We start from the raw sequence: 144,179 nt of genomic DNA, 5'->3' as shown, positions 1-144,179 counted from the left end.
CCTCTTGTCTCATTCTCTCCCGAAAAAATGAATATTCTCTCTTGATTGATTAAAAATTTGGTGCTTTATATAATATTGATGATATAACTCTCAAGTCACACTGTAACAGAAACTTCATTTCAAACTGCTCCACTCCATGGAATGAGTATTATAAATAAAACTAACTGCTCCTAACACAAGCGAAATATCTAATTTATCCATAACTTTACCCTCTTATCAATGTGAGAGACAATGATATGATTAAATTATTAGAGAATTCATATAACATGACCATATTCTTGATATCCGAATTTCAGCAATGATATTCTTAAAATCACTAATTTGATTATTGACAATAACTACAAGTTTTCATGAAAAGTTATTAATGTCTCATACTTGAATATTATACAGTATACATAATATTCAATACCATTGTTGTAGTAGTTTTTATATATCTCTATGTACCGTACTTGGAATTACTTTAGAATAGCTCAAAAATAGATCTTAGTTCACCAGTAGGCATTATTGATCCTAACAACTGAAATCAAGGATTGAATTTACGCTTTGACGCATATAACAGTACATCGACGCTTCTATGCAACAGTATACATTTGAAATCAAATCAAGATTTACTTCGTAGAGTTAATTCTTACAAATTTGGAAGAATGCTAACTTGCTTAGCACAAATACACATATGAATATAAATCTGACAGATACGTAGAAATTTTCAAACGAGATTCTAAAAACATATCCGGGAATAATACCATACAAAAATTATCAATTGCTGAACACCCAAACTCAAACCGTAAATACACGAACATATAACATAATAATTATAACTCAATATTAGATTGTGGACTTGATAATGAGAAATTATTATGATGAGAAATGATTATTTCTTCAAGTCTTGGACTCAAATAAGTCGAGAACTTAATAGACCCCGGAGTTTGGAAGATTAACCCGTGACTCAGAAAGTCGATTTAGACCCGAACTCTTACTTTAGTCCTGGACTATGTAAGTCCAGAACTTATAGATCCCGAGCTCGGAAACCGGCCCACATGACACATGAAAATGGCATGAGTGCTAAAATTAATACAGTTCATCTGAAAAAATTAAAAAGTGAAATAGCTATTTCTATAATAATAAAGAAAATAAATCAATTTCTGATAACTTGATAATATTCTTGTCACTTCACGGAAACAAATAAAATGGTCTTTGAAGAATCTGAACCGTAAAAATGGAAGTTTCCGATTTTTATCAGACTTGCATGAATGAATAACACTTGAGGGTTCAAGTTCAAAAGTCACTAGATATTGAGCACTTATTAATTCAATTTTGGCTGTCATTATCAATGAACGAGGATGTTATGAACTCTTATCAATAATTATTAGTATTTGACCTACTGGATTAAAAACCATCGGTTCGAATTATATATTTATCAATTACTTTATAATGCTGTAACTTATGAAATGTAGGTCTATTGTTTGGTCTTGGAAAAATAAATCATTATTCGAATAGGCTTACTACAGATGTCATTGAAAATTACGAATTACGCACGTATCAACGATAACTCAATCGACTGTGCTCTGCGTTTTTCTATTTTGATGTATTATCAAATTCTAGGAGGAATTTATCAAATTGATGGAAGCGAGCACATTGCTCTAGTAAATTTGCAATAATATTATTGCTGTAGTATAATTTATTCAATCACCACAATATGATCCATTGCTAACTACTGAGAAAGAAACATGTGATCCACTTCTCTTATTTATTTCCTGTACTAGACATCATTCATCTCAATTTGAAATCCTACAGATTCATGATGATGCACGAGTTACAAAGATTCTATTTATACCTATTCTTCTAATTTTTAATCATTCCTACTACTCAATGCAGAAATTACAGTGAATTGGTCTAAACATTTAGAAGTGAATGCTTTGTCCTCATTGATGTCATCCAGAAGCTGTAAGAATCAATAATAACCATTGAATCTATGATGTGATACTGTTTAAAATTTACGTCATATGAATAGCTTTAAGGATGTTAAATCGTAATCGTTTCGATCCTTGAATGTGATCTGATTTTGTTGAACGAAAATTGACAGTGAACAAAGTCTACGAAAGTCTACGAACATCATCTTTGTTCAGAGAATACCAGAATAATAGTAAAAATCTGGTGTGGCGCACTCACACAACTTTCCTTGCCGTTATGAAAATTGATCACCTGACGCTAGTGTTCCCGCGCATCTCAAGTCTACTATTCAAAGATTTGAGCCAGCTGGTGACAGGGCAATAACGCTGGAGACACACGAAGTCTGCTATCTCTTCATAGTTAATGATTTAATAGAATCAACAATTGCCAACAGTTTGCATTATTGAATAAATACATTTTCTCGAATTTCGAGCTTATTTTCAATTTGAGGTGGAAATGTCACTGAACATTAATTGTAGATATTTTTATGCTCAATCTATTCCACTTGAAATTTTTTGTTCAAATTGTATCAGAAGCCTGATAATTGGGAATCCTAAATCACACTTCGCATTGATGGGTCGAAGCTCCTGAAATTTTTACAGATATGGGACTAGTGGCAGTTGATAGAGCTTATCAATGACTATTTTAGGTATAAATTTAATCAAAATCGTTGGAGCCGTTTCCGAGAAAATCGCGAAAAACCCTGTTTTTGACTACATTTTCGCCATTTTAGCCGCCATCTTGAATTGGATTTGTTCGAAATTGTTCGTGTCGGATCCTTATATTGTAAGGACCTTAAGTTCCAAATTTCAAGTCATTCCGTTAATTGGAAGATGAGATATCGTATACACAGACGCACATGCACTCACACAAACACACACACACACACACACACACACACACACACACACACACACACACACACACTCACACACATACAGACCAATACCCAAAAACAGCTTTTTTGGACTCAGGGGACCTTGAAACGTATAGAAATTTAGAAATTGGGGTACCTTAATTTTTTTGGAAAGCAATACTTTCCTTACCTATGGTAATAGGGCAAGGAAAGTAAAATTGGCTGCTTTATGACAATAGTTTGCTAAACAAATAAAACTTCTTCTCCTTCTTAAGGGTGCCTGTCCGTTACGAACGTTGGCGATCATTCTGGCTATTATTACTTTGTTGGTTGCGCTCCGGAACAATTGAATAGAGGTCTTTCCGACCTCTAAATGAAACTGGATTCTGCATTTTAGTTCAAAGTCATGTTCAACTTTATTATATTCTGTATACTAATTGAAATGATTCATATAAAGACGTCTTATAGGTATCATTATTTTATGGCTTTCACAACGTAATTATAAGGACTCTTTCAAAGGCACTATGTTTCTTTTGAATATTATTAGAATGACCTATTCCACCCTCTAGGTTTCCTAATAATTGCGAAGTATTGCTACAACGCGGACTAGCTACAGTCGGATATGGGTCGGGGTCAGTAGCCGTACTGACAGGTGGAGATACCGGACCTACACTTCTCCCTCTATCCTGATTCTTTACCCTCTGCTTCTTTCGCGAGATTTTTACTTTCAGGGGAAGAGTGTTTGCCCGTGCCGTTGCTGGCCGATTCGGCCCTCGGCCTTTGGAATACAGGGTGGGTGTTAAGGGAGATTAAGATAACCCTATACAAGGAGACGGATCTGACTATCAGATCCCTACCAATAATTCTATTTATAAAGGTAGTACGCAATCTGAACCAACTGCGAATTGACGGCGAGCAAGCTGTACCTGCAAGCCCGGGACGTGGTTTTTCTATGAGGTTTAAGGTGAGAGCTATGGGGTAAAGGTATGACGGAACTATGGAGTTATTAGTAGTATTTAAAATGTAGTTAAATAGGGCACGGTATAGGGTGTAAGCTATAGAGAATAGGGTGCAGGGTATGAGGTATACGGTATAGGGTATAGGGAACAGAGAATCAATAATAAGATTATTATTCTCTACAGCAAATAAATATCTGCTCAATAATCCGCAATCTGAGAATTGCGCTCTAGCTCTCAGCAGGCTGGACCTGCTAGCGAAATACAGTATATCAATTTCAATTATGTGGTAATTAAAATTTGGAGAATAAGGTTTTAGGTGTAGGATTTCTGAATCGCGAGCCTGCAGCTGCGAAAGGATTTTCAGCAATTCTGAAACTGCTAAACAGGATTTCCGCGCTAATCTGATGACTGCGCGCCGGTTATAAGGGCCAATCTGTGACTGCCCTTAAGGGTATGGGAATCACTCTCAATCGTCCGAAACGCTTTTAAATTAATAGTCAGTATGTCGACTATTATGAGAGGATAGAAAAGATTTTTCACAGACACAGTCTGTAGAATAATATCGGGAAGACAACAGTCTGTCGTTGTCAGGGTAGGAAAGGATTTTTCCAGGATTTTCCACAAGGAAAATATCGAGTCAGAGACTCCTAATTCAGGAAAAGATTTCAATAGACTTTTCCAAGTAATTGCCAGTCTAAGGACTACCACAAGAACGATCTCTAATTTGCAACTGAGATCACGGGAAAATTCGTGAATTTTCCACAGGTAAAGCCAGCAAATAATATTTGCTATTAAAGAAGACAGGTTCTAAGAATTTTAGAAAGGATTCGCGGGTCTGAAAACCCGCGACTAGGACGATCTCGAATCTGGAACTGAGATCAGGAAGGATTTTAACACAGGAAGAATTAAGAGAAAGAAAGAGAAAGGATGCCGCAGTCTAGAAACTTCGGCGAGGAAGTCCTCAAGCTGTACCTGAGAGCTAGAAGGATTTTAGAATAGGGAAAGTGAAGAGAAAGAAAGAGAAAGGACGTCGCAGTCTACCAACTTCGACAAGGACGAACTCAAGCTGTACCTGAGTTCTCAAGGAAATGATTGGAATTTTCCTACTAGGTATTACAGCAAGTCAGAAACTGCTAAGAAAAGTTAAAATACTGGGCCACTCTATAGTATGAAAACCAAGCAAGGAAAACTTACTATAAATGATAATAATTTCTCTACAAGGATAAAAATTAATCGAGAAAACTTTTCTCAAAAGGAACAGGGATTTTCCCACAAGAATGAACATTAATTGTAGATATTTTTATGCTCAATCTATTCCACTTGAAATTTTTTGTTCAAATTGTATCTGAAGCCTGATAATTGGGAATCCAAAATCACACTTTGCATTGATGGGGCGAAGCTCCTGGAATTTTTACAGATATGGGACTAGTGGCAGTTGATAGAGCTTATCAATGACTATTTTAGGTATAAATTTAATCAAAATCGTTGGAGAAGTTTTCGAGAAAATCGCGAAAAACCCTGTTTTTGACTACATTTTCGCCATTTTAGCCGCCATCTTGAATTGGATTTGTTCGAAATTGTTCGTGTCGGATCCTTATATTGTAAGGACCTTAAGTTCCAAATTTCAAGTCATTCCGTTAATTGGAAGATGAGATATCGTGTACACAGACGCACATACACACACACACACAACACACACACACACCACACACACACACACACACACACACACACACACACACACACACACACACACACACACACACACATACAGACCAATACCCAAAAACAGCTTTTTTGGACTCAGGGGACCTTGAAACGTACAGAAATTTAGAAATTGGGGTACCTTAATTTTTTTGGAAAGCAATACTTTCCTTACCTATGGTAATAGGGCAAGGAAAGTAAAATTGGCTGCTTTATGACAATAGTTTGCTAAACAAATGAAACTTCTTCTCCTTCTTAAGGGTGCCTGTCCGTTACGAACGTTGGCGATCATTCTGGCTATTATTACTTTGTTGGTTGCGCTCCGGAACAATTGAATAGAGGTCTTTCCGACCTCTAAATGAAACTGGATTCTGCATTTTAGTTCAAAGTCATGTTCAACTTTATTATATTCTGTATCCTAATTGAAATGATTCATATAAAGACGTCTTATAGGTATCATTATTTTATGGCTTTCACAACGTAATTATAAGGACTCTTTCAAAGGCACTATGTTTCTTTTGAATATCCTTTTTTGTGATGAGGATAGAGTCGAACAATATTCTCAATAAAGACTAATTTCTCTTATTCTGTGTACTTATTTCCCCTTCATCATGAATGGAAGTTTCGTTGTATATGTTTCGTTTGTAAGTTCATTGTTTTAGATTGGATTTGGTAATGAATAACTTAGACAAAAAAGCATTTCATGTTAATCATAGATCACAGTGAACATAGAAATTTTTCCATTAAATATCTATTCCAAAATATCAATTTATCTCATGTAAATGTGAATTTTTGTATCAAAGTGAAGATGGATATAACAAATTTACCACTTCATCTTGAAGTGATTTTCCTTATTCTCCGTATAGAAATCAATAAATCATCTATTAAATATCTATTTCAAAATATCAATATATCTCATGTAAATGTGAATTTTTGTATCAAAGTGAAGATGGATATAACAAATTTACCACTTCATCTTGAAGTGATTTTCCTTATTCTCCGTATAGAAATCAATAAATCATCCATGATTCATTGTAAACATCAACAATAAATATATCCGACTTCAAGTAATTCTCCTGATTCTTCATGGAACATATTGAATGGAGCTATCCATGATTCATCATGAACTATTCCTGATTCTCACAGTGTGACCACAACAACTCACTAAATTGATTTTTTAATTACTAATTGAGTTTTTCAGTTATCGCATCACTTTTTCTATCACTGTTGATGAAGTATGAATCGTGTACAATTCATGTACTCATGATTCATCATCTTCTATAGCATTGGCTACACTCGAATAATGTATATTGAAAAATTCATTGTCATACAGCTCTTATCAATTTTTGTAACATCATCCTTTTATTTTCGACAAAATTGAAGTCAACTGCTCTATAGAACACTAATTCCAATCCAGTAATTTTTCCGGTACCCTTGTTTCATACCTGTATAGAGCGCCATTTTTATGTTCCTAGTGATTTTAACCAATAGAACAGGTTCTGGAATAACTGCCTTTTAACAATCGTTGCAATATTCACTCGACTTGTAAAGGACGTACTTTTCTATTCAGCTATGTCATAACCCGTGCAAGTTGGATGAAGTTGGGTTCAATTTTACGCGGTTGACTGCTGAAAAGTGAACAACCGACGCCGCGCCACTTAACCGACAAGAGGTGAGTTTCGTTGCGCGCACATCATCAGCCCAACTGAAAACTCCATAAAATTGCAAGTGGAGAGTGCTGATAAGAGAACTAACGTCCAATGTGGCGTCTTTTGTTGTGATATTCGAAAAGAAAAGTTGTGAGTGGATCGATTCAGGAACGGGGTTATGCAAATGCAAAGCCAAGCTAAACTTTAGTTTAGTAAAGCCAAGTCCTATGAATTGTCATTCTTGTACAGCAAAGACATTGTTTGGAATTTGGAAAATTAACTAAAATCAATTGTCTTTATTTTTTCAATTAAAGCTTCTTTGATATTAAACACGATACTACTTTTCTATTTGAATATGGAATATGCATAGGGCTTAGCAACTCTTCAATCACCTGAATTAATTGGAACCAGACCCAATTCGGTTAATCAAATATTCGAATAATTGGAGGTTTCATTGAAAAAACGTCTAATTAAAAAAAAACTCCATGGAAGAATATGTAGTATATTCACTTTATTTATAACCGGTTAATTGAATTTATCACTGTATGAATTGGACTTTGCTTTAACAAATTAGTGTTAATGCTTTTTGAACATATCTGAAATACGTGGAAATTCTGCAATACCTTCTAAAAAATATTTGGATGATCGGAGTTTCGATGATTGGATTCCTACTTTAGTTAATCTGAAATCTTATTAACTCATTTGATCATGCTTTTAAAAAAATCCTCTAGAAATGCGTTTTGTGCAACTGAACTCCACATTCCATTGAGTGTCCTAGTATTCAAATACTGATAGACATTCAAAGATAGGAAAATATCAATACAGAATCATGTATATCAGCGGAAAATGTATATTATCCAGAATCATGTCCACCAATTGCCTAATATCTCTACGTTTCAAAGTTAACTGATACAAAAGAATTATTGCTCTCAAGAATTTACCCAATCTAGATTAAAAAATATTCATTTTCAATATGATTTATGTTGGAATACTGCAACATTTGTATAGGAGAAACAAAATAAAGTGCAAATAAAAATAGACCTGCCTAAAGGAATTCCATGAGATATTAGAGAACTAGCGGCTTTATTGAATTATGATGAAATTTTCCACATTAGAAAAAGACTAAGATAATTTTTTTCCTAGAGAAGAGAGGTGGATGAAATATTAGCTCCTATAAAATTAGAGAAATCAAGGAAATTCAGCCAATTCACCATCTGATCGGTCCCTTGGCATAAAGTTAAGAAATTAATACAGTAAACTGTATCAATTGAGATCAATTCGAACATCTTTCGGCAATTTTTGGGTGTCAACTGACATTCACTTGAAAAGGGAGCTCTAGCAATTCTTGCCTGGTCAGCTACTTTTATTGTCAACACTCCCTGTGAAGGGAGATAGATATTGTCCAGGCTCTAAGGATACATGGTTGGGTGATTCTTGTGAATCATGAGAAATGAGGCCATTAATCATGGGTCTTATCTTCCAATAGCCAGAAGCCTTTTAGCTGAAGTTTCTAATAATAACAAATGTGTCTCAGTAATTCAATAGCTCTGATAATTTGAAGATTAATTTCATACACTGAAATTTTCCATCACAATTTCGTCTCATAGAACTTACTCATTTTGTTTCTTCTCGAAATTACTTGATCTTTGGCGATTACTTCTCGCAATAACTTCGATAGTTAACATCCAATCATGTTGCTCTGTTTCAGTTATCCCCATTAACAAAATACTATTTTTGATATTCGTATTCATTATAAATATCATAAAAGGATAACAAAACTCGTAAACATTTTAACATTTAATGATTTTATAAGATCTGAAATCATTATCTACTCAATAACCGATTATTGAGAACTTTTAATATTCTTTAAATTTTCATGGACGTTTTTTATTTTCGAGGTTCAATTTTTGTTGTTGATGTCAACTATGGACCTTAGTTAATCATAGTGGATTTCAAAGAATTGTAGAATTTGAAATTCTCTATAACGACTGTGACACTACAATAATTCTAGTCAATGTCCTCGAATAAAGTATTCTGGCATAATACGATACGTAGTGTGCAAACTGTTTCGATTATACATTGAATAAAATTTGGCTGTATGACTATATAGTGTTCAATTCGAAACAGAACTCAACTATGAGTTCAGTGTGTAAATAACAATTTATTGACATAGATTTGAATGACGAAATAACAGCAGATGTTGAAAACGTTGTCCATCCATTTCAAAGGACTTGTTTCACCTTGTTCCTGTCTACTCTTCCCATCTTCTATCTGTCTATTCCATGAATAGCATTAGTAATGTTTATCTTCAATTGTTGTCGGTAGTTTATAAGTATTGCTCCAAAAAAATTCTTCAAGTTGCCTTACAGAAACAAGTCAAGGCTAGACGGATCGGGGGATCGTTACAGAAAGTTCCTGTAGCATATTCCAACGTAAAAACAACGTTCAAACGTAAATGCTTGACCATCACTATTTCAACTGTTATGCACAAAGAATAAATAAATAGTCATACCCACTCCATCACTAGTTGAACCAACATAAGAAACAGTATTTAACCAGTTTCACACAAATATAGGCATTTCCAAAATGAATATTACCGACGAATGCCTACTATATAGGTTCCCAACTGGGACTCAGGTCTCCTTACTCCTAGCACAGATGTTCTCCAGTGGCTGAGTGACTTGGAAGTACCGATCTGAAATCTGTGTTTATATGTGTTTCTCATGTAACTTTGTTTTAAATTTTTGACAAAGCTATTCAACTGGCAAGCATATAATTTTAATTTTTCTTGACCACTCTTTTTTAGTGAGGATAGTACTATGTTTTTCCCCCTGACCATACGAATATATTCAAAATACGTACAAGCTAATGAGCAACAGGTTGTGTTTTAAATTTCACACTTTGTATAATAAACATAATTTCTCACAAGATAAGTATCAATATCGGGGCACCGAGCTTCGCTCGTTATTTTTATTTATTGATAAACAGAACACAATTCTCTAAAATGGTCGTGTTTAAATTTCACAGCTGGCTATACGTCATCTTATGAATTTCTGGGATGTTTTTTTTTTTTATTTTTCACATACTCACTCGCTCATTTACTTTTTTACTATCCACAGACGACGAAAGTCTCAGCTGCTTCAGCCAAGGATGAATTATCCTTTTAATGTCGTTCAGCGAGTTTTCCCAAGGATGAGACCTAGTGCAATCGAATTTTTATATCATAAACTTATTATGTTCCAAATTTCGTGAAAATCTTTAGAGCCGTTTTCGAGATCAGTTGAACATAAATATATACCCATATAACCATATAACCACATAACCATATAAATAAATAAATGAATAAATAAATAAATATATATATATATATATATATATATATATATATACAGAAATTGCTCGCTTAATATAATATGATTAACATCTTTCATACTTTTTTGACTTTATGTCTCTATCTATATTTGAATGAGTTTCAGGTTGTTTCTTTTGATAATAATAACTGCTATGATAACACTAATAAAGCCCTGCTTTGTAGACTGCTATATTCCTCTGTGATAATGCTAATAAAGCACTGCTTTGTACTGTACTTTAAATTCGGTGTTCATTGACGAATATAGACTATAGACACGAGTTTCGTGGACACGTCATCAGTAATCCCATTGAGTAGAATGTATTTGAGAAGAATGATGGCATTCGCCAGTGATTTTGAATCATATCGATTTATCGGTGGTTAGCGAGTAATCCCGACTGGGAAACAAATCAATTAGCAGAAGCACAGCATTCGTAGCTGAACGTCCAAACCCGGCGATAATTGAATTTCACATTCATTAGCATACAAAGTGAACCATTGAATTTTGTACCAGTCTGTGTGTCTCTCTGTCTCTTGTCAATTTTTCTAATCGCTTGTCATGTTCTCTCTTGTTCCACTGATCGTAATCTCTTCATTCTCCATAATAATTGAAAAAACTGCGCTTCTATCTCTAATCCTGTTGAGCTTCGTCATTGAACGCTGTTAGGTAAAAGGCTGGAATATTTGGAAATATAATCTGATCGTAGATTTACGTTTGTTATTCATTACTTACTGGAATTTCTGGAATGTTGATCATATTATTGTGCATTTTGGATATGGGTAGTCTATTCAATGAAGGCAAAAAGTGTGCATTGTGCATGAAATTCCATTCTCAATTGGATGAATTTTTTGGCTCAACGATGCAATAATTTAATAAAATAATATTCTTCTTGGATAAACTTCATAAGTCTCTAGAAGTTTTGTTTGCCTAACCGTCTTGCCAGGTGGCTGCAAACTTCTGTCCCTTCTGAATCGTGAATTCTCCAGTCAAGTTATTAACTAGTACTATACATTTAACCAATTCATCCAATTTTCCAAGAATTTGAAAAATATTGGACCTACTTGATAACATCGTGCGATAGCCACGCATCAGGCACTGGTATGCACATCATATCTTCTAGGAAACTTGCCTATTCGAAGGATAAAAAAACGAATGTCAACGGCTAAATTCGGCAAAATTGTGCTATCAAAGGACAAATAACTTGTGATGACTGTGATTTTCCAATCCATGCAAACTCCAAGAGAACAAATTATATCATGAAAAAGCAGAATCAAGCATGAATTTATTTTCATATAAATCTACAGTTATCGCGACCAACGTCAAGTCTCGTTTCTGACGAGTGATTTCATCGCAGTCAGGTGATGGGAGGAAGGGGATGAAAAATGGTATGATAAAATATCAGAGAGGCACGTCATTGATGACAAGAGGCTTGGCGAATGCAGAAACCGACAGCGAGCCACCTAATAAATTCCCACCGCCCGTGTGTGGTGCGCAAGATATCAATTTGAATTATTAATCTCCATCCTGTTCCATGGTCCTGGCGAAACCGATGATGGAACAAGGAGAGGTATTTCACCATTCCGCCCCAACCACCAATAATGGAGAGCAGCCACTAATGGAAGAGCTAGAGATGTTCATAGTAGGATAGTGATTAAAATCCATCTATTCAATATTGCAGTCTACAAAATGTCACAAAAATCTTGGAGAATCCTCCCAGGTATTGATCGTGATGGAAAATTGAAACAAGAAGTTGATTAATTGATTTTCTCAATAACACTTTATTCACGTGAAACTTTCTTCGTGTAAAATCCACATGAAATCGTACCCTACTTTTCAATCTTTGTCTATTATTCCATATACAGATAACCAGGGAGAACAAACCTTTGTCCTATTTGTGCTGATCGTCTATTGGCTATTGTGCCAATGTTTACTAGTTTGGCTGAGAACAATCAGAATTGCATTGTTTGTACTAAACATTTTTATAGTAGAACATGATAATACTCATATGTGTTGTATTGGAATTTATTATTGATGGGAGAATACTCATGTGAGTGACCATTACCACCTATAAATTGAAAGCTACAACATGTCAATCTTGGAAAATAAATTTAGAATGTATCATTCTACTCAGAGAAACATTGTCTACATTGAAAAAAATATAATCCATACAAAAATAACAACAGACTCCAAGCTACTTCTCTTTTATTTGCTGACAACACTGATTCGCTGAGAATCAAGTTGAATTTTTAGATAGACTTTTCTGTGGAATCTTTTGATGACATGTATTTTCACATGAAGTTTGTATGTTTCTTAGCTGAGTCTGAGTGAGCCAGAATGATAAGTTATCAGAGCATCTCCAGAGCAGGTGATTTTGGATAATTCACCATTCATAATAGTCTCATTCATTCATTGGAAAGCTTCTTATAATTATATTATGTAGATCTATATCCATTCAATCCATGCTATCCATTTGTTATATCATATGAATTGCGTTACATGAGTAAAATAAATATATTTTTTGAGGTAAAATTACTGAAAATCGTATGCAACTGCAAAACAAGAAGCTGTTAATTCAAAGATCATAATGTTATTGGTCTTTAGCAAGTCTACAATGGCTGCACAATCAACGTTGAATAACACATATAGGCTGTATGCATCATCATAATTATCATATAATACTTCCTCACAAGATAAATAATATTTTCAAAATTTTTCATACTTTATCACAGATAAATCCTGCATAATATGAATCCAATATGCTCACAAACAAGTAAAATAAGGTACCACTTAGATGAGTAATGCTAAAAGTACAAGTGCCATTCTGTTTCATGAATTGGTTTAAAAGAAAAGTATGAAATCGATGCTGGTTAAATTTGTTAGTTCATCTGAGCAGGTGTGTAAAGGACATCTCACAAATCTGCCTAGCTTTTGTGATAGTGTAGAAGAGCTGAACCTGAACCACATGCCACAATTTATTTGTTTGTTTTTGTGGACTTGGGATAAAAATGGAAAATGCAAGAAACCTCACAGAACAGGAAATTATGTGCGCATTTTATGTACTTCCCAGCTCCAATCAGATTCCCTGCAACCCTTTCGAAATGTGGTGTAGTTCTGTGCTGCGATGTTGCAAAGCTGGAGTCGTTTCCTCCTGTTCTTTCCAACTGTCTACACAACATGTAATTCTATGTCTTCTGTGAAAGGAATGTCATCTAGCGAATAATAAAATAAAATTTGGATTATTGAGATCAGGGCGATACAATGTCAAATTGAGAAAAATCGAAGACAATTTGAATTAACCTATAGTCATATCATATTATTAATATTGGCTCTTAGTGAATTGTGCATTCAAATCATACTTTTTTCAAATTTTCAAATAAATTTCTCCATTGAAAGATCTATATTTCTGCTTCTCAGTTCACTATTTTATCTACTTCAAGAATCAATACATTGCAGATCGGAATAGCTGATGTTAATGGCGTAATTTCTCAGTTTCGAATTGGACTGCAATCTGATTGGAATATTTGCAAGCAGCAAACATTTTTAGAAATTTATATCGATGCTCTTACAGTATTTCGAAGTTGATTATCGTAATCTATGCATCTGGTTTATAATAAAAAAACATTACAAATTCAGTATGTTCTAGCTCAAAAGTTTTAAATTAAAGTGAAATCAAAGATCCAACTTAATAAGTAAATAATAAGTGATGAGTAATTAAGTAATAGGTAAATAATATTTTCAATTCATTAACATCCTTCCACCTTCTATCAATCACAAATGCTTCGACAGTCAAGTAGAACAAATACTTGAGAACAACTATTTGATTCATTTGATAATAATGTGGATATAGTTCGATGTGGGATGTTGAATCAAAGGTTCTATCATTTTCAATCATATTACCAGTACCAGTACCAGAGGTACTGGTAGAGAGTTACTCTTGGTAGAGAGTTACTGGGAAGCATATTTTCAACATTCTTTCGAAAGAATGGACATTGATATGTCCAAAGCTCCGCCAATTGATGTAGATGCATTACAATATTATCTTGTAGAGTTATTCCAAATTGATTTTTTTTCATATCATTGTACAGTTCAATAATTATTCTCTCAGTTTAAGTTATGTAAATTCATCTAAAACTTTGCTGTATTGTAAGCTATTGTATAAGTATATATTGTAATCTACATAAATAAAGTACTCAATCAATCAATCAATCAAAGAGGATACATTTCCATCACCAAATAAGATAAGAAATTTATACACTTTATCATTGTGCTATGACCAATCTATTCTACTTTTCAATTTATTGAATGTTTTGTCTTTCAAATGAATACTTGAACAACTATTAGTTCTGTTTGATGAAACAAAAAAATGGTTGGTCAAATTATCTTCCTATTTTATTCTTAGATGAATATTTGAGTGATAATTCAAATCGTGAACTAATTAACTCTAGACCTCGGAACAAGCAAACACATTAGACGCTCTAGAAAATTCCAAGCACGGGAAGAGAATTACCAAGTTGAATTCTACTTACGGGACAACATTGAAATGTTTCCATGCAATTAATCAGACTGATTCAGTGAATTAATTCTCCACCAACGTTAGCGAGTACTTCCACTTCTATTTGCATAAGTTTTCTCTCAAATGCGCTAAGTCTGTTCTCAAATCCACTAAATTGAAACCTACATGAGGAAACCGGGAACTGTTTACTACTAGTAACTTGAATTCTTCTATTTGTTTAGAAAACTCAAATTTCGCATGATCTCGTTGTCTTGGTACAACTTCAAGTAGCCTATATAATGTATATCGGTTTAATATTTATTTGTGACTTGAACTTCCAAAGTTCTTGATTTTAAAAATTCAATCATCATCAACAAAAACAAAAATGGGGAAAAATGCACTAGATACAAAAACATTCATTGGCAACACTCTACTATATGCAGAGTATGTGGATAACATTTACAGTATTTGCATCTAGTGAAAGATACTTGTCACTGGTGATAATTGTTTATTTTTTTTCTTTTTATTGGGTTGAGTTCATTATGAATATTATAGCCTCGTCATATGTTAACATTTTCAATTCAATAATTGAATATTCGGTTTTCAAGTCCTGCGATTCATCAGGCTATTGTTTCAAATGATCATTCTGGATCCTGGAAGATTGATTTCAAAAGTTCATTTCCTACACATCGGATAAGTTCTTTCAATGAATTTCAAAGATCATCTCTGAACTCTGTGATAATGATTGTTGAAATTCAACATCCTTGATTTCCACCATCACTTCTTAATGAAATGCAAACCTCCTTCTCACTAGTTGATCAAATTTATATTATTCGTCCTGACATGCTCACAGAGCTGTTATTACTTGAGTTTAGTAGGATGCAGTTCCAAAGTATTCCTGGCATGCGTCGAGTATTTATCTTGAGAAACTATGAGTGCATTCTTGTATGAACTCAACAGTAACCTAACAAGACCTAAAAGTTTGACAGAGTGGACTCTTAATTAATGTGAGAGCAACGAGCAACCCTCAAGAGATGTACAAGAGACGTGCCCAAGTCCCCAAGTCCACTCCTTCAACAATTCAACTGCTTCGTAGCCAGCCTGTGCGTTCAGTCACTGGGGAAATGAACGGATTCTGTCCACAGTATAATACCTCGGCGGCAATAGCTCAGTGTACGCACTTGTAATCTGACATACTCCTATTATCATAATCTGATGTCAGTGATAGTCTGCCAGTGACAAGTTCAATACATTGTTCATCATGGAAACAATCGAATAATCATGGTTCTAAACAATGGTTGAATTCGGCGCTTTGATCTCGTGATTGAACATTGAAATGGCTCACTAGGAACAACGGCAATCTAATTAATCAGGTAGTCTCTATTTCAGAGAAGTACTATTTCAGAAGATCCCGGTTTCAAACCCAGTTATCACTAAACGTTTTTTAATCACGTCCGTGATATCGGATGGGCAAGTTAAACAGTTGGTAGCAGTGGGCTACGTTGTTATTGCTCAAATTTGTTACTCCGTATTTTCATGAATTTATAAGTGGTAGAAGTTAAAGAATTAGTAACTGGTTGGTTCTATGTGAATAATAAAGTTTTGGTGTACCTGCTGATAATATCCACGTGAGGTTAACTGTAAGTATAGATACTGATATTCAAGTGAAGCTTACGAACTTTTTACACGGTCTTGACAGAATTTCGGCCATTTCTGACTGCCGGATTTTGCCTGCGATTGCTAATAACAATAAACAACTACCGTACTGAATCTATCTGTCGTCTGCTAGAGCCAGTAGGTCTATTGAATTGTGACGTCGATTAGCTGATAACGGTAAGAGAGAGAAAGTGTTATCACTATCTGTCAATAGACCGAGTGCTTCACAGCTGTTCAACTTGTTTGTTTACTCGTAGCCATAGTACTTCAAAAGCGCGTAGTTTAAATCAAGAAGACTTTATTCTATTACCTATATTCGCACAATCATATCCTGACTCAGGGGCTTCCTTCTCCGCTTTTGTTTTGATTGCCCTCAAGACGCTTCCTTATCCTTTTCCCTTATGAATCTCCAATTCCCAGTGAAAACTGACTTCATCTTTATATTCCTTGAACTGAGTGACGCCGCGCTGAACTGTGCTCGAACTGTTTTGAACTGAGCTTTAATTATGACTCCTTTAATAAGAAAATTACAGCGAGGACGAGAGCTATTGATTGCTATTGAGGTTGATGGATTTAATATCAAAAGGGATCGCATTATGGTTGATGGTGGAATCTCGTGGAGATGTCTCAGCATTGGCTGTCCGGTAAATTTGAAGACAAATTCGGGCATGAATAAAGTATTAGATACAATCGGACAGCACAATCATCCGGCTCCAGATTCGGATCCTGCGAGTGACAATTCAAAGAGTGAATTAGCTTCAGAATTTATTTCAAAATCTCCAAAAACTCCTAGAAATAACAAAAGTTCCCTTTCATCACCTATGACTTGTGATATGGGTGTAAATACGCCGACCACAAGGACTGTCTCAACTGATTCTTCAGATAGTATGCGTACAGTCGAGCTTCTTCAGCAACGAGATGATTTAATTGCCTTCTCACAAGAATTGAAGATGCAAATTGAAATACTCGAGAATCAAGTGAAATCTCAAAAAGCTGAGTCCAGTTCAATGGCGCTAAATTTTAAGAACGAACATCTGGCTATCAAAGATCAACTTAAATCTATGGCCGTTACTGTGGAAACCTTGGAGGTTGACAACCGTGTCTTACGGAGTGAAATAGAAATTTCCAGAGATGAAGCCAACCGATGGAAGAATAAATACGAGGTGCTAGTGAATTCGGCATCATGTGATGTTTTGACGCAGCGACGAAGTAAGGACCGACTCCAGTGGGCGAATTTAAAAAGTAATAATACACAACTGGTGCAAGGAAAGGACTTACAATCAAATAATAATGACTCACGAGACATACATAAAAAGAATAAGACTGACAGTAATAACACGAAACAGCGAGTGAAGATTAGGTGTTTTTCGGACAGTGATGGAAGACAGGTTGCCAAGGGTGTCTCTTCAGAGAGTGATCATGACTTTCTAAATATGATGAAGCCTGGTGCCAAGTTTGATGCAGTGACGGAGGAGTGCAATAGTATGTGTTCTGATATGAGTGAGAAAGATCTAGTGGTTCTTATTGCTGGAACTAATGACGTAGCATCAAATGAATCAAATAATTTTATTAGATCGTTCAAAAAGAGACTTTTGGAACTGCGACATACTAACGTATTAGTGTTCTCCGTACCACACCGTTATGATCTACCCCAGTGATCATGTGTAAATGTGGAAGTACGTAAAACCAATGAACAGTTGAAAAACATAAGCAAACGCTTCTCAAACGTTGTTTTTACGGATTTAAGTTCACTGGGAGCAAGATTCCACACGTCTCATGGTCTTCATCTTAACAGAATTGGTAAAAAACATATTGTTGACATGATACTGAATACTGTAACTCGAATCAATGCCACTTTAGAGTCAACCAAAAACACTATTACATTAGGTCAAAAGGGAAATGACAACAATTATTTTTTAGATGTATAGATTGTTCATCTATTGATATTACGAGTAGTACACCTAGTTGTAAGAAAAATGAAACTTTTGTTACTAATTGTAATGCACAATCTTTAAATGAGACCGTAGGTGATCAAACTAAAATAACACGGTCCACTAGTAATATCTGTATTAATCCCAGGACAATTAACTTACGTAAGCCTATTGAAATGTCTATTACCTCAGAATTTAATGTAGGATATCTAAATGTTCAAGGTATAAACAATAAACATGTAGTTTTGAATGAATTTGGGAATAAAAACAATTGTCACACTCTTTGTCTGAGTGAGCATTGGTGCAAGGAAGAAGATATAATTTATCATAAATTAGATGATTATGTTTTAGTCAATAGTTATTGTAGAAAACAATTCATACATGGGGTAGTATCTATTTATGTCAGACCTGAGCTTGCAAAAGAAAGTATTAAATTAGATTTGGATTGTCTCAACAGTGAAAAGAATTTTGAAGTAACAGGCATAGCTATTAATAAACTTAAGCTTATTGTAGTTTCTCTGTATAGATCGCCCTCGGGAAACCCTGCTCTTTTCTTACAGGGTCTTGATGAGGTTTTACATTTGTTCAGTAGACCCGGGTGGAAAAATTATCGCAAGGGAGGTGACCTTAATGCTGAGTTTAATGTACTACAAGATAAGGCAACAGTTCATGAGTTGAAAAATCTATTAAGGCAGTTCAACTTTTATTGCACAAATTTAAGGCCCACTAGGGGATCTGCTTGCCTTGACAATATATTTACCAACATAGGCACACAATATATCTACACAGATGTAAAAGCATTCCATTTTTCTGACCATGATTGTGTTTTTCTGAGCCTATTGAATTTGGGCCAAGGGGATGGCGGTGTCAGGACAAAGATGGTTTCTACTAGACCTGTAACTGTTGAGAAGATGCAAAATTTTAGATCTGCACTATCAAATATAGATTGGGTAGCCAAATTATCTAACCAAGTGGGTGGTGAAGCTATTTTTAACCGTTTTATGGAAATATTTTTGTATTATTTTGATTTGTGCATACCACAGAAAATTGTTAGAGTCACAACTAACTCTCCTGAAGCCAAAGTGAAGAGGAAACCTTCCACCTGGTATACACCTCAGTTGTTAGAAATGAAAAACAAATTGTTATTGTATCATCACTTATATATAAGAGACAAGACAAACTTATCTAGATTAGCGTATTGTAATGCTAGGACTGAGTATAAGAATGCTATAAATACAGCCAAGAAACAGTACAACTCAACTCAGATTGAGCTCTCCAGTAATAGATGTAAATCAGCCTGGAAAATGATCAATCAAGTTAAAAAAGAGAGTCGAAATGTTAGTATGGGTATTCCTCCAGATGCTTTTAATGAATTCTTTGTAAAATCAGTTGAAGAAGTGCATGATAAAATTGCTCAGCCAATCACTACCGCTGCCCAACTTATTGAAAGTTGTACTACAGCAAGGAGGCCTGCCTTCGGTTTTTCTGAAGTAACTCCTAACATTATATTAGATATAGTTAATAGCTTTAAGTCATCTGACAGTGTAGACATCTACAATTTATCCAGCAATATAATTAAAAAGGTCATAGACTGCATTTTTTGAACCTTCAACTTACTGCATCAATAGTTGTATAACGGAAGGAGAGTTTCCATCTATACTCAAATTATCAAGAGTAGTACCAGTTTATAAAAAGGGACCAAAAGATTGTCCATCTAGTTTTCGCCCCATATCATTAGTTCCTATATTTTCAAAGATCTTTGAGTCAGTAATAAAAATCCAGATCTCAAATTACCTAAGTGAACAGCACATTTTAAGTGAATCTCAGTTTGGTTTTATAAAAGGTAGATCTACCGCATCTGCAATAGATGCTCTCATTAAAAAAGTGTTGGATGCTTTTGAAACAGGTCAATTTGCTCAGGCTACCTTTTGTGACCTCAGCAAGGCATTCGATTGTGTCGACCACACAATCCTGCTGAATAAACTTGGTCTCTACGGTATGAACAGTGTAAGCCTCATGTTAATTGGGTCATACTTATTTGACCGTAAGCAAATAGTCTATGTAGGTCATACTAAATCTAAGGTAAAAATGATCAAGTTTGGTGTTCCTCAGGGCTCTATCCTTGGACCTGTACTGTTCACCCTGATGATAAATGATCTTCCATTATCAGTGACATCTCAGTCAATGCTTTATGCAGATGATACCACTTTTTTCAATTCAGACTCAGATTTTCAAAAACTCGCTTTTACGATGGAACATACTTTAAACCAAGCAAGCATATGGTTCAGGGCAAATGGTTTCCTATTGAATAATAATAAGACTCAACAAATGATTTTTAGCTTAAGAGAGATTCCAATAGATAATAGTGTAAATAATGTCAAGTTTCTAGGTATATATATTGACGAAAAATTAATATGGAAGCCACATATTGAGTATGTAAATAGTAAATTGTCTAGGGCTATTTATTTGTTGAAGCAATTAAAAAATTATGTACCTGATAGCTATGTAAGGTCAGCCTATTTTGCATTTTTTCAAAGTATTCTTCTATATGGCGTGTTGTTTTGGGGTAATTGTAGCCATGTTAGCAGTGTACTTTTACTTCAGAAAAGAGCCATCAGGATATTAGCAGATGCGCGTAATAGTACTGAGCATTGTAGACCTTTGTTTATTAAGTTGAGAATCTTGACAATCATAAATCTTTATTTATACACTGCTCTAATACATGTAAAAACAAAGGTAGAGAAAATTCCAAGACATACCATACATTCTTATGCAACAAGAAATAAGAATAGACTGAATATACCATTCCAAAGGCTTTCTAAGTCCATGAATAGCTACAATATTATTGGTCTTAAAATGTACAATAAGTTACCTCTAAGCTTAATAAATGAGTCTACAGATAGATTTAAAATGAAACTTTTCAACTGGTTAGTGAAAACACCAATGCATTCTATACAAGAGTTCTTGGATTCCGATATGATTATTGATGTTTGATTCCTTGATTGCTTAAAGCTTTTCTTTCTTGTTTCAACATTTTGACAGGGCCTTGTTTGTACTGTTGTTTGTATAGTGATGAATATTTGAATTCTTCTGGGCTTACTTTAGATGTAGTTATGTTTATGTGTTTATATATGTATATCGTATATACTTTTAACTACATTAACTTATAACCTTCTGACTTGCATAATGTTAGTATATAGTTTTGACTTTGTCTATTGCCAATGTTGCTTAATGACAATAAAAATGTATTTATTTATTTATTCTATTTTATTTAAACTTTTAGTCTCCACTGAAGTATGACAGACGTGAAGTTCAATGACGTCTTAGATGATAAGTTTCAATGACGGCTTATTCAGTAAGGTGCGACCGTCCCCCAAGTCCCGTCCACCAACAAAAAGCCATAAGGATTAACTTACTTATTGCATTCAATTGACAAAATAATATTGCGGCTGAACAGGATTCAATAAGGTCTTTGTGAGTTACCATGTACTGATACAATGATAAGGAAGCCAATATAAAAAAAAAACTCTTTCGTATATTTGTCTCAGAACATTTATCATACATTATTGTGTAACTATACATTATAATTTACAGTTATTTATATAAAATATATATTATAGTAGCCCTATTATATGATCACGTATGTCTACACATTCACGATGTTATAAAGAGTATGATCTTATACACGATATACATAACATTAAACTCGAAATCATAGGTACGCGTAGATTGTGGATATAGTCCTGAATAAAATGAAGGACTTCACACTTGAGCCTACTACATTAAGTAGGCTCATGAGAGTCGAGTGAATGAATCTAATGAATCTCATTGATGAATGAATCCAATCTGAACCTAAAGAATTCTGCTATGTTCTTAGATCTTGAAATAGTATTATCAGTAGTGACAGCTTATAATAATATTGTAGATAGTATAGTAGTAGATAGTTTACAGTAGATAGTATTATTACCAGACACGTAAAGTTGTAGACAGTTATAATTTACTTCTTTACTAATATTGACGATAGAAATAGCACAAACTTCTTTCACATGTGACTGCACTCGAAAGCTTTGTCAAGAGTCAACGTTTTCTCTTTTACGTGTATCAAGCACAATATGATGCCTTATTTCTGTTGCACAATACTTTATAAAAATACGGAGCTATTAAAATTCACTGTAGTTTGGATACTTTTCTCAAGTAGCCTTACTCTTATCACACCACGCTCAATAAGTTCAACACGTTTCTTACTAAGCTTAGAGCACGTGTTAGAAAAATACAGCTTTTAATTGAATACAGATGTTTGTTTTGGTCTGTTTCAAGACTTTTAGACTTCACTCTCAGACATCCCATTCTCTTCCATAGAATTGAGAATCAACATCAATAAATTCTCTTCAGGAATATTGAACCTAATAGTTGTATTTTAAACTGTCTGGTGAGTCTGACTTCACAGGAATATTTCGTCTATTGAAGATGCCGATATTTTAGAATACTCACAATGATTAATAATTAATATGGCTAATCTAATTTCATTATAAAAAATGAGGCTTTTGCTTCAACAGCCACATCTTCTCAACTGCAATAAACTGGAAGAAATCCACATTCCAAACGAACAAATTCTCAAATAATAGTTAGACTGAGCTACCAGAACCGATCACTGATTCGAAGCTTGGTGTTGGTTTAAATTATGACATGACACGCCCTCAAAGAAATGGGTAACTTGTAGCAATTAGGGGATCCAATTCAAATAGGGAAATAGATAACACTGGTATTCAATTCCAACAGCTTTCAGTATCTTCTCTGAAGCATTTTCATCAGGTATTTTGTGTTTTAATCCCAGTTCATCATGTATTTCTCACATCAAAAACTCAATGCTCAGTCAAGTTATTAATTTGCGCCCAATCAAGAAACCCATTAATCAAAACTCTTGTAAAAATCATTCTCATATTGTTACAAATAACTACAGAAATTAATCTCTCACATACTATATTTCAAGCGAAATTACTCATCCGTTCTAGTTTCATTAGTGTTTTTTGTTTTTCATGAAACTTACTAAACCAATAAATCTTGTTCAGTTGACTCAGACCTTCTTGCTCTGAACCTCAGCAGACAACATCTATTGGAGATTTACTGCTGATCAATACTTAAGAATGAATCTCTCAAGAATAGCCATGGAGATTCTTCAGTGCCTTCAAAACTCATCTGGTGTGCAATTTTTGAAAGGATCAATGGTTCTCTCTACAATAAGATTTCAGGATTTATGTTAGGACTCATTGCTCTCCATATGAATAGGGACGGATGCCGAAAGATATGAAATTTCCATCAACTCAATAAGTTTCCCATTATATTAGCTTGTGAGCTTAGCTGCATCACATGAGATGCTGCTTTCCTAAACCGGCCCTTTCTATTCTCTCCGAATCCGTAGCTCTTCCTCTTATCGGAAAGCTCCTCAAACAACCTCAGTTACCTCACTTTCATAGAATTATTCAAAAGAAACTTCATCATTTAATTTTTGAGTTCATTATATATTTTTTCAATTGAATTACTTTAATTTCCATATCATAAAAACCATATGTAGCGATAATAAACAACTATAGGATGAAACTTGCAGAAGAAAATAATGCATCAAAGATTATGTTTGGTGTATGTGACATTGAATATGATGAGCTCATTAAACGAGTTTTTATAAAAACCCTTAAGATGAGGCAGGCATACTTAATGATATAGAACCGACTTATTCATCTAAATCTATTCCTCTATCCATAGCCTATACTACTATTACAAATTCTTCCAGGGCAGGATCGAATTTGTAGAATTCGTAGGAAATTCAATATCAAGAATTTGCATATGGCTCAAATTGGGAACAGGGTCGCCATGAGACTCTAATCGTCTCTTTGAAAATAAATCCACATAAATCCCAGTTGTGTGAAATTTAACTTTTTGGATAAATCCTACTCACTGATTAGATGAGTTGAAGTTGTTTATTGTTCTTGATCAATAACAGAAAGAATCTTATTTTTTCATTAGTTCATGAAGTACTAACGTTCATTTGAATGAATAGATGAGCTTTATTGCAATTCCTAAACTCATTCACATAAAGCATACAGTACTCGATCGAAGCTTGCGAGCTCACAGAAATACCTGCAAATATTTCAAGTTATAGTATTACACTATACATTATTATAATACACCGTAACCTTACTGAACCTGGAGAATTTCATTAAGAATCATTTAGTTGGTTGTTAGTGAAAAAGTGTTAGTGTAGTTAGACTATTGTATGAATGATAGATATGGTTTAATACTTCCAATTTGGTTCTATAGTGAGTTCCACGTTATAGTGGCAGTGAAGAAAGATAGGAAACAACGTTGCCGATTTTCCGCCTTGCCATAACCTTCTTTAGAGGATAGCTGATACCGGTGTATTTGATTAACTATTCATTCTTGTTTGAAATAATCATTTATTTTTTACTTGTTGAAAAATACATTTTTCAATGATTCAATAATATTTTTTTATTAGTGAAATTGAATATTCGATCAAATCAATTGTATTTACAAATTGTTAAAAATCGATCTAGCAACTTCGCAGAGCTAGAGAAGGATAGCGCTATCTGCTTTGTTGGATAGATAGATAGATAGATAGGCTGCCTTTATTTTAACCTGGAGGGCGAAGTTAGGGCGCAGCCGGCCCTCTCTCCCACTTAACCCTCCTATACAATTCTAATGCATCTACTTCAAAACATAAGGAAATAATCTCTTAAATATAATAATAAGTAATATGATAGAAAAAAAATATATGTATATAATATAAATCAATAATTGAAAAAAAAAACAAAAACAATTTCATTCAATTTAGTAGAATATATTTTAGACTGAAAGAAAATAAAAAAAAAGTTAGAAAATAGAGTTATAGGAATTTTTTTTTAATTTTTAAGCAAGAAACAAGAAAATTTCACGCAAACACACACCTTTCACACAAGCAAACACACCACGCATACACACCTCCTCATCCTATGCCCCGATCGCCCTCCCTCAGCCACGCCAAGACCTCCGCGCCGAACAGTGTCCGCCTCTCCACACTCCTCAAAGATGCGGGTAAGCTATTCCACAGTCTGCAAGCGGTCACACAGAACGACCTATTATATGTCACAGTGCGATGGATGGGAATGCTCAACAGGCTCGCGCCATGCATCGTATCTCTTCTGTTGATTCCTGCGAGGAATTGAAATTTCTGACTCAAGTAGAGAGGAGACCCAGTTGCCAGAACCTTGTGGAGGAGCATCAGCACATGATAAATTCTGCTGTCTCGAAGCTTCAAAATACCCATCTGAGTGATGTAAGGGCTTATGTGGACTGGACGTCCCTTTCAAGGCCAAAGACGAATCTCACGCAGTAGTTCTGAGCCCTTTGCAGTCTTTCAGAAAGAGTCACTGTCATGTCCTGTTTGACCACATCTCCATAATGGAAATGCGGAAATATCAAGGTCTTCACAAGCATTATTCTCTCCCGTAAGGGGATAACAGCTCCAATTCTCTCCAGTGAGTGAATGCCTGCAAAGACCCTGTTGCAAGTCTTTGTCACTTGTTCAGACCAGTCTAGATGTCTGTTAAATGTAAGTCCTAAGTTTGTAATGTTTTCACTATAATCCAGTCTATGAGAGTTAATTTCGATGAAAGGTCCATGGTTGAAATCAAGTTGGTTCAAAAGTCTTCTATTACCTATAACGATTGTTTTGGATTTTGATTCATTAATTTTCAATCCATTATTATTATTATACCAAAGTTATCAGTCTTGAAATGTCTATAAATCTGTAGGTCGTCTGCATAAAGATGATATCTGGAGTGTCTGAGTCGGTCAGTTACGTCATTTACATACAAACTAAACAGTAGTGGTCCCAAAACTGAACCCTGAGGTACCCCCCTGTTGACCACCCTCCATCGAGACGTGCTGTCCAATCGAACACACTGCTGTCTGTCAAGAAGGTATGACCTCACCCATGCCACACTACTCTCAGAAAAATCATAATTTTTCAGTTTTTTCAAAAGCAGCGGGTGATAGATACAATCGAATGCCTTGCTCAAGTCAATCAACACCATCAGTGTAGACTGTCTCCTATCCATAGCCATTCGAATGTCATCTGAGACACAGAGCAAAGCTGATGTGGTGCTGTGTCCTCCTCGGAATCCAGACTGATGTTCGCTGATGATTCCTTTCCGAGTAATATAGCCACTTATTTGCATATGAGCAAGCCTCTCCTGACCCTTAGACAAGACAGACAGTATGCCGACCGGCCGATAATCAGAAGGAGAAGTGGGATCAGGAACTTTGTTGAATGGAATGATCATGGAAAATTTGAATGCAGATGGGAAGTTGGAGGTCATAAATGAAGTATTGTATAAATGTGTGATAAACGGAGAAATGAGAGGCAGAATTAGTTTGATGAATCTCACTGGAAGTGCATCGGCACCGACAGCATAACTCTTAATATCACAGATTGATCTAATGACATCCATCTGCGTTACTGTGCCAAGTGAAACTCATCATCACACCGTAACACCTCATAATTATTGGGATACTCGTAGGCCAAATCCAAACTCACCGGAACCTGAGAGTAGTGACAGTTCAATTCTTCAACAGTATGTCTGACCACCAACTTGGACTTATCCTTGCCTGCCCCGGGAGACTTTAAAGCGCGCCATTTGGAAGCCATTGATCTATTAGAGTTTAACAAATTTTTGAAATATTGACTTTTGGAATTTCTAACTGTTTACATATATTTCTTTTTGCTTTGTATTCGTCAAAAGTATTTGTATTGTGTGTTCGTCTGGCCAGTGTACATAGTCTATCTCGTTCTTTCATTAATTGTTTAATATCCTGAGTAATCCATGGAGCTGGTGCCCTGGTGACACGTCTTTTCCTTAAGGGAACATATTTATTGAAGAGATATTGTAGATTATTGACTATTATCAAAAGGATGTTATTGATATTATTAGTGTAGTAAATTCCTTCCCAGGGCATGTGAATTGTCTCTTGGAATAATGCTGTACTATCTATATTTTTGTAGTCATAATACTTGATTATTGTTGAATGATAGACAAGGATAGCAACACCAATATTTCACTCAAATACTGCCATACTCTACTCAACGTGGACCTCACTATAATCCACGCTATTCGCAAGCAGTTGCAGTTGAATCTGATAATGTAGTCTTCGTGTCTGATCACGTGCAAAGCTATTTATGAGAGGTCACCTTTGTTGCGAAAATTGCAAAACTATTTTTGAATATTCCAAGTTGCTTACTTATAGAAATCGTGATCTAGAAGAAAGGGTCGCACGTGCACCAAAGAGTACCAAAGTGAGAGAGCAAGTCTTCGCTCTTGGGAAAGACGATGAACTCCATCCCTTTATCCGACCTACTTTTTATTCAATGCAAGTCAAAAGTGCTAGAACAGTAAAGGCTCTGGCTATTCGGTCCATTTGTAGCGTGAATTGAGTTCCTTTTTGATTTATTTTTGAAAAACTTTTTTAAGAAGGAGTATACTGGAACTCGCTCATATCTATTGCTCTGAACTCGCGTGATTTCAAATCAGTATAAGAGATACAGTACAGGCAATACTAAACATGTTAGTGATGGCGTTTACCTTCCATTGTTTCATCCCTAAAAAAGTTGAGTATAGGCGTAATATTAATTGTCACTAACTTGTTAATTTGGCTTAGTTAATGCATAGTCGTTTACCGGTCACTGTAATAAATTGTTTCAAAATCGACTCCATCCAACGCCATAAACATTTAGAGAAAATATATATTTAGAGTAATGATAGGAGATATAAAATTGCTTTAAAAAATGGAAAAATGTGTTTCAATTTTGATTTATTTTTTCTAGTTTAAAAAATTCTGGTTAGACTACCCATACGTTCGCATTCTATCTTTTGAAGAGCGTCTTAAGTAACACATTTCAGAATAGTAACAGTTTCCATCTCCTATTAATTTTCTGAGACATTCATTCATAAAATGGTTCCAACTATTCTCAGTGGAAGTGAAATAATGTAGAAGCTGTAAAACAATCTTGTATTCTCGAGTAAGTTGAATTTATTCAATGTCTGTCCAAACTTCTTCAATTTGAGAAGCATGATGGCATAGTACTGTGCTCTACTGTAATATTCAGAACGGTTCGATTGTTGTGTGTGCTACTGAGCATTTCTGGAAGTGCTCTAAGCTAGTACAAAGTGAAAGAATTTACTCGATATAGAAGTCTCATAATTATGGACTTGAATTGTTTTGGCTCGGAGGACTAATAATCAAGAACAGATCAGGCGCCAAGAGCCATTTGGTCACGTAAGCAATGGGCCTAGGAATGGGGCGAATTTAACCCTCCGTTAAATAGCAAGGGAGGATTCTCTGTCCAGCAGTTGAACGAGAACGAGGTATGGGACCATTGCCAGAACAGTTAGCATCGCATTTCCCGTTCGTAGGTGTGTGTGTGTGTGTGTGTGTGTGTGTGTGTGTGTGTGTGTGTTTGTGAGTGACGATGGCTCTCACATTGTCATCTCAGTGCTCTTCAGTGAAAAAATCGAGAGTGAATCAAAGGTGTGAGTGAGAATGAAGCAATCAATGTGAAGAGTTATTGGCTGATTATAAATATGGCTGTGTTCAGTGTGTTGGTAGGCTCTGGATATCCTCTATAGGATATCCTTGATAGGATATTCTTGAACAGGATCCAGCTTTGTAGGTGTTTATTTTTCTGAACGAACCGTTTTCTTGGAATTGAATTGCACTTGTTATGTCAGATTTCCAAGAATTTATTGAACGTTCCAGCAAAGATGAAAGAAATAATCTGTAGTACTGAAAAAGAATTACTAACTTATCTCTGGTTCCAGTTACTGGAGGCAGGTCATCGAAAGTATGTAGATCGAATTTGTTCCTGTTCAAGAATGTGTTCAAAGTACATTTTTACTGTATGTAACTGCCTACAGCAAATGTCAAAAATGCAAACTAGAACTTGAAGAAACTGGAGCTAGAATTTTGATAAGCTAACATTGATAACGCCGTCCTCTAAAGTAGAATAAACAGATAGATCTGTAATGGGTTTCCTGAAAAAAGCTTCAAATTCCCATATCAAGCACCCAAAATGCAATTCTCTGCAACAATATTGATCATAATTTCATTCAATAACCGGGGATAAAAAATAGATTTACAGTAATCTCATGAGAAACAAGTGAAACTTTTGTTGAGTTTCCGCCATTAGAGTCGCTACGCGAAGTAATCGTTCTAAGCAGCACACACTTCTGTTGAGAAGATTGGTTTGATTATTGCTATCAATCGTTAAATAATATCTACCAATGATATTATTATCCAATATCAATAATAATGTTATCGAATTATTCAAATAATATTGATTATTGCAATTCGAAATTGCTATTATTCATTTCTTTTTCATTTTCGTGTTATTTGATTCCTTTTCGATATCGAATTGCATTATTTTCCCCCTCTCATAATTTTCAAAAAGCCCTTTATTTGTCTGTTTCTAATCGCTGATGGAACCACATAATATATATATATATATTTTTTTTGTCAAAGTATTTTAAACCTCGGCTCTTCCCAGTGTTATCCTCCAATTTTTAAATACATTTCTATATCTATCCCGGAAAATGTTGATAATTGTTATGTTTCAATATACGTTCACATCGAGTAGCATGGAATAGTAGAAACAATTGCCAACAACAAAATTTGAAAGCCACCCTTTTGAATACTGCTTGAAATATGATGATGTGACAAGGGAATTACGGTCATTATTCTCGAGGGAGGTTTCTCCTTATTCAGCATTTTCCACGTGCTAGAAAGAAAGCAACTGACAACGTAGAGGCAATTCTCTATCATGTGACAGAGTATAGTAAGGATGTCCATAGGGAAATGGCCATAACTTAAGAATACACCCAGCTTTTGATTTTCGAAAGTAGGAAAAAGTGGAAAGAGGAGAGTAATGTGAATTTTCACACGGACAAATGGTCTTTGCTGAATTGTATTTACTGTAGAGCGTTATCATTTTTATTCAGATGATTGTAGTAATAAAAGCCAAATGAGTTATTAAAGCCAATGAGGATTCTTGAAATTACAAGACTTTGTTCACAAAACAATAGTTATCTTATACTAACCATCTCGGAGCTTTTCGAAGCATCTTCAAATATACTTATACTCATATCCACACAGAATGAATAATAATCCTTCTCTGTGACTCATCCAGTACTTGGAGAAGTGTGAAGGATAGCAAATTTCTGTAGTTGATATTAGATTGAAGTTGATATGTACGATTCACCTGTTCTCCTTTTGATTTCCTCGTGAATCTAATAATGATTGTGTTTGTTGTTTCATTGGTATTATTCTGGAATTTTATTCGTTGACAAGATTAAAAAGGGACTCAGGAATTCAGTCAAGGGAATTTATTTAGGAGCATTTGGTCTAATCCCATTTGAGTTGAATTCTGCTAAAATAAATGCCTGTTTCCTCGTTCTGGGAAAGAGATAAATCACTTTCTTGTCTGGCCTGTCACTAAAACATTTAATTCACTTCCATTTCAGTTTTGTTTTGATGAGAATGACAAGATTGCGTTCAGCTTTTCGACTTATCCTGCGTAATTCTTGTGGAGAGCAAAATCCCATCAATGTTATCAGATTGAGATTTTATCAGTATTTTTGGAAACATTTAGCATTATCCTTAATTCTGAAGTGAATTAATATCTTTTGATTCTTACTTAAAACGGAGTTCAAAAATCGCTTCCCGGTAGTTTGGAGCACACCTTATAAAGCTCTAGGTTCACTCATCATCATCCTTCTCATTACCCATGTACAAGTCTAGAGCTCATCATCTTCAGCAGATATAAATAGTGAAACCAAGTTTGGAGGACGTGAACCCAAGAAACGTAAGACATGAATTCTTCCATATTATGTGGATTCATTTCAGCTTGAAAGTGGTAGCAGGTCTTACTTGTTGAATAGTTGAATAGCGATAGCCTGGAGCTATTATTTATGGTAAGAACAATGGTTCATTAAAAAGTAAAGAGTTCTCTGCTCCATTCTTACTGATCCCCGCCCTTATAACGGCCCACTAATGAATTCTGTTTAGGATTTTTGACATTCATATTAATGATAACAGACATTTTCAGGATCTCACTAATCAGGTCATTGGTATAGCTTTCGGGTCTAGCTGAAATATTTTACAGTTCTGTGTGAGCAAAATTAAAAAAAAAAAACAATTTCCAATAGACTTGAACGATAAGGGACCATTCGAGGTTTGATTGAATGATTTATATTTATTGGGTTAATCATTATTATATCATTTTTTTCTCTCTACCAAACAATTCTATTTACATAGAGGATTTAAGAACTTGATTTTCCACTGTAATTATTATTAGAATAATATTATGAATTATCATCATTGTACCTCATCTCCATTTGAGTAATATAATGATTTTTCCAATTTTCTCTCAATGAGAAAGGCATAAATCAATGTGGAAGCTTGAGGAACCTGTAACTGCACCCTTCTACTCTGCAACTTTTTCGAACCCATTTGGACCAAAATTCCTCGGTTAGCAGTGCCTTTACAAGAAAATAATTATCCGTTCTTTTCTGGCATTTTTTTCGTATCAAGAACAGTGATATGTTTCGAGTTTATTTCCTGTAGCACAGGCTCTTTTACTGCTTATTTGCGAGCCGCTACGAAACAAAATGAGCGTTTTCGTCCCATCTGCACTTCCATTACGGAAATGGTTTTCTCCGTGCAGAGAGAAAAGCACTGCAATCCTTCCCTTCCCTCATTCCGAGTTTGTTTCAAATATCATCCTTAGACTGAGCAATGTTATAAGTTCCCATTATGGTTCTATCACTGATTGCTTTGAAAAATTGCTGTCTTATTATATTATAATATTGGTCCATTAATAAATTGAACACTTTTATTATTATTATTCAATAAAATTTCTCCATAAGCGTTTTCCATATTATGAGAGTGGATTAAATCCAGGCGGATCAGATAATAAAATGAAAAGAGTACGTCGATCAATTTCCTACAGCAATTGATATAACAATAGTGATTGGAATCTCAGCTAGCTGCACACACATCGATTTTGTTCGCACTATTTTTGCTGGCCTTATGAATTCTATCAGATTAAACAGATGGAAGGACGGCAAAAATCTTACGAACAAAAATCGATGTGTGTGCAGCTAGCCTTAACACGTTGAAGGCGGCTGGACCTGATAGAAACAGGAAGTGCATTCCATGCACGACAGGCACTGACTGAAAAGGATTTTGTGAAAATAGTGGTTCGATGGTTGGGTATCCTTAAAGTACTTTCTCCGGTTCTAGTATGTGAAGCATCTATCTTCTACCTTCAGAAACAAATTTGAAATCGTCTTTGAAATAGTTCGGATTTCTGTATTTCTAAATATCTCTAACAAGCTTGACTATTCGGAAACGTCTTTGATCGGGAAGCTTCAATGTTGAACTGGCAATGTGGGCAGAGGTGATATGTTCATGGCGTTGAAGAGAGTAGACGAAACGTAGACAATAATTTTGGCAACGCTGTAGTTTATCATTCAGAGTGACTTGCATATCGTTGAGAACAGAATTACAATACATTAAATGTGGGAAGATAAGAGATTGAACCAATAACAATTCAATGTTTCTAGGGAGGATGTCGTGCATTTTCTTCAATGAATGCATCGCTGAAAATACCTTTTCAAATGTTTTGTCCACTTGTTCTGACCAGTGTCACGTATCAAAATCTGATGGGTAAGCAAAATCTCTTTTTGAAAGAAATTTATAGGTCTGAAGTGGAATAATAGTATAGCATCGCCAAATGCAATAACGTTTTTAAAGATTAGATAATATCAGGTATCATGGCTAAAATAAGAACAGCCGAATAGCAATAGAAATAATTTGCTACTTATATAATATTATATAGGGCATTGAAAATTTGAGGTTAGGCATAAAATATCTATTGATCGGCGACATAATGATCGATTGAGTCGCATAATGTAAAATCTAGCCAGACACCTTGGCAGAAATTTATTGTAACTAAATGGTATGCAACTAGAGGAACTAAAAAAGCACATGGCTAATTGTTATAAGGTGAGAAACAACCTATAAACATTATAAAATTGTATTGCATGTAAAAAATGTACTAAAAACCCAAAATAAAAATAAATCAATGTATTAAGGAAGTAGGAGGCTCGTAGGCGCATGTATACTGTAACAAATTTGCATGAACCAATCAAATGGTAGTAATCAATGGGCGGCAATAGTGAGCCGATTCAAATGTATCTCTTGTAACATATTGAAATTTGGATAGATATAAAAATCCCTAGCTGAAATATTGATAGGTCTAAGTAAAGTAACTGGCTAATATCTCCAAAGAGATAACATACAGATTAGATAATATCAGATTGTCCTGGCTAAACTGTACAACAGCCTAAGAGGAATTGAAATAATTTTTTGCTAATATATAATATTATATAAAATATTGAAGGTTGAGGTTAGGCATAAACATTTAGTGATCGGCGACCTAACGATCGACCGAGCCATGCAACGTAGAATCTGACCAAACACCTTGGCAGAAATTTATTGCGGCAAAACGGTATGCAATTTGAGGAACAAAAGGTCTCACGTGGCTAACTATTATGATGCATGAAACAAATAATAGCGTATAGAAAATTAACTAGCATGTAGAGGGCATATTTAAAAAACCTAATAAAAATAATTAAATGTATCCAGGAAATAGGAGGTTACCAAGCGCATGAATACTGAAACAATTTGCATGCACCAATCACATAATGGCAATTGATAGGCGGCAATAGTATGCCGATTCAAAAATATTTGTATATATTTCTACAAATAATTAGGATTTGTATAAAATTGTTGTATAGTCTATGTTATGGATATGGCCCGAAGGCAAAGAAATTATTAAACATACAACATAAGTAATAATTTAATATTTTAGTACGTTCTATTTGAACCTTGGATGGCGGAGGACTAGGATATTCAAATTTTATGGAAGTCGGAAATGAGAATTGTAAAATTGAGAAAGGAGAACCAATACTCGCCTGCCAAATGCCACCATGAGAGGTCCCTAAATATTATAGAGCGTAATACCTTGCTATAACTTGTAAAAATTTAAAGTTAGATTGAATTATTAAATTTCTTATAAGACTTTGTGATGCTCTTATAAAGCAAAAGTCATTTTCATTTTTTTTAAATAATTTTGTAATCCCTTGGAAGAGACGACTCCGGCTACCATAGTCCAGGACCACCAGGAGTTGGATCGACATCAGCAGCTCATAAGAAAATTTCGACACGTGAGTGAGAAATATTGAAATAGTGACAGGGCGCCCTCAGTGCTTCGAAATTACATAATAATCAAAGCTAGCTCGTCGAAAGGGTTTTCTTATAAATTAAGAATTTAGTAAAAAATACTTGTGCAAGTAAATATAGTATTAAAGGTATTTTATTAGAAGAATAACGAATAAATCCACATATCAGAAGTTCTATAAATTAAAGAAGTATAAAATCTAGGCTAGTAATACATATTCATATGATCTTTAATTTCTGCAATATAATTTGCGATAGTTTGTTGTAGCTCTGATTCACTAGATGAATTGCTCTATTTATTCCGTCAGGTGCTGAATCTTGCACCCTGAGATAAAATATATATTCATTGCAAAGAAATCTATTAGATACTATAGAATTTATATATATTTGGATTATGGTTGCCAATTTATCAAGTTGATTTCAAGGAAACTATTTTTAATGGAATTGTCCAAGTCGACAAGTATTAGCAAGCTTATATCGCAGCTACATACAAAAGGATGCATATGATTATAAAATAAAAGCACATGGTAACGTTTCGTGCTATAAATTAGAGAATAGTATTTAGCCTGTGATATTTTACTGATTTCGATTATTGTTCTATTTTTATATTATATATTTTTCATCGCTCTTTATATTTTTGCCCTGATCTATTTTTGCAATATTTGTTAAATATGTATCAAATTGTTTATGGTGTGCAATTTATTTTAATTCCTCAATACTATAGGATAAGTACCATATATATATATTTATTTTTTAATGAATTATCAGAATTATAATGGAAGCTCATATCTGGGCCTATAAAGATTTTTATGAGACTGTATCCTATTAAAAACCACGACCTAATTTTTATAATTATATTAAAATATTTCATGCTCTACCGACTGATGCCAAGCAGGAGGCTTATCGTTATTTAAATATAAAAAATAACGTAACACTATATATATTTCTAAAAATGATAAGATTTTGTAAATGTTTACTGCTCAGTTTATGTATTGGAGATGGCCCAAGGACAGATAAAATATCAGATATGTGACATAAGTAATAATTTAATAGATTGGCACGAACTATTTGAACCTTTAAATGGCATAGTAGCAAATTATTCAAATTTTATGTGAATTTGCAAGTCAGAAATGAAAATTGTGAAAAGAAAAGTAGAACTTGCCCACTTGCCTGCCAAACACCACCATGGAATGTCACCAAAATTTGTAGAGCACAATACCCTTCATTGTACATTTTAAAGACTTAGAGTTTTAATCTAATTATTAATTTTCTATAAGACTTTGTGATGCTGTTTTAAAGCAAAAGTCATCCAAATATTTATTTTATCCCTTGGAAGAGACGACTTTGGCCACCAACAATCCAGGACTACCAGGAATTTCGGATCGCCGCCAGAAACTTATAAAAATTCAGCATGTGAGTGAAAAAATAGTTGAAATAAAATGAGGGCGCCCTCAGTGCTTCGAGTGAAATAAAAATTAAAGCTAGCTCGTGGCAAAGGTTTTGAATATTAAGAAATCAATACAAAAAACTTGCACAAGTCTTAGAAGGGTATAAGAAATACTTTATTGAATAAGAATGAGTCAATTTATATATTAAAAGTACACCAATTAAAGGAATATTAAGTTCTAAGCTTATAATACTAACGTTCACCCAATCATTGATTTTATAATACAATTTGTAATAATATAATGTAGCTCTGGTTCTTTGAATAAATTGATTTATCTAATTCCATAAGGTGCCGAATCTTACACCCTGAGAAATATATTTATTATTGAGAAATGTACTAGAAATCATAGGAAGTAATATATTTATAATCATTGATTTGTCAATTTATCATTCTCTGATTTGGGAAACAATATATGGAGTGAGATTACCTAAATCGACAAGCAACAGCGAGTTGATATCAAAGCTGCATGCAAATAAATGCATATTATCAATGAATTGAAAAGCACATGGTAAAGTTTCGTGCTATAGAACTGAAAAATAGTGTACTGATCTGAGATATTTTATCTTGATTTTTGTTCTGGTTTTATTGTATATTTGTTGCTCTATATATTTTCGATATTGACCCGATTTTTTAAAATTATTCATTCAATATATGTATCGAATTTTTTATGGTGTACCATTCATTTTCACTCCCCAATACCATAGAGTATAAATCTCATATATATCTGTTAATAATCAGTATTACATTATTGCGAGAGCTCCTGAATGAGCCTATTAAGACTTTAGTGAAATTGTATCCTAGAAAACCACGACCAGATTTTATAGTATTTAATTCTCATGCTCTACCGATTGAAGCCAAGCCGAGGCAAAACGTTATTCATAAAAAAATAACGTCATACCAGTCAAGAGTATGAATATTATTCATAATAACACCTAAATTTTCCACTGAGCTACAGTAGTCTAAGGAATGTCATTACCATCTACACAAATTTTGTGAATCGATTCGAGGTCAATATTGTTTATAAGACGAGAATATCCAATTATAATGGGTTGTGTTTTGATGGGATTAAGCTTACGGCCATTTTTCTTTGTCCATTCAAATATCGAATTGATATCTTGATTCATAATTCCAACTGTTTCATCTATTTTTGTTATAGGACAGCTTAAATAAATTTTGAGGTCATCTGCACAAGTATGGAAGCTGGAGAACTTGATAATGGAAGAAAGGTCATTAGAATACAAAGTGAATAGGAGAGGGCCTAAAATTGAACCTTGTGGTACTCCATGCATAACGTTTTTCCAATTTGACTTGTTCTCACCAACAGAAACACATTGTCTCCTACCTAAGAGATTTGAACCAAATTAGGGAGTTGTGACTAAAACCAAGAAAAGCTAACTCATTTAAAAGAACTTTATGATCAACAGTATCAAATGCTTTAGAAAAATCAAATAGGGTGAGCATGGTGCATTTTATCTGGTCCATAGCACTGACCTTATATCATCAGTGACACGAAGGAGAAGTGTCACAGTTGAATGGAATTTCCTAAAGCCTGATTGAAAGTTATGAAGCTTTCTATTGTTGTCTAGAAAATTTACAACTTGAGCATGAATAAGTCTTTCTAGCACTTTTGACAGTGCAGGTAGAATAGGCCTACTTATTGGTCTGAAATCGTCAACTTTATTGGGTGATGCAACTTTATTTAGAGGGCGAACCAGAGCAAACTTCCAGTTTTCAGGGAAATTGCCTTCTTCAAGTGACTTGTTGAAAATGTATGTAATGGTTGGTAAAACAACAAATAACATCTTCTTAATAAATTTAATAGGATTTTTTTCTACACCCATAGCATTACTATGAATACGTTGAATTGCTTTGAAAGTGTCTCCTTCTGAGATTAGATGGAAATGAAATTGATCAATAAGTGGTATATCTAAGTTTGTAACCTGCTCTTCAAGATCATTGATATGATTACCAATTACATCTTCGTCGTGTTGGTTGGAATGTGAAACGAAATGATCATTTATATTGTCCAATGGTAAATAAATTTGGGGATTTGATTTCTGTTTGCCAAGCCTAACCTAACCTAACCTAACCTACCTAACCTAACCTAACCTAACCTAACCTAACCTAAATTCTTTTATCCCCTGCAAAAGTGATTTAGAGTCTTGTCTATTGTTTGTCATGAACGAATTCATGTACCTAATCTTTGAGTCCCATAATTCCCGTTTGACTCTATTTCTAAGGCTCCTATACTCTATCAAACTGTCCAAGTCGAATGTCTTTTTAAATTTTCTATGTGCTTAGAGAGGGAGAGAGAGAGAGTGAGAGAGATTTAGATTCCTTCAGATTCAGATTCCTTTATTCATGTGTTCAACAAAACATACCTAATTCAACTTATGTTCTAGTGTTAAAAATAAATACCAGTAGCGGTAAAATGACATGGTGAATGATATCAAACTAATGAGTTCTACAATAAAATTGAGCAAGAAAAATTATGAAAAATGGAAAACTTAAGGTACTACTGTAATTTTTCCACATGAAACGGTGAAGTTTGGACCTTAAGAAGTCCATTCTCAGAGAGGGTATCAAGGATACCCTCCCCTTCAGCACTTAACCGTAGAAAAAAGAAAGTTGGAAATTCAAACAAAATATTATGTCTAAGCGAAAAAATTAAGACTGAAATAATATCAATAAGTAAAAACCAAATCATAGAAACGATAAATCATCCAGAGTTGAATCAATTGACAGAAAAGAGTGATTAATAATAAGGAAAAAATAAAGAAAAAGTTAATTCCCAATAATTAGAAAATCAATATGATATAATAATTGGAATAATGAGGGAGTGAAAGTTATTATTAGAAAAAGATTTGTAGATCTTAATCCTAAAATAATGTTAATAACAAAGGGAAATTATTGTACAAAAGAGAGGGGAAGGGATATAGAATAAGGTTGCTAAGATCCACTCGAGGAACAGTTAGAATAAAAAACAATCTTAAATGTAGCCTATACACATTTTTCATGCTAAATTTACATGAATGAAATAAAAAAGAGAAAACTATCATTTTTACTTGGGAGTGGAGGGAAATTATTATAAAGGATAAGGATAGGGATTGAGGAAGGTTTAATTGAATGTCATGCTGCTCTAGGGTTGGACAGTTTCAGCCACTTTGGACAGTTTCTGAAAGATAATGAAATGTCTCAATGTACGGGTGAAGCCCCCTTGACTCTCTATGGACCTTATTTGATTCGGGAGTGCATTCCATGCACGACAACCGCTAACAAGGAAGGATTTTGTATAAATAGTTGTTCGATAATTGGAATTCTTAGAGTATTTTCACCTGTTCTAGTGTGGGAAATTTAAAATCGTTTTTGAAATAGATTGGTTCACCATATTTTAAAATGTCCCTAACAAGCTTGATTATACGAAGCATTCTCTGATCAGGTAACTTCAAAGTTGAACTGTCAATATGGGCTTGAGTGATTCGTTCATGGCGTTGGAGAGAGTAAACGAACCTGAGGCAATAGTTTTGACATCGCTGAAGTTTATCGTTTAAGGTTACTTGCATATCATTTAGCACAGAATTACAATACATAATATGTGGGAATATGAGCGATTTGACTAGTAACAATCTAATTTTTCTGGTAAGAATATCTTGTATCTTCTTCAATGAATGCATGGCAGAGAATACAAATTTACAAGTCTTATTAATCCGATCAGACCAGTCAAGATTTTTGTTCATAATAATTCCAAGGTTTTTGACTTAATCACAGTAAGCTACTTCGACACCATCAACATTAATTTTGTTAAGTGAGTTCAAATCGATGTTGTTTACTAGTCTTGAATATCCAATTATTATGGGCTGAGTTTTTATAGGGTTGAGTTTTAGTCCATTTTTCTTTGTCCATTCTACTATTGAAATTATATTGATTCATTTCATTAACTGTTTCATTGATTTTAGTGATTGGGCAGCTTGCATAAATTTGAAGGTCATCAGCATAAGTATGGAAACTAGAAAATTTGATGACAGAAGGTAGGTCATTCGCATAAAGAGTGAAGAGTAGGGGGCCTAAGATAGAACTTCGAGGGACGCCATGGTTAACATTCAACCAATCAGACTTATCATTCTTAACAGAGACACATTGCTTTCTACCTGAGAGATAGGATTTGAACCATGCGAGGGTTTGATAACTAAATCCAAGAATAGCTAGTTTGTTCAAGTGAATTTCATGATCTACAGTGTCAAATGCCTTTGAGAAGTCAAACAGACTGAGGACAGTACACTTTCTTTGATCCATAGCTAACCTAATATCATAGGTGACACGCAAGAGAGCGGTTTCAGTAGAAAAAGATTTTCTGAATCCAGATTGGAAATTATGTAGTTTCCTATAGTTGGCTTCGAGAAACTCTACAACCTGTGAATGAACAATTCTCTCAAGTATTTTGGACAGAGCGGGTAAAATACTAATAGGTCTGAAATCTTCAACTTTATTGGAAGAGGTGACTTCGTTTAGTGGATGTACTAGAGCAAGCTTCCAATTTTTAGGAAATGCATTGTTCTCAAGGGACTTGCTAAAAATAAATGTTATGGTGGGCAACACTGCAAACAACATTTTTTAATGAATTCAATTGGTATGTTATTCACCCCCATTGCATTGTTGTGACTACATTGTATTGCTTTAAAAACGTCCAGTTCAGATATTAGTTGGAAGATGAATTTGTTTCAAGTGGTACATTTAGATTGGTTACCTGATGTTTGAGATTATTGATGTCACATTGTGTCGAATGAGAAAAAATGTTTGTTTATATTGTCAAAAGGTAAGTAAATTTCAGTTTGTGATTTCTGTTTACTAAGTCCAAATTCTTTTATTCCGCGCCATAGTGATCTAGAGTCTTGTCTATTGTCTGTCATGAATGAGTTCAATTACCTAGTCTTGGAATTCCGTAGCTGTCGTTTTACTTTATTACTCAAACTGCGATACTCAATTAAACTGTCCAAGTCAAATGTCTTTTTAAATTTTCTGTGAGCTTTGTCTCTTTGTCCCATCATTTTGAGTATTTCAGGAGTCATCCATGGTACACGTCGTTTTCTGTTTATCCTCCTTGTCACATAGGGTGCATGTTTATCATACAGATTGAGTGTCCAATTTTCAGAGAGAGAAATAGAGAGAGAGTGAGTGAGAGAGAGGCAGACATACAGAGAGAAAGAGAGTGACAGTGAGCAAATGAACAATGGAACAACTAGATCTTTCAAAGTTGATGATGATTACTTATTACTTTGAAGCCCCAAATCTTAATACTCGAACTTCAAATGAAACAAAAGACACTTTGTGTCTGCTGCTGATAAACTTTGAAATATTCCACTACAAAGGGAGGAATCCCCTCTCAATGTGCTGTGAGTCAAGCATTCCAGGTTGAGACTATTATATAATCCTTATTGGAGAAGTGTTTCAAGCGCAATCCATCCTGAAAGCTGAAAATGGGAATTGAAAATCATTAATTCTGGAGAAAATTGCGAAACAGATCTCTTGGACTCAACTGCTCCTAGCTTGCCTTGTAGATGTTCTCTTTCCAGATGGATAGGATAATAATTCCCGTTATCATTGTAGTCCAAAGAAGCTTAGCTGAACATTGTTACGAACTGCTTTCACCGTGATTTAGAGTTGAATTGTTTGTAATTTCTATTGTTAGCTAGAATCCAATTTTACTAGCTAAAATCAAAGTTGACCCAACGTAATTCAATCAATTAACTTCCTATGAAACTGGTTTGCTCTTCCAATCTTCTTTCAATTGTAGCATACGCTCAGATCAAAATTTCTCAGCTGTAATAAAATAAGCTGTAACACACACATAGATTTTTGAACGTACGATTTTCTGCTGTCCTCCTCAATTCTACCAGATTTAAACGGAACTTGGCAAACCCATGAACACATCATCTGTTTGTCAAGTTACCGATATCCTATACTATTAAACGAGCAATTTCTGTTTATATGTTTATATGTTTTTATGTTTATATATATATATATATAAACAGGATACACACGACACGGATAGATTAAAAACACTTGAAAACTTACATTTAAACGTGGATTTTCGGGGGCTGGGCCCCCTTTGTCAATCAACCAGGAAGTGAAGTGGTGCAGATTCATCTGCACTTCATCTCATCTACACCTCCTGGTTGATTGACAAAGGGGGCCCAGCCTCCGAAAATTCTCGTTTAAATGTAAGTTTTTAAGTGTCTTTAATCTATCCATGTCGTGTGTATCCTGTTTATATTTATATTATGAAACTTTAAAGTGCTACAAATATTTTTATATATATTCTGTATGTGGCCGGATCTCGAAAACAACTCTAACGATTCTCACGAAATTTGGAACAAAGTAGGTTTATGATATGAAGATTCAATTGCACTAGGTCTTAACCCTGGGATAACTCGCTGAAGGACATTAAAAGGATAAATACGTCCTTGGAAAAACAGCTGGAAATTTTGGAAAGTTTGTCGATACCGTGGAAGTGAGTGAACGAGTGCATGTGTGTGGGATCATCCAGCTGATCTCACGAGAAGAAAAATTCAGCAAGAAAAACCTATTTTTGTTTATTTCTCTTTTTTTAGAAAACATGTTTACTTCAGAAAGTCCAAAATAGTATCTAGATGCTGTTAGTGTAGAATACTTCATGGTATATTAACAAATATTATAGCAAACATAGTATATCATTCTAAATCGAATTCATAGTATATCTATTTGTAATTGATGATGTGTTGTTTTTTGAAGTGTGAATAATTTGTTATTTTGATGAGTTATAAGTAGATTGACCTAGATTTTGATTTGGACTGTAGGTATAAATTTGAAAAGGGACAGTTTTGGGCATAAGCCTGTTGTGCCTCTTCATATAACTGTAAAACTAATTGTACGACTGAGAAAATAAATAGATATAAACTATAGGCCTAAATTCAATCTTTCGTTACAAATTTTCTATGCTTTTACACTCCAGAGCAAAGCTCGGTCCCCTGATATTAATCTAATAAAATTTATAAGGGCGGCAAAAAAACGTACGTTCAAAAATCGATGTGTGTGTAATTAGACTTATTAGTCACGTATCTCGATATCTAGTCACGATTTTCAAAATATCAAGTTTCTCCTATTGGATTAGTCTATATCTAATTACTACTTTTTTGATAAAAAAGTAATTCCATAGAACCATAATACCATAAAAAAGGCAATTTATAGTCAAAATTTGTTCCATGACATAGGTTGAACATTTTGAACACGTGAAATTCTAATCTTATCTTGGACTGTGTCATCACCTATAAATTAGCAATAACTACCTTATTATTTTATCCGCCAATGTAGTAACATCAGTGTCATTTGTATCGTAAATAAATAAATAATATGTTTTGTGTTTTTTCACAAATAAAGTATTTTATAGTTTTGGCCACATATTTGCGTTTTCATTGTGGATGAATATTTGTAAATCTCACCAATCACTATGTTACTGTTATATTTCGAATAAACTTTATTCAATTATTCTATGTTATTGTTTACATTTACAAACTGTTTCGGTTCATGTTTTAAACTACAATATTCTACTGTAATATTGTTCTGTTAATGTTTTGCTTTTCCATTCTGGATAAATTTCTCCAAATCTCACTAAAATTACTGTGTTACTTACAGTTATTTCTTTTTCTAATGAAATTTATTCAATTATTTTATGTTATTGTTTAAAGTAACGTCGTGCTTCAGTTCATATTTTAAACTATTATATTCTGATTTAATATTGTTCGTTGATGTTTGCAGGGAATGCGCACTGCAGTGATAATAGGGGCAACAGGCACGTGCCTGGGCTCGTGGATCAAGGTGTTTTCGGCGAGCCCCGACCGGTTCGCGGTGGCGTTCGCCGGGCAGTCAGTGGTGGCCGTGTCGCAGGTGTTCATCCTGAGTGTGCCCGCGCGGCTGGCCGCCGTCTGGTTCGGCCCTGACCAGGTCTCGTCCGCCTGCTCCATCGGCGTCTTCGGCAATCAGGTAGACGAACTCACATAAATAGTTGCACAGAACAAACACAATTCACTCAGAAACAAACTCAATAGAAATAGTTGCACAGAACAAACACAAGTCACACAGTAACAAACTTAATAGAAATAGCTGACACTTTCCACTGTCAACATTTGTTCAATTGGAAAGAATGATGAATACCAGTTTAAATTGATTCATACTATGGTCATACATCTGATTATTTCAATAAAAAAAGAATGATCAACAATATTTGAAATGATTAAATATTGCCCGTTTATTCAATCTTTCAAAAACACATCTTCATCATTTTATTCAGAATAGACAGTTGAGCCTCTGTGAACGGAGTTAGTATTATTCTTATAGAAATAGCATTGTAGAGATGAGGAATTCCTTACATATAAGTGAAGAACCAGTGAGAATATCATGTGACAAAATTGATTTTTTGGACTATAATGATAATCATTGCAGATACATAAAGTGTATATATACAATCCCTCCATCAATTTTAGCAGTTTCTTCACAAAGTCCAACCATCTTAAGTTGAAAACTTGAGAACGTAGATTGGTTCGCGAAGTTAGTATTTATGACTTAGCCTATATTAAACACAGTGAAGATAGTTATCCTATTTCTATAAATTTAATTATAATCTCGAGTCATTCAACATGAATGAGCCTAAGTGGAAGAAATGGAATGAAAGTTTGCGGTAAACTATAAACAAATCGTTTTTTTCCTACGACGGTTTAAATTTGTTTTTGCTTGTAAGAGCACGTTGATGGTATTGCCTTATATTGAGGTGACATTTTGCAGATTCATGTTCATTTATCAGTCAAAACTTTCCAAATAATAGTCCAGTCAATATAGACATGAAAAAGGGGATGTGCTTGCAATTTATATTGTAGTTCTGATTTTTTAATATATTATTTGGGAACATAGGAGAAGTCCAGAACCAATTTCTTCATGCAAAACTTCCTTGTGCTTTTTACTTACCTTGCCCTATTACCATAGGTAAGGAAAGTATTGCTTTCCAAAAAAATGAAGGTACCCTAATTTCAAGTTTTCTATACGTTTCAAGGTCCCCTGAGTCCAAAAACATAATTTGTGTGTGTGTGTGTGTGTGTGTGTGTGTGTGTGTGTGTGTGTGTGTGTGTGTGTGTGTGTGTGTGTGTGTGTGTTGTGTGTGTGTGTGTGTGTGTGTGTGTGTGTGTGTGTGTGTGTGTGTGTATGTGTTTAAGTCTGTGAACATGATAACTCCATTCCTTATCAACCGATTGACTTGAAATTTCAAACTTAAGGTCCTTAAGTCAATAGAATTGAATTCAAAATGACGGATAATTACTAAAAAATCCATGTTTTTGACGGTTTTCTCGAAAACGGCTCTAACGATTTTCTTCAATTTTATACAATGGAAAGCTATTTATAAGCCCTATCAACTAACATGAGTCTCATTCCTGGGAAAATTGCAGGAGCTCTGTAATATTCTTGAGAAAAATGGCGAATAATCACTAAAAAACCATGTTAATCACAGTTTTCTCGAAAACGGCTGTAACGATTTTCTTCAAATTTATACCATGGATAGCTATTTATAAGCCCTATCAACTGTCTCATTTCTGAGAAAATTGCAGGAGCTCCGTAATATTCTTGAGAAAAATGGCGGATAATTACTAAAAAACCATGTTTTTCACGATTTTCTCAGAAATAACTTGACCGATTGTAATAAATAGAGACCATTGAAGAGCTAGAATAATGGCTTTTATTGACTAAAATAAACTGAGATAAAGTAACAAACTTTCTGATGATTTAGAATAATTCAAACAACTGATTCATGACATATGATTATCATATCATTCTTCCCTCCCAGTGGTGGAACCTACCGGGGCCAATCTACGAATGTTGACAGAAACTTCTCTTCCATCAGAAAGTCTTACTTGAGCGACATGAGGGTTCAAATGAATAATTTCTACCTTTTCAACTTCAGGATCATGCTTACTGCGTCTTACAAAGGTCTTCATCCATGCCTCCTTGGCGTTGATCAGCCAGGATGGCAAGTTTGTCATAGACGTGGGTTTACGAGGATGAATGAACATTCGCTCGTGAGGTGTGCAATTGATGGTCGTGCAGAGAAGCGAGCGAATGCTGCTTAGTGATTCTAAGAGTACTTTTTCCCAGTGAGAAGTATCCATGTTCCTGGACCGTAGGGCTAAACGGATTGTCTTCCAAATTATTCCATTGTAGCGTTCCACCTGTCCATTACCTTGAGGGTTGTAAGGTGTTGTGGAACTGGTAGCTACACCCTTGGACATTAAGTAATCTTTGACATCTTTTGATAGAAAACTGGTCCCTCTATCAGTGTGTATGTATGAAGGATAGCCGTATGTGGTGAATAAGTCATTGATATTTTGAATTACTGTTTCTGATGACATGTCTCGACAGGGATAGGCAAAGGGAAATCTCGAATATTCATCCACAATAGTGAGGATGTACTTGTTTCTAGTTGATGATGGCAGGGGTCCTTTGAAGTCAATGTTGATCCTTTCAAAAGGCCGAGTTGCTTTTATCAATTTTCCTTTGAAACAGTTGAATCTTGGCTTCAGCTCTGAGCAGATCTTGCATTCCATGCAGACTTCTCTGATGTCATCTACCGAGTATGGAAGGTTATGAGCTTTAGTCCAGTGAAAAAATCTTGTGATGCCGGGGTGGCAGAGGTCTTGATGATATTTTATCAAGTCTTGTTTTGATGTGATACATCCCATTATCACACATGCTCGAGAAAGAGCGTCAGCAGTTATGTTCTCTTTTCCAGGTCGGTAAATGATTTCATAGGTGTATTGAGATAGCTCAAGGCGCCACCTCATGATTTTTTCGTTCTTCACCTTGCCTCTTGCCGTGCTATTGAACATGAATGAAACAGATTTTTGATCAGTAATAAGTTGAAAGAAACGACCAGATAAGTAATGACGCCACTTCCTAATAGATTCTACAATGGCATATGCCTCTTTTTCAACTGATGAGTGTCGTTTTTCACTTTCGTTTAGCATTCGTGAAAAGTATGCAACAGGACGTTCATTGTAAGATAGTGTTGCTGCTATGCAGAAATCTGAGGCATCAGTCTCTACAGTGAGAATGCCTCCTTCATCAAAAACATGTATTACAGCTGCAGCTACCTCTTTTTTAAGATCTTCAAAAGCTGCAAGGGCCTTTCCTTGAAGAGGGAAGAGCGTACAGTGTGCCAAGGCATGAATTTTACTTGAAAAATTTTGTATCCATCGAGAGTAATGTGCGAAGAGGCCCACAGTTCTCTGAAGAGTTTTGGGATTAGGAGGTGGGGGCATATTAAGTAGAGGCTCAAGGCGTTCGGGATCTGGACGTAATGATTTGTTTCCAACTAAAAATCCTAGGAAACGTATCTCCTTTTGACAGAATTTACTCTTCTCCTTGTTTATAGTAAGTGAGTTATTTGAAGCTGCTGCAAGAAACCGTTCAAGATTAGTGTCATGTTCTTCTTTTGAATTTCCACAAATTATGACGTCATCTAAATAAGCATAGGTATCAAATAATTTCTCTTTTTGTATGAGTGAATCAATTACTCTTTGAAAAGCTGAAACACCATTAGTGACACCAAAAGGAATACGACAGAACTGATAAAGTTTCCCACATGCTTCAAATCCTGTGTATTGCCTTTCTTCAAGTAAGATTGGTACTTGGTGATATGCGGATTTCAGATCTACAGTACTATACCAGGAATACTGAGCTACTTTGCGAACTAAATCTTCCATATTTGGAATGGGATAGGCGTCCAATTCAGTGAATTTGTTTATAGTTCTAGAATAATCTATAACCATCCTTTTTTTCGGTTATCGGGTTTAACAACAAATGCTTGGGCACGCCAAGGTGTGTGGCTTTCTTCTATGATGCCATCTTCCAGTAATTGTTGAATTTCATTGGAAATGAAATCTTCATCATCTTTTGATAATTTGCGAGATTTGGTTGTAATTGGTTGACAATTGGGTTTTAGATGTTGAAAAAGGGAGCAAGGAGGAATTTTTGCTTGAGTTATTCCGCAAATAGTAAGAGGTGGCTTATTACCTCCAAATGGTATTTCTATACTGGAGAAATTGTTCATAAATTCGTGCCCAAGAATAATATTTTCACAGAGGTCTTGCATAAGCATTAAGGTTGTGTTTGTATAACTTTCTCCCTGAACTGTTAAATTCACGTTAACTTTGCCTCGGATTTGTGGTGTGAAGCGTTTTGAGCCTAAAGTTACTTATCCAATTTCGTATCTTCAGTGTAATAGTTTCCTTTCAAGTAGGCATCCAGCATTCTTTTCCAGTGTCTCCATTCCAATGGTGCACTAGGAGATTCTGGATCCACACTTAGACATTTTGGTTTGAGAATTTTCCCAATTAATTCCGAGTTGAAAGATGTATCAACGGGTTCATTTCGAGATAATTTGGTAGGCTTATCCTGATTCCGTGATGGAGATTCAACATTATTTCGATCCCGGGTTTTCCTCTTTGGCATTTTGATTACCGGTACTTATTTTAGTCAATAAAATTGTAATAAATAGAGACCATTGAAGAGCTAGAATAATGGCTTTTATTGACTAAAATAAACTGAGATAAAACAACAAACTTTCTGATGATTTAGAATAATTCAAACAACTGATTTATGACATATGATTATCATATCACCGATTTTTTTCAGATTCATACCCTGTATAGTTATCAGGGTATAGTTATTTATCAGCTTTATCAACTGGCATGAGTCTCCTTCCAAGGAAACTAATGGGGGTCCACCCCATCCTTGAGAAATGGACTTAGTAACCTCCTTCTCGTGCATGAGGTAGGTAGGTAGCGCAGTTCATAAAAAGAACACATAGTCGAGATATTTCATCTGTAGAACAGCTGTTTTGACGACTTCAAAAAAATCCATCGAATTTCACAATAATTTACACAAAAGAAAAAGTACTATGAAAACAATTATAGATAAACATAATATACAGAAGTCTGATCGTAGTTTCAAATATGAGCAAGGAAAGTTGTGTGAGTGTACCACACCAGATTTTTCAGTTTTGAGCTATTTCTGCCAAATCTCGTAATCGGACAGAAAAATTAGCTCCTGCTTTTTTTCCAGGTTATGAAATTCTGAATAAAATGGAATCATTCGCAACTCTCTATCTCCAATGAGTACTGAGTTATGATTTTTCAAAAATGAGTGAAATATGAAGAAAAAATCAATTTTGATGAATTTCAGTTTTTGATCAACAATATCTTCCGATTGTTACCATTTAGATGAATAATTTAAAATTCCTCTGGGCGTATTTTTGTGCTCTACAATCTGAGATCAGGTACAGCGCTCTATCTCATATAGATTTCCAGGTACACCTGACAAAAATGCTCCTTGTATTGTGTAAAACACCTAATTTTCAGCTACAACCATCATCACCAACTACATAGTCTTCACATTGATATTTCGCACAATAACATAAGTTCATGAGATTATGTTCTATGAGAATCACCCGTTAGATGCAATTCATTTCAGTATTTCCTAGTGGAGAGACCTCAAGGATCAAAATTTCAAACACTTTTAACTCCTGATCCTGACACAATGCTCAGATTTCATCGTACTACACTTCATTCTTCTCGGTTCGTCAAGGCGGTCCAAAATCATGCATCATCAGTCAAATTCGGACAAAAAGTGGAAAATTTATTGTTATGAGTGTACTAAAGCCCAAATCCCAATACACAAAAAAATGTCCAATTTCTATATTCAAAGCTATGTATCTCGGTAACCCCTTATTATAAGAATCATTACTTGATCTTGAAATGTACAAAATAGAATTTCCTCTTTCACCTGCTGTAAACGATTTATGGAAAAATATTTTCGTAGGATGAGATTTGATTGTCGAAAAAGATCCGGAAATTGTAGATATGTTTATCATATTAACGGTTTTAGCAGTTCTATGATAGAGAAAAGTGTTTCAAGATGGATTTTGGGCAGCTGAGCTCATAGAGGATAAATTTATCTACAATTTGGAATCAATCGAGAGTTTCTATGATGTATCAGACTCGTTTTAGAAACTCTTGATCAACAGTAAAATCACGTAAAAAATTTAAAAACTGAATTCGCCATTTTTGAAATCTTCTGTAACTTTCGAATGATATTGTAATTGAAAGTATTATTCATTGGAGTGGGTAGAGGGGAACAATTTTCACATCCTCACTAGATTTGGAAATTTTATCAGGAGGATTTCACAAGACATGCAGCTTTGAATATAGAAATTGGACATTTTTTGTGTATTGGAATATGGGCTTTAGTACATTCAACAATAAATTTTCAATTTTTCGACCGAATTTGATTTTTGATGTATGATTTTGGACCGCCTTGACGAGCCGAGAAGAATGAAGTGTAGTACGATGAAATCTGAGCATTGTGTCAGCAGTTATAAGTGTTTGAAATTTTGATCCTTGAGGTGTCCTTAAGCGCGCCTCTCCACTAGGAAATACTGAAATGAAGTGCATCTAACGGGTGATTCTCATAGAACATAATCTCATGAACTTATGTCATTGTGCGAAATATCAATGTGAAGACTATGTAGTTGGTGATGATGGTTGTAGCTGAAAATTAGGTGTTTTACACAATACAAGGAGCATTTTTGTCAGGTTAATGGTAACAATCGGAAGATATTGTTGATCAAAAACTGAAATTCATCAAAATTGATTTTTTCTTCAAATTTCACTCATTTTTGAAAAATCATAACTCAGTACTCATTGGAGATAGAGAGTTGCGAATGATTCCATTTTATTCAGAATTCCATAACCTGTAAAAAAGGCGAGAACAAATTTTTCTTTCCGATCACGAGATTTGGCAGAAATAGCTCAAAACTGAAAAATGAGCCGAAAATACGAGGTTTTTGGGCCACTCTGTACCTAGCACAAGGAAGTTTTGCATGAAGAAATTGGTTCTGGACTTCTTCATGTTCCCAAATAATACAATATTGAAAAATCAGAACTACAATATAAATTGCATGCACCAATGTATATAGTGATTGGACTAATAGTGTAGAGGAACTAATTTATTTTGAGTAAATGTATTCGTCACGAACTCAAGCAGTTGCTTATTCCACTTTCCTAAAAGATAAATTTTAGTTTTTATATTTTTATTCATTCTCTTATCCTAACACTATTAATAAGTATATGTCTCTGTTACCAGAACTTACTTCACGGATATGACGTTTCTGTTTGATGTCAAGGAAATAAGCTACCTTGCCAATACTCTCCTTAATATACAATTGAAATGTTTTACAATCTAAAAAATTAAATTGAATGATGAAAAATTTCTAAAGTCAAAAACTACAATTTTCTTACACCTATCTAAACAATGAATATTTTGCTTTTACGTGAGTGAAATAGGGAGAATAGACTGTATGCGTGGAAATATTAACGTCAAAATCTCAGTCTTTCCAATGAAAAATTCGTGAAATTAGTTCAATCACTATATATATATCTACTATCATTAATAAAAGGATTGAATAAAATCAGCAATTCAATTCTACTACTCAGCCAATTTGAAAACTTTGAACTACGCTATTCGATTCAAATATCAGACATACCTAATCATATTGTCAACATTGTGTGGGCTCATCTACGACCTATGACAATTGCACTGGTTTGATTATGACATTGCAGCTACTTATTCCATTTAATAGAGATGTCAGCCTAGTGGCTAGACTGATTGGTTGATGTGGTTGGAGGGGGAAGGAGGGGGACTCCTCTGACGGATCAAGAGAGGATATCCTGCAATCATAGTTGGCCACATTTCAGGCTCAAGGCTGGTGGAGAGCTCTTCTCTTATCACATCAGTTCCCTGCTTCAATTTAAAATAGACTAATTCTTGTGATTGCTACTGGCTACTGTGTAATCAGATCCTACCACTCATTCTGGTCCATTCAATATCTGCATAGGTACCATTTCTCCACGTTGGATTTTGAATCTTGTTACTGTAAATGGGAGGAAATTTTTATTTCATGGAAAAAAATATATTTTCGTCACCACATTAGATACCATAAATAGAAACAAACTCACAATTTTTTTTAACAAGTAATTTTTGAGAGGAGCTTTCAAATCGCATTGCCTATTAGCGATTAGCTTACCGAAGTTTGGATAGGTAGATTAGAAATAACTGTTAGGAAGTTCAGTATGGTAGAACAGTGTAGGCTACTAGGTTGCAATCACTTCAGTGTAGTATTTTAACATAATAATTATTATTCAAACGTTCTCAACTAATTACGTCTTCTCAACAGATACGCGTTGTCTTTTCATCTTTAAACAATTTGGTAGCTCCTTTCAAAATTCTATGCAAAGAACTATATGATTAATAAATTCAAATATTCCAATTGAAAAATTGAGTACTTATCAGGAATCCTATCAAGAATGAATATTTCATTGATTATTCCTGATATTTTACATTCCAATGTTTGTACAAATTTTATATCAACTGTTTTCATTTTTCAAATCAAATTATTTATTTTTTTCATATATATTTTCTTGATTTTTTCAATGTTCAACTATTTTTCATCATGCTAGATTGGTTTACAAATTTATAAGTCATGCATCAGATCACAGATCAAATGTGACGTTATTGTTTTGAGCCATTAACCAAGGTGCCTATTATTTTAGTAAGTGGTATATTGTGATAATGAAACGGCTTGTGAAAAGAGGATTGTTTTAATATTTATCGATAAGTTATAAACTATCAATATGATACAGATAGCTAGGCATGCTAGACAAATTGACGCTATTGATAAAACTGCTCTCATATACAATACATCATATTGTATATTATGGTTGTTGGAGTTAAACCTATATTATTATTTAATGCAAAATACTTATTCAAAATCATGTCTTTTCAAGTCTTCACTTTGCTTATTCAACGTGTCAATAGAATAAATGTTTTGCAACGTGCAACTCTAATTTAAAAAGAAACTCCACTCTAATTAAAAATATACTTGAAATTTTCAATATAACTTCAATATAATTGAAATGAAATATAACTAAAATTCAAAAACTTAACTCCGATTAAACTCTTACAAAAAGAAACGTGCAACTCCTAATTCATTATCTTGCTGCGTTTTTTAGTTTCAAATAGAAGCGAAATAATAACATTTTAGTTTCAAGAGCATCGTCTCGAGAAGTTGTGAATTATTTAAACAAATCTAATACAGATAGCTAGGTATTGCTTGACTCATCAAGAATTATCGGATATCATCTTTCAGTTGAGACATCCCATGTACTTATATTAACTTATATTTACTTATTTGAATAGTCCCAATTAAACATCCAATTAATCATCTAGAGCACTTTAGAAGAAGTTGCCAAATACTGCAGTAAGGTATTGTTAAAGTGAGTTTCACATTGAACTCTCAGAATTTTTTGAATGGGTAGCATTGTCAAGTAATTATGACAGTTTAAATGGATTTTACCATAGGCCTATAGAGATTAAATTTATCGGTTATTGACTTCCAGTAAAGACACACAAATCACATCTCCATATAGCATTTAAATGGAGTTTCAATATTATTGTGTAATGTAGTAGCAGATCCCAACATCATTCCTATAGGTACCGTTGCTTGTAGAACATTGAACATTTCATTCACTGTTATTCAATTTCGAAACAAACTAGGATTGGATGTATTTTGCAACTTATATTACAACATTCGTAACGGGTATTCATACAATTTTTTCATTCTATGACTGCATTTCAATTTCAAGTGGTTCAGAACTTGGAGGGGGGGAGTGGAATAGACATTTCTATCCAAACTCTGTCACCTCATCAAGATGAAAAAAATAGTTATATTTCCATTGCATTAAGATTTTTCCATACAATGTTCCTGTAATTATTTCATTCTGATTGTTTTAGCTGGGTGTTGCAATTGGATTTGTGTTCCCACCAATGCTGGTTGGAAATCACGATGACCTGAGTCTCATTGGAGCAGATCTCAAAGTGATGTACTACATCGTAGCTGGCATCACCTCAGCATTACTCGTTCTAGTCCTGCTGCGTAAGTTCTCAACTCTATCATATTCCTATAAGAGAAACCTATAAAGGTGCGTACAGACTTTCGCTCTGCTCCGCAACCGAACGTCACTCGAGCAAAGCGATTGATGATCGACCGGGGAGCAAGAGTGGAACGCGAGAAGAGCTAACATCTCCCGTAACGTTCATGATCGGTGCGAGTGCAGTGCGGGGGCGGAGCGATTACGGTGCGATGGCGAAACGAGGGCGTAGCTTGCGCGGAGCGGGTTGGAGGCGCGTATATCTGTACGCAGCTTAAGAGAGACCTATAAATTTACTCATTCAACAACAATTTTCCTTTCAAATCATTGATTTCCATTGGAAGGTGATTAATGAATTGATGCCATCGTCCTAAGAGGAGATTTTTGACAGAATGTCGAACTTTAGGTACTAGTACTTTCTCAATCCACATACATAGTGTGTGTGTGTGTGTCACACAATTCGCCTACAAACTGACAAATAATGCGAAAAATCTCCTCTGTGTAGCTTCTAAACTCATGAGATCCAATATTAGCTGTTATTGTTAATGAATATTCCATGATTTGGTATTTCAAAATAAAATAATATCTATTTATATAATATAAATTGATAATTGGAGAGAAGTAATTCATGTACAATATTTTATTGAGAGTTCATTCCCTGTCATGGAGCTTCCACAATGAAGGCTTGAGCTTCAAAGTATATGGATGCGTTGTATTACATTAAACCTCGCATACAGAAGTTTGAATTTCGAGCTGATTGGATGAGAGCCATTGAAAGTTGTATAATAGTTGTACATTGCCAGTGTTCCAGGGGAGCCCCCCTCTTCCGCCCAGTCCAGCTCAGGCGGTTCAGAGAAACTCGGAGGAAAACAGCAACTTCGCCGACTCAATCAAAAGACTGATACTCAACCCTGGATACATTCTATTGTTGACTTCCTATGGCATCAATGTTGGTGTCTTCTATGCCATATCGACGCTTCTCAATCAAGTTGTGCTCACGCATTTCCCTGTGAGTAACTCATAGTCTACCGTCATTTAATGAACCATAGAAGTGTATATTTTGTTTGTCTTTTGTTATTGGGGAGATTTCCCTGCGAGTAACTCATACCATTATTAATACTATTATTCCATTAATAATGAATTTAGAAAATGAATCCATATTATGTACTTTGTTTTGAAATTGTGCTCAAGCACTTCCCTGTAACTTATAGCATTGATACCATCATTTTATGAACAATATCATAGAAGTGTATTTGTTTGACGAGAGTGAATTTGCATGACTTCTTATGATAGGGAGACTAGTCTCTCCACTCTCCACCACACGGTTATTATACAGTAGCTCCCCCTCGCATAGTAGGCTACAGTCTGAAAAGTGGCTAATCATATAACACTATCAATATACTTTTCAATAGATTGTACTATATATCCTATTGAAATATTGTGAACAAACTTTCATAATATGTACTAATTAATGAATTCATATCAGTTATCAGAGACTGTTACTCAACCCAAGATACATTCTATTGTTGACTTCCTATGTCATCAATGTTGGCTTCTTCTATGCCATATCGACGCAGCAACTTCGCCGACCTAATCAAAAGACTGTTACTCAACCCTGATAATAAAACTCTCATTATTTCATCAGTTTTAAAATATAGTTATTAATCTGTTATATCATTTATATTATTTTATCGATTAGGCTAATAACAATTATTTCACAGACCTATTGTTTCATAGTTTATCTAGTATCGAGGTCTCTCGATATTATAATTATTTGGTTTTTAAGTATTTTTTTATATTTTTCATAGTTATACTTCTTCATTGTTTAAGATGAAATCTTTCGAGAATGAATATGTATGAGTTATGCATCAAGTTTGATTTTAGAATTTTTGTTCTTTAAAAATATATGTAGTTCTTTAAAACATAGATCAAAGACATGTTTGACTGAATATATATACAGCGCTTTCCTATCATCACATTACATCACAAATCTATAAATTCTATTTCTATTCTGATTAAAAATATGTATCTATTTTTAAAACTCTTACTCGAGTTATGAGTCATTAGTATGTTCAACATAATAAATAATAGTGATGAAATATATTTCAATACCTTTAACATTTCAATACAATGTTACAAAGTGTAAAATTAAGTTAAACTGTCGGTCTCGGCTGCCTAATTACAGTCGTTAGGTCATATCAGAAGCCCTGAAATTGTTCAGGTGCGACCTGAAAACTCTTATCACCAGATCTGAACCAGTCAGGTCTCTCGATATTATAATTATTTGGTTTTTAAGTTTTTTATTTATATTTTTCATAGTTATACTTCTTCATTGTTTAAGATGAAATCTTTCGAGAATGAATATGTATGAGTTATGCATCAAGTTTGATTTTAAAATTATTGTTCTTTAAAAATATATAGAAATTTTTCATTTTTATTTCAAGATAGGTACCGTACCTAGTTTCTTCTTTAATATTAATGTGGTGGTATAAGTGTCAATGCATGTAGCCTAATTGAATAATTTAGTGTTATTTAGTATGTCATATTCATTGTTTGAACTACATAATTCATGTTTTGATTAGGTTTTATCGATTCTTTTTTATGGGAAAGACCACTTTATGTGTTGTAATAATTAGGCTCGGTAGTGACATACCACATTGCATTCTATAAAAGTCATTTTTCCATCTTCATATCGGTTACAAGTTTTTATGTAAAAGTCAATTTATGGTTTTATGCAAAAATCATGTAAATTGTTTTTGAAGGGCCAAGAGCTGGATGCTGGAAGGATTGGATTGTTCATTGTTATCGCAGGAATGATGGGCTCAGTGATCAGTGGAATGGTTCTGGATAAAACGCACAAATTCAAGTGAGTACAAAACTTTAGGTATAGAATAATGCATAGAACAACAAAACATAGAATTTCTCCAACAAAACTTCGATGAAAATGTATCTTGTCAGCACTTCTGCATTCAGATTTTGTTTTTGTTCACACATGTCCCTGATGTTTGTTCTGAGAGAGTCAACATCATCATAGAGCTATTTACATTGAAAAGTCGGTTGTTTGTGTTTCTTAGTCTTTATATACTGGTAATACAAGATAATTAGTATTGATAGGGGCTCTAACTGATAGTAATCACAAATCAAAAACATTCCCAACGTTTTTCGGAAATAATACAAAAGCTCTAATGAATGAGTTTGTTCAAACTTGATTTAAACATCTCTGAGTTGTTGTTTACAATCATATCAATCATTGGCTATATCAATCATTGGACATGATAAAACTCTCATTATTTCATCAGTTTTAAAATATAGTTATCAATCTGTTATATCATTAATCTGTATAATAATTTATATTATTTTATCGATTAGGCTAATAAAAATTATTTTACAGACCTATTGTAGCCTACTTATAATATTATTTTAGTTGAATTCATACCGTAATGTATCATATTTTAACTATGAATGTGATTTCAAGTGGAATGAGCCTATCCCGTGGAAGTTGGAATGATAATGCATTTGTGATTGTTACAGGGAAGTGACTCTGTCAGTCTATGCATTCTCATTGGTTGGAATGGTAATTTATACATTCACTCTTGGCTGTGGTCACATCGTTGTTGTATACATTACAGCTGGTATATTAGGGTGAGTAAATTGTGCTCTGTTCTCCATCAAATGATTTGTAATGGAATATTTATCGTATTTCTGGATATAGTTAATTTTTGTTTAGTCTAGCTCTAGCGTTTCTAGAATATTGAGAGATAAGAAGAAATATTGTTGGAATAGCCTAGTTTAATTCAACTTCGATTTATATTGATTGAACTATGGAATTTACTTTTTCCTTATGTGGTGTTGATTATTTTAATCTGATACTATTTTTATCGGTGCTATTTTACTCACTCCCATCAGTTTGCCAGATAGATGGAGGATAGAGAGCCTAATGGGTCTGTTAAATATTAAGTCTTTGTTTCCTTCTCTTCCTGGTGAGGAAAATAAGTCATTATTTAAACTTCCTGTTTGGAAGAGGAGTTAATTGTTTTCCAGTTTGTCACATCGGTTATTCATCGATTCATCTATTGATTATTCAAGAGAACAAGAAACTAGTATTGGAAGCAATCTCATGATCAATTCCCAGTAAACAGTTTACTAGAAACTAGTGCTAAACTATTTCTTCAAGGAATCAGTGTTTTAACAACTTTAATCTTCAAATTCATCCATTATATACTTCAATACTGATGCAATATGGTAGGCCTAGGTCGAAGCTGTCCAGAATATATCGATGTGTTTTAACTTCCGAAACTAATTACTATAGTTTCTTGATATTTGAATCAATCAGTACCTAGCCTAGTTATTTATCAATATAAACTATTTGCATTGTATACTATTCTCGAATATTTAATTATTGATAATCGTTTTGACATCATGATGACTATGAAGAATTCTGAGAGGTCTTGAATTTCTTGGAAAACACTGAAATGAATGCTACTCTATGTGAAAAGTAAATTTGAAAATAGGATATAGGCTGTAGAAAAATGCCACGATACTGATATCAATTATTCAGCTTAAACCATTGAAGGACAATTCAATTTGGAGACTCAGAGAAGTGATAGAAGATGTGTTACTCTATGTTACACCTATTAGTACTTACTTACCCAGGGCCATCTATATCTAAGTTGATATTTGGCCGCATCAACAAACTGTCTTCACGTACTTCGCTCCTCGATGTTTCCCCAAGCCTCTTCATGTCTGCCTTAACCTCTTGCCTATTTAGTATTATTGTTTTATCAGATAAGTTCTCTGTTTTATCAGTTATTTGAATTGCATTACCTCAGGCTCTAGCTCTGAAATTACTGTCTCAAATCATATTGAAAAAACTTGCTTTTATCTCTAGAACTTTTCTATTCCACAAGTGAAACTATAGGTGAGCTCTAAAATACTTATATTTTATTTGTAATATTATTACAGGAGATAAAACTATGTAATTAGAAGGATGTTCAGAGTGTTTGCCTATAAGACGATTAGTATTATTCTTATTATTGATATTATTATAATAAAATCAATATAGATACAAAATCACAATATGGAATCTAAATTTAATAGATTCTTACGACATGTATGATATATATAAGGTGTTATTGTATAATATGATTTCTTCAATAATTTTGTAGAAGCTGTCTTGTATGGAATATGTGAAAAATTTGAGAAAATTAGTATTATTAATATAGGACTAAATCGATTGTATACAGGTTCTTCATGACCGGCTACCTGCCGGTTGGGTTCGAGTTGGCGGCCGAGCTGACCTACCCGGAGCCAGAGGGCACTTCAGCCGGGCTGCTGAACGCGGCCGCTCAGGTGTTCGGTATCATCTTCACCATGTTCTACGGCTGGCTGTTCAAGCTGGCCGGCGACATATGGGCCAATGTCACCCTCAGCGTCACCCTCCTTGTCGGCACTATGCTCACCGCTGCCATCAAGTCAGACCTGCGCAGGCAAGCCGCCCATTCCAAGTCCAATCAGCCCAAATCTAGTCCCTTGAAAATATAAGTTACTCATAGAAGTCTGATAAGTTCACTCGGTAACACTAGAACACAATATTATTTTATTATAGAGTCTAATTGTAAGACTACAACAAACTATGTTGGAGAGATCCACATTCTAACATGCATTTAACTAAGTAGATTAATTTTTAAATAATTTTGTAAGAGAAGCTTGTGAACGATTTCCTGAACTGGAAGAAACGTCTTGACAATAATACGCGTGGAAGATAAAGGCCTTTTTGATGTGATGCCTCACATACATACAGAAATATTTATAATTATATTGCATGAGTAGTTTGTAAACGATTTTCTGAACTGGAAGAATCGTCTTAAAAATAATAGAAGATACGGGCCTGTTGGTTTTTGATGTGATGCTTCATATACATCATACAGAAACATAATATATAGCTTCAAAGTTATGTTGCATAAAAGGTTTGTTAGAGATTCAGTCTACTTAGAGAAACGTATTGACAATAGCATAATATATTATAGAGTATGGTATTGTGAGGTGTGTCCTCAAACATGATAATTATAGCATTTGCATAGTTAAATGGGTAAAAGTTTATTTGTTAAAAAGGTAGTGAAAGAAGTTCATTCAAGAGTAAGCTAAAGATACTAGATGGAACGTCTTGATAATAACAGAAAAAATATATGGTTTAAGGTGAAACCTCAATAAATTGAATATAGTTCAATGAATGAGGTTTTAATTAATTAATAAGTTGCAAGAGAAGGTTATTTGAAAATTAACTAAGGTAGTAGGTAGCCTACTAGGTACTAGATGGAACGTCTTGACAATAACAGAAGATATGTCATATAGTTTTTGAATAAGGCGAACTACAAACATAATTTTATAACATAGATTGTATTCATCAACATTATTAGTATTTTTTCTTCTGTAAATGTTGCATGAGTAATTTGTTAGCAAGTCAACTGAAAGTAACGTATTGACAATAAAAAATATATAGTTCACAGTAGCAGTAAGGTATAAATTTCAATTGAGACCTTAAAAGTAGGCTTATTATAAGTATGCCTATACATCATAAAAATGATATTACATTTATCATCAATATTATGTTAATTGAGATAAACCAGGCACGACTCGTCAACTGTCGATTGTTATGTAACGAATAGGCACATTTCATTTTGAGATACTACCTACATACTTGAACTTAGATTTTGATACATAAGGAACAAATAACATATTTTCTTCGAGACAGAAAATAATCAGATAAATTGGAAAGATATCACTATAAGTTCAGTAATATAAGTTGAGTGGAAGCTTTTTTTGGACAGAATTCATGGATGATTTTTTGTTGGAATGAAAATTTTTCAAGCTATATGACAATTGAATAAACCATTTTTGAATTATGTATGCTTGCTTACCTCATATTAGTGAGTTATACCCCTGTATTTTAAGAGGTAACTTGGAACTGATGCAATGAAGAGAATGCTAATAATTCAATACTCCCAATCAAGCTTGGAACTATAATGCATTTCAATAGTTGATTAAATGTCATTCAGATATCACTGCAGGAATTCAGCAAGAGAAATTGATCAAATACAGTGAGAAAGAAAAAATATTATACAATAATGTTTTACTATATTATATTATGTTGGAAAAGCTAAGTTGAATGGTACTTGAAATTGGATTACTGGAGAAGAAATAGATAAATTATACTGTAGGCCTACCATGAATTGATTTTTACTAACATAATAAATAAGACGTGAGACAATAATTATCCACATTTTGTAGAAGAAATGTCATATTTGATCAATGAAGAGTGAAAATGAATTAAATTATTGTGATTTAGATTGAACAATAGCTTATAGTAATTTAAACTTATTTTATATATACTGACCAATGTTTCAAATACCTACATTAATTTATAAGAACATTTATTTTGAAGATCTATACGTTTTAAAATACATATATCATAATAGAACCAGCCAAATATATTTGATAGCTATATTACAATCATGTTTTATTTTCATAATTTTCTCGTATTTGAGATTTTTTGAATACTTCATTTTTCTGGAAATACGTACAGTATACAATTGATCACTAGTTTTACTACAAATATGTATTGACCTGATTAACAAAAACTTATTCATTTTTCAATGTTGATTTTTCAATAGCCATTCAATTTGAAATTTACAATAGTTGCTATTAATATAATGTGCGGTATGCACTTGTTAACTTGTGTTCTATTTCTGTACTGTAATTAAATTACAAATGAATTTCAATGATTATCACAAGTAGCCTTAGCCTATGCATCAAACTTACATCTATTTTGAATGAACGCCTCTCATTTTGTACAATTTTCATTTTTCAATTTTTACACCACTGTTTATTTTAATTACCTATTTCATTTTAATCTTCTATAAAAGTTGAAGAATATAGAAAACGTTTTTCAGCAATGCGGATAGTATAGTATTAATCTATTGGGATAGTATTTTGATGATTGGTTCATACCTCACAGCTCTTTTTGATTCCATTATAACAAATTATAGGTTAAATATACTTCATACTTTTTTCCTCCTTCTAACTGATTTTTACCAGTTATCGAAACTTTGTATGAGTATTTCAAAATAATGTGAAAAATAAATTAGTAGTTAGGAAACAACAATATCAGCTTGTATGAATATAGGCTGTTATTAAATCCATAAATGCTTCCAATAACAATAAACTACTTTTGAATTGTTATAATCTATAGATTTTTTTAACTTGTCGATGACAATAATATTTAGCCTACATTTTCAGATTTCAGATTATCTCAAAATTATATTTAAAAAATTTCAACTTTCAACACATTAGTTTATTTATTGAAGAGTTCATGACACTGTAATCAGAATTTTCAATAAGTCATTGAAAAATCCAATAGAATTGGATTCATTGAAAAATCCAATAGAATTGGATTCATTGAAAAATTCAAAAGAATTGGATTCATTGAAAAATCCAATAGAATTGGATTCAATTATTATTGACGTGAGTTTCACTGATTCCAATCTGAGAGAAATATATCTCTCAATATTCTTTTGATCTAAATATATTTTTTATCTCTGTATCAGTTCTGTTTCTGAAAGAAATTAAAATTTTGACATGAATTCCAATTGCAAGACAATAATTATAATGATGATAATATTAATATTTATTCATTATTTATACAAATAATATTTATCATGGATTTGAACATTGTAGTAATATTTTTGTAGAGTGTCAATTTTAAAAGTTATGAAGTTTTTATATTTGTAGTAAAGCTAAGGCCCTGTAAATATAATTTGTTATTGTTGATCGTAGTACATGATAATTATTCCCAAATTATTGTATAATATTGTATCTATTCAGTAATGTTATCTCCTATGTCAGCCCAGAGATAAAGGCTGTGTGTCTTCCTATTATTTTCTAGCAATTGTGATAAAAACGACAATATTCAACTAATAATATTTTTTATTGTACAAACTTATGTAAAATTTGAATGGGATGTTTTTCTATCAATGATACGATAAGTGCTTATAGTTCTACAAGATTAAAATAAAAATCCTGATAAAATTGAATTGTTCATTCATTTACAGATTTTGTCTAAAATAGAAATATGATTAATTTTGTTGATAGAAAATATTAATCAATGAATATTTTTCTGAAATTATTGTGTTCATAGGAACAATATGTTTAGCATAATAATACTTCCCATACTGTATACAGTATTTCAGGAGGAATATTAGTTACTTGATTGAATACAGAGGATATCGTAGTATCCATGCTACTGTATGAGATTTGTTTTATTTATTATTCTACAAAGGCGACTTTCTAGAAGTAGGTATTTTAAGCCTAGGTGATGATGATGGGATGAATGATAATACAATGAAGGTAGAGTTATGAATGAATAAAAATCATATGTTATGCTATCCACTTGAATTGATTTGAGTTCACTTTTCAGTCCAGAAATAAATAAACTAGATATTTTGAATTTGATTTGATTAAAAACCGAATATAATAGAATTAGATGCAGGGAAGTAGAATAGATGTTTAAGCTAGGTGTCTCTAGAAATTCCCTTTTTTGCAATGAAAATTAACTTTTGACTGTGCTGGTTTCATAATTACATTCGAAAAATATAAATTCACTCCAACCTAACGCCACAGTATGAATACGGTAACAGTTTCTCCGCCGATCACTTATTTTTAACTGAATCAACTATATAATGAATATCTCGGAAAATTTGTCATGCTGATTCAATGCGACAGATCTCTTCTAATTTCTATGTTGTTGTATATATTAGATGTTGGGTTTCAGATTAATTCTATTCATGTTTTGAATTCGCTAAATATTATTTGTGCGTTGAATACTAGCTTCCTGGTGGTTCGAAGCCCACCTGAAGCTGTAAGTCAACACCATCATGCATGTTACTACTCACACACAATTTTGGTGTTCTTAATTATGAGTAATACCCTCAGGAGAAAATTCTTTGGAACAAAAATTATTTCTTGAAATATCAGTGCGGTGCTCATTCTTTGTTCGTTGCCCTAATGCACTTGTTAAGAATCACATGATCAATAGGCTACCTATATATTTGTAATACATTTCTATATAAATCAAAACTCAGGCTGCTAATTTTTAAAAATGTATGAACGTTGTAGGATGAATCAAAACTCACATTGAAATTATTCCAAACTCTACATTAAATCTAAGACCTAAGTTAGAGAATGTTAATGACTTCCAACTTCGAGACTGTTAAATATTTGTTTTTTTAGTGACTTTTGTTCAGTTCTCAAATAACATCTACACGAACTGTGATATCATAGTGATATTACTAAGAAATTTTATATCAATATGATATTAGTGATTTTAATTTGAAGTAATTCTAGTTTAACATAAAATGTACATAACATAAATTCAGTTATGACTTGCAATTTTGCTTCTACAAAAGAAAAAAAAACGATCTTAATCTTAATTTCCATGGGAACTGTCAATGGCTATTTAGGCCTATTGTGTATTTGAAAATGCTTTTGACGTTATTGCAAGAAACTAGTCTATTATTAAAAATTGGAGAGAGAGATAGGAATACATTTTTTTGGATTCCTTCATAGAAATTGATTCATTATCGCAGTTCGTGGTGGAAATATAATGGATTAAATTGAAACTCTTATTTGCTCATTGGGTGAATAGTAGAACTATGAACTCCTTTTATCAAATTTTATTGATCGTGGGGTGGAAAAGTTTGGAAATGCACAAAATTCTGACAAGACCTAATGACGTTGCCATACAAGGAAGTTATAGCTCAAATTAATTAATGTTAAAAATTATTGATAAATTGACTTGGTTGTGATGCTAGAAATATCCCAGAATATTATATCTTAGTTCGAATATAGATTATTATAAATAGTGTATAGAATAGGATATTATGACTTAGAAATAATGGTTGTGCTTTGAGATAATAATAAATCAAGAAATGCGTAGGCATTCTAGAAACGCTTGACAATAATGTAATCAATGAAAAATTAATATCGATGTCGTTACTCTTCAAATATTATTTTATAAAATAGGTACTTTATTACTGTACTCTAACTTCCATATTTCTTTGTTTAGTTTCTGGTTTGATAAGCTTGATACAAGGAATATTTTTGTAATAAATATTCAAAAGTACAAGCAACTGTAGAATATTATGTGGAACAATAATATTTACACTTCTTTTAAAAATTCCTCATAAATGTATTGTTTCTTTGTGTTTTTGTTTCTCTTTAGCACTGTACTACCACCAATTAACATTTTGTATGATATTTTGTTTGAAATAAATTTTCTATGTGTGAAATGTGTGTTTCATATTTTGATATTCATGCCTTTAGAATTTAGATCTGTTCCACACGATCAGAGTACCTCCTCCCAAGCTTACTGCTTTGAACACTAGCGTACTCCATTTTTCAAAACCGTATATAATATTATTATAGTTTCAAATTATAAAAATTGCTAGGAACAGCTATTTCCATACAGATAATTCCACTTTTCTTCAAAATTGATTTTTTTTTATAATATAAAGATCATAAAATTTTCTCGATTTTCATCTTCCTCTAGTGTTATTATTATAGAATGGGAGATGAAAGTTTCCAAGTATTGTACATGTATTTTTGGACTAATACCAATATTATTATATTATATAATTGCGTATAAGGAACTTATACTGTATAGCAGGTTGGCATCTACATAACCCAAATATTTTCAGCTAGCAAATCATGAAACAAAATTATGCTCACAAGCGGAACAACAAAGAAAAACATTTTTAAATTAAAAGAATTATTAAGTCAAAAATTCTATAAAAAATCATATCAGTCCTGTTTGAGAATATTTGTTTCTTAAACAACTCTTCAGTGAATAGCCTACACTATATTTATGCTCATCTCATCTCACTCAACAAATGGAAAACATCGTCTTCAGTAATAAGTACTATTCCTCAGCATATTCTTCTTTATTTCCAATATTTCTAGTTAGAATCAATTTATTTTGTTAAAGGAGCATCTGCATTCTAGAGCAATAAATCTACAAAGCGACCTGCTCCTGACTCAGAATTTTACTTAGCAGTTTTTCTTTGGAGATAATTTCCACCATCAATCGAGAACCACTATTTATTACAGTCGTCAGCTCATATCAGACTTTGATTTTGAAATTGATTGAGAATTGATCTGAAAACTCTGGAACCAGACTTTAGCCAGCCAGGTTACACAAGTATTATTATAATCTATGAACTTTAATAAATTTTTTTCTGTCAGGGTTCAGACAATTTAGTTTGCTGAGCCTAACTCCCAAGGATATATCTGTACTTGTTTTCGCTATTACAACTTAGATAATTGTAGCCAGCAATTATTGTTGGTTCACCTATATTACTTATCTTAGCTTGTAATTTGGGATTGGAAATCAATTTAACCGGTTTTGTGTGACGTAGGAAGGTTTAGCATAGAGGAAGATACGCTATTATATGCTTTTTCTAGGGCTGTGCTGTAGGCAACTGGTTGTCACTGAAGCCAATCGAAAACCAATAACAAGATCAGTACAACCAAATACAATCATAAACCATAATAGCTGCTTCTTATTTGTATAGAATGGAAATAAATGCAAAGATAATGTAGGCCTATATGAATTCTCTATTACCTAGTTGCAAAATATGAAAAATAATAGCTTTTCATAAAAAATATCATTACCGTATTAAAGACTTTTACAGGACAATTTATTGACATAAAATGTAGGTATGATAAATTTATAAATCTATTCGTGTATAATTTGAGATATTGTCCATGACATTCGATGAGCATAGGAGTAGGCTATGAAATATATTTTTGTAATAGGCCTATGAATTCGATACTGTATAGGCCTATCCATTGTTTCTGTGTTATGAAATTAGGACAATTTCATGCTTTCTGACCATCACGAATTTTTCCAATATTTTCATTTTTCTTGATCAAACAACTGACCTGCCTACAAACTTTTTACGTTTTTGGTCCAGCAAATTTTTAGTTCTGTTGATGAGTGAGTAAATAAATGAATGCCATTTTGCTTTCCTATCATTATTTGGCATTTTCAAATTGAAATATTCTAAAAAGAAGTCTTGGGCTAGGGTATCACTGTTGCTATTTTAAAGTTCAAGAAATATTCGAACATTGAATTCTGCCAGTTTGTCCCAGAGTGTGGCTTTAGTCACAAAGATTCAATGTTACAAGTGAATAGATAGTTTAAAAATGACTCAAGTTGTAGAAATATTGAATAGAGGTAAATGTCACTTGTTAGATAAACGTTTATATTTGCATTCACATTACAAAAACGACTCAGCGCAAATATCGAACAACGCTCAATTCCTTATTCAGTATATTCACTAATGGTTGCTGTAAGTAGAGAGTGTAGGCCTATTATGAAACATGGAACATTGCATAGGTACCGAACTCTCTATCTGTAAAGAGTTGAAGAACGAAGATAGTTTTGTATTGTATTGAACATCTCTTAATGATAAGAACTCAATGGCAATTTTTATGCAAATTATCACATTGAGATTCTGAGAAGCAAGGTCTAGCCTAAAAGCTTAGAGAAAAGAGCAGCACTTCCCTTTTGAAATCCTTACCATGTAGATCTCTTTTTTATAGTTACCAAAGACCTATTTGTGAAAATTTCTTGTTCGATTTTAAATGTTCTATTTGTGAGCCGATATTTTAGGCCATTTATTTGTTATTCGTACATTTCTGTTCTCATCAATCGTAAATTAAAAGCTTAAGTAAATTATCCCTAATTAATTCGGTGAGGAGATTTTTAAACTAAAATTCCCCACGTGCTGAAACCGAAGCCTGGATTGCTGCCGATCAAACGATTTTTGATCGAAAGAAAACCACGACCGCCAGGAAATTCACGTGAGTATAAGTTTTAAAGGCCCCAATCTACGCTTCGAAAATATTTCATGCAGAAACATAAATTTTTCTTCGTTAATTATTGGCCACGCCGACAAGCGCTTTAGCATTAAGAATCTGAATTTACTCATATTTAATTTATAAGAATTTGTAGTTGATTAACTATCCTCCGCCCTGAACCACGACCCCGAGCATTTAAAAAAAAAATATTTTCTATAATTCATTTTTCACTATTTTTTCAAACTGTTAAATTTTATCAATCGTAAAATTCTGTTGAATCACGCATGGTATCAGCAAGCACAAGAAAATTTTAACTGTTCTGTTATACTAAATTATTATCAACCTGTAATCAAATTCTGAATCTGCACTGTATATTACATATTTTATTGTAATATATTTCAGTTTTGTTAATTCGCTTTCTGAGTTCGATTATTTCTTAAGCCTGTCATTATTGTGTCTGATACGTTCTATATCATCAAGAACCAATCGAATACGATCGTTGGAATAATTGAATTAAGCTGGATACTGGAACAGGTCTAGGTGGATGTAGCGGTGGGGTCAGATCGAGATATTTATTCTTTGTCCTTACCTGCTCATACATCAGCTTTTATCTGTTACCTACCTCGACTTAGGAACGAATGCATCAATTGTACAGCAGAGGCACCATAGATCATATAAATTCCTACAATAGAGCTTAAAACCCGACAAGACTCTGTTTTGAAGTATATTCTGAACGATATTTGGTTCAAATACCATATTTTTAATCCTTCAGAACTTATTAGAGACGCAGTCCCGTAAATTAGCTACATCGGGATTTTTGCTCGACCTGTATGATTTTGTTGCTCATTCTTCACAGGTAATAATTTTAAGGTATCCGTATCAGTGTTTAGCGATCGCTACACTACTTATAAAAATTTCATCACAATACATTTGTCATTAGAAGAATCAAGGGTGAGCGAGCGTTTAGGCCTCCCGCGATTCCGACAATTGTATTGAATCTTGTAGTGAATCAATCAGTCTGGTGTACACTCAGCGTCCACACACGCAATTACAAAATTTATAGCCGCTACACCATTGACTCAGTACAAGATTCACTCTACATGTGTGAAGCCTTCAAATACCGCTCCACATGATTTGCCGGCCCAACGTGAGGCATTTGGATACAGCACTACATGATTTGGCAAATCTCTCTACATATGTGAGGCGAGTCAAAAAACGCTCCACATGATTTTGGCGCCCAACAGTGATACATTGAGGAGGTGGATAATCGACTACGAGGATTATTTAGTTGCTCAGTATACTATAGCGCTGACAACGGGAAAATTTTTTGAAAAATTCATGGTTGTGAATTTTTTCGAATTAATATTAACTGTTCATGTTATATAAAACAGAAGTACCATACCCAATTTTTGAACAGAAAAGAATTTATCGATTGATGAATTTTAGAGAAAAATCGAACTCAGAATTTTATTATCGTGTTATTCGAAAATTGGTCATACTATAAGTCATAGGTATAAGAGATATCATAAGAGAGGTCCTGTTATTTTAAGATATTAGGTCTATATTGAAACAATTTATAAAATTTACAGAAAAGAGGATGAAGTTATTTATATTTTTAAATTTTTAAAACATAAAGAGGGAAGTAAAATTAAATCACGGATATATTGTGGAATCAAGCAGAGCATCACTGCTTTATATAAAATTTTGCGAAGAATACTAGCCCTATATATAGAATTGCGGCAAGAAATTATAAGAATAAAATATTTAATAATATATAATAATATTTAAGAGGCGTACCTTCGTTACCGCATAAGTGTCCATTGTATCTGTGTGTTATTATCATTTTTATGTTAACGATATTGCTAACTTGATTCATTTCATCACTGAACATATTATTGAAGCACACTTTTGTATTCCTTCACTTCAACGAATTTTTTTTTTACACTATTTCACTTGTGGTCATTCATTTGTAATCTTGCACATACCCCCCATATTTGCGATCGTTTCACTGCACTCGCATCATTGTATCATCCGATAAATTATGGAGGAACCACACCGCATCCTGGAGGCCACGTCAGCGATTTCAGAGAAGGAGGATGTCGCGCAGGTTAAACGCCCATGCATTGCCGTTCCAGAGGTCCGGACGCCCGCATCTCATGTCATAGAACCATTGCCGCCAACCGAAGACCACACACCCACTCCTTCCGTGTTACAGATGAGTCTCATCCTGAAGCATTGAACGATATGATCAAAGAAAGGAAGCAACTGAACGAAACACTAACAATATAAATAAGAACTACGACCAAATAAAGGAAGTCAAACAAGCAAGCGGACGTGATACATGTATGGAAGACCAACCCACCGAGAATGTCAAGACTGAGGTCGCCCGCACCCCGCAGAACGCCGAGAGAGCCGGACGACACCACCCGCCAAGCTGAGGACGTCATTCATGCGTAGAGGGGCCAGCCGTACCACCGCGCGCCGGACACAGAGTCCAAGGACGTTGCCGACCAGTTGAAGAGCCCCCGGACCGCCGACCGCCCACCTCATCGTCCATCCACCGAGAACAGCACCTGCAACATATAACCCAGTACGCATGAAGATAACCCACAAAACATAGAAGTAAAACGGAACCCACAACAATCGAAACCACAATTGAAAGTAAAACCTACAAATCAAAACAACACACAAGCAAAATAGCGCTCCACAGAGAGAAAAAGCTTGATAGAATTCATCTACACCGCCGTCATGTTAGCTGAAATCCTACATAAACTCCCACCAGCATGCAGGAAAAAGGAAGACGGCATCAGAAAGGACCTACAATCACCGCATCATGTACGGTTAAAATCAAGCCGACTGTACACCAGCATGCAGAAAAGAAAATATTATTCGGAAAAACACACAGACACCACCGGCATGTCAGGTTTAAAAATCAAAACGCATGTTACCGGCCAACAAAGAGGAAATGAATTGTAAGAAATGATTACACCCCACCGCACATTCGTTTTAAGCCAAGTTTTAATAAAACGGATAGTTGCAAATTAGAATGGAAACTTGAAACAAATACCGAAATCAAATTTAGATGGGGGCTTAAGGAATAATTTTTGAATTAACTGGAAACTATGCTGTAAATTACATCAAATTATCAAACTTCTTCATAATCACAGCCTACCCATCGAATCATATCTTTGCAGACTAGCATTTTTCTACTGCAGCCTAATCAACATAACCTAAACTTCGCCGCATCTCAGCTAATAAGAAATATCAACAATCCACATCAAATGAAGAAATTATTATCACTTTAATCAAGAAATAAAACTGAAAACAACTTTAAAAATTTACCAACCTGATCAAGCATCTGCCTCATGTTACAATCATCACAGAAACAATCGCCTAGGTATATCCGCCCAACTGGAAAACAAAACAAAATTATTATCACCAGAAAATAATTGTGAATTAGAATCAGATGAAGTTAGTAGTGAATAGGAAGAAAGAAAATAAACAAAGTTTATTGAAAAATGTGTAAATATAACCTCGAATACAGAATCGATAGAAAAAATCTATTCAGAACCAAAGCCTGTTCGATAATTTTCTTCGTCCCACCAACCAATGTGTACGAATCCTAGAGTCATGTTAATGGAATCAAAGCAATATCGTTAGTTAATTATTGTAACCTATTATTTAATGTGGAATTATAAGTAAAAAAAACGCAACCAAAAATATATATTTATGTTAATTTGCACGAAATGCGCATGTTCTATGTCATATAATGTGTTGCTAAAAAGCTAAAAAGAAAATGAAATTCTTACCTTCAAATGTGAAATTATTACTGTTGCATCAAAAGATCATGAATTGTAATTCAAATTGATAAATTAATCTTAAGGACTTAATATTTGTAACCAACATTGATAAAAATCAAGAAAGCCATTTCAAGTGTAACCCTGTTTGTACGCAACGTACTAAGCGCAAATAAGAAATTGCTCGAGTCAAACGGTAGACGTTGTCAAGTCACCGAAGTAAAATCACACTCTCACCCAATTTATGTAAAAGCCAAACCAAAGAGTCGAAACCTGTAATAACTATGAAAAAATGATGAAAGTCTATATTTGTTGCAATACTGTTCAAATCTTAAGAAGTAATATGTGAAATCTTGTATTTGTTATAGTTATGGGTCTGCTCATAAGCCACCCGTGAATGGAAGTTGTGGAGTTGTTTTAATGAAGGATCCAAGAGACCTCATTAATTATTGTATTTCGATTGTATCCAATGGAAGGAACAATCAATTATTTATTTTCTCGTAGCCAAAAGTGCACGATATATTGTTTTTAGTGTTAAGTGTTGAGTTTTCGTAGAAGTAAGGAGATGAAATAGTGTATTCATCACAATATCGGATTTTTCAAATAGTCATTGTTTCGACTCGTCTCCCAATTACCTATTTAAAATATCCTGGGGGCTTTTGTGTGATGAATTTTTCAAATAGATCTCATGAAAAGAGAGAAAAATTGTGATTACCTTTTAAATGAAGAATTTGCTAAAGGAATAGTTAGCGACCGAGCGATAAAGCTTACTTATCATAACTGTATATTTGATAAGAGTACCGTTCTGTACTGAATATTTTTCTAGGAAAATTATTCAATAAAATTATAATTATTTGCGAATAAAGCACAAATTATTTATGAATCGCTCACTGATTTTGAGGTTACACTTTGTTTACTATCGATCAGATGTTTTTAAAACAGTTCGAACGCAGCTGACTGATTCAAAGTATTGTCAAATGTCATGCCGGTTTTCATGCAAGGTAAATATCATTCCTAAAATTATAAAACTATCAATAAAGGATCAAGAATTTCAAAATAAAAATAAAATGTATGTATTATCGTTGAAATTATTTATTATTTAAGAAATTATATTATATGTCAGGTCTTATTGTAACTAAATAGGTCATAGCATGAAATTATATTATTGATAAAATGGCAGAAATTATTTATAACAATCTCAAACCTAATAAAAATTGTACAAGAATATTAATTCATTACGACTTAATTCAACTGAACCACATGGTAATTAAATCTCTTTGGTAGGTCTAAGCCAATCACAGTGCATAGAAATAGCACCAAGACGGTGATCGTTTGAAAGCAACACATGTTAATCTATTATCAGACACCAACCCTGCCTTATCAGTTACACTAGCACATGTACATTGTATGAGAGAAACTATGTCTATAAGATTAAGCAGTTTTAAGGATTACCTAAATTAAATTATTATTGTAATTAAAGGAATTGTATTCTACTGCTTGCCACTGACGTCATGTTTATGTCACAAGCGTTCTACCAATGGCAAATTTTTATGCAAATTATTACATTGAGATTCTGAGAAGCAAGGTCTAGCCTAAAAGCTTAGAGAAAAGAGCAGCACTTCCCTTTTGAAATCCTCACCGTGCAGATCTCTTTTTATAGTTACCAAAGACCTATTTGTGAAAATTCTTGTTCGATTTTAAATGTTCTATTTGTGAGCCGATATTTTAGGCCAATTTATTTGTTATTTGTAAATTTCTGTTTTCATCAATCGATAAATTTAAAAGCTTAAAGTAAATTATCCCTTAATTAATTCGGTGAAGGAGATATTTAAATTAAAATTCCCCACGTGCTGAAACCGAAGCCTGGATTGCCGCCGATCAAACGATTTTTGATCTAAAGAAGAAAACCACGACCGCCAAGGAATTCACGTGAGTTATAAGTTTTAAAAGGGGCCCCAATCTACGCTTCGAAAATATTTCAGTGCAGAAACATAAATTTTTCTTCGTTAAATTATTGCCACGCCGACAAGCGCTTTAGCATTTAAGAATCTAGAATTTATTCATATTTAATTTATAAGAATTTGTAGTTGATTAACTATCCTCCGCTGCCTGAACCACGACCCCGAGCATTTAAAAAAAAAATATTTTCTATAATTCATTTTTCACTATTTTTTCAAACTGTTAATTTTATCAATTGTAAAATTCTGTTGAATCACGCATGGTATCATGCAAGCACAAGAAAATTTTTAACTATTCTGTTAATGCTAAATTATTATCAACCTGTAAATCAAATTCTGAATCTGCACTGTATGATTACATATTTTATTGTAATATATTTCAGTTTTGTTAATTCGCTTTCTGAGTTCGATTATTTCTTAAGCCTGTCAATTATTGTGTCTGATACGTTCTATATCATCAAGAACCGATCGAATACGATCATTGGAATAATTGAATTAAGCTGGATATTGGAACAGGTCTAAGTGGATGTAGCGAGTGGGGTCAGATCGAGATATTTATTCTTTGTCCTTACCTGCTCATATATCAGCTTTTATCTGTTACCTACCTCGACTTTGGAGCGAACACATCAATTGTACAGCAGAGGCAGCCATAGATCATATAAATTCCTACAATAGAGCTTAAAACCCGACAAGACTCTGTTCTCGAAATATATTCTGAACGATATTTGGTTCAAATACCGTATTTTACTCCTTCAGAACTTATTAGAGACGCAGTCCCGTAAATTATCTACATCGGGATTTTTGCTCGACCTGTATGATTTTGTATGCTCATTCTTCACAGGTAATAATTTTAAGGTATCCGTCTTCAGTGTTTAGCGATCGCTACACTACTTATAAAATTTCATCACTATACAATTTGTCATTAGAAGAATCAAGGGTGAGCGAGCGTTTAGGCCTCCCGCGATTCCGACAATTGTATTGAATCTTGTAGTGAATCAATCAGTCTGGTGTACACTCAGCGTCCACGCACGCAATTACAAAATTTATAGCCGCTACACCATTGACTCAGTACAAGATTCACCCTACATGTGTGAAGCCGTTAAAAAACGCACCACATGATTTGCCGGCCCAACGTGAGGCATTTAGATACAGCACTACATGATTTGGCAAATCTCTCTACATATGTGAGGCGAGTCAAATACAGCTTCACACTAGCAATTGTTGGTTCACCTATATTACTTATCTTAGCTTGTAATTTGGGATTGGAAATCAATTTAACCGGTTTTGTGTGAGTCTTATGACGTAGGAAGGTTTAGCATGGAGGAAGATACGCTATTATATGCTTTTTCTAGGGCTGTGCTGTAGGCAACTGGTTGTCACTGAAGCCAATCGAAAACGAATAACAAGATCAGTACAACCACATACAATCATAAACCATAATAGCTGCTTCTTATTTGTATAGAATGGGAATAAATGCAAAGATAATGTAGGCCTATATGAATTCTCTATTACCTAGTTTCAAAATATGAAAAATAATAGCTTTTCATAAATAATATCATTACCGTATTAGAGACTTTTACAGGACAATTTATTGACATAAAATGTAGGTATGATAAATTTATAAATCTATTCGTGTATAATTTGAGATATTGTCCATCACATTCGATGAGCATAGGAGTAGGCTATGAAATATATTTTTGTAATAGGCCTATGAATTCGATACTGTATAGGCCTATCCATTGTTTCTGTGTTATGAAATTAGGACAATTTCATGCTTTCTGACCATCACGAATTTTTCCAATATTTTCATTTTTCTTGATCAAACAACTGACCTGCCTACAAACTTTTTACGTTTTTGGTCCAGTAAATTTTTAGTTCTGTTGATGAGTGAGTAAATAAATGAATGCCATTTTGCTTTCCTATCATTATTTGGCATTTTCAAATTAAAATATTCTAAAAAGAAGTCTTGGGCTAGGGTATGACTGTTGCTATTTTAAAGTTCAAGAAGTATTCGAACATTGAATTCTGCCAGTTTGTCCCAGAGTGTGGCATTAGTCACAAAGATTCAAGGTTACAAGTGAATAGATAGTTTAAAAATGACTCAAGTTGTAGAAATATTGAATAGAGGTAAATGTCACTTGTTAGATAAACGTTTATATTTGCATTCACATTACAAAAACGACTCAGCGCAAATATCGAACAACGCTCAATTCCTTATTCAGTATATTCACTAATGGTTGCTGTAAGCAGAGAGTGTAGGCCTATAATGAAACATGAAACATTGCATAGGTACCGACTCTCTATCTGTAAAGAGTTGAAGAACGAAGATAGTTTTGTATTGTATTGAACATCTCTTAATGATAAGAACTCAAGGGCAAGTAAATTATTTTATTTTGAGGTTCAGATCAATAAAAGGTCTACACATTATAATATTAAATATTCCATATCCAAATTCGCTCCGATTGGGTACCAATTTCTTGTTTAAAGAGTTAATCTCTTGCAACTTATATGTGCACAAATTTGTGTTCAATGGGACTGAATTTATCAAATCAAAATTCATATCTGCATATGGAACTATTAGAAGTGTTGTTAACAATATAATAGGCTATATGTAGAATAATATCAAAATATGGATTTACCATTTTTTATGTCAAAAAGTGAATTATTTAAAGCTTGTGAAATTGATCATTCACTCAAGGCCACAGACATTGATTAATACGATAGTTAACATTGTACTATCAGAGTAGTTATTCTATGCAAGAATGGTGAGTGAAGTGGTCAGTCACAGTAACCGGCAAAAATATGTTCTCATGAATGTGGGAATTTTCCGACAAACTTCATTCATTCCTAATTTGATGGAAACTTGCAATTAATAAAATAATACATGATTATCTTGGTCCAGTAAATTTTTAGTTCTGTTGATGAGTGAGTAAATAAATGAATGCCATTTTGCTTTCCTATCATTATCTGGCATTTTCAAATTAAAATATTCTAAAAAGAAGTCTTGGGCTAGGGTATGACTGTTGCTATTTTAAAGTTCAAGAAGTATTCGAACATTGAATTCTGCCAGTTTGTCCCAGAGTGTGGCATTAGTCACAAAGATTCAAGGTTACAAGTGAATAGATAGTTTAAAAATGACTCAAGTTGTAGAAATATTGAATAGAGGTAAATGTCACTTGTTAGATAAACGTTTATATTTGCATTCACATTACAAAAACGACTCAGCGCAAATATCGAACAACGCTCAATTCCTTATTCAGTATATTCACTAATGGTTGCTGTAAGTAGAGAGTGTAGGCCTATTATGAAACATGGAACATCGCATAGGTACCGAACTCTCTATCTGTAAAGAGTTGAAGAACGAAGATAGTTTTGTATTGTATTGAACATCTCTTAATGATAAGAACTCAAGGGCAAGTAAATTATTTTATTTTGAGGTTCAGATCAATAAAAGGTCTACACATTATAATATTAAATATTCCATATCCAAATTCGCTCCGATTGGGTACCAATTTCTTGTTTAAAGAGTTAATCTCTTGCAACTTATATGTGCACAAATTTGTGTTCAATGGGACTGAATTTATCAAATCAAAATTCATATCTGCATATGGAACTATTAGAAGTGTTGTTAACAATATAATAGGCTATATGTAGAATAATATCAAAATATGGATTTACCATTTTTTATGTCAAAAAGTGAATTATTTAAAGCTTGTGAAATTGATCATTCACTCAAGGCCACAGACATTGATTAATACGATAGTTAACATTGTACTATCAGAGTAGTTATTCTATGCAAGAATGGTGAGTGAAGTGGTCAGTCACAGTAACCGGCAAAAAATGTTCTCATGAATGTGGGAATTTTCCGACAAACTTCATTCATTCCTAATTTGATGGAAACTTGCAATTAATAAAATAATACATGATTATCTTGATACTGTACATTCGGTATGGAAAACTCTGAATATACAGACTGTTATTATCATAGTTTTGAGCCCATTTGAGATTCTTATTCAAAGAATACTGGAGACCTACTCCGCTGATAATTCGAAAAGTTTTCATGTCAACTGCTCACTGCTGTTGCATCCAAGGTTTCATATAAAGTGAATAAATATTAAAAAATCAATAATCATTGGTATTTTGTATTGTGAACGAAAAATATGAATTCCTAAAACCAAGCTGATCTTTCCGTTGTATGGAGAGGCGTATTAGCACAACATTACACATACCCCATATATTTTACAATACAGCAATATTTCTACTGAATATTCAGTTCTGACTGGAATATTTCCTTCAACTTTCTTACCAATTTTTGAGATTTTTATTTCATTACTCTCTCCAACGGAAAAATACGGGTATCGTGTTCTGCAAGAACTAAATTCGCATTTACCCAGCATTATTATTACATTAGCGATATTATTAAGAGTTTACTATATTTTGATTTGCTCTTTCATTCACCTGAATGTTCCTACGCAAATTATAATAATTATTCTCAGCTATTGATTCTTCCAACCCAATCCAGTTGAAATTCATGAGTTAATCAGTAAACTGTAATAAAATTAAAACAAACGTAATCGGCTCAGCATTTAATGTAGTTGTATTATAAGTATTAGTGTTCAGTGAATTTTGGAGATTATATGCAACCTGTTGATAATACTTATTGAAAAAGTTACAAATGTCTATACTATCATCCATATAATTTCCATGTTCATCGATTATCCTAGGGACATTAGTAACTGTATCTTTTTGGCTCTCCTATTTCTATTAATTACCTCCCAAACAGCAGAGTTAAAATTGGTACTAGTTGTTAATATTTCAGCTGTTTTCTTACACTTAGCTTTCCTCACTTCTTTTGCATCTAGTCAGTTTAGTTTACAGTTTAAGTTTAAGTTTACAGTTTCGACAAGACGACAGACTTAACAGTTTAAGTCAAAGTTCAAGTAGGGAGCCCGCGCCACCTAAGAGTTGCTAAGGAGAGCTTGTCGTGTATGTGTGAGAGTGAGTGAAGGAAGAGAGTTTGCGCGAGCTATTTCAGCAGTCGGCCAAGTTTGTTTATGTGGAAGCGCAACTTGGAGACCGGTGCCTTCGAGTGCCTAGCCACCTCACCAGTCGGAGTTCCGACGCTGTCTTATCGCTATCACTGCTGAGCTGAATTCAGGTTCAGTTGACCGCGGACCACGCATAATGGTGGACGGTGTTCATGTGACTTCCGAACGCGACAACGTGAATCAGGCAGTCGACGACGAGGCGTGTCTGGAGGTCGTGGTGCATCCGACCCCTCCCTCCATCACTTCCGACCAGCCTCTCAGCCAGGTGATTGTCGTTCAGCCGGTCATCGGTCATCACAACAATAATAACAACAACGCATCACCGCAAACCGGCAAGTCTTCAACTTTGACTTCTTCACTTTTTCTCAAAACTCATATTTTTTATTCCGATTTTTATTAGAATTGATAACAAATTTCTATAACATAGGCCTACGCTGATGGCTACAATCAAATACAGCAATATAAATATCTCTTTGAAAAAGTAATTGTATACAATAATAGAACTAGTAGTGTACTTCGGATGCAGGAGAAAAAGCTAAAGAACTATTTTGGATAAGGCAATTATAAGGTGGATTCCCACATATTTATACCAGTGGAAGTGTTTATTACAGTGAGAAAATATCATACCCATAAGTTCTAATGGAACTATAGACTATTCGTAGTCACTCGGTTGGACTGAGTGGGAATATATTCTCATTAGAACTCATTTGAATTTATATTCACTGCACCGGTCACTGTCTCTGATACTGATATGTGATAAACCACCTTTATCATTGCTCTGATCGTTGCTTTGATCATTTAATCCTTTAATCATAAATCATTGCTACTCAACAGTTTGGTTTATCTCCCACATACTGGCTATCAAATACTGAACTGGCAATAATTTTATGTATCTTGTGTGAGGAAATATGTGTCAAAGAACTATTGAGATGATCAAAATGCATGTTGTATTTGTAATAATTGCCAGGAAAATCAAGAAATAAGAAACCCAATTCCGTCAACATGTTGTCACAATATTATTCAAGGTTGTGACATGGTAATTTCTAGCATTCTTTATTACTCAGTATCGTAATCATCATTCTTCTCTTCATCATCACGGAATAATTATAATTGTTGGGATCTCACGAAACATTCAACCTGATTTCCCTAATATGTTAACATTTGATTTTCAACAGATCAAAAACGTTGTGGAATTAATATAAATGTTGTTTTGAATTGGATTGACTAAGCTGAGTTCACTTTTGCCTGGAGAGGAGAGATAATATTTTCAGCTTTCGCAGTTGATATTTAGAATCTTCGATGAAAAACAAACAAAACTTGTTTTCCCTTTCAATAAATGAGAGAGTATTTTCTGATTTCGCAGTCTGGTGTGGTACTGTATCTAGGAATCTATTATCGAATTCTGTGTTTGAAATTCAAAGCCACCATAAAGTGTTTCTAGAACTCGAAAAGTTCTCATCCTGAATCTTATTATATTAAAGCTGCAAAGACAAAAAACTCACAGCCAATACGGCTGATTGTCACGGAGAATTGATAATAATAATTGAACGTATATGAACTTGAAAAATAGAAATAACTCTCTCCAGTTCCAATTATTTGCTGGGGAGACGTGTGTATGGGTTTGATGGGAAAAGTGGAAAAGTATCAGCAGGAAGACGTGAGCAGAAATTTTTACCACGTTGAAGTCCATCCACATCATGTGAGCAGAACGTCTATGATATTGTCTTCCTTTCCAAGCATTCATTGGTTGTATGTCTCATGGAATTCACTGATCAATTATTAATTTGAGACTAGGAACTTGATTTTCAATTAAAATTCCATCCAAGGAAAAAAGGGAAAATCTGAGCATCTGAAAACTGAAAGTTTATCTTCTGGAGCAATTCTTTGTATTCCTTATCGACCTCACCTTGGATAAAATGGATTTCCGGAGTACTGAGTGTTACAGTGAAGCTATTTGTTATTCCTGAATTCAAAGTTCAGATGAGTCTTTAGACATCAAAATATTTTTCAAGTTTCCAATATGGTATTCCTATTATTTGGTTGCACCTCATCAATGACTTCCTGTCCTATAAGACATGCAGTGCCATTTATTAATAATTCAATATCTTCAATAATTGTCTTCAGCTGATTTATTCACTGTCACATGATGCATGGAGAGCGTATTATCGTGGTACGGTTTTATGTAAAGAGGCTTATTATCTAGATAGATGAATAAAACTCCATGGAACAAGCTTTCATATAATGAAAGCTTCGTCTTGATTGAATGTTTTGTTCACATTATCGAAATCGATAGTAGCCTGGAGTATAGATTAGAACAATTCTACATGAAATAAAACATAGAGAAAACGAATAAGTGAATTACATGAGAATTTTTATATGCGCTACAAATAAACGCCTCTTCTATGATAGCCTAATAATGCAGACTAGTATTATCAGAGTTTTGGAACTTGACTGCCATAACAGGAGTTAGGAACGAGAGCAATCGGTAACTTGAAAAAAAATTCGGGTTTCTAAAGTCAAAAATCGAAAACATAAATCTCCCTTTTAATCATCACCTCCCATCGTAATTTTATAATGAAATAACGATTATCTACGATGATTTTCAAAACTAGAGTTTTCCAATGTGATAAAAAACTATTCAATACAAATAGGCTATTATTATAGTACTAGTAAAACGAACTGGAAATTGTTAACCACTGTTTATCTGTGATTTTATCTGGCATTTTTACTGAGTCACAAACTCTATTCCTCTACAATATTCTATCTATGGATCTCCTTTTTTTAGTAGTGCGCCGCACCTGAATGGTTTTTAGAAAAAAACTAGCTTTCAAATAAAACACAGCATCATCTGGACTAATGGATTGTTATTTTCTTCTGTTCATCCTTAATTAGTCATTTTTGAAAAGACATAACAGTAATAACAATCATGATATATTGTTGAATTTCACTAATGTAGCTCGAGCTTCATGAGCCTAATGGATTTTTTCCAGGAATTCTCGAATACATTCAATCTTAATTTTGGATATTCAAGATATCGTTCAAAACAATGACTAGAATGCAGTTCAAGCATAGACTAGAATGAATTATTTTCGAAGGAAATATATTTTGATGTAGAGTAAAATAAAGTGATATAGCTAGTACGGTAGCTGTCTCGTTTGAATCACGGTATTGTAGAATTGAGTTATTTTGGATCATGAGTGGCCGGGTGAGTTCATTCAAATCCTTGATCATTTGATTCACCTGCTTCTGTGTTTCATTTATTTCCCTCATATTCCCCACAAAAATATTTTCTCTACTTTGCGCAGTCATATTTCTCTATGCGGCCTGGTAGAAGACTGTTCTAGATCTGATACTAGCAAAACTAGCAATACTCGTAATTAATCTTGTTACATAAGTGTTGCAACAGAATTTATGCGACTATTTGAATGAATTTATCATATATCTGTTTCGTGTCTGTATCAGGCTTGAAGAGGCCAATGACTTCTCCAGCTTTACACAATTTTCGAAATAGTTGAGTTGAACCGGTCCAGTCAGCCAGTTCTTCATCTGAAACAAAATTAAAATTTTCTCCTCTACAACAATATAAGTAGGCTACTGCTTTTTGCAAGAAGCTAAGTAGACTTATCAACTCTGTTGATTTGACGGCTTATCTTCACGTCAGCTTGCGTACAAAGTAGTTGTGTTTTTATGAGTAGCCTAGGACCATACCTAGGACCATACTTACATACTTGAGTGAAAGATTCGATAAGGTTGTTGAGACTCTTCAGAATTTCAAAAGTTGTTGAAATTCTTCAGAATCCCATTGAATCCAAGTTATCATTAAAACTCAAATCCCAATTCAAACACTTTTGAATGAACATGATTAAAATAATGACCTAGTTATTCCATATTATTAAGCTACCTAAGGTTTTTCAAAGTTAAAGTGACTAAGATTGTAGACCACACTTCTTGAAATAATTTTGTGTTTTCCGATTATGATCAATAGTCGTTGAAAAGATACTTCGATAAGCACTGCTAGTCTTTCAAAAGACTCGTGAGGGGCACTTTAGTATTCCGAAAACCGATATTCTTTTACAGTATGATATTCATTTTCCGAGTAGTTTCTTTTTCAGTTTCTCTACTCTAGAACAGTATAATTTCAACGCGAGAGTTAAAAGTTTAATTTTATTGATAATTCTTTATTCAGCAGGTTTTTGATTTCAGTTGTCGATTAGTTCTTCAGTGACATTCAGCTAAAATAAATCGGATGAAATCAAGCTTGCCTTGAAAAAGACCGTTCAGGACAGCTTTTATATGGTCAGTGGTATCCAAACTTTCCATAGAGCTCGATGTCTCTCGATTTTTTTTCAGCGAGGTCTCTTGAAAAATATTCTCGTTAGGAATGTTTACACAGTTGCTTTTTTCATAAAAAGAGTGCGAGGCATTCAATTTAGTTGATTACAACTACTACGTTACAAAAATATTTATCTCCGACGATCAATACTCCTTTTATTTCTTGATCAGTTGAAAGATATATCGAGCTCGAGCTTCTATACTCCACTTTTTGGTTAGTCATGATAACTTCTTGATGTGATTTTAATTTCAATATGAATTATCTGTAACACGTGAGTTATCATAATTATTTGTGAGCCTTCTGGTACTGGTTTAAAATAATTAGTTCCTAGAAATTATGGAACAGTTCCATTTACTTCAAGGAAAACACCTTGAAATGTTGACTTGAACTTATAAATGATATTCTAATTCCATACGATAACACTACTTATTAATTATTGCTCATTTCTTCCAAGCTACTGATCTACAACTGTAACTAGTCTAATTTGAGAAAGTGATATATATATATATATAGCAGAAAACACTTTAAAGTTTTGTAATATAAATATAAACAGGATACACATGACACGGATAGATTAAAAACACTTAAAAACTTACATTTAAACGAGAATTTTCGGGGGCTGGGCCCCCTTTGTCAATCAACCAGGAAGTGAAGCGGTGCAGATTTGAACATTCTAACGGTCGTGACTACAGAGACGGGGTAGAGATGTTGTGTAGACCATAGAGCACAGACGAACGGAGGCGCACTGATTGAAGGAGCATAATGGGATTAGTTGGTGGGTCATTTGAAGCGGGAGATTTCAAATTTGAGTGGGTTATGGATAAGGAAAGGTGTAGATTATGAATTGATAGAAAAGAGGAGATTTAAAATTAGAAATCCGGAATGAAGTAGAATAAAATTAGAAAATGAAATTATAGAATTGAATTGGATTTAAATTTATTTTTATTTTCATTGAAAATTCATTATATATTTGATAGCTGTGAAATTTCTTATATATGATGAAATTTATTTCAATTTAATTGGACAGTTGGTGTAGAGTTGATAGTTATGATACTATTGCTGTCTGTTAAGACCAGGACTGGAAGCAGCTCCAAGCACCCAAATAGGAGCCAATTCTTTCGTCTTGACATCTATGGAGGGGGCTGTGGGAGGGAGAGTGGCAAGGACTTTGACTTTGAAGCATTGATCAAAGTTCTTGTTGTGCTCAGAGCCATGGGTGGGGATTGGTAGGGAAGTATTATTTTTAAAGGAAGCCCTGTGATTTTTGATCCGGAGGTTTAGGGCAGTGGTGGTTTCACCTATGTAGAAGGCAGGAGAGAAGTTGCAGGAAAGGAGGTAGATGTACTTTTTGGGAATGCAATTACTGGATTGATGGATTTGATGGGTGTAGTTGGTGATAGGACTGGTGAAGGAAATGGAAGGATCAGTGATAGGGCAGGTTTTACAGCGGTGACGGGGAAGGTGGTTGAAGGGGTGGAGGGTGTGGAACGTGAGGAGAGGAAATGCTCAAGGGATATTAAGCCTTCAGAATGGGGGATGGTTGTGTATAGGGAGGCCACATCAATGGTAACAAGGAGGAGTTGTTGATCAGTTGGAAGGGTTGTGTTCCTCAGAATATCTATGAAGTGGAAGGAGTCTTTGAGATGAGAGGGTAGGGAGGCAACAATGGGTTGGAGGTGGAAATCAACAAGGGCAGAGATTCGTTCTGTTGGGCTATTTATGCTTGAAACAATTGGACGACCAGGATTACCTTCTTTATGGATTTTTGGAAGAAGATAGAAGTGTGGTGTGTTGGGAGTGTCTGGCGAAAGGATGTTGATGTCTGAATCCGAGAGGCCTTCAGATGGACCGTATTGCATCAGAAACTTGAAGACTTTCTTTTGGATTCGTGGAGTAGGGTCAGAAGGCAAGAGTTGATACTGTTCGGGATTGGTGAGTGGCCGGTTGGCTTCTTTGATGTAATCAGTGGTGTTCAGTAAGACTATGGTTGAGCTTTTGTCAGCTTTGGTGATAAAAATACTAGGGTCAGAGCGAAGGTCTTTGATGGATTTGAACTCTTGGGGTGTGAGGTTGGGGGCTCGAGTGAGGGATTTAATGAATTTTCTAGAGCTGACTTTGTTGAGGAGTAAATTGCAGAAGATTTCAACAAGGTGGTTGGCTGGGAGAGACTTGGGTTCACGATTGGATTTTGCCACTCTCCCTCCCACAGCCCCCTCCATAGATGTCAAGACGAAAGAATTGGCTTTTATTTGGGTGCTTGGAGCTGCTTCCAGTCCTGGTCTTAACAGACAGCAATAGTACCAAATAGTATTGAATGTAAGTTTTTAAGTGTTTTTAATCTATCCTTGTCCATAAGGACCATATATATATATATATATATATATATATATATATATATATAATATATATATATATATATATATATGGCCTGATCCACAATCTCAGATATCAGATGATAAAATGTATCGATTGACAAGCTCATACATAGTCTTATATCAATCACATATTAAAAGCAGCATTGAACATAAATTATCACCCCAGAAAGATGCGCTCCAAAAATTTGTTGTTCAAATTTCCACTGCTCCTTTGAAGAAAAAGTTTCAAGGCTTCAAATCTGGAACAATTACAGACTCAATGAATTCTAAAGACTTGTTACAATAGTTGAGTATACGGTATTACTTTGCAGTATTCAAAACATAAATGAATAGTGGAGAATAGAATATTCATGAAACTGCTCTTTCAGAGTCATTCCACTAGAAAGTTAGTGAGACGATTTGAATAATGATATTCTAAGAGCTGATTTCTGTTTGTTTTTACTCCAATGATAGGCTATTCACCCTGATTCCCATAGGAAAGGATTCTAGTTCATACAAATTCTTATATGAATGTATAAATATATTTAAATAGAGAAAAAATGGATTTTGAAGACTTTCTGGTAAACAAATCATATTTAATACCATAAGTAGAAAGCAATATGGAAATTGGTAGACCATACATAGACTAAAATCTATCAAAGAATCACAAGATATAATTTCAATGTAATTGCATTCCAAATAAGTAAAGTTTCATCATTGGAACTCAAATGTTTACTGAAATCAGATTGGAAGATTCGAATAGTTTGATGAAAATCAAATTTCTGCCCCTATTGTGAACTTATCATTGTCCAATTATATTATTTGAAATCTCTCCCAACCTTTTTAAAATCTCTTCCCTCATTCAAAGTGCTTCCCTAATTCAGTGTTTAAATGTGATTCATCAATCAATATAATTTCTGGTCAACTTGATTATACAAGTTGAAACTATATCGTCAGCTCCGGGCCGGTATTAATATTATTATTAACAACTCAATTCGAAATGTTCAATGATTGAATGTAAAATAATTTGATTACATAATCATCTCTAGCACTCATGTCATTATCAAGTAGGGGTGACATTATCTATCAGTCTCTTTAGAAATTGAGGAATCAATTTCAAATGGTCATCAGTCGTTAATTTGATTAAATACGTGATAAACCAGAAGCCATTGAATTGTATATCTGATTTGATGATGATCATTTAAGTGAGGCATCATGACAAAGACATTAGGTATACAAAAGATGGACTGAATGACAAACAATAACTTCTCAAGTGCAGTAGGCTAAATCAGAACTGACTCATGATAGTCAACCGGCTTTTTCATTAGTGATAGGGATATCATTTATTTGAAAACTATTGACAAAGTGATGGGAGACAGAGACATTTGTATTGAGGAACGACATCTGGTGAATAGTTCAACGTTTCTTCGATTGCGATGGTAGCCTTTAAGGTCAAGCAGGAAAATCATGCGATTTGAATATTCATATAGATTGGCTCGGTAAACCTCCAACGTTTTCCTCATCAAACTCACACTGCGAAAAGAATTTAAAAATAGAATATCCTCTTTGAAAGTCGATTACAAAAGTAGTATTTTTTAAGAATATTAGCTTGTCAATGAAAATGTCACAGTTTAATATTCAGCCAAGAAATTGATTACTCATTATATTGACATTGATTGCTCATTCTATTTGTCATTTGGTCATTTTGGATATCCATAATTGTTCTCTTTATTCATCATTTCATCAACTTATCAATAATTCTTCACTTCACTTTCCCCTTCATTTGCAGGAAAGTTTTTAAACGATAAATTATGGCTCACGAATAAAATTTTTGTATTTTCATAGAAGCACGAGGAATAGATTTAACAAAAATCTGGACATTGGAATGTTCCATGAAGGATGTAGCAAAAGAAGAGTAACTTTCCATATTTATTCTAACTGGTCAACGGTACAGAGATTACGTTGCTCCTTAGTACATTGATCCATTCTGCTTTGTGACAACGGGAGCTATAGTTATGAGCCGCAAGCTGTTTATTACATTCAAAAGTCAAGAAAGCTTGAATCATATTGCACAGAAACTTACAAAACGTGATTCATACCAATACTCTATACTGGAAAAACTGGTGTACCGTACAAGTAGTATATTAGGCTTCCTCTTCTATGATTACTAACTCTAGCATTGGAAATAGCCTACATTCTGTATGTATGCAATATACAACAACATGAATTCAAAATACTTGTTCCAATAACTTTTGAATTGTTTGAAAATCTTGTTTCACATAAAAATTAATTAGTAAACTAAAGAATATTTCAGGGAAGTGATTGTTAATTTATTCTGCTAAAAGTCTAGTTGTTCCTTACTTCTTATGTTATTTTTGCTATTCTCTCCTCTAATTAATTTCAAATGATAAATTGGAAAAAATGTGAACTCTGAGGTCAATTTTATTCTCTTAAAATACAAAATGAACAAGAACAGGGAAGTGTAGGAAATTTGCCAAATACAATGACATTCTTGGGTATTTGAAAGCAATTTACTTGAACCCTCCTCATGAATTTTTATAACGATTTTTTCATTAGGTCGTAGAACGACATTAGGCCTACTGTAAATAATATTTATAATTAGTCTACTGAGGGATTCTCTTCAATCACTTCAGACTTCACAACATGTGGTGAAACAAACATCAAACCATATTCTTTACTACAATATTTATGAGATTTATTGATTGTCATAGAATTGTTATGATGTCGTTTTAATCTTGGAATAAATCGATGAATAAAAAACCCTGATGTAAAAATCGAAAGAAGCCGTAGAAGCTGTTGAAGAGGAACGAAGATTTAGGATTTAGTAGTATTTGAACAATAATTATCGTATTGAAAGAACGTGTCTGTAGAGAGTTTTTGCTGTGTTTGAATACAGTGATGGTTAAGACCCAATGACATCAGGATACGTAATTCATCAACTTAGCTCATGAAGGTCCTATCAGCGTAGGCCTACTTGATGTTCACTTAAAGATTAAGATGATTTTTCAATTATTTGTATTTGCTCAACCTTGACTCGTTCGTGCAAAAACAGCGGTTATTTGTCCAACCTTGAAACTGAATAGTAGGTAATAAACGATTCTTTTGCTACATCATTCACAACCCGATGGTAAACCATACTTCAATTTTAATGTAAGTTAACTCGGAATTCAAAATTCAAATTCAAATTCATTTTATTTTTAGAAAATACATTTTACATTATATCTCCCTGAAAATTACTCCCTTAATATGAAACAAGTTCGTGTTTAGAGGAGGAGTCAATACAACAATCGGTACAATTCAAAAAAGGAGAAGTTAACTTTCTGCTGCTGTAGTTTACAAGCATAAGCTATTCAAACATATTTACATACTCTAATACTTACACATAAAATAATTGGAAGAAATTTAATCCCAGATTCTTATACAATAATGATAGAAATAGATTCAATAAAGAAAAACTGATTGATTCCTTTTTTGTGATAGCTCTCATAGTTCATAGTACATAGGAAACATTCATAGTTCTCATAGTTCACATAGGAAACATTACCGATGTACTCATTTACACATTAGAGAACAATAATCTCTACAGTATCATAATTATTAACATGAATGGAAGAATAACAATAATTTCTTATGAAATATGAGTCTATATTCTTATTTAGGATCAATTAATACTAAACTGCATTCAAAATCAATGCCAATTCTGAGTTAGTATCAGTAGAAAAAAGGAATTTTTCAAGCTCTAACTTGAAGCATTTCTGATTGATTATATCAATCTCTTAATTCTAGCGGTAATTGATTGAATAATCTTTAGGCCAGATAATAGAAATGTCTCTGCCCTGTGGTCGTTTCCCTTCTTGTTTCCTCTACCATTCCTGACACCATCCTTCTAGTTTCATGTGCATGAGGCAACATTATTTTTCTACACATTAATAGAATCGACCCCTTCATGTACAGCTTTTTCATGCTCAACACCCTTGCTTCGACAAATAGTTCCTCTGACGAATAATAAATGGATCCTTTTTCAGCATTACTCTTAGAACTGTTCTATGCGCCCTATTAAGTGGTTCAACAGTTGTAGGAAAGGGTTGCACCAACCCCATATATACACCTGTCGCATAGCTCCAATGAATAGAACACTAGGGATTTTCCCAATTCCATAGATTTTCCCGGTATAATGAAGCATCAAAAAAGCGTTGGTACCAGGGACCCGTTTCATAAAAATCATATAATATTCACCTAATATCGGGGGACCGAGCTTTGCTCTGGAGAGTAAAAGCATAGAAAATTTGTAACGAAAGATTGAATCTATAGTTTATATTTATTTATTCATTTTCTCAGTGGTACAATTATTTTTACAGTATGAGGAGGCACAACAGGCTTATGCCCAAAACTGTCCCTTTTCAAATTTATACTACAGTCCAAATCAAAATCTAGGTTAAGCTACTATCACTCATCAAAATAACAATTTTTTCACACTTCAAAAAACAAACACATCATTAATTACAAATAGATATGCTATGAATTCGATTTAGAATGATATACGATGTTTGCTACAATATTTGTTGATATACTATGTACTACTCTACACTAACAGCATCTAGTTACTATTTTGGACTTTCTGAAGTAAACATGTTTTCTAAAAAAAAGAGAAATAAACGAAAATAATTTTTCTTCTCGTGAGATCAGCTGAATGATCCCACACATGTACTCGTTCACTAACTCTCATTACGGTATCAACAAACGACATAACTTCCAGTTGTTTCTCCAATCCTATTAATGTTTTTAGCGAGTTATCCCAGGGTTGAGACATAGTGCAATCGAATTTTCATATCATAAACCTACTTTGTTCCAAATTTCGTGAGAATCGTTAAAGCCGTTTTCGAGATCCGGTCACATACAGATATATATGTATAAACATGGAACATATAAACATATAAACATCCAAACATATAAACAGGAATTGCTCGTTTAATAGTATAGGATGAACTTTAGCGGAACAGGTGAATCTGAATTTAAGCTAGTCGCATATTGAGACGCGACGTGATTCTGCTAGATGAGTTGATTAGAGATGATCATATATTTAATGCTCATACGTGGTAGCTTCGTTTTTATGTGAACATTACAATAATATGATCATATGATCATACTCGACATAACTCGTCTGGCAGACTCGATCCACGTCGTGTCGCGTCTCAATATGCGGCTAGCCTTACTATTGAAAATAGCTATATGGGCCCTGCCTATCTTTCAAATGCTATCTTGTGTTGTGGTAACATGAAATAACTTTACTAGTAACCCTTTGGGTTGAAGAACTCGCTCATGAACTGTTGTATTGATCTCTGAAATCCGCAAATGGTATACGGTGAGAACTATTAGGGAAACAGCTGAATATCTCTTTTACAAGTATGTATGACAGTAGGTTCCATGGGGATCCTATTACACTATTGGAAAAACTACTTTCTGTCGCTTCAAAACGTCTGCCATCTTGGATCCATCATATGGATCCAACTTCTGGTTTGATTGGTTTGATCCCAGCCTAATTCTTTCGAATGGAACGTGGTCATGTGATACATGATACATGATTTCGATACCGAGTTTTAGAAGAAAATTAATGGCGAAGCCCGCAAATCAATATCTCAAACCGTTTGAATGATCACAACATCAATAGTCTGTCCAAACTTCCATGAGCCGTGAAAGATTAAGCCGATCCTCTATCCACCACGCGCAGGCACACACGCCCGGCCTACCTGCGCCATTGATATACTATTAGTCCAGTCAAATGGTCGTTTTTCAGGAAACAGCCCCGAAATAATTTTTCTCGACGGTTCTATAATGTATTTTGGGGGGCTGAATTCGAATCTGAAGTTTTGCTGCTACGCCAGAGGGCGGCGGCTTCACCCCAAAAACCCCTAAACTTTCGGACGTTTTTTAATTTTTCCATTTAATCTCGAAAACTTCGAGTTTTTGGAGAAAAATCATCTTCACTACGAAATTAAAGATAATAAAATTTCCAATGAATTGAGTGGTCGCGCAGGATTCTACCATTTTTGGTTCCGGAGCTACGAATTTTCGAAAAAGTGGTATTTTTTAAGGGGTTTTAAAAATTATGCAAACCTACAACTTCTACCCTATACAACTTGGATATTTTTCTAGTATAGATAAAAAAAACACACATCACATGAAAGAACAATCTATTCTGAACAGGATTCCTTGGGAGTTTTCGAATTTAGTAGTGGGGGGAGGGCACACCCAAAAATAGAAAATCATGTCCTACAGCCAAAATACAAATTTTTCATTATAATTCCTTTTCAAGGCCTTCCTAACAAAAAAATACCAATTTCGGTTGAAATCATCTCACGAGGGTTATCTTCTCCTTCTCTTCTTCTCTTCTCCTTCTCCTTCTCTTCGGGAAATCACCCGTTAGAAACATTTAATTTCAGTATTTCCTAGTGGGGGGGGGGGGGTACGTCATAAGGATACGTCAAGGATCAAAACTTCAAACTTTTGACAGAATGATCAGATCTCCTCGTACTAGCTCATTCTTCTCTGCTCGTCTAGCCGATTCAAAATCATTTATCATATTTGATAAAAAATAAAAAGTTCTCGTTTAGTGTATTTTAGCCCATATTTAAATACACAGAATAATGGCCAATTTCTATATTCAATACTGTCTATCTCGGTGAACCGGAATGATAAAAAATGGTACTTGGTCTTGATTTGAAGAACAGAATCTCCTCTTTCATGTGAGGTAAATGCATTCTGTAAAAATATGATCGTGAAGTAAGATACGTTTGTTTTAAAGAATCAAGAAATTTCTCCTCATTTTCACCGTCCAGACAGTCTTTCGATAATAAACAGTCATGCAAGATGGATTTAAGGCAACGTAGCTTATAGAGCATGTAATTCTATTACATTTGAGACCAATCGCAAGTTCCTATCATGTATTTTATTCGTTTTAGGGACTCTTATTGAATAACAGTAAAATCGCAGAAAAAATGAGAAAACAAAAAGAGGAGAAAATTCTCTACAACCTTGACTACTTTTTGGATTTTTTATCTAAAGTGTTTCACAAGATACGCAACTTTGAATATGCGAGAAATTAGGGACTAAATATGTTAATCATTTTCACAGTCTCGAATATTCAAAGTTGTGTATCTTGTGAAACATTTTAGATAAAAAATCCAAAAAGTAGTCAAGGTTGTAGAGTTTTCTCCTCTTTTCGCTACCATAAATTGTTTTTTTCTGATTCCAATACCGTCAAAAGTTACAGCCAATTGAAAAAATGATTATTTTTATTTTCTCATTTTTTTCTGCGATTTTACTGTTATTCAAGAGTTAAAAAAATTGAAACCTGTAGAATCCTATACTATTCTCTATTTCAAGCGGCCAATTGGTCCGCCACAATCAAGATGCAGTAAGATATTCTGATAAATTAAAGATTTGAGCTACTGTACCTTATTGAATACCACAACATTATGTCCACTTGAACTGGAATTTGAATGTGTATACAAGTCATCTATATAATAAGAGTGAGTAGGGTTGTGTTTGTTCGTGTGTTCGTGTGTTCGTATGTTCGTTTGTTCGTTTGTTCGCATCAAAACATGTCAACTTGTGGATTGCATACCGGAAAAACGGGAATGATTTAGATCTTCAAATTTTCACCTGGAAGCCAAAATTTCAATTTTCCTTCTAGATTTTTCAGAATTAATGTTCAAATTCGTCTATGCTACCATATATGAAGTTCCATAGGCTACATTGTTGCAGCCCAAAGTGTATTTTTCTATGAGGAGGTTATAATACTGTTACAAGACTTTCACTTTCGAACGGCCGTGTAGCGCAATGGTAAAACGCTAGCTTACAGAGCGGTGGTTCCTCGGTTCAAATCCCGATACTTCCCAATTTTAATTGTTCTTAGTTTTTCCCTCGAAACGTATTATTATCAATTATTTTTTGAAGGAATTTGTTTTCATTACAATTGAACTTGGAATTTATCAAATAATTATTTTTACTGTAAAATTTTGCCACCAGTACAAATGAATTGGACTTGGACATAGTCTTCATGCTGTAGGCCTATCATTGAATTTCATAAGAGAAACATGAATAGATCACAATAAAATAAGTAATAATTTATATTCTTCAGTTATAATGTATTATCAGACACGAATTCCCAATGAAACGAGAATTTTAGGTATTTAGTTTGGAATTGGGAAAACAAAAGGCTGCCTGATTCAAATTGAGGAGGATCCTAATCGAACTAAAATTTATTCATGTATTGGAAAAATCAATATGATTCTGTGAGGTTTTCAAGTATTATGTATCTTCAGTTTTCTATGCTATAATGGAGGAAATAACTGGCTTATACACGTAAGGAATAGGGAATTATGTTTGACGCATCATCACGTCCGAAATATACTCAACTGATTAATTTGAAATTTTGCATACAGATTCTTAATTAACCGAGAATGGTTATTTATGTCTATTTTCAGTTCTTCAAGATTTCATGACGTCAAATTTTCAATTTGTCATGCTTCCAGTTGTTGTATAGAAGCAGCTGAACATTTCTTTTAAAAGGGACACTAGATGATAGGTATGATTGGGGATCCTATTAGAATATAAATAACTGATTTTCTGTGGCATCAAAACCTCACCGATTTCTCAAACCGTTCAAAAGTTATTCTCATTTAAAGATACTGATAAATTATCCATCTATCCATCATATTTACTATAATAATGGAAAGAGCTGGCTCATACACGTATGTGATGTAGGAAAATTATGTTTGACACATCATCACGTCTGAACTACTGGACTGATTGATTTGAAATTTTCCATAAAGATTCTCCATTAACCGAGGATGGTTATAGGCCTATTTTCAAATTTCGAATTTTTTATTACGTCAAGTTTTCATTTTGCAGTTTTAAAATAGATCCTTGCGAAGAACGGGTTACCTACTAGTATTGCATACAGCACTAAGTATTGAAGGCCAGAATGAAAAGTTTCAATTTCGTCTACACTAACGAGCTAAGGTAAAATGGAGTTAAATCGATTATCCGGATTATTTAAAATCTCATTTCTTCAAGTTCCATATAATACAAGACTTCATTAGAATCAGAATCTCAACTTGAAGAAACATTCGATGGATATTGCGATAATCGAATCTGTACTTAATGAAATTTGAATGATATTGGGCTAATATCTATAAAAATTATTATCTGATGAAGTTTTCATCTTGCTCAATGGTGAGAAACATACCAATTCATCGCTGTTATAACGCAAATATCTAAGTACTGTATTAGCCTACCAAGTAATTTGTTCGAGGTGTTATGACCGGGAAAGATTTTTTCTTCTTTCAAGTCAGTAGAAAAACGTTTATTGGAGAAAATTTCAATACTTTTATTTCAACTGAAGTTTCTTTAAATTGGAATGATATAATAGTGTTTCTTTTCTAAATTGATAACATACTTGTTATTAAAATCGTTTTTCAGAGTGCCCAGTAGCCAGGATTTTGTAATGGGGTGGGTTGACCAGAAAATTTTTGACTGTTGATCTTACCTAGTGACTTTGCCAACATTAATTTGATTTTGATGAGAGTGGGGTAGAGTTAAAGTGTGGAGACTTTGTATCAGAAGGGCTCTGAAATAATACCAAAAATAAACCTAAAATTGGCGGGTTTTTTTCAGCGTTTTCCAGCATTTTTCTACGTTCGCTCAACTTCTTTGAAAACTAAATTATCAGAAATTGCTCAAATATATTACAAAAGTTGAGCTAAGGTTTGAAAATGTTGTATTGGAAGGGGTTTGAAATATGACGTCAGATATATGCTCAAAATCGGCAGTTATTAGCGTTTTCTCACATTTTTCTGTGTTTCGTCAGTCTTTTCAAAAAATAATTGACAGGAAATGGTCATGTTCAGGTAAGGTACCGTAACAATGTTGTATTGAAATGATTGCGGATAAGGCCACTCATAAGCCAAAATGCGTTTTCCAGCGTTTTCAAGCTCAAATTGACAGGAAACGTTGAAATTTGGAATAAAAGAATAAATTTTATGTTTCAATATGACTTCGATGTTTAAATGTTCGCATTGAACATTGAACATTTATAATATTCTATAGAACTAAACATTTTATTATTCACGTTGATGCAAATTTCTACAAAAAACGAGAGTTTCCACAAGTAGGCGTGAATATATCCACAAATGATGTTAATCAAGCAATAACATACTACTTGCCATATTCAAGACAGGCCGACGCTCCTTGACACCGGCTATTCCGTCCAGACTGCAGCCAAACAAACTGTGCTGATAATATATATAGTGATTGTCAATGACCTACATAAACCAGTAGCTGAGCCGCCGAAGCACTATATATCTATATTATATAGACTTTACATTGTCTGTTACTTCAATATCAATATTGTACTCTTGTAGACTCATTGCAGCTCACCTGCGTAGATGGAATAGTCGAATTATCAAAGAAAATTGATGTTGATAGCAAAATTATTACAAGAGACACAGGGTCATATCACATGATTACCTATTATAGGTAGGCTACGGTACTCACTAGGAAAGCCCAATATTAGCTCATTATCAGGCAAGGTGAAGTTGATACAAAAAAAAACTGAGAAATGATGAAGTTCCTTTCAGATAAAACTTACACGATTCCCAGAATTTGAGATATTTTTGAATTCAAGTTGATAGTTGTTATCATATTAATGAGTTTTGTTGTCCATTCTGAATAATTATGTTTCATAGAAATAACGAGAAGATATCCCAGCGATATAGAAAAATCACCTCCACTATCACACTGGAGAAACTAAATAGGAATAATATCTTCATATCCACCACTTATGTCAAATAATATGACCACCTTGTATCCGGTAACCTACTCCAATTAATTTACCGTACATCCCATGCGGAGTCTTCACGAATGGGCCTGGCTTGGTCACAATCCTTGATTGGAGGCTTTCATCAAAATCACTTCTCTCTAATGATATTCTCTCTTTTAATAAGTGAGACAAACTGTTATTATAACTAAGTCACTAATCTTGAATTGATTCCAATTCTTCAACACTATAACTCTATTACTTCTTGTAGGTTTTCTTTCCTATTACTTGAAAAGTACCTTGAATAAGTGATTAAACTTGAATTGAATTGATTTATTCAACTGTTAATCTGTAACTTGAATTAATTACTTGCCATTTTTGTCACATTTATTCAATCACAAAAATTATTCTAAAATTCATGCAGTTATTTAATTATTCTTCTTCTGATAAACTACAAAATAATTAGTTTTTAAACTATCCATTTGATTCCCACAAAATGGTGCTGTCCAGAAGTTAATCACAATCTGTGAAATAAGTAACTACAACAGTATCGATCTACATTAAATTATTTTGAATCAAGTTCAACCTCAATTTCCAATTTCAAGCAGTCCCCATTTTTAGATTTACTGAAAAATAGGCATCGCGTTTACTGAAGCCTCCATTGAAGTTGAGTTTCTCGGTCTGTTTTAGAATAATGTTGAATAGGATTCTAGCAATGAACAGGGATCCGTTAGCAGCTACTTTCTACATGCAAGAGATATTCACTTTTTAAGGTCGTTTTAGTAGTGGCGAGAGCTACACAAGAACTAGTTTGTGTTGTGATTTGGATTCAGTCATCTTTTTACTTGGAGTCAATAAAGTCAAGGTGGTCATGACTTGAAAACTGAACATGCTTCCAAGCAATACCTGCCAGCGCCAGGTTCACAACAAAGGAATGAATAAAATTCGGTGCCAATAATGGAACTTATAGTTAGGTCATTCTAAAATAATGGGATAAGGGGAAATGAATGTTTTATTATTTGCTCTTGTAACCTGGAGTTTTAACCCAACTTACTTTTTTATTGTACTGCTATGAAACTTGAGTGTTATTGAAACTGTAATCTACCACCTGAAATGACCACCTTCTCCTCCTAGGAAAAATCTCGATTTTTCTGCAATGAACCAAGTTAAGTACAATATAGGCCAATTTCTCAGTTATATCCTAACATGACATGAATATTATTCATAATATATCCCCAATATACTGAACTCATATTCTTCAGAAATATTAATGTTCTTGATGAAAAGCAAAGTTTCATAATGCTCTCTCGATCACTTGCTATTTTCTATTTTGAATATTTGAGAGAATCATTATTCTACAATCCTTGAATGATAAATATCATTTGTTTAGTAGGCTATTCACAGTATCTACATGCAAAGTCTCAATAATCGTATTCCATAATATTACGTGAGCGATAGAATAGTGGGCGGGGGGATTTTGACGCAGACTGCGTAGTTGAAATTCTTGTGGGAAAGATGTTCCTCAAAGCAAATATTACAGGTGGGGCTACGAAACATGATCTGAAGTTGAATTTTGAAGCGATAGAAAATTAGTTCTTTTCAATTCGAATAGGATTCCTACACAGACCTATCTTCAAATTTCTCTTGTGAATGAAATATTAAGCTGTTTTCCATAATGTTCACCAATCCTGTATAAGTTATAATCAGTAGCGTAGCCAGGATTTTGAAATGGGATGGGTTGACCGACAATTTTGGGCCCCCTATAGACTGCACCTAGAAGAATTTGATGGAGGTGAGGGTGTATTATCTTTGATTTCTGAGCTTCTTTTTTGGGCTTGTAGTAGGAAAGGGTTGTAACTTTACTTCGCTACGCCAATGGTTACAGTACAGTACCATACTTTCCATTTATACTTGAGTGATATCGATACATAATGCTGATAAAAACTTCAACATTCTGTATTTTCTTAATGAAATTGAACTAGCAACTAACTAGTAAATAATATTATTTGTATCTCGTATGGCATTTTGTTATAGAGAGTTCCTTACAGTAGGGTCCCATCTAGCTAGCTAAAATCTCTAGTTCTTAAACTGAAAGTAATATTTTGACTTCGGCATTTACTGAGTCCTAACTGCATTATTTTTTATCTAAAAATCATCGAATGAATACAAACGTTTCTCGTACAATTTTCCGAGACCAATCTAGATGACGAGCTTAGCTTTTTCATAAATGATTCGAATTGAGCATCGATCTCTATGCCCATCATTAGAACTAAATAGATAGAAATGATGATTGATCTCACAACCAGTTTTTCCTACGAAAAACAAGATATTTCATGTCATGATCTATGTACAGAAACACTCAATACTTTTCCTTGACTGATTCAATTCATATCAAGTCATTCCACATTTTTATATTTTTTTCTTACCGTCATCTTTCATGGATCCTCATCTCATAAATCTTTCATTGGATTGAAATTTTTCTAAGAAATAATAGCAATATCTCGATGAAAACACACCCCTAAAACAGCTAAAATTGTGCATTCTTCATTGTGAATATTATTCGAGAATTTTTGGGAAAATAGATTAATCATTCCAGGCACGTATTCAGTAAGAAGGATCAGTCTCATCACGAGTTTACATCCAGTTGCCAACTACGATATCACTTATAAATACTACGCTCTTCACGTCAATGCATGATGTTTTTCATCGGTAGTTTCTCTAACACGATTGCCTCCTTATTTGCTTGCAGCATTGGCACAGACATACCAATTCATCATGCGGCCAAATGCGTCTGCTCATATATTATCACGCAATATCTAAGCATCATTTTCAGTTCAGTACACTATTGAACGTGAAGCACTCTGTACAATAGGAAATTAGTAGCGTTCAGGTGCTGCTACGGAAACGCGGACTTGGAAATGTCTGGGACCCAAATGAACTTTTACTTTCCCATTCCTGCTTCTCCACAAAGCTAGTGAACGCTGCTAATGTCCGTCCCTTTATGCAGCGAGCTTCAAATCCATGGTTGATAGCATTCTATCATTATAATGCTGAGGAGGATGTGAACTTATAGTGAAAAATAATTAATGTTTACATTATTATGAATAAAATATTTCTTGCTTCAAGCCACAGCTCCAGCTGAAGAGAAGTTTCCAATTTTATCCTGAGATGACTGGATAACCGTCAAAATAACCAAATTCCATAGAAATTACTGTCTCTGAAGATATTAGAGTCACCGTAAGGGTCAAATTTATAGTGGAGCGGCGAAGTTATTGAAGTGTATCGGAGAAGGTAGCTGAGAGTGTTCAAATAATGCATGTATCTAACATACTGTCTCCGCTTCCTTCCACCTTCTTGTCTACCTCCGACGCTCAAAAATACTCTGATACATTTACATGCAAGCATCATCTCCAACACTCTCAGCTACCTTCTCTGATACATTTTATCTTCACCGCTTTACTGTTTTGACCATATTATTACTACTAGTTCTTTGAACAGTAGACCTCGCGCATTGATAAACCACAGCCTCCTCTAATACTGTCCATACTGTTCATCAGAAGTAATACTGGAATACTGTCCTTCAGAGTAAATTCTGTCCTGTCGTGTCGTGTCGGCGAGATATTGGTATGAAAACGGCCAATGATTGGGTTGATGCAATGTACTCGTAGGTACATTGGGTTGGCGTACCGACAATACTAATCATCTGTTGTGAACCAAAAGCCAATTTCTTACAAGACATAGCCTACTGTCAACTGATAAGCCCGAGTTGAAAGCAGAGGAAGGTCGAGAAATACTATGTTACTTTGAATTATTATGATTGCATGCAATTGAACCAATTGAAATAATCCAGTCGACAGCTGATTGATCATCGATAATTTTATAGTCTGATTTTTACAGAAATATTGGATTATGCAGGAGACTCCATCTCATTCCATATTATCAACACACAATATCATAGCCACCTCTAATACAAGGCCCCGGCCTACGATATTGCAACGTCGCAGTGTAGGCCTAGAATCTAATACATGATTGGTGAAAAAGATTTTGAAAAAACCATCTGATCTTTTCCACCAATCATGTATTAGATTATAGGCCTACACTGCGACGTTGCAATATCGTAGGCCGGGGCCTTGTATTAAAGGTGGCTATGACAATATTCAAAAAGGAACATTCCTATCAAACTTCATGAAAATCTATTCCAGCGTATCGCCGTGAATGCGGAGCAAACATACATACATTAATAAATGCATACATACAAACAAAAAGAGAAATGCAAAACCGACGACTTGAATCTTAGACCTCACTTCGTTCGGTCAATAATGCAGTTTGAAACACTCAGCGCCCTCTATTAGTGAAATACCGAAGCGAATGTGAGTAGAGTAGCTCCCAATGTTTCATGAAGAGAGCGCTGCATGTAGCCGCTGATACGAGTGAAGAGAGTGTGAGTGGTGACTGGTGACTGGTGAGCGAGAGAAACTTCACTGAACGCGGTTTATAGTCATTACTGTGTCTGTCAGTGTATAGATAATTTTTCCGTATTGGTCAGTGAGTAGTTCCACTCTTGTGATTTTTATAGAAAACAGCTTGCGGTGAAAATTACGGAAGAGCAGATTTGGATTACATTAATTCCACGAAGTAAGTTGATAAACTATACATATTACAAAGTTAGATTCAACCATTTGGAGAATCCAACTTCGTCTAGCTATCCTATATCATATCAAATGCCTTTTTAAGTAGAGTGTATTATCAAGTGCAATTAGACATTGTGGAAAAAATCAAATAATATAATACTTTCTTAGCTCTATAACATCACAACTCTCTATTAATAACTTTTTTGTAACATTAAGCCTAGTAGACGAATTATTTTAATATCATCAGGATAAATTAGAAATTGAGTTGATAAATAAAGCAAAACAGCAATTTATCAATTATGCAGCACATGTCATACAACATCAATCTGTTCAACTAAAATAATAGATAAATATTTTCATTTGGTGAGCCAATTATTGACCCATCGATTACTAACCACTCTAACATTTCACTTATGGTACCGTATCAATAATATTATTCTACAAATTCGCTGAGTGTACTGAGTATTGTGAAGATTAGAAATGATTTGAATAACAATAATGCAAAACCACCAAAAAATGGTTAGTATTGTTTTTAAAATATTTTCAAGATTAAAAATAATGCTACTGAATATGGGGTACAACTCGTGTTGTATTGAGTCCATCACTATTTACTAGTGTATAATGACTCCCAAAATCTTATTCCATGAATCTCATCAACCATGAAAAAAATTGTTCAATTTAATAATGAGCGAGTGTCAGCATCCCTCTAGATTAGGCAGTGAGTACTATAATATCAGAAATTTTATGATTCTACTAGAACATGGCTTAAATCACTCTAATATGATTATTATTATAGGTGAAATAATTGTATGAGCTGACAGTGCTGGGTACATCATTATATAAAATTTGTGGTACGCTGCACATATAGGTAATAGATTTTTTTCTTCGTTGTCTTGAATGAATTAACTTTGTTCATTCATATTAAAATTTATAACGGAATGTATACGAGGAATAAAAGTAACCTCACATATTCACCAGCTTAGATTATCTTAGATTCTTACTAGTAGTTCTGTGAACAGTAGACCTCACGCAGTTTTCTTATCCACAAGTATACAGTGTCACCTGTTCTTCACCGGCTTCTCCAGACATCGCTGTCTAAAAAACCTCATTGTATTAATATGTATATATCGACACGCAGTTAAAAAAGTAATATTCCTGCTGAATCTCATAGTGACGTGTTTAGCCGTAAATGCGTTATATACATACATACAGACAGACAGACGAAAGAGAATCCTATGAAACATAGACCTCACTGCGTTCGGTCAATAATTTGCTGGTAGCAAGAAAACACTATAATAATATACATTCCAACTGGAAATAATAATTGATCACTCAAAAATAATGGTAGAAGAGAAAATGTATTCTATCAATCCATTATACTGTCAAAAACAAAAGGAAATTCCATAATTATTATTCGTGAATGAAGATGTTATGCGATCTAAAGATGTTTATATTTTGAATTAAACAGACGAATATGATCATGAAAGTGAAGTTGAATTGTTAGAAGAGTGGATATCACATATACATTCTGGAGAACGTTGTTACCATTCATCAAAGTTCGGGAGAAGAACAATATTGAGTTTGAACTCAGATTTGAGTCACTGAAGCTTGATCTTCTCTCTTTTCTCGATTATAATTTATTGATGATGACCTATGACAGCCCTAAGAAGAAAATAATATGATGTTTTATAACTTTGTAGAAAAACCTCGAAGCTACTGGTTTTTATTGGATTATGACAAAACTGAGGGATTCAAGTATTTTTTTTCAGGGATCTGATAATCTAATTATTGTACAATTTGCAATTGTATGAATAAAACAATGAAATAAGAGCAAATGTGAACAAAGGTACACAAAAGTACACGAGTTCTCTTTTATTGCATAACTTTGAATAGATAGCTGTTAGAAAATCGATTCATCCTCACAACAATAGATAGGCCTACTTTCAACTATTGTACCTCCATACAAACGAGTAGATACCACAGCGCTATCTTGTGCTATTTAAAATTGAAATGACTAGCAAAATATGAAATAATCTATCACAGCAGTTCGCTCACTGTTTGCTCGAAATTGGATCTGAATCATGAATTTAGAAATTCAAATGCTAGTGTTCTGTAGCACCAGAAAAAATCCAATTCTCATCTTGTTACTGTTGACTGAAAAGTTCTAGGATAATTATATCATGGATGAGTTCAGATAACCGTGTCACTAAATATTTCAGACAATGGGACTCGCTGTTTAAATTCAAGATAATGGCATTTTTAGTACCTAATCTACATTTCAGTCCAGAGATTCAAAAGTTGGAAATTTTCATATTTTTTTAGAAGCTGATAAAAAGGCTGATAATACACTAGGGTTAAACGGAAGCCAATGAGTGCCAGTTATTCAATAAGGCTACAATAATGAATCACTTGACACCGCTCTGCATAGAAGAGTCAAAGCTCAATGCTCTAGAGAGTTTATTCATTTCTAGCTCACCACATTGTAATACTGAACACATTTCCTTCTTTAAGTCAATTTTAGGGCATGAAAATTAGTGATTGTATTTTTCATTGATCAAGAAAAGCAAAAAGTGAAGTTTTTTCTCACGTCAGAAATTTATTCATTCCCGGCAATGGCCTGCACTATGTAATTAAATGAAAAGAATAATGAAATGCTTTCAAAATCTATTCATGATGCAAATTATTGATATCTATAGTCTCGATTATATTGCTCGTGGATCTATTGGAGGTGCAGGTTGAATAAATTATAGGTAAAATATGCATCTATTTTTTGATAGATATGTAGTAAGAGACATGAATATAATTAATCATGTAATACAAGCAGGACATACTCACAAATATTCATATAATCTGAAAAAATGTTAATTTCATCTTCAATATAATATAATATAGGCCTACTGAATATAGCGACAACAATTCATTCATGAAAACAAATCTGTCTGATATTAGTGCGAACTATTGATTTTCTGGGAGATTAATGGATATACTATCCAATACAATACAGGATTTTAATCAATTGAATTGGATAGTATATCCATTAATCTCCCAGAAAATCAATAGTTCGCACTAATATCAGACAGATTTGTTTGAGATTAATGGATATACTATCCAATTCAATTGATTAAAATCCTGTATTGCATTGGCTCATTTTTATACTAAGAAAATACGAGATGTTATCTATTATTATCTATATGTGTATTTCCTCTCAAATGGAATGATTACGTCTAGGTCTACCCGTAGTTCTTTTTAACTCAGTAAAACCTGTCCTGCAAATGAAAGCAAAAGTGCATCATAGGCCTACTGCTGCTTTTCTACTCTGGTGAAAGTGATATTATTATAGTGTCAACTCACAGTTGTGTGTTTATCATTTTCAGAGAGAATACTCACACTTGAGTTAATAAAGAATACTTCTTTATTGTTAATTTGGAATAATTTTCAGATGAATCTATATTATTTTTTGATTTGCGAAATCTTAAATTTGCAAGTAAAATTATTCATATATTCAAGTGTTGAACAGCCAGATTGTTATTATCCATTAAGTTGAGGCACTTTGAGCTTATTAACTGCTACGTTGAGCAGTAAACGTTCCTATTTTAGTCTTTTTTTCTGAAATATTAGACACGGATACGATCTTACTTTCTCTAAGTTTATTACAAACAAAATGCACCTGAACTTGGATATTTTTCACTTTAGATACAGTTGCTGGTCCGATGTTGTTATATCTATCCATAATGAAAACACTGGGATTTTATCGAAAATATCACTTATTTATTGTAAAATAACAAACATGTTTTGACACCAACTTAAGATGGCACCATTGGTGTTGAAACATGTTTGTTATTTTACAATAAATAAGTGATTTTTTTGACAAAATCCCAGTGTTTTCATAACTCGGATATCTTAGAAGTTATCAAAAATATCAATTTAAGCTTCAAGGTCACTAGGATATAGTTGTAGTCCTAGAGCTTTTTGTGAAGCGAAAGCGTTATTTTTCATAAAAAATATAGTGGAACAGTTATTTTATTTTAAAAAGTTTCATTACCATGTTTATCAATGCTTTACAATAATTAGTCCAATGGAAATCGTTTCTTGCTTTACAACAATCAATTGTATTTTTTTCTATTGATCAATACTATATAGGTAGCCATCTAGTCTAAAGACTCAGAGTTAATTTTTTCTATCCTAAAATACTATAAAATTGAACAGTGAATTTTCTCACTCAATCACTTCTCTGCTCTTTCAATGGACACTACTTGAACAAGCACTACACTAGTTCAAACGGTTTCCTCCATTTGAGCCTCTGCACCAACCCTCAATTGTCTAGCAGCTGGATTGCCTCGACGTTGTCATGTTGCCTCGTGCCTCTCCGCATGCCTCTAGATCTCGGTGGACACCGAAATAAATAGATAGAGCTGCAAATAAATAAATATGTCGACGTGCAGGTCTCTAAGAAAAACGCTGTTCCTGACATACCAAGGAGCATCCACAATGTTCCTTAGCACCTTGTTTTGGAATCGTTGTATGACATTGATGTTGCTGTCTTTGGTACACCCCCAAAGTTGTATACCATATACGTCCATATTGGCTTTAATTTCTGTAAGTACAGAATAGAAGTACTTTGTTTCGGATTGAAAGGTTGAAGTTTCTTCCGATCAGCCAATACAGCTTCTTATATATGATTCCAAGCTCTTCTCAATTGTGAATAATAGGACTACTTATTTACTTATGCATCAGGAGGATAAATTAGGTACCGGTAACTTACTGTATTTACTTACTCACTGCTTAGCTCTACAGGTCGCTACAACCCTTGGCCTCCCTCACAAAGCCTCTCCATCTCTCTCGATCGACTGCCTGCCTTTTCCAGTTTCCCACCTTCAAGCGTTCTCAAATCCTGCTCTTCGTCATCTGTCCATCTATTCCTTGGCCTTCCTTCTCTTCTTCTATTATATATTCTTTCCCTCCATATACATTTGGCAATCCTTTCATCACCCATTCTCAGCAAGAGCCCCATCCACCTAATCCTGTCAGCTTTAATAAATCGGACGATGTCTTCACTCCCCAAGAAGCGCTCGATTTCACTACTTTTTCTCCTTATCCAAATCCCATGTTCGTGAACAGGGCCCACCATCCTCCTAATAACCTTTCTCTCAAAGATTCGAAGCCTTTCTATGTCCCCAGCAGTGAGTACCCGAATCTCAGAGCCATAACTTATGGTATATAAGTCATATAAGCCATAACTTATTACTGTATTGGCATAGATTATTATTCACGTGATAGATACTACTTGATGAAGTGTGTATGAGAAGTTTCTAATTGATTCCCAATAGTGGAAGAAATAAATTGATATAAGAGATAAAAGATTAGCATGATGGTATGAACAGGCTGTGAAATGTAAATTGAAGTTTTATGTGTATCACTATGTAAGGATAATTCACTCCTTTTAGACCTTCAAAACTATCAAATTCAATGGAAAAATAAAAAAGGCTAGCAACACCATGATGAATCTCATTTTCTAATCCTTCTACTTTCCATCTTTCCATCTTTTCAAAATTGTAGGAACTCTGAAAGAATTCAAATCACTCTATGCTTTTCCACTTAGCCGCTACCATAAGTAGGCCTACCTCTACTCTGTTTCAGGCGTTAACTTTTATAAAAGTGATTATTTGAATCCATGATAACTAGTCTCTTTGCTTATTAGCCGAACAAAACTCTACACTCGGTGATCTAAATATCTGGTAAATCAAGATACCAGCAAATTCGGAAGCAACAGGTGACCTTAGCAATGGTAGCTAAACTTGTTCCCAGCCATCAAAAATATACGAAGGCTGTAATTCGGCCTTTGGTTTTTTATGAAGTTCAATCAGTCAGAAACAAAATTATCTTCTTAACCTCTTTTCCAAATAACATTGTGAATCTGAATCATTCCATCATTTTGTTCAGAATCCTCGGTTAATGACTTTGAATATTAGCTCCCATCATTGATGTATAACTTTCATTTGCATATTGATATTTTTGTTAGGTATTATATAATATTGCATTTACAGCCCTGCACTCAGTCTAATTATTATGTATATTTCTCTATCAGTGCCCACAGGGGTGGGGGGGGGGGTACTAGGACGCAGTTCTTGGGGGGGCCCTAAAAAAGGTCATCTTCTGTGTTTAACTTTTTTGCGAAGGATGTCTTCTGTTTCTGGGGCGCGGATAGTGCTAAATTTGAGATATTTAGGGGAGGTGCGTCCTTGGCATTGGAAGGAGGGATGTTTACCCCTGATCATTATCCAATTGAAACTGTAGACTTGATGAAATATTGAAAATTATTGAGATCCTATTGAAATTATTATAACTAATAGGCTATTATTATAGATATATCGACATGAACTTGACTTCGTATTGTCTTCGAAACAAAATAACTGAATTGTTCCTTTCATACCTTGTTAGAGGAAAAATTTAGAATTTCATTACCAATCTATTTTGTCTCATTTTTGTTGAATTTAGAATTTTCAATTATTTTTTTTCCAAAATAAGATAAGTAAAGCTACATATGCGCTTTCTACTCCCTTTGTAGGGTGAGCACTCCTAGAGGAGCCGATCTCCTCAAAATAGATACCATTTTTTATGACCGAACCACCTAAATCTGCAGTTCCACTCATCTCTCATCATCATCATCATCATCATCATCATCTGTCTCATTATTCACGTACAAGAAAAAATAGCTCCTTATCACCTCGCAAAATTAGTTCAAGAGCCCAAATTTCCACATCAATAATTATATAGATCCTTAATTAATCCATTGATAAATTCACAATAATGGTATTTAAGTCACATAAGTTATTGTTCACCCTTTGAAATTGAATTGAAGAATGCGAGCAGTCAAGCCTAATCTCCGTCTTCAACTTTAATAATAACCAATCTGAATGTAAGCTACAACAAAGTTTGTTATTTTTTCATTCAATCCATGAGAATGTTATCCGAGGATAGTTACATAAGACAGTTGTATTGCGTGTATGTATTAATGAGCACTTGTGAATTAATTGCAATATAGTTCATTGTTTGAAATGGAACAGTTTCCGGAAGTGCGGCCGCAACTTTGCATGCATACTTTTCCGGCCAGAGACGCATCATAGAACACGGACAAGTTCAATTAGTGATGATAGCCTTGCGCCGTGCTCCTAGGGCCGGGGGCCGGTCAGGCTTGTTTTTGCCACAGACGTCATACTGGCAAAGCAGGGGCATCTCAAGGTCGAGCACTGGACTCCTGCAAGACGCGCAGCTTTGCTTTTCCACAAACTCACTCGTCTCCTATAGTAAATACCGTAACAGTTTTAGCATAACTTGTGGTATTATTCCAGTTCAAAAATTACATTTTTAGACAGTTGAATTTTCTTATAATAATTATTCAAAGCAAAATTTTCAGTGCTACGTGCTCTTTCATTCAGTGGTGTCCAATATTCAAATTTGTGGACTTTTATTGCTGCATACCCGCAAAGTGCACTGTCATAAGTAAGTAACATGTATATGACTGCTGTCATCTAACATTACAAGAAGAAATCAATATACTCATTCTGTTCCTATGTATATACCTTCTATAGAGGCCTTGAGTCTTTCTATATTACAATAGAGATTCTCTTGATTCTTTTTTTATAAAGAGCTGTTGTATTCTTATGTTTTCCTAATACGCTATTTTTAACTTATTCTAAAACACTATTTGAAATATATGTTGACAAATGAAGCTCATTTCCTGACATGAGAGAGTTAAAATGGAATTTGAGGTATGGTTTTAATTTTTCAAAGAAAAAATTGAACTGTTTCAATGCACATAAGATAACAGACTATTTGAAGTAATGTAATAAAAATAATTTGACCCTCTTTTTCCTACTCTTGAGGCCGTTTTTATGAATGAAATATTCAATATTGTATACATAATATAATACCTACATACTATTTCATGTTTGTGAGCGTAGGTATATTCAATTAATATCATAAAGTCGTTGTTATTCTATTCTACCGTACTCTATTCTTAAGTAGATTGTACAGCTGGAACGGCAAATCAGATTTCAATATCGTCTTTTATTAAATCCCACTCCACACTGATGACTGATACAGCTACAAATACACAGCAACAGCTACAATAGGTTGTGTTTATATTAGAAAAATCGGTCTACATTACTATTCTTATTACTATACTTATTCTACATTAGCCTACTACTATTATTATTATAGCCAACCAATATAATTTCATCTCCAAATTTATTTCATTAATGAATTATAATATTATTGTTGTTCTTTTTGATCCATGGTATTCCCTTAATCAATCTAAAACAATTCATAAAATAATGAATGTAATTTTGTAGTGAGGTCCAAGCAGAACAGCATTGCCGATTCTCTGCCTTGTGACTGCCTTCGATTGAGAATATTAGTTGATATCAGTATATCTGATGTAATATAAACCGTTCATCAAGTACTGTTTAAAATAATATTATAGTCTATCAGTCAAGAAAAGTTTTTTTACAAGATTAAATAATTAATTTTTATGATTGAGATTGAATATTCCATTAATTGACTGTGCTTCGCAAGGGTCTGTTTGAATCACGTCACAAACTGAAAACTTGAGGAACTGGGTAGCCATTCCGGCTGATGATGCGTCATTCGTGAATTTCTCATTTCTTACAAGTATAAGACGATTCTTTCTTTTATTATAGTATAGATTATATTTCTACATTGTTAAAAACGATCTGGCAACTTTGCGGAGGAAGAGGGATAGCGCTATATCTGCTTCGACAAATGATAGACAAGGATAGCAACAACAATGTTAATCAAATACTGACATTATAACGTGGACCTCACAATAGAAATAAATTTATAATAAGAGAATGCCACCGGTAACACAAGACGAGAATACGAATAGTTCAATGACCATCATCTTTTAATATTTCCAATGGAACACTGTTAATACGATTTGATAGAGATTTAAAAGGGGGGTTTACCTTCTACCGCATATAATAGTAGAAATGGTAATCAGTTACATAATCATATGAAGAAAAATCAATGGTTGATTCTTTTGCTTTGCGTTTATTGCTGTTAGTGTATAAAATGACACAAGACACTATTAGTCATATTACTCCTGATAATTAATTAGTCGGACGATAAGAGTCTTCCAATAACAAAAACAACTACCGTGAAAATTGGTGAGACATTCTCTTTCTCATGCATTTGTTCATGGAGCGCAATACGATGGCGATGGCCCATTAGCATCGATCATTGAACTACGATAATTCTAAAATCTGAACAACAATATTTTATCTACCTCCGATCATTACCTAATTCTTACAATACATATTTCATCATTCCACTCAATACTTCGGTTATACTTGGTTCGTATATATTTTTCTACTGTATGCGTGTACTACCGCTCTGAATGAAAATTTAGAATGCTCAGGTTCTTCTTTGATGAATAAACACAATGATTTGTGCAATGTTTGATCAAGTGAGAGTGCTAGGAATATCAAAACATTATTCATGAAGATGAGCAGAAATAACTTGACCATCCATGATACCGTATGTGTTTTGAATAGAGATAAGTGAGAAGAATAAGTTACTTTTTCATCTGTTGCTTTGGAATTTAAACTACAGCCATGAATTTGTTTACACAATTCGTATATCGTGCTAAACGATACTATAAACGTGACTAAGATAACTTACGGTATGTTTACTGATGATAAAATAATAGAAAATCTATATAAATAAAAGCGAAATGGCACTGATTCATTCACTCACTGACTCAGCACTCATTCATTTATCCATTACTAGCCGTCAGGCTCGCTTCGCTCGCCATATCCGTCTAGCCAGGGGGCTCCGCCCCCTGGACCCACGACTGGATCGTCCAAGAATGAGGTCAGCAGTCTCGCTACGCTCGCCTGCATTTTTCATTTGAGCATTTTTATCATATGTTAGGACAATCCAGTCCAGACTAAACGTCTGGCTAAACGGATGTGGCGAACGAAGTAACTGACGGCTAGTAATATAATATTCCCAGGATTTAAGTAGCATTGCCCAATCAATTTTTCCGCGATAAATGCATTTAAATCTTCAACTTGGTGCCAACCTAACAAAGTCAACTCAACTTAATGCCAACCTGACAAATATTATTAATTTAGTTGCCAGTTAACAACTGTTTCGAAGAGGTACTCTATCTTGATTATAGTTCTATAGTAACATATGATATGGAAATTTCAATTATAATTAAGAGATTGGGAGAAGAGGAATATACATGCTAAAAGACGAACTTTAAACCCTTAAAAACAACCCTTAGAGTCAAAATATTGCCAAAAGATTTCTTAGTGCGCCTCTAAAGGGCCAACTGAACATACCTACCAAATTTGAACGTTTTTGGTCCGGTAGATTTTTAGTTCTGCGAGTGAGTGAGTGAGTGAGTGAGTGAGTCAGTCAGTCAGTGAGTGAGTGCCATTTCGCTTTTATATATATAGATCAACAGAACTGAAAATCTACTGGGTCAAATACGTTCAAATTTGGCATGATTGTTCAGTTGGCCATCTAGAGGCGCACTAAGAACGGTTTTGAAAAACATCAAAGATACGCCCAAAATCTGCGATTTTTCTGCGTTTTTCTTCGTTTTCTCACATTTTTCAAGAATCAATTAAGAGAAAATGTTCAAACTTGGTACAAAAGCTCGGTCTAGAACTAGAAATTTTGTCCTGAAAGGACTTCAAAATTATGCCAAAAATACGCCCAATATATTATATAGGCGCTCCCAGCGCTTCTTTCTCTTCTCTCAAGTTTTTCATTGTGAGAAACTCAATATTTCTTTGAGTTTTCAAAGCATTTTTCACATTTATCAAGCAAATTCATACTTGATAGGGTTGGATAAGGATGTTTGTTAAGTTCTCCATATCATTCCTGTTTCAAATTTCAGAGAAGTATTAGACTGAAACAAAATCATTATCTCAACCACTCTCTAATTGAGAAATAAAATATTAATTCTGATGAAAATATAGATTCTTGCAATCCTGAAAACTATATAATTCAAAGAAAACTGGTGATTGAATCGAGCCTGAAAGTCTCTTTTGACTTTTTAACGGAAGGAAGAGAGCTGAAATGAAAAATGCAGGCAGGCGAAGCGAGCCTGCTGATTCTATTTTTGGATGATGCAGCTGACTAGACGGATAAGGCAAGCGAAGCAATCCTGCCCCTGCCGGCTAGTAGCTACAAAGATAAAAGAAAATAGGGGCTACACATTCAATGATCATAGAGTGGTAAAGTGGAATAATAAAATAATTATTTTCTTTTTCACTCGTGAATATGAATGGGATATAACAATTAATATGAACATCATTCTGTTGAATTTTGTCTTTCTGATGGTTGGCTATATGCAGAGGCTGATAGTCATTCTTCATATCGATGGATGGATATGTATATGAATGCTGTTCAATGTAACTTTTTGTCACATTCTACTCAATTCCTTTATAATATATATGTAAGAAATAATATTGAAACAAATAGATATCAGTTTGAGTGCGTTTTTCTGAAACTCGTATAGAATCCTAATGAGTTTATCAACTAGCAGGTTACCCGTGCTCCGCAAGTATCTAAATTAAAAACTTGTCAAAGTGAAAACTTGCTCCATTGGAATCTTGAAGAATTTGAAATAGGCCTATACTATCCTCGATAAATCAAGAATCAATTATATGCAAAATTTCAAGTTAATCAGTCCAGTAGTTCAGACGTGATGATGCGTCATTCGTGAATTTCCTATCCCGTTCTTTTATTTATTATTTAGTATAGATAAATTACCAACCGGAATAATGATTCCGGATCTTCTATTTAATTAGTATAGATAAATTAACAACCGGAATAATGATGAGTGGGCTTGTTAAACATAATAGTGATGAGAAAAGTAACTTATTAGTCAGCACTGGAAAACCCAGTATACGGTAGGCCTATATTTAGGAAAATAATTTCCTCTTGTGAAATGCGTCGCTTTCAAAGCTGAAAGTCTTTTACCGTTTTCAGTAAGTGCACTTTCATTGGAAAGGCGACATAACTATTAAAATAGTCTGATGTAATCACCAAAAGTACATTACAGTGAAAAATTAGGCTAGTGATTCTAAATAAAGCATTTTCTCCAAGTCACTAGAAAACTAGCTCTCTACCTGGACATCACTCCAGTGATAAATAAAGTCGTTTGAAATACGATAAAATAGTAGATTATAATATTATAAACAATCATTCAACGATGATTGCTTTTAGAACTTATTTTAATGAGTCTTTACAAAGTCACAAGGAATGAGTTGTTCCAGTAAATTGTTATAATATTAACAAAAACAACATGCAGATCATAATATTATTATCATAGAAATCCAATAGAAAAATGTGAGTCTATAACTTGGAAGATGTCCAATAGGGATAATCATTTATTATTTAAATCATGTATTGACAACAAAATAGTGCTGATTTATCCATTGTTTCAATCGAATATTAATGAGAATAATCACAAAAATGTGTGTCAGGTTAGCGTTATTGAATTCAACCAAATTGATAATATATATTATGATTCTGGTGCTAAATAATTGATTATTCATTATTAGAATGTCATGACTTAATGCAAATCAAATATGATTGGATGTTCACATAAATACTGTATTATAATTTTTACTTATATGCTTTTGAACAAAAGCCCACCCATACGAGTAGTAGCTCCATCTTATACGGTATCAGATCTATTCTGTTCATATATAGGTATAAAGTATTCTCATAACTGTAACTAGCAGTTGAATACAAGGTTTCTTATAATCGTATCGACCTTGTAAAACCTAGTGAGAACTATAATTCCATTCAACTGTATGAAATAATATGTTGATAACACTAGGGATTTCAGTTAGTTGGGCACACTATAGGCTTACCAAAGGCTCTAAGATAGCCTTTCATTCTTTCCATTTCTCATCATTAATTTATTCATATTCCAGATCTGGAAATGACTGTTTATTTGTATTGTTGAAAAGGAAATGACTGTCATCCGTTCAATTGAAACTTTATTCAGAAATGGTTAGGGGAGAAGTAATTGCTGATTTCGTACCTGACCTATTGCCATGGACTAAAAAACATTTCTTGAATCTGTGCTATTGCTTGGAACTATTTTCAATATCTACGATACGCTGATGTGAAAGGGACAGATTGCGTATCATTGGTTAAATATTGCGAAATACAACTGCTATGTCTTCCAAAGACGTATCCTAGCTACACGTCACTATAGGTGTGTGACGACCTTTTATGTGGACCTCACTATACAGTGTAAATAGTCTGTCAACTAGACAGCCCGAGTTGAAAGCAGTGAAAATTGGAGAGAAATAGTTCAAGTATTGAGTTAATAATTGCATGTAATTAAATAATCGACTTGACAAATTAATTCCATTAGTCTATTTTCTGGTTTTCCCTTCACATGTTCAGTAGTAGATGATGAGTACTGTAATATTACTATATTAGTAATATTAGAGTATAAAGGTAATTGTTTTGCTGAAAAAAAACTTTTCAACAGTTTTGAAGTTTATTATCATTCCGTCTCAGTTGAGGATGGAATAATTATAAACTGAATATATTTTCAACTAGCAAGTAAAACGTGCTCTGCACGAAATTTTGTGTTGTGGAATACAATCTACTTATGTCTAGGAATAAACATTAAAAAAAAAAATTTCCAGTTACGTTGAAAAGTGGCCATTGCTGCACTGATTACAGAACGCAAAGAATCACTTTTCCGCTCTAGTGCGGGAAAAATTTTTCTGCACTCCAGATTTGCAACATGGCAACGCAAAATACTCAGTAGGTTATATGGAGCAACAGTGCAGCAAAATGAAAATGAAGTTGGTAACAGTGACTGGGCTGCTATAGTGAGCAGAGGTGCAACGAAGCACAACGAGCACCTTATTATTCATTTCGTTATTATATCTAATTAAATAAATGTATGTATCTTGGTTTAAGTGCAGTAGCATATACTTATATTTATTTTTTGTAAAGCTTTTTTGTATTTTGTTTTTGGCAGAATAAATTATATATTATAACGAGGACAGTGACAGCACAGTGCCACATTCAGCACACAGCCGCCTCTTCATTCAAACACTACTACATTATTCAATTTGACAATAAATTAAGGTTTTTATTAATAATAAAATTACACAGAAAAACATTTGATGGAATTCAGGCAATTTTACTCGTAATTACCCACTTTTCATATTCAATGGTAACTGTAGGAGAAATTAAATGTGAAATACGTGCGCAAAGTTCCTCTGCTGCACTCAACAAACCATTCCAGTAAACGTTTCTTTCGGTGCAGCAAACTGTTACTTTGCGCACTAGTTGCACAAATAACTAATGTATCACTTTTTTGTTCAATATAGTTACGTTAATTAATTTACTTTTTCTTTGATAGTTCTTGTAGGATTTTTGTTAGTTATCTATGCTTTAGTGTTCCACCAAAACAAAATTACCCACAATTCCCAGGCTAATTCAGATTTGACTTCAAGTGAATTTCTCTAAGAGCAAAACTTATGGAATGAATAATAATTAATGTAGCTTTGAAAGTCACGGGATGTATGGATAAGCGAGATCGTTTTAGTATGGACTGTCTATATTTCATCAGTTCCTGTATGGAATATAAATATGCATGAGTGTTCCAATTATTCCCAACATAAAATATGCACTTTCAGTTGGGTATAATAAGAAAAACCCATAATCCTATCTTTTTTGCATGAGTACTGAATGGAAGTGCTCATTTTTGATTTTCAAAGGATGTAGGTGAATATATCATGGTAAACAATAATAAAAATTGTAACATTTCTTCCCCAAACCAGTACATCTAAGCGAATAAGAGTGCAAAGATCAGAAAAAAACCAGGTAAAAACTTATACAAGAATATTTTTGTCACTGATAGTGATATGAGGCCATCAAAATAGGCTATATTATAGCAAAGAAAAGATCTGAAGGAAGAATTTTCGAAAATTATCTAAATTAATTCATAAGAATTACAAGAAATAAGATGGGGTACCACACCCCAGTTTTATATTAGTGTACAATTTCCATAGGTTTTATTTACGTGGACAATTCTTATGAGTAGAGTTGAAAATTACTAGCAAAAAATGAGTTTGGAAGGTCTCGAACGCTTTTGATTCATGAAGCGCGCGCGAATTATCAATTAAGGATGTGCACAAAGAAGAAGGGAAGCACATCCTCTTCTCTGTGGGATGTGCAAAGGCTGAAATAAACTTTCTACTGGTTATATTTTTTCAAAGTTTTTCAATTTCTATAATATCATCAAGTTATCAAAATGAAAATGTTTTCTCAGGAAAACACAATTTTCCCGATCATTACTTTCTGGAGAACATCTTTAAAACTGATGACAGCTATGATGATGATGAACATCTGCCACATACTGTTCAAGAATCAGCGAGGATCACTCCAGTCACTGTAATTGAAGTGGAAAATATGATCAAGAGTAGCATCAAAACCAGGAAGGCACCAGGGTTTGATCTCATAACTGGAGATGTATTGAAACAGCTTCCTAGGAAGGCTCTCTTGAAGCTTACATTCCTCATAAATACATGTTTCAGGCTGAGATATGTCCCAGATTACTGGAAATTTGCAGAGGTCATCATGATTTTAAAGCCTGGAAAAGCACTACATTATGTTACATCTTACAGGCCAATCTCTCTCCAACCTGTAATCTCAAAACTTTTTGGAAAACTGCTTTTGAAAAGATTAAAGCCACTTATAGAGATTAAAAAGTTGATACCAAAACATCAATTCGGATTTAGAGAGAAACACACCACCATAGAGCAAGTCTACAGAATCACAATTTAATTGAGATGGCTCTTGAAGAGAAGAACATTTGTAGTGCAGTATTCCTGGGTGTTGCCCAAGCATTTGATAAGGTGTGGCATAGAGGTCTATTAGCAAAATTAAGAACTATGCTTTCAATTGAATACACTGAAATATTGGAGTCATATCTAGTGGGAAGATATTTCAGAGTAGAGCAGGAAACCGCCTATTCAGAGCTGAAAGAAATTGGAGCAGGAGTACCTCAAGGTGATGTTCTTGGGCCAATTCTATATCTACTGTATACTAGCGATCTACCTGAGTTGGAAAATGATACAGTGGCAACATTTGCTGAAGACACGGCTGTACTAACTCTGGGCGACAACAGTCAGGAATCTATGAGGAAACTTCAAGATGCTGCTGATGAAATCTCCAGTTGGGCTAAACTGTGGAAAATCAAAGTGAATGATACCAAGTCTGTCCAAGTCAACTTCACAAACAGAAAATGTGAGCAAATTTCACTAGCCATCAATGGGAAACCTGTTCCATTTGCTAACGAGGCCAAATACCTAGGCATGACTCTGGATGCAAGGTTGCGTTAGAAAGCACACGTGAAGAAGAAGAGAGAAGAACGAGGTATCATATATAGAAAAATATACAGGTTAATAGGCCGAAATTCTGCTCTTTCAACCTACAACAAGATCCTCATCTACAAGCAAATCCTGAAACCCATATGGATGTATGGAATCCAACTCTGGGGCTGTGCCAGCAAGAGAAACGTCGATGTAATCCAATGATTCCAGAACAAAGTTTTGAGGAACATCGTCAATGCTTCAAGATTCAGCCGAAACGCCGACATTCAGAGAGACCTGGAGGTGGAGTTCGTTGTAGCAGAAATTGGGCGCTTCGCACGCAAGCATGCAGACAGGATCCAACGGCATGGAAATGAAGAAGTCGCTCAGCTACTTGACAACACACATGTGCTGCGCAGATTGAAGAGGACCAAACCCTTCGAGTTGTGTGGTGTTGTGGAGTGAAAATGTCAAAAGCAGAGCAGTGTTGATAGTGTGAATGTGTATATTATAATACATGATAATTTATTTATATATTACTATTATTATTTTTGTTAATTTTAAGTTAGTTGCTAGAAGTAGTAGTCCTGGTTAGAACTACCTATTTTATTAATATTAAACCCATTATTATATTATGAAAATTGCTCATTAGTCTTTTTAGACTAGATTGCAATAGGATTAAAAAAAATAAAAAATTACTTTTTGAGATATGAGCGCCTAAAGTTTAAATTTTTGGGACACAACATTTCAAATCCGGTACCGTAAGAGATTTATAGGATGTAGCCTATTCTTCATGGTATTGTTGATTGAATAAAACTAACATTATTTCTGAAAATATAAATTTTTGAGAAAGTTTTTCAATTTACTAAAAATTAACTCAACTAGAAGTTATCTCTGGTAAATTGAATAACATTTTCAGAAATTGATATTTTGAGAAAATTTTTGTTTCATTCAATAACACGAAGAATATCCTCTAAATCTCATGGATTTATCTCTTACCGAATTTGAAATGTTCTATTCCAAAAATTTAAACTTTAGGCGCTCAGAATATCTCAAAAAGTAATGATCGAAAAAAATGATTTCCTGAGAAAAATTTTTCATTTTGATAGCTCAATAATAATTATACAAATCGAAAAACTTTGAAAAAAAAATCACCAGTAGAAAGTTTATTTTTAGCCTTTGCACAGCTTTAAGCTTCGGAGTCTCTTGAAGTATGCCCAGTTTGGTTGGGCTCTACAGTCGAGTAAATTTTGGATACCAAACAAATAAAAATTTGTTGCAATTAAATTAGAAGTAATTGACTAATAACAATGAAAATAGACCTATGACCATCCTCGATAAATAGAGAATCTTCATGTAAAATTCCAAGTTAACTCTTAGTTCAGTCGTAAATTTCCTATCCCGTACACGTGTAAGACGATTCTTCCCTTTATTAAATTTATAGATCGAAAATTAGATAATATGGGTATATTTATATTATTATAGATGTCGTGCAAAATAAAGATATTATTTTTAAAAACTCTCCGAGAATTCAAGTTACCCGCTTAATCCACATTTCCAATGTTCCCAGTTTAAAAAGGAAATTTTCTTTGTGACGAGTTTGTTGGCAACACTGAAATCAAGTGTTTATTTCTCAGCTGAGAGGTGACAGCTGAAACAGAAACAGAAGGGATTTGCCCTCCAATAAAAATTAGGTTATCTTGTCAGTTGCCTTCCCATTTATCAACAAAGAAACCGTACATTATTATTCATGTTTCATGTTATCTCATCACGCAATAGATCTACAATTGTCAGGTAATACTTATGATAAATTTTGATTTTGGATAACGGAAATGTAGTTCAATTAATAGTATATTTTAATTTCTTTTAAAGTGCAATGCACTTGTCAAACATTTATAGCTATTGTTTCTTTTACAGTTTAAAATAAAGTACTCAAATCCACCGATTAAGAAATTGGTTTTGAATATTGGAAGCAAATATTAAAATTAAAACGTCAAAACCGTATAAGTTTTAAAACGAAATATCCTAACCACACGCATTCTTCTGACTTGAATTTATGATAATCAGACTCCAAGTAGCCTATAGGTGAACCCCAAACAAAATGTAAGTTAGGCCTAATCATGCAGATTTAATAGCCTTATTATTATTATTCCAATATACCTTTTTTGTTTTGTACTGGTTTATTTGCTTTTCTGACCAATGAGGCGTAGTATATCTATTTCGGTTTTTACAAGTAATTTGATTGATCAGCCTTATCACAGTTAGGTTAATTCATTCTACACATCCATGTTATGAGCATATTCAATCTTTTTCAATTATTCAACTAGATAAATAATCAACTTTGTTTCTCTTTGATTATACTCTTTGTATAATGCAAGCATAGCCTAATGGAAAACTATCAATAATTGGCTTTATAAATTGACAAAAATAAAAATTTCTTTTCAACCAATTCAATCGACGCCCACATCCTCACATCACCATCTTAAATATTTATTTCGGGGGGCACTTTAGTATATGGGCCGCGGAACCTATCATTGAGACCTACATAGATCGATAGAGGAGATCAAGACGAGATCAACCATGTATAACATTGTTGTCGATTTCCAAGGATTAGCTGAAAAAACATGGCGGAAAGTTCAAAATTTTTATATCAATTTTTATTTTTTATAATTTTTTTATGGCTACAATAGGTTTTAAAATGGTGCAATCTTATGTAAAATTTGACGAGAAATCCAATGAAACCGGTTTCAGATTCGTAACTCCAGTAGTTTTTGAGATATTGCAAAAAATGTGCAGAAAAGTGCAAACTTTTTGCTTTAAAAGAGGTTAACTTGTTTCCATAGTGATTAATAGGAATTTTAAACTATTGGATTTAGTAAAATCATTAATTCTAAAGAAAAAATGTTCAGTCACTTGATAGCCTAAACTCAAAATTGTTCGAGATTTTTGGGAAAATAAAAAAAAATTACACACTCAATACTTTTCAATGTTTGTTATTTATCATTTTTTACTAATTTCAGTCACTATTGAATTGATTAAATCTCATTTAGACTTTTGCAGGGAAACCATTGTAATAGATTTGAGGTTAGGAGCTTTTATAAATTATTAAGATATTTGGAGAAAATGCAAGAAAATGTAGTATTGTAGCTTTAGAAGAGTTCAATATGTTTGCATAGGCATAGTGCTGACCGATATTGAGGATCACATTCTATTCAGCTTCCAATCCAATGCAGAAGCTTTAAAAGATTGTAAAAATAAGTAAATTAAACCAAGCTTTTTCCAACCTAAGCTTTTTTGTAATCTTAGCTTTTCCTAACCTAAGCTTTCCCTAACCTAAACTTTACCTGACCCTAGCTTCTCCTAATCTAAGCTTTCCTCATTCTAAGCTTTTCCTGGTCCAAGATCCTTGTAACCTAAGCTTACCCTAACCTAAGCTTTTTCTAACCTAAAATTTTCCAACCTAAGCTTTTCCTAATCTAAGCTTTCCCTAACCTCAGCTTTTCCTAACCTAAGCTTTTTCCTAATCTGAGCTTTTTCCTAATCTAAGCTTTTCCTAACTTAAGCTTCTTCCTAATCTAAGCTTTTCCCAACCCAAGCTTTTCCTGACACTAGCTTCTCCTAACCTAAGCTTTTTCCAACCTAAGCTCTCCCCAACCCAAAGTTTTTCTGACCCGTTCCCCAATCTAAGCATTTTACAACCTAAGCTATTCCTAACCTGACCAATTTCCAACCTAAGCTTTTCCCAACCTAAGCTTTTCCTAACCCAAGCTTTCCGTAATTTAAGCTTTTCCTAACCTAAGTTCTTTCCTAACCTAAGCTTTTCCAGACCGTAGCTTCTCCTAACCTAAGCTTTTCCTAACCCAAGCTTTCTGTAATTTAAGCTTTTCCTAACCTAAGTTCTTTCCTAAGCTAAGCTTTTCCAGGCCATTGCTTCTCCTAACCTAAGCTTTTCCTAACCTAAGTTTTCCCTAACCAAAGTTTTTCCCGACCCTAGCTTCTCCTAACCTAAGCTTTCCCTAATTCAAGCTTTTCCTAACCTAAACTATTCCTGATCCAAGCTTCTCCTAACCTAAGCTTTTACTAATCTAAGCTTTTCCCAACCTAAACTTTTCCTAACCTAAGATTTTCCTAGGTAGCAAATAATAGAGTTGTAATATTTTTATTTTCCCAAATATCTCGAACAATTTTGAGTTTAGGCTATCAAGTGACTGAACATTTTTTCTTTAGAATTTATTATTCTACTGAATCCAATTGTTTTAAATACCTATCAATCAATCACCATGAAAACAGGTTAACCTCTTTTAAAGCAAAAATTTGCACTTTTTGCTCTTTTTTCTGCATTATCTAAAAACTACTGAAGTTACGAACATGAAACCGGTTTCAGTGAATTTCTCGTCAAATTTTACATAAGATTGCACTAGTTTGAAACATATTGTAGCCATAGAAAAATTATTAAAAAAAAATGATATAAAAATTTTGAACTTTCCGCCATGTTTTTTCAGCTAATCCTTGGAAATCGACAACAATGTTATACATAGTTGATCTTGTCTTGACCTCCTCTATCGATCTATTTAGGTCTCAATGCTGGATTCCGCGGCTCATATACTAAAGTGCAGCCTTTATTTCAATATTAGAAAGATGTTTGAAATAATTACTCGTCGGACTAATAGACCTGTAACTAACCAAACTCTTCTTGTTTTCAGAAAGTGAACCACTTCTCGACAACAAGATGGTTAACTACAGTGAGGTAAGAGTTTCCATTCTCTTCAAAAATCATATTTATTCTATTGATTTTTATTCTCTTTTAAAAATCTTAGCTTAATTCGTTAGGTAGTTGAAAATTTCCATGAAAATAGAATACGGTACGGTATTCTTTAATTTAGTACTGTTCAACTTGAAAATAGATTTTCTGAAAATTTATGGTAAATTAACATCAGTTAATGAATCGGTCAGATTGTCTTAAACTCCATTTGGAAAAAAACATTTTCATTTTATTTTGAATAGGGTAGTTCCAAATTATCACATAAGACTCACTTCACAGTAAATTGTAGGCCCAGTTGCATCTCTTATTACTTATCAACAAAAAAATAGCCGACACAGTAGCAAATAATTGCTATTGGTATCAATAACTTTTAATATATGTTTTTTTTATTCGTAGCCTAATTATTATTTTAATCCAAGTTACATGCTTTTACAATGATTCATAAGATTGTTTTCTCTCTAATAGTTAGTACAGAGCTGCCGCTCTGTATTCGACTCTGGCAAGACAAAACCTTATGAGTACCGCATTGGACAACTGCAACGCCTCATGCGTATGTACATCGAGAATGGACCAGATTTGGAAGGATCGAGGAGAGGCATAGATTGGATTTCTTTAAGAAAAAAAATATTTTTTATGGGGAGAAAATTTTTCAATATACTTCCTAGAGAGTTGAAAGAAATAGAGGAGGTTGAATATCTACAAAAAAAATTGAAGGAATATTTGGTGGGACTATCCCTATACTCTTTGCAGGAGTATGTCAATCTGACTGCAAGATTTTAGAATCTTGTTTTTTATCAAAATTTGTGACTTCTTTATGTGTAAGGTTGATTTTTGTGACGATATTAATAATTCTTGTTGTAATTTGACACTGTTCAGATGTATTTAGTGCATTTTTATGAATAAAGAAATTTTCAATTCAATTCAACTCGTCGGACTAATAGACCTGTAACTAACCAAACTCTTCTTGTTTTCAGAAAGTGAACCACTTCTCGACAACAAGATGGTTAACTACAGTGAGGTAAGAGTTTCCATTCTCTTCAAAAATCATATTATTATATTTTATTGATTTTTATTCTTTTTTAAAAATCCTAGCTTAATTCGTTAGGTAGTTGAAAATTTCCATGAAAATAGAATACGGTACGGTATTCTTTAATTTAGTACTGTTCAACTTGAAAATAGATTTTCTGAAAATTTATGGTAAATTAACATCAGCTAATGAATCGGTCAGGTTGTCTTAAACTCCATTTGGAAAAAAACATTTTCATTTTATTTTGAATAGGGTAGTTCCAAATTATCTCATAAGACTCACTTCACAGTAAATTGTAGGCCCAGTTGCATCTCTTATTACTTAACAAAAAAATAGCCGACACAGTAGCAAATAATTGCTATTGGTATTAATAACTTTTAATTTATGTTTTTTTTATTCTTAGCCTAATTATTTTAATCCAAGTTACATGCTTTTACAATGATTCATAAGATTGTTTTCTCTCTAATAGTTAGTACAGAGCTGCCGCTCTGTATTCGACTCTGGCAAGACAAAACCTTATGAGTACCGCATTGGACAACTGCAACGCCTCATGCGTATGTACATCGAGAATGGACCAGATTTGGCTGCGGCTTTGGCTACTGATCTGAGAAAGGTTAGTCTTCTACTAAGTAGAACAGTCTGTAGTCCTAGAGATATAACTCTTAACATAAAGAGGGGAAACCAATTTTTCCTTCCACAGTTTGCAGCATTAACAGATTAGTGTAGAATAGTAAGCATTCTTCGCACAATTGGATGCTGGCACTAGGGAGAATGCTGTTAGGTAGAGGGGGAGATTAGTGAAGGAAAGGGCATTGAGCCTCTCTGTCTTCGAGGGAGATCAGTGTAAAAAGTGATATCTCTCGGACCATATTCGTATATTGAATATGCTTTATTCGTTTCTATTAATTCCATCAATACTTTTCTGTAGTGAGGTCCACGTTATAATGACAGAATTTGATTCACAACTCACGGCCACTATAATGACGTGAACCGTGAACCTCACTATAGGCCTATCTATCTTTGTCCTGTGAATTGATTTGTTTCATAAAGATTTAATCTACACACTTTGAGTATTCCAAAAAATGATAAAATATTGTATTTCTGGATGGACAGGTCCAATCGCTTAATCTTATGTCTGCTTCAAAGACGAAGCCAATAATATTATACTACTGTACTTTTGAATAATTAAAAAAAAATGTATTCTTTTCAAGTCACTTGCTTCTCATGTTCGCTTCTACTTATGCATCTATTTAACAACAAAATATCACAAATATACATAAATTGAAACTCAAAAATTCAATTGAAGTACCTAAAATGAATGTTGATATCATTTAATAGTCAATTACTCAATTAGTGAAATGTGACATGTATCATATTCATTTTTGCTAAGAACGAGTAATAGTATTAATATGATTCAATATAATTGTGTGTACTCTCATAACTTACAATCGTATGGTCTTCAAATTGAGTAATGCTGAAAATATGTTGTTTGTTTTCACAAATACTCATTATTTTCTTCACAGAGTAAACAAGAATCTTATTTGTTGGAGATAGAGTTCCTCATTAATGATCTCAAAAACACGCTGATGAATCTGAAGGACTGGATGAAACCAGATAAGGTAATTAAGATATACAATCTTGTTTGCTTTTAATCTTTCCACTTTATCAGTCTATTTTATTATTTTATATTTTCATTCAGTTTTCATCAATAAAAAAGTCTCAACTCAATATCATGAGCAATATAAATTATATACATTTTTATTGAGAATAGCAAGGTAGCAACCATCATTGTAATTATTATGTGTATGAATCTTTCTCCTTCAATAAGCTATTAAGATAAGAACTTTCCTTTTAAAATAGATGGAATCAAAATAAATGTTCTGACTTGGACAGTTTTGAGAAGTCAGATACTCTAATTATTTTACATTACAATATTAGGGTCAACGTCTATAGTTAAGTTATAATAATATAAAATATGGTATTATTAATATTTAGCAGGTAACCCATGCTCCGCAAGGGTCCATTTTAAAAATTGACTTACTGAAAACTTGACTTAATAAAATCCTGAAGAATTGAAAATAGGCCTATAACCAACCTCGGTTAATCAAGAATCTATATGCAAAAATCCAAGTTAATCAGTCCAGTAGTTCAGACGTGATGATGCGACAAAAATAATATTTTCCTATCCCGTATGTGTATAAGCCAGTTCTTTCCAATATTATAGTATAGATAAGTTCTTCAACTTGGTACTAACATAAAGTGACAGAACTCAAATCTTGTTTAAAAACCTTCCTCAACTTGATGCCAACCTGACAAAATTGGAGTAGTTATTAATTTTTTTAGTTACCAATTTTAACCATTTGTTTCGAAGAGGTTGTCTTTCTAGATTATTGTTCTATATTAACAATATGGTATGTTCATTCCAATTATAATATATTTATGTCCCATGAATGAAATTTGAACATTAATTCTGAAAAATGTAGAAGGAAAATTCAAATTTGGGCTTCGAGGTGCACGAGATTGATATTTTTAGAATCTATGAGCAAAATTTGGAGATCTAAATTATTCCCGTTTTTTCGGTATACAATCCACAAGTTGACATGTTTTGAACAAAACGAACAAACACAACCCTACTCTCTCTTATTATATAGATGTGCATGTGTGGTAATTTTTCATTCACCTTTCAAGCAATTAAATTCAATTAACTTCTGATTTCCTGGATTGCAACACAAAAAATTATTACATTTCATATAGGTTACAATATCAGGGCACCGAGCTTCGTAAAACTGTAAAATAATGATTAACTTTGAAATTTTTTATATAGGCCTACTTTAATTTAGAATGATATAGGCTTACTATGTTTGCTACAATATTTGTCAATTTAAATAAAAAATAATGGATCTTGAATAAAATCATATTGTTGGTCATGTCTACAAATTAGATATTTTGTTCAAGTCGATTATAATTTCTATATAATATCTCTTGTAAGATGAGCTGATTGATTACAATTGTTCAACAGCTGAACATAATTCTGTCTGACAGCCACACACGCACTCGCATTTTCCATTATCGACAGACGACGAAATTAGCAGCTGTTTTCCAAGGATGAACAATTATTATCCTTTTCATGTCCTTCAGCGAGTTTTCCCAGGGTGAGACCTAGTGCGATCGAATTTTTATATCATAAACCTACTATGTTCCAAATTTTATGAATATCGTTAGAGCCATTTTCGAGATCCGTTGGACATAAATAACTAACCAAATAACCATATAAATAACCAATAAATATATACAGAAATTGCTCGCTTAAGGCCATGCAAAGGCTAAAAATTGACTTACTGAAAACTTGACTTAATAAAATCCTGAAGAATTGAAAATAGGCCTATAACCAACCTCGGTTAATCAAGAATCTATATGCAAAAATCCAAGTTAATCAGTCCATTAGTTCAGACGTGATGATGCGACAAAAATAATATTTTCCTATCCCGTATGTGTATAAGCCAGTTCTTTCCAATATTATAGTATAGATAAGTTCTTCAACTTGGTACTAACATAAAGTGACAGAACTCAAATCTTGTTTAGAAACCTTCCTCAACTTGATGCCAACCTGAAAAAATTGGAGTAGTTATTAATTTTTTTAGTTATCAATTTTAACCATTTGTTTCGAAGAGGTTGTCTTTCTAGATTATTGTTCTATATTAACAATATGGTATGTTCATTCCAATTATAATATATTTATGTCCCATGAATGAAATTTGAACATTAATTCTGAAAAATGTAGAAGGAAAATTCAAATTTGGGCTTCGAGGTGCACGAGATTGATATTTTTAGAATCTATGAGCAAAATTTGGAGATCTAAATTATTCCCGTTTTTTCGGTATACAATCCACAAGTTGACATGTTTTGAACAAAACGAACAAACACAACCCTACTCTCTCTTATTATATAGATGTGCATGTGTGGTAATTTTTCATTCACCTTTCAAGCAATTAAATTCAATTAACTTCTGATTTCCTGGATTGCAACACAAAAAAATTATTACATTTCATATAGGTTACAATATCAGGGCACCGAGCTTCGTAAAACTGTAAAATAATGATTAACTTTGAAATTTTTTATATACTTTAATTTAGAATGATATAGGCTTACTATGTTTGCTACAATATTTGTCAATTTAAATAAAAAATAATGGATCTTGAATAAAATCATATTGTTGGTCATGTCTACAAATTAGATATTTTGTTCAAGTCGATTATAATTTCTAGATAATATCTCTTGTAAGATGAGCTGATTGATTACAATTGTTCAACAGCTGAACATAATTCTGTCTCACTGCCACACACGCACTCGCATTTTCCATTATCGACAGACGACGAAATTAGCAGCTGTTTTCCAAGGATGAACAATTATTATCCTTTTCATGTCCTTCAGCGAGTTTTCCCAGGGTGAGACGTAGTGCAATAGAATTTTTATATCATAAACTTACTATGTTCCAAATTTCGTGAAAATCGTTAGAGCCGTTTTCGAGATCCGTTGGACATAAATAAATACCTAAATATATAAATAAATACCCAAATAAATAAATATATATATTTATACAGAAATCGCTCGAATGAATAAAAACTAGCAATTGCTAATTCTAAGTAATTTTTAATCAAATAATAATTTTAGTCAGCTATATAATCTTATCTGTATTGACAATTAATTTATAATAATTATGGTAACTGTAGCTAGAACTAATGACTAGTTGATAGTCACTATATTCTAGTTGCCATTCAATCAACCGATAGTGGAGCGGCGAAGGTAGAGTGTATCAGAGGAGATAGCTGAGAGTGTTTTAATAATGCATGAATCTGATTGTTTCCTGTCCACTTTACGGTCAAGTGCTGAAGGGGAGGGTATCCTCGATACCCTATCTGAGAATGGACATCTAAAGGTCCTAACTTCACAGTTTCATGTGAAAACATTATAATAATACCTCAACTTTCGCATATTCCATCATATTTCTTTGCTGAATATTATTGTAAAACTCTTTAGATCAATATGATTCACCAAGTTATCTTACTCTTACTCTTACCTGAATTGTTTTTTTTTGTCAAACACATGAATAAAGGAATCTGAATCTCTTTTCTACCTTCTACTTTCTACCCTACCTTTTCCGCTCCAATATGATCTGGCACATTTTTTTTAATACATGCACAATTTTCAACACTGCTACTTCCTGCACTCTACATTCGACACTCCACTATGTCTTGACACACACAAAGCCATCTAATTTAATTGCGTTATCTATGTGCAGCCAGAAAAGTCTTTCGCCAACCTGATGGATGACGTGATGATCCTGAAAGACCCGCGAGGAGTGGTGCTGGTGATGGGAGCTTGGAACTACCCGATCCAGCTGACTCTGCTGCCCATGCATGGCGCCATTGCGGCCGGCAACTGTGTCATCATCAAACCCTCCGAAGTGGCGCCGGCTTCTGCCAAAATAATGGCCGAACTAATTCCGAAATACCTTGATCAGGTGAGCAAACTGCACTGGCAAATGAAACTGAAATGTCTCTCATCAATTCCCACTTCAAATGTTATACTATGCTTTCTTAGTTGTTTGATAATCCGGTTGTGGTACAAAAGATATCAAGATTGATCGATTGACAATCTTTCAGATTAGATAAGCGATGATCGCTACATTATCTTTGGGATGAGGTGACCGCTTGGGGACTCCTCCACTAATCATGTATCATGAATGAATACAGAGTAATGTTGTCAACCACTTTTCATCATTAATTACATTTAAATCATGACTGTGCCAGGTTTTGTGGCCTAACCAGCCACATCTCCAGCTACCTTGATGAGCACATTTTTTACAATTCATAAAAAAAGGTTGATAACATTAGGCTACTTTGTGTTTATTCATTATGGATAAATAACATATCACTCACAATGTCACAATACAACTTTAACGTTGAATTATTTATCTGCTATGATCTTCAGAATTACTTCCCAGGTATCAATATTGGTTGATTGGCTTATTCATTGACAATATCTTACATTAGATAACCGACGGTCGCACAATATTCCTGGGGGGGTGTGATGGTCAATTGATATTTATTTTTTAATAAACTATCTACATACTCCCTACTATCTCTTACCCATATTGTTAGTTATTTTAAAACTAGAATGTATTTTAATTTTTGAAAATTAAGAAATATAATTTTTTATAATTATTTTATTCTCATTAATAGCCTAATATTGAACATGGTGCAGTAAGATTAATTCGGAGTTCGCTACGCCCAAGCTGGTCTTACTCTAACTTAATCCTAAGTAAACCAGTCAAAAATTATTCATATTTTTCATTCATTATTCCAGTTCAAAATAATTTCAATCTGAAATATCCTATTCCCTTTATTATAAAAATATGTTTTATTTGCTTATCAAAAATAAGTTGAACATTATCAGTTAATAATAATATTTTTCAGATGCTTTTATATGTTGTAGGCATTACTCACAGCTAGTCAAATAAAAAACATTATTGTGTCATTAGTTGTATTCTACAAGATACGATGAACTAGGATTTAAGTTGATGAACTAGGATGTCATGCATGAAAGTTGAAATTTAAATTCTATTAAACGGTAGTAGGCTTACTAATATAATACTAGTATATGGATGAATCCATCATTCATGATAACACATCACACTATCAAATCAGCTTCTATGATTTTGTTAAGATTCAATGATGTTTTGTGAGTGATGTCAAATTATTGAAAAGCTAGAAAAATGTTTTCCTGCTAGTCAGCCTTGAAAACGGTTTTGATTGGTTGATTTTAATGATCTTTTCAAAGGCATAAATGACAGTGACATCAACATAACAATTAAATTTTACAGTCAGCTTTTAAACGCTTATGATATCCCCTTGAAATTTTGCTTATTAATAAGACATAAATAGATATTGCTCATATGGTAGGGAAAGGGAATTATATGGAAACAATGCATTACTTCCAACGTAAATTCTGATGTTGGAAAATAATTAGTTTCAAAGAGTCAAAACCTAGTGGAGCGACGAAGAGAGACTGTATGACAAAGTAGCAGAGATATTTTAGTAATACATGCATCTAAATATCTCCGCTTCCATCTTCCTCCCACCTTACCTTCGCCGCTTTAATGTACTCTGACATATTTGAATACATCAGCTACATTCTCTGATACACTCTACCTTTACTTACCTTTGCGGCTTTAGTATGTTTTGGCTCAAAATTAATGAAGTAAGTTCAGTATTATCAAAAAATGAATTGATGATTAAGTTGCATATTCAAATATCGTTTTTCCACAGGACTGCGTAAAGGTTGTACAAGGAGGCGTTCCAGAAACAACAGAACTGTTGAAGCAAAGGTTCGATTACATATTTTATACTGGCTCAACGAGTGTTGGGAAAATAGTCAGAGCTGCAGCCAACGAGTACCTCACCCCAGTCACACTGGAACTCGGTGGAAAAAGGTAGCTAATCGATTGCATTAATTAACCAATTCCAATAATACCAACAATTTTATTAATAAACAAAAAAATCATCATACGAAATTAGGTTTTTTCAAAATTGGCTCCCTTACTGAATCTTCACCTATATCGAGACTCACGTTTTAAAGGCAGCGAAAATGATAGGGTGGCATAGTTGCCATGTTTCTTTTTCCACCGCCTCCTATAGTTGATAACTGTGATTAAATTAATCCCTGTATATCTCATATAATAGTTGATTCTTGTTAATAATGATCAATTCTTAATTGTTAATAATAATTAAAACTCAGATATATTTCATTCGCCATAAAATTCATTAATTGTATACAGTTTCCTTGTATTCAGTTTCAAAAAACATGGAATTCCGAACGCCTGACCTTTCTCTGTGTGTAATTGTTTTTCAAAAGTTGCATAAAGCATACGTTTTTTGTAATTTCCAGGAAAGTTTATTCCTGGGAGTACTGTTTAAGGTGAACTATTATTAATTATATTGCTTATTTTCTCTATTTGCGAAAAATTATTTAAAATTGAATATAAAATTAAACAAAGTCTATTCATTCTATCTTGGGAATATAGAGACAGAATTCAGCTATACTCATTTACAATATATTATCGAATTACATTCTCACTGTAACCAGATCAACTGCAACTGTGAATCTATAACACATGCCGGAACCTTAAAATATCTCAACTACACTCAATTATTTAGAGCCTGGAAAATGCTACCACTCAGTTATTTGTATTAGTATATTATGCTACTGCAGAGATTTTTTTATAATACGAAAATTACGGGGATATGGTGTTTTTATGAGGTACTGCAGAGATTCTATTGAGAATAAGAAAATTACTGGGGATATTGGGCGGGGTGACAGGCCTTGAGGAGTTCCACAGAGACCATACAAAGAAATTTACATACGGTTCTATTTATATAATCATCTCAGAGTTTTCTATCTACTGCCTAATGAAATTAAAACAACAACACCTTTATAAACTTGAGAAGTGGATACTACAGATTAACGATATAGAGGAACTTTTTTTCAAGACTGGAATAATACCATACCATGCTATTGTGGGGGAAGTATTCATGTTAAAACAATACTGTGTCTTGGAAATAAGAGGCAAAGCAGGAGTTTTATTTAGTTGCACGCTGTCCTTTTGGTATATGGTACCACTTGACCTTTGTTGATTAACAATATGCTACATAACTGAAATCCCAGTAAGGCACAGTTTTTTACATTGTTAGGACGTTTTAAATCATTATATTTTTCGCCAAGAGCTTTTTTTCAACCCCGGCGATGCAAGTCTGGAATAATATTCAAAGTGATGAATAGCAGTGAAATTCAGATCAAGACTGCACGGCTGCAGCACAACATATTATTATATATTTTTTCTGTTATTGTAGCAATTTTGTTTTATTTATACTTGCTAAAGTTTTTTATTATTACTTATGTTCATCATTCATTCATTCATTTCTTTGTAACATCATTATAATTTCTTTTCTTTGCCAGCCCCACATGGTTCATCTCGGGGCTCATTATATTTGTTTTAATATGACTTGTATTATTGAATATGCAAAGTGTGTTTTTTATACGATGAACTTGATTTGGAGAATATTGGTTCATCAAAAACATATTATAATAGTAATGTTTTGTATTATTTCTAGTCCGGTCTACATTGACAACTCCGTAAACATGAGGATGGCTGCTCGTCGTATTTTGTGGGGCAAATGCATCAATGCTGGACAGACTTGTATAGCACCTGATTACATTCTCTGCACTCGTGAAGTGCAGGACAAATTTGTGAGAGAAGCGAAAGAAGTTCTGAAGGAGTGGTACGGCAATAACATTCAAAGCTCTCCAGATCTGTGCAGGATCATCTCCGACCGACACTACAAGTAAGTGCAGTCATATTACTCGTATTTCCCAGTTTATATTGCCTTAGCATGCATTTTATCAATTTCATAACTGTATTTCAAATTGTTTTGTTTTCCAATTCCGTTTCTGTCTCATATGATCTCAAAACCTTGCTCCCATATGAAATAGATTATGAAGCATTTTGTTTTGATGTAAATCAGACTTTTCGAGGTCAATCTAATGATTTTTGTGCGGTTTAATACTAAAATCATCAAACCATTTTCTAATGATCTCAACGGTAAAATGACTATTTAGTTTTAACTGTTAAAAATTAGGCCTATTTTGTCATTGGTAGTATATTATAATGTAATGGTCACATTAACCTGTAACAATAATAAATAATTTATCCACGACTATGTTACAATGTAGACATTACATTACAAAATGACAATCAATGTCATAACAGGTGTCTTTTCGCAATGGTTTTTTAATATGATATAAAGGCTTTATATACTATAAAGTGAACTTCATGCAACGGGTTGAACTTAATAACTCAGGGTTGATGACCGATGCTGACGGCACGTTTTGTTATGATTGTTTTGCAGGAGGTTGTCAGAATTGTTGGACTCGGGAACAGTGGCGGTTGGTGGCGAGAGGGACCCAGTCGACAGATTCATTGGACCGACTGTGTTGGTTGACGTCAAGCCGACTGATCCTGTCATGAAGGAGGAAATATTCGGACCCATTCTGCCCATTGTCAATGTTGAAAATGCTTATGAAGCAATAGGCTTCATCAACAGCAGGTATGTGCAATTAAAAAAACATTTTCATTAGAATTAGTATATTGTTTTTATGATTGCACTGTTGTTTCAGTATGAAACAGGGAACAGTTTACATTCATGATCTGGTTTTAATTCAATTTTGTTCATTTGTAATTCAACAACCTTTCTAAATGAAGATCATATCTCTAATCTCTGAGATTATTTCCGTATTCAAACTAGCTAGGGAGCTAGTCAACTTTTGCAAAGTAAAGTGTGTTGCACTGTCGACCAGTGTTACAGTGTGTGTTACAGTGTCATTCAACTCTTAAAAAAAAGTATTAATATTTTCAAAGTTTGAATTCTATACTTACACTATTATTCTCATAACTGAATGAATAATTCCTATTCTTCATTCTGAAATGTTTTCTTGTGTTTAAAAAGAAAATGGAATGAGAAGATTTCAATTACCTATCTCAATGCTCTTTTTTAATCAAATCAAATTATCCTAGGAAAGTAGGATGTTTAGGATAATAATCAAGATGCAATAAAATACGTTTTTCCTATAAAAAGTAACCATTGTTACTCGCCAATGCTTGCTTATCTATGTCCAGAAGATTATATTTAGTTAAACCTATTTTAAATAAGTTTGGGTTTTTATTATGTCTGACAAAATTTTCAACTATTTCTAAACATTCGTTCTCCATGTAACAATGGCATTTTACAGAGAACTGCCATTGACTTTCTACTTATTCACTACTGAAAAAAGGCTGCAAGATCTGTTTTTGAAACAGACAAGGACTGGATCAGTCTGTATTAACGATACAGTCATGCAATATGGCGGTGAGTTTTACAATTGATTGGCTCACACTGAATGAACCCGGCTTTTTGCAATCGAAACTTGAAGCCTTCTAATGTCTTCTGGTTCTAGGTGCAGTTCATTTCAATTGGTGAAGGTTGATGGAGCATTCAATTGGTGCAAATGTTTTACTTTCCACTGTAAAAAATGAACAATAATACTCTAATTCCTATAAACTCTATCATAAGTTTCTTCTAAGATAATCATGATTTGCGGTTAGAGCATTCACAAAGCAAAAAGCCATTATAATAATATCTAACCATTCATGATTGTTTATCACTAATGAATCTAACAAAATCTAAAAAAATGTCATTCATGATTATTAAATACTATAAGAATCCAAGTCTATTGATGGTAGTCGATTACGTTTATCTATTATGAGCCTGTGCATATATCTTCCATAGTCTAAATTGGAATAAATTATTCATAGATTCATGACTTTCCTCCATTCTGTATAACGGAAAATGCATTTGACAACTGGATCAAGCGGACACAGTAATAGAAAACTTCATCCATACTGATTACTAGTGGTGATAATTTTAAATTATCACTCCGACGTAGCTTGTATTCCATTGTTATTGTATTTCTCGAGTGAGTTTAACATGAGTGTGAATCAGTTAATATAATTTGAAATGAAAAGTGGTAGAGATAATATTATAAATTATTGAGATTCCATCCACTTTCTTCATTTATTGCGATGATCACCAAAGATTGAAGCTTTTAACCTTATCCAGCTCATTTGACGTGTTCTGTATGGTCACAGGGAGATTCCGTTGACTTTGTATGTGTTCACGAACAAATCAGCCGATATGCAACTGTTCTTGAAACATACATCGAGCGGCTCTGTGTGCTGCAATGATACGGCGGTTCACCTGGCAGGTGTGAATAATTCACGATGAATCATTCATCAGTGTGGCTTCTATGTGTTGTGTTGTCTGTAAATGTCTGTTGCGGCTTTTAGAAATCATTGCATTGTTATTAGACTGCAGCATCATTCTTCTAATCTCTTCAATGTAGATTCGTTGTAGTTTTTCATTCTACTTCTTCCATATTCTAGTTTGTGTGTGTGGAGATTCCTGTTCCATCTTGTCATGTACATTTTTCTGTTTAATTTCATTAGATTCAGCTCTTTCTCTAGATTCCCCTTTCTTATTAAAATTGTCTCATATGTGTAGAATCATCATTTCATAGCACATGGACATAAAACATCTACATCGACTTTCTGATCATTCCAGCACAGCTCCCTCATTCTACATTGTCACTCCTTTTTGTGTTGATTAATAATGTCTGTGCCTTTTTGGGTAAGATTCCTATTCTACATCGGTTGCTAAGTGTTCGTTGTTAGATTATTTTTTACTAATATTGATTTTGCTTTGTAACTTATTATTTCACGTTCTTTTTGAACAGATTTCTCGTCCATAACATATTAGTAACTTCGGAAAATCATAGAGGAAATATAGCTTTTTCTTATGCTATCTTTTCTCTATGGTAAAATGAACCGATTTGAAGTATCAAGTATCAAATCATATTATGCAAGCTTATTATTTGTGTAGATGATCATGTGGTTTGATTCAGCGCTTTCTTGAATACCAGTACTGTTAGGGCCGGTTTCCGAGCTCGGGATTCAGCTAAGTTCTAGACTTTAAACAGCTGGAGTCAGAAAATTAGCTTTCCGAAACGGGGCATAGTCGTAGTTTTTATGATAATCTTTATTTTCTCATTTCTATAATTGAAAACATTTTTCGTTGACGAAATAAAACATTCCTAAATAATTCAAAATAGCTGAAACTATACTATTTATATTTTTTTACCTTTTTATTTTATTTCGTGTTCAGTTTTCTAGTTTTTCGAAATTTAATTTAAACATGGACTACAACTACGCCCCGTTTGGGAAATCCAGTTTTCTGACTCCAGCTGTTTAAAGTCTAGAATGTAGCTGAATCCAGAGCTTGGAAACCGGCCCTTGAAGATTGGTGGGATGTTTTGTGAAATATTCTGGTGAAGTGCCACATCTGTGTAGCTAGTACTCATAGGCATTAGAATAATCAAGTATGTAACAATAATACAATAGGGTAAAACTGCATTTCGAAAAATGCATCTGATGTAATATGAATAAATGTTTTACATATGTAGCCTACTTTCTTCTGAACGTATTTTTTGTGCATATTGCATTCCACTAATTTCTCAAGTAATTTCATCTGTCTAGTTTTCGAAAAAATATGTCTAGTCGACCATATTGCCGAGAATGATTTTTCAGTTGGCTCAAAATCTCTAATTACTATCAATAATAACTTATTTTCTTACAGTGCATTATGTTCTCATACATGTTATGTGTGTCAAAATAATTTGACACAATCAGTTGACATTATTGCTATTTCCATTATGAAATTAGGTAATTTTTTGGCGAATTTCAAACGTTAATGTATGCTTTTCTCCTAACCAACAAGGTTCTACAGTAATTCACAATATATTGAGCTTGCATGTTGTTATTCTATTATCAATTCAAATAATAGTGGAGAAATTAGTTGAAACAACGATTTAATAATATTCACCCTTGCCGCTTCTACTAATCTCTTCTTCATATTGTGTCACATTGAGTTGCAATTTTGTGCTTCTATTGCTATTTGATGTTTGCTTTCATTTTGTATTTCATCCACATCAGCTTGTATGCTAGTGCTGTCATCTCACTGCACGATCAATTCATACTCCTCATCTGTAACAATATGAAAAATCACACAAATAATAGATTTTTGATGTAAGCATGTTGTACTGGAATTTCTTTTACGACAATATTGCAATTGTATAAAACTCTTATGATTCCTGTTACTTTATAATAGCAAAACAATTACTGACAGAAGGATACTTCTTCCAGGCTTCATGAAGCCTCCCTATCAGAAGGAGCTGACAAAATAATGGTGAATGAAATCTTATAATCGATGAGTTGAGAAAATAAAGATGTAATAACACTTGTACAGATCTACAATCAAAGTATGAAGTGTAGATGCAGTGCTTCAAATCCAACAATCCATTTTCTTCCGGATGTTGATGATGATAATATAGTCCAATTCAGAAATGTTATCTATTTCATTCAAACTAGTTTTGATGCTCAGGATATTTAGTTGAATTTTTCATTTAGATTCAAAAATGTCGACTGAAAAATACCATTCTAGTTTGGAAACACCTCTGAAGATAATGCCCTAAGGATCGTAATAATTTTGGATAATATAATAAGTAACATGTGAAACTGACAACGTGTTATTTATTTCACCTTTCTCTATTATACTCAGTTTGTCTCTCACATAACTTTGCTTTCTCGAGTTATTTCAAATTCATGTTCAATTAAATTATCTATTCATACTAATTGAATCTGTTAATATATTGTCAGTTTATTTCCAGATTCTGGTTGTGAAACTATCACACTATAACCTATTTCATCAGAGATGTTAAAGAATTGAAATGTAGAACCAACGAGAAAATGCATAATATTGTGTCCCATTTCATTATGCGATACTAATGTTGTGTGTACCATTTCACAGTTGAGACTCTTCCTTTCGGAGGTGTCGGTCACAGTGGTATGGGGGCGTATCATGGAAAGTACACGTTCGATACGTTTACTCACAAAAAGAGTTGTCTCGTGAAGGATTACAATCCACTACTGGAATCACTTGCATCGTGAGTATCACATTTTACATTCTGAAGCTGTCTAATTAGGTCGGTATGCGAATTGAACAAATATGTTTAATTTTCTCGAATCTTCAAAATCACGCTTTGACGTAGTGATTTTTTTCTCAATTATAAAGATAAAACAACTTGAAATTCGATTCATGTGATATTGTTGAAGTATTTATAGGCGCCAAGGATCAAATACCTTGTATTTGACGATATCCCTCTGCTATGTAGTTTTTCAGACCAATTGAAAGTGTTACGAGATAATTACATGGTCTGTTCTAGGTTCTAACCAAGCATACCTTTGTGAACCAATCAGAACAATTCTATAGTCCGCGCAAACCTTAGATTGCAGCTCGGGGCTCCATGACCAATGTTAATTCAATAGAACAATAGGAGCACATGGTTGCCGTTTTCATGCTGATTCTATCAAAAAGGCCTACGATGTATTTTCACTCTTTCTCTCACACATTCAGCTCGCAGGCTCTCTGGATTCTGTGAGATGTGGCATTGCTGTATTCTAAATGAGCAATGCTGCAAATTGAGGTTTGCACGGACTTGAATAGTTAGTTTTAACAATTCTAATATTGGTTCCTGTCAGGCAATCGAAACCCGCTGCTAGGACAGTTCTGGGCATTTATAAATACTGCCCTGAGAGCACTTAATTATACAATGTCAAGGAAGTCATTATCAGTAGACTAGAATCAATCTATAACTTCAAACAGCTTTTTTTTTGTTTGATGATCTCAAAAACCGATTTATTTGCGCTATCATCTCATTTACTTGAAAATTGTTTCTATGATTGAACAGAAGCCGCTACCCTCCCTATTCGGATAAGAAAATGAATTTCATCGCGATGCTGATGAGGAAACGAAGGAGCCTGGGTCTGCAATATATCCCCTATGCTATGACATTTGCCGTTGGAGTGCTAACTGCTGTTGCATTCATGAAATTTTACAAGGTAGTACCTTATTCTAGAAGACCTTGAAAACTACAATGCCAAATTTCTACAAAAATCTCAATATTTCACTGTACATTATCTTGTTGCATTGTTCATGCCAATACTTTTGTATTCATGCTTTCAATGTTAGGATATATTTTTACGTAAATTTATTTTTAATTTACGAAAATAATTTATATATTTTTACATTGAGTGCTGCATGGTATTCTACGAGCACACTGAACTTATAGAGGATTGGCAGCTGACAATAATTAACAACTAGAAGGATGAGGACTAAAGATTAAGGTTTTTGGGAGGTGTGTTGATCATTATAATTTATAGTTATGCATCCATTATAAAGTTTGTTATAGAGGTTAGTTGAGTTGTAATATAAAAAAGATGATATAACATTGAATTCACTTTACTAATCCTACTTATCTCTATTATGATTCTTTAGTCTAGGTGACTGTAACTTGAGTGCAAACTTCAAAATTGGTGTTTGTTATGCAAATTTCAAATGAAAAAATACAATATATAGCTATTTTCCTGGAAGAAAACAAATTTTCCTGTGTCCAAACCAGTTAGAAATAACTTTCTTATTTCATCCTGTTGAAAAAATTGTATTCCATTCACTTGTAATTGAAAAAACAGTATAGGTTAATTTTAAATAATTGATTATGTTTATACGTGATCCTTCCTTGTTCTTGATACCATATATCACAATAATTGAATTGCATTATTCGAAAGATTAATTTAGGCCTACTGCCTTCGAAATATATCTGAAATAGAAGGAATCTCACTAGGATTTTTGTTCATATAATCATGATCCTTTCTTTGTTGATACAGGAGATTGATCATTCAATATCAAAGAATTCAAAAAGTTGAAGAGTCATTTGATAACCAAGAATTTTAATGAAGCTATACTCAAAATTGAATTTATTGAGTCCCCATTCATTGATGTTTGAATTTTGAATTTATTAGAAGATTTTCCACACATTTGATTATTCTGTTATTCCTGTACATTAATCCCATTTTTTCATCCATATTATGATTATCGACTTATGCATCACATTGTATTTGAAAAAACAAACAGAAAAATTGAGTTCTTATTTTTTATTAGTCTGTCATCTGAGTCAACTACTGGTTATAACTACTGGTCATGGTATTGGTGAAAGCATGTTCCAATCTAGCATGTAGTTGAAATCAATCAAGCTTGGTAAAGCAAATTGGAAAATATTATTGTAAAATAGTTGTCTGTCTCAACATTGATTTGTTAAAATAGATCTTGTAATAAAAATTTTAATTGTTTATCTTCTTTTGTATTTATTGAATACCCAGAATTGGATTCTGTATCTCATTCTAACTAGGTACTGGGTTGCTGGTTTCATTGATGAAAGATTGAAACTCTCTGTAAATTCTGAAAAAGAGAGTTCTGTTGAAGATAAAGGAATAAGACTACTCTGAATTATTTTATATTTTATTTCCTTAATTTATTCTTTGTATGGCATTCATTATGGTTGGCATAATATTGTGGTGGTGAATTAATTTTTCATCCAATTGATTAGGCTACGTTATTTAAAAAATGATAGATTATTTGGTGTTTGAGCCTGATGAATTTATTAGTGAATGCTCAAGACAATGATCACGACTAATTTATTGGTTTGGTTGGTATTTGTTTGTAATGTTTATAATTTCTTTCAAATTGGGTGTGGATCTCCAATGAAGAATGACGCTTTCCAAACTCTTGATCATACATCTAAAGTTATCAACACAAATAATAAGGGATGAAATGGAAAAAGCTTTACGGTAAAATATTCTGAAATATAGTTATTAATAGTTCATTCGAGAAATCATCATGTGATTCTGAGTTATACAGCACTGTTTATAAAAATGAAATCAATCATTCCATTGGTAGATAATACGAATAACTTTGGGTTTAGAAGAATTCAATCCTTTATTATTGAATGGCCTATTGTGAGATTCACGCCATAAAGTGAACATTGGTTTTCGATTCTTTTCTGTCATTAGACAGAGCAAATACTTCTATTCTTTTCTAACTCCGCATCATTGCAAAATCGTTTGTAGGCTATGAAGAAATATAATAGATAACCAGTCTCAATTACTGAAATTTATTTTTAATTTACAAAAAGATATATTTTCTTGGTAATGATTATACATTATTCGTGATATAATTCATCATTCTTGACAAGAATGAATAGTCAATACTTTATCAGATAGACCGAGATGATTTGAATCACATCCATCTACTATAGATGGCGGTGGAAAAAGAGACTTGCGGTTGGTAACCATGCCGTCCTATCATTTTAATTGATTAAAACTGGAATATCAGTAAGGTATTGTCATTCCACTTTTTACATTTCGAGAATTTACAATCTTTTTCTCATTACCTACTCAAGTGGTTGGGAGATTTCCTGGGATTAGGTCACTTTAAATCTCTTAGAGCTTGAAATTCCTTGGCCGGACACATTAATCCAGAGTTAAGATTTGCAATCTTGATCATTGTTGGAAGTGATGTGCTTCAAGGTCTAGTAGTTATTACTCGAAGGAAATATTTTCATTTTTTATGGCACACATTTTTATTGGTGAGAACCTATACAAGATAAGAGGAGAGTTAGCTAATTTGATTAAAGTTCATTACGGATCCTAAATTTTTATGGGTAATTTCAAATACTTCTTCAGAAATTTTAGATATAATGCTCAGGAACTGATTATACCTATTCAAAGAAAGTTCCGAAACCAATGCCATATTAATGTTTGGAAAGATGATTTTATGAACTACAAGCTCTGAAAATAGCCTCAATACTTTTTCAAAGTCTTATTCTCTGAATTCTATTGCGATAGAAAAGTTGATTTATTCGTATCCATAAAATTGAAAGAGACGATGAAAAATTAGAAATTGAGCGCTCAGTCAAAATGATGTGCAAAACAATTTTTTCATGAATCATTCTTCATTTTTTTGAATCACACAAATAGTAATTATTTTTTTGTTCTATTATAATGCAAACATAATTCATGTGTTTTGATAAACTACGAATCCAAATCAGTTTACTATTATAATCCTGTTTCTGTAATCTTATAGTGTAATATTTCTCACACATATTTTCTCTTGTGTCTTGACAGATGACAGAGGAAGAGATGTAACATTGAAAAGACGTGGTTGGCCATTAAAATACATACTCAACTGGAGATGGAAAGTATATGCTCCCGGGGATAATCTTTATAGGTTGATTCTTCAAATTGTCAATCTCAATAATCAATTGGTGCAACTCCTTCCATTTATTAGACTTATTAAAAAATAATTCATAAGAAGCAATAAGTAATCCAGCTTTAACTTGTCGTTCGACTACTTGGATAAGGTTTTTAATCCAAGCTGTAACACAATGTTTTAATGGAGCTTTAAATTTAAACTCTTTTCAAACGAATATTTTATACAACTATAAAATACGCCAATTTTTTCCTTCAAAACACTGAATGATTATACATATTATGTAAAGTATGAAGTAAATTTCAGATGACCCTGATACGGTACCTTATAATGGAAGATTTACAATTATTCACTATTATAGGAAGTAATGTGATTTTACTAATGTTTGTTGAATACTAATCTTCACTACTATGCATAATCGGCATGATATGTTCTTGTTTTCTATTGGTCTGTCTCCTTCATAGCTACATACCAACACTGAAGACAGCGATACTAAAGGGACTGGCCAATACTTTTTTATGGTCGCTTTCGTCGGCTGCATATTTTGAGTTGCCACATAAAATTATTTCTGACACACTCCATAAAATCTATGATTGCTTAGCGATACAACAATGATGATGTATGGATACAGTCCACTTGACTTATTCGTTATTTCCACTTATGAACTTACTTCTATCTTACTTATTTTTTTAGAGATATTTCTAGAAAATTATTTTTCAGTGACGGATAGAACAGAGCTTATAGATTTTCTATGTTATCATTTTTACTATATATTATTTTAACTGTATACTATTTATTGTTCATTTTATCTATGACTAATTCATGATTGACTCGAGTGATAAGTATTTGTACACAAATGTGATATTGTAAATAGTACATTCAACCACTTTCAAAGACTTCCCAATAAATTTATTAGACGAATTGTTTAGCCATATGTGCATCCAGTATAGCCATCAGTAGCGAATTTTCTCTTGTAATCGTTCCATAGTCAATTCTATAATATTATTGGTTTAAATCTGAAAACTGTTTTTTGAGGGATTTAATCCTTCAATTTTTAATTGTACCAATATGTTGTGATCCATAGCTGTAGATGAATTGCTTTGTAAATACAATATTCCCAGCCTAATAAGTAGCCTACTATGTTACTGGTCAGGTATCAATGAATGGCCTACTGATGAAGATAATGTATTTCGAGTACCGGTGAAATTGCATCTATTTTCAAGCTACTCTCAATAATTTTTCATAGTTTGCTGGGATATTTTTCAGGCGAATAAATTCTAGCCTGATACTATGAAAAAATAAGATACGTTATTATTTGTACAACAAAATGTGTCATATTAACGCGAATTTTTTTCGTATATAGAAATAATTTCAAATTAAGCCTACGTTATAAATCCTCCATTGTAATATAATTTAGTTATAGTCTATGTTCTCGTATTGTACTTTTTTAGAAAAAATAGTTAATTTCTTGTGTATTCCCCTATCAATCATTTTGTGAGTCTTCATAGCCTTCGTTTTATAGAATAATGGTATTAGATTTGTTGATATCAAATAAAAATAATTTTCAAGTCTAGACTTCTGGAATCATTTCATCCTTTTCACATCTAAAGCTATTCAATTCATATTATTAAATTTGAAATTTCCCCAATCCGATTCAATTCAAATATTTTTATTCAACAAATATTCAGATACATTGAATAACGTCATATATAATAAAATGACAAAACACACAAAACAGTCAATAAGAAATTCATCACAATCAAACCTGTAAAAATTCCCCAAGAATGTGATTGTCGCAGTATTTGACTCCATCACTATTTCATTGTACCAATATTTATATTTTATCTTATTGAGTCTCAGTGAATGAGTGTTTTTTTATTACAGTAACTGATAGTTACTGACGTATAATGTA

At 33.6% G+C, this 144,179-nt stretch overlaps 2 protein-coding genes across 22 annotated transcripts in view; both read left to right on the top strand.

The window, feature by feature from the left end:
- The window catches only part of LOC111047904 (feline leukemia virus subgroup C receptor-related protein 2), a 152,134-nt gene extending 86,389 nt beyond the window's left edge, over window positions 1-65,745 (top strand). For all 3 annotated transcript variants that reach the window (XM_039421394.1, XM_039421395.1, XM_039421393.1), the window contains 6 exons: window positions 44,133-44,357; window positions 54,267-54,408; window positions 55,207-55,412; window positions 57,166-57,269; window positions 57,935-58,045; window positions 59,647-65,745. In XM_039421394.1, the coding sequence (XP_039277328.1) occupies window positions 44,133-44,357; window positions 54,267-54,408; window positions 55,207-55,412; window positions 57,166-57,269; window positions 57,935-58,045; window positions 59,647-59,944 (1,086 nt within the window). In that variant the 3' untranslated portion in view covers window positions 59,945-65,745. The remainder of the gene's footprint in view (window positions 1-44,132; window positions 44,358-54,266; window positions 54,409-55,206; window positions 55,413-57,165; window positions 57,270-57,934; window positions 58,046-59,646) is intronic.
- Window positions 65,746-78,936: 13,191 nt separating this feature from the next.
- LOC111059573 (aldehyde dehydrogenase, dimeric NADP-preferring) lies at window positions 78,937-143,679 on the top strand. 19 transcript variants are annotated; one of them, XM_039421375.1, is made up of 12 exons: window positions 79,074-79,452; window positions 122,373-122,416; window positions 123,928-124,071; window positions 124,982-125,077; window positions 128,758-128,979; window positions 130,787-130,950; window positions 132,629-132,859; window positions 133,424-133,621; window positions 135,199-135,314; window positions 137,972-138,107; window positions 138,912-139,062; window positions 142,183-143,679. In XM_039421375.1, exons 1-12 carry the CDS (start codon window positions 79,257-79,259, stop codon window positions 142,201-142,203), a joined length of 1,719 nt encoding a protein of 572 aa, XP_039277309.1. In that variant the 5' UTR covers window positions 79,074-79,256; the 3' UTR covers window positions 142,204-143,679. The 19 variants fall into 19 exon arrangements, with proteins under 19 accessions (XP_039277307.1, XP_039277305.1, XP_039277309.1 ...); XM_039421372.1 differs by lacking the exons at window positions 135,199-135,314; window positions 142,183-143,679 and adding exons at window positions 122,897-123,005; window positions 134,304-134,419 and having other exon boundaries at window positions 79,100-79,452; window positions 124,037-124,071; window positions 138,912-140,351; XM_039421374.1 differs by lacking the exon at window positions 135,199-135,314 and adding an exon at window positions 134,304-134,419 and having other exon boundaries at window positions 79,186-79,452.
- The last annotated feature ends 500 nt before the right edge of the window (window positions 143,680-144,179 follow it).

Source organism: Nilaparvata lugens, chromosome 2, assembly GCF_014356525.2.
Source record: "Nilaparvata lugens isolate BPH chromosome 2, ASM1435652v1, whole genome shotgun sequence".
NCBI lineage: Eukaryota > Metazoa > Arthropoda > Insecta > Hemiptera > Delphacidae > Nilaparvata > Nilaparvata lugens.
The sequence above is the reverse complement of the archived record's forward strand: the minus strand, read 5'-3'. Positions and strand labels throughout refer to the sequence as shown.

Coding starts and splice junctions, on each gene's coding strand:
- LOC111059573 (XM_039421373.1), top strand. CDS start 79,257: ATGGTGGACGGTGTTCATGTGACTTCCGAACGCGACAACGTGAATCAG. Junction 125,078..128,757: donor ACTGGATGAAACCAGATAAG/GTAATTAAGATA, acceptor ATCTATGTGCAG/CCAGAAAAGTCTTTCGCCAA. Junction 135,315..137,971: donor TACGGCGGTTCACCTGGCAG/GTGTGAATAATT, acceptor ACCATTTCACAG/TTGAGACTCTTCCTTTCGGA.